Here is a 124,101-nt window from a genome sequence, read left to right as displayed (position 1 = left end):
TAAACCTAAGACTCTCCAAGACTATGACAGATTAGTATGTGCTGAATTGCCTGACAAGCAAATGTTTCCTGCTTTGCATGATGTCGTGCTGCATTGCAATATCCATGGGCCCTGTGGGCCATTCAATCCAAGTGCAATTTGTATGGATAAAGGGAAATGCACAAGGAACTATCCCACGAGCTTTTGCACAAGAGACTACTGTGGATGAGAGTGGTTGCGTCGAAATGATGGAAGAACTGTGGCATTGAAAAAGTGTAATGTTGATAATAGATGGATTGTGCCATATTATCTTTCAATCACATATAATGCTCATGTAAATGTGGAAATATGCTCAACAATAACAGCAGTGAAATATCTTTACAAGTACATATACAAGGGGCATGACAGAGCAACAACAATAAGATTTAGCACTGTACAAAGTGGGGATGTTAATGCTGCTTACGTAGTCGATGAGATTCAGAGGTATTTGGATGCACGTTATGTCTCTGCATCAGAGGCATGGAGACTCTTTGAGTATGATTTACACAATGAGAAGCCTGATGTGCAACGGTTGCAGGTACACTTAGATGGGGGTCATAATGTTATCTTCAGAGATGATGATAATATTGCAGATGTTTTTCAGAGGAAAAATGTAGGCAAGACTACTATAACTGAATGGTTTACCTGTAATCAACAACATCCTAAAGCAAACAATACATTGTATAGTGATTTCCCTCAACAATGGGTTTGGAACTCCAGGTTGAAGAAATGGACCAAAAGAAAGATTGGAAACACTATAGGGCGCATGTACTTTGTAGCTCCTTTGGCAGGTGAGGCATACTATGTTCGCCTACTTCTTACAATATGTAAAGGATCTAAGTCATTTGAAGATTTGCGTTCGCTTAATGGTCACATCTCAAGGCAGCTTGCATTGCCAGAGGGATACTGGAAGATGATTCTGAATGGGTTGCATGTATGGAGGAAGCATCATCCATGCAAAATGCCTTGTAATTGAGATGTCTTTTTGGTACTACATTGCTATTTTGTGAGCCTTCCTGTCCAGGAATATTGTGGAAGAGATTTCGAGAAGAAATGATAGAAGATTTTCTATACCAGAGAAGCAGGGGTCAATTTATTGGTATTGAACAATTAGCTGAAACTCATGCACTACTACATTTAGAAGAAATTCTTCGTGCTCAGAGACGGATATTGACAGATTTTGAAGGAATGCCTGAACTAAACAGAACTGATTTGGAAGTCTTGGGTGAAAATAGATTGCTTTTGGAAGGGAGATCTTTTGATACTGTCGAACAATCTAACCTGTCAAGTGCTATGTTTTTTCCTGGATGGTCCGGGGGGATCGGGCAAGACCTATTTGTATAATTGCTTGCTTGCGCGAGTACGTGGATAAGGGTATGTTGCTTTGGCCACTCCATCGTCAGGTATTGCTTCTCTACTCTTGGGGCGAATGGACGTACTGCACATTCTAGATTCAAGATACCTTTGGAGCTAAACAATTCTTCAACTTGCAAAATCCCTGTACATGGACAACTTGCTGAGGTTTTGAGAGTTTGTAAGCTCATTATTTGGGATGAAGCTCCAATGATTCATCGTTATGCTTTTGAAGCATTGGATAGGAGCTTACAAGATGTATTATTCTCAGACAAGCCATTTGGTGGAAAGGTTGTATTAATGGGGGGAGATTTTAGACAAATCTTGCCTGTTATTATGAAGGGAAGACGTGAGGATATTGTTAATGCAGCATTGTGTCGTTCCTTTCTATGGAACTCTATCAAAGTTCTAAAGTTAACTGGAAATATGCGTATTCAATCAAGCAATACTAATGGATGCAATGAGTTTAAACAGTGGGTCATGAATATTGGGAATGGAGTGGATTGTAGCGATGATAATACGATGGTGATACTACCAAGTAATATAGTCTTGCAAAGATCGACTCTTAAAGACTTAGTACATTGGGTATACTCTGAATTGGCTATCAGTATGACATATGCTTTATACTTTAGTGAGCGTGCTATTCTTGCTTCGATAAACAGTCAAGTGGATATTGTGAATAAGACAGCTTTGGATGCAATGCCTGGTGAGCCTAAGCAATATTTCAGTGCAGATTCAATTCTTGAAAATGATGAAAATTCATTCCTATATTCCACATAATTTTTGAACACAATCGACCTTCGGGGCGGATATCCACCTCACTGCTTGGTTTTAAAGTTAGAAGCTCCTGTTATTTTGCTTCGTAACTTGGATCCAAGACGTGGACTCTGTAATGGTACACGGATGATATGTAAGGCCTTTCACTCTAAAGTCTTGGAGACTGAAATCATCACTGGTACTAAAGTTGGTGAAAGAGTATTTTTTCCACGGATTACCTTTATATGCAGCGAGGCCCAACTACCATTCACCATGAGGCGGAGACAGTTTCCCGTGCGGCTGGCATTTGGCATGTCAATAAACAAATCACAAGGTCAAACCCTAAATGTCTTGGGGTTGTATTTGGTGACTCCAGTGTTTACTCATGGGGGCAATTGTATGTCGCGTTGTCACGAGCACGGTCTCCTCATGCTGTGAAGGTGTTACTTGAGGATAACGCTAATGTGGAGTGTTCATTTGATGATCTTCAAAGTTATACACCTACAACAAACAATATTATTTATAAGGAGATCTTGATGACTTTAGAGTGACAAGTCAGGTTTCTTATTTAAGTTCTGCAATTTGATTAATTTTGTTGTGATTCCTTTTTTTATACATATTTGTCCATGGTAAAAGTACCTATTTTTGTTGTTTATGTTTTGACAGACATGTCTAAGATTACCTTTACATTGGACATGCCTTTGTCGAGGATAGTAGGTGAGTTATTCTCTATATTTGCATAACTTTTCTTGATTACAAAGTATGGAACATGACACTCTATATTGATGTCTATCTGTACAGAGCCACCGCTATGGTCAGCTTCTATTATTGCAGGTCACGTAGCAGGGATTATGATTGATGCTTATAGGGATGGGTAAGTATAAGTGTAATTGTTAGGCATTGTATGAATATTTTTTGAACCTATATATAAATAATTGTATAGCCTATTTGTTATGCTTTGATTTTAGGATATTGCATGACATTGATACGTTTATGGTAAGAGTTGTCGACGAAGGCATCGAGATGTACGGGATCGGTGTTCCTGATGAGGAGTGGGGTGTCTATTTGTTTTGGAGAGAGATGGACAGATACTTTGCATCATTTGAGGGGTATTCAGTACTCGATGAGTGGTTGTTTCTTACATCCATCATGACCATTGGTATTTGTTATGGGTTTTATACTAGAGCTCGTCATGTACCATCCACTCGATGTTCTATTGTACGAGGTAATTTTGATTATGTTTTTCTATTATAAGATTTTTTGAGATTTTATTTATCGATGTGTCGTTATGTGCAGGTCCTTTTGAGATTTGATTTATCGTTGTTTCGTTTGTGCAGGTTCTTTGGATTCATCGATAGTAGAGTATGTGCGGGATGGATCACCGCTTTACAATAGAGAGCGTATTGTGATGAGGAGACAATTGAATGATCCTTCTCACAAGAGAAGAATTCAATTTGTTGATTCTGACATTACTGACTGACAATACGTATTTTGTGGTGCATTTTGAGAATATGTAATATTGGTCCTTTTTTGCATCTTCGTATGCTACATTACTATGATATTTTTGTTTTCGCCATAAATCTACGAGACATGGATGTTATTTTGAGATATGTATATATGAAATCACTTGAAATAATGTATTGTGTTTACTTAAAACATGACCTAAATTGGAAAAACTGAGTCTATTTTTTTTGGAACTCTACTTGCCGCGCAGCAAAGCGCAGGTCCAATACTAGTACACCTAAATTGGGACCCATATATAAAATATGGAGTGACCACAATTTGAGTGCACCCATTTGCTGCAATACAATGCGCGTGTCTGGCCCCTCGTGGAAGAGCTTTCAATGCATGCATGTAGGTCTGGAGTTGGGGAGGGTGCAAAACCGAGAGAGGCCTTGCATTTAGCGTCCAAATGTGCTTGGGACGCATCGCTCGCTCGCTCTCTTGTTGTCGCTTCTTCGAACTACAAATTCTGCCCAAACTGCGCAAACCCACCTAAAACTCTTTGCACTGCACTAGATACCCGCCCACCAAACACTTTGAGGAAACACCCCCTCTTCCCTCTCTCTCTGCTTTCGTTCTCTCATTTTTGCCACAGCCATGGCTGCTGCAGCTCTCACCCACATCATGGCCCCTGCTTCTTCTACTTCTTGCTCTTCTTTCTCTTGCCCATCTTCTGTTTCTGCTCATGCATCACATGCAGGGAGCCATTTGTCGCTCTGCAGCGGGGCTTCTCTGCGCATGCGATTACTGAAGCCAGAAGGCAACCTGCATTGCGCGTTTCCTCTCCAATCAGGAGCCGAAGAAAAAGCAGAAGTGATGGTGGTGCAGGCGACTAGCGTGAGGCTGCAGGCCGAGCTAGTCCCGGTCTCGCCTGAAGACGGTGCGCGAGGAATAGCCTTGGGCCTCCCATCCGATCACCTCGCGGTAACAAAAGCCGATCCACCAAAGTTCTCCTCACTTTTGCTCAACTCAACCAGAGCTTTTCACCGCTTTCTGACTAGGGTCCCTATAATACGAGTTTTCAGCACTTTGTTGCCATTTTATTTTCCTGATGTGCTCTTGTCGGCAGTTTTTCTGATGTGAATTGGTTTTCTGATGTGGGTTCCCTAATAACTCATTTTTTCTGATGTGGGTTCCTTAATTACTCCTTCGTTGCCCCTTAATTAACTCCTCCGTGGCCAGTTTTCTGCTGTCGCCAGTTTTTCTGATGTGTCCTTTGCTGTCCATCTTTCTGATGTGGGTTCTTTAGTCCGTCACCCATCGGAAACAAATTACCCATTTCCAGACAACCTGTCACATTTTCTGCTCATGCCAGCCAACCAAATACTTCATTTGGCCGACTTGGGTAACGGGTTCCTCATTCTGCAACCAGGTAGCTCATTTTACTGACTTGGGTTCTTTAATCTGTCGGCCAACCTGGTATTGAAGACCGAAGTAGGTCCTTTGATTTGGGTTCCATACACGGTGGCCCGCTTCATACAAGCAGCATTTTGTCCATAATCTGTCACCCGGTTTGAGAATTCGGGAGGGTCTCTCCTTGATTGAGTTCCTTTGTTGACTTGTTGTAAGACGGATTCGATCTTGATATAAGCTAATATGGGCTGTAATGTCAGCATGAATTCTGTCCATTATCCATCTTAGTTGCATGCCCCTTTAAAAGCTAAGAGGAGCCATATGAAACAACTTCTAGGCCTCTTAACTTTTAAGAGCTTACAGGAGCCATGTCAAACAAGCCCTTATGTTTCATGTTTGTCGAATCACGTACTTTTGCATGCAGACTTTTCTTAAGGATGCTAATCCCCCTCAAGAGATTCTGGCTCTACTTATTAAAGCATTCATATATCTTAACAAGTTGTTGAATTATACGCCGAGTCTTTGTATGCCATTTGACATAACTAGTTGTTTTCCAAGATAAAGAACCTTTTGGGTGCTTATTCAGTGTGCTGATGCTGATGCAGCTCACTAGATCTGACATTTCCTAGGGTCTTATGGCAGAGCTCTCACATGCTTACGGGGTGGTGCAGGAAGATGAATATTTTTCTGCTGAGCAACTGATGTCCTTGGGGCAAGCCAGGGGAATGTGGATGAAACCAACTTTCCAACGTAAGACCAAGATTGTCTGCACCATTGGGCCTTCCTCTGCCACTCAGGAGATGATTTGGAAGCTTGCAGAGACGGGTATGAATGTTGCACGGCTCAACATGTCACATGGAGATCACAACTCTCATAAGAAAGTGATTGATCTTGTGAGGGATTACAATGCGCGGTCACCGGAAAATGTGATAGCTATCATGCTGGATACAAAGGTGAAACTAAGAGTATCGTTGAATAATCTCTCACTAAGTTTTCTACCTCACCTGAATAACATTTTTTTAAATATGACAACTAGATCTTTTGTAGCTAATCACGAAATCATGAAGCACTTCTTAGCCCAGCTCTCTACTTTTCCCTCCAGGGTCCCGAGGTAAGAAGTGGGGACTTGCCACAACCCTTGAAGCTCGTGAAAGGACAAGGTTTCACCTTCACAATCAAGAGGGGAGTTGGAACAGAGAATAGTGTTAGCGTGAACTACGATGACTTTGTCAGCGATGTAGAGAAAGGCGACACTTTGCTTGTGGATGGTATGTTATTTTTGTTTGATGGCTTTTTTTTTTGCAAGAATTATATCATCATAACCTGGATTTTTGCCATCCTTTGTTTATCAGGAGCAAAAACTATTTTTTAATCTTTGGTTCTTGTTGCAGGAGGAATGATGTCTTTGCTGGTCAAGTCTAAAACTGCCGATTCAGTTTTGTGTGAAGTGGTTGATGGTGGAGAATTGAAATCGCGTAGACATCTCAATGTTCGAGGAAAAAGTGCAACATTGCCCTCCATTACGGGTGATTGTTTCTTGTTTTTTGGAAAAGAAACCATATAATATTTAATGGATTAAATCTTGATTATTTTGAGGATTAAATTTCAATGTAGCTCTCTTTTTATATGCTCAAAAAATTGTTCAAAGCTTTGAATGTTACAAATTTCCTCCTTTAGAAAGGACATGTTGTGCCTCTAGATCAACTTTGACATGCCAATGCATCTGGATTAGTGTTCCAAGAGGCTTAGCAATGCCTCGCGATAGAGGCTTTGCACTCATCCTTGATAGCTAAAACGATTTCCCATTGGTATGAGATCATGCATTAGGTACCCTCACACCTAAATGCAGGTCCTGGGTACCATATACTGCATGCATGTCTTTACAGTTTGAAGGCTCCATTACATGTTATTTTACCCCTTACCAAGGCTGTTCTATTAAGTGAATGTGGTGTGTGTGTGGCCTGAGAAAGTGGGCGAGGATGTCTGATAGACTTTGGTATCATAATGGAGGTTCTCTACACCTAATTTTATGATTTCAAAAATATGTGATATGCAATCTTGAGTGTCAAATCTTTGTGCCCCATTGGATGTCGAGGGTTCATTGGATGCCTTAAAGATTAAGCTGAATCTAGCAAATGTTCTTCCCTTAAAAGCTCAAGGGAAATGTATTTTTGGATATGGACAAGCAATGATGTCAGCTTATTTGCTTCTATCTCATACTTTTGCACTTGGTGTGCAGAGAAAGATTGGGAGGACATCAAATTTGGAGTGGAAAATGAAGTGGACTTTTATGCAGTCTCTTTTGTCAAGGATGCACAAGTGGTGCATGAGTTAAAGGCGTATCTCAAAAGTAAAGGCTGTTGCACCTTTTCAGCTCTTTATGATTCTCTTGCTATTGTTGAAGCAATAAATAAAAGAGGAGTGGGGATTTTTTTTTAATGATACATGCGTTTTTGAGCCCAGTTCTTGTGCGCACATTGCAGGCTGTGGTGCTGACATTCATGTGATTGTGAAGATAGAGAGTGCAGATTCTATCCCCAACCTACATTCTATCATTGATGCTTCAGATGGGGTAAGTTATCCTCAACCTTGGCTTGAGCAAAAGGTCACCAAGTTGGGATTTTAGAAGAGCCGTACTCCGTGGTTTTTTGAAGCATGACTTGAAACCAAGTACCAAGGAACATAGTTTCTATTCTCCATATGTTGTCCATAGTGTGTGTGTGTGTGTGTGGAGTGCGTGTGTGAGAGAGCATATCTTGATACAGAGTTCTCCACCCACTATTGGGCATTGATACGTTAGTGGGTATCTAGTCCATACTATGCATAATGGAGTTGATAGTTATATAGTCTTGTGGGTTGACTACCATGAGTATATAACATGCATGTTCCTAAAAGGTGAATTTGGGCATGTTCTTGGATTCATCTAGGTATATAATGCAGCCGTAGTAGTGGACATTTAGATTTCACATTGAGAAGTTTACGTCCGAGTTGCGGCCAGTTGATATTGTGCTTATTCTTTCTATCTTTAGCGGTGCATTTGCCCTATCAACTACTTATTTGCTGTACTAATTCTTTCTATTTGCTACTTCCCTTAGTGCTAGGCTTCATTATGGCTGAGTCTGCTTTGCATCTCCGGAGGTTTGACAGAAACTCAATACGAAGGGCTTTGTGTGAATATATGCTCGTGTGTGTGTGTGTGTGTGGAGTGTGTGTGTGCATATCTTGATATAGATTTCTACACCCACTATTGGGCACTGATGACGTTAGTGGAGATGTCGTAGTATCTAGTCCATACTATGCATAATGGAGTTCATAGTTATATAGTCTTGTGCGTTGACTACCACGAGTATATAACATGCACGTTCCTAAAAGGTGAATTTGGACATGTTCCTGGATTCATCTAGGTATATAGTTTTGCCTTCTTCCTTATCAAACAATTCACACATAGCCCTAGCTCAACAGAAAACCATCAGAGAGTCATAGTAGAAACTTGCCTCATTCCATTAGAGACGGAACTTATGCCAAAAAGATTCATTACAAGGAGCACACTTGAAATGAGCTCACTAAGCTTCTTTCCAAGTTTGCTTACCTTGAATCCAAGATCAACCCTGGAAGTTCCTTACCTAAATCACAAGCTAAACACAAGGTTAGTACAAACAACATAGAAGGGTGCATGCAAGCTCACCACCCAACCATAGTCCGCATCCGCAAACCTCCCCCGAGCCAGGGGCTAAAGCTCACTCCCAGAGATCCATGCCAAATCAACCTTGGCGTCCCACACCACCAGAGCCTGCATGTGCAGGCCCTCGGCAAGACTATATGTGCATTGTGATCTACCATGTCCATGGCAGGAGTATGACTACTTTGGTCTAGGGACATACTAACTATTAGTCTTTCATGATAATAACCCATGCCTCACTTATATAGTGATATTTGTTGCTATAAATAACCATCAAGTCATAAATAGCCAATTCACATGTATTTGCCACGTGTATCCACCTACTTTTCTTGATGTGAGGCCTCCCCTAGCCCTTCCAGATTAGGCCCTAATCTTGAGGATAAGTAGTAGTTACGTAATACTTTCCCTCCTCAGACATTGACTTCTAAATTAAGTTGATGTTTCACCTAGCCATTGTCTCCCAGGTTGAGTCCTCTGCCACCCTATCTTTTTGCATTCAGGGGATCAACTTATTCCTAAGTTGCCTCTTTGTAAAGTCAATCATGACCTCCGGCTCATCTGGGACAAAGGACAAGTCCTTAACATCAACAAGCTCCTAAGGAGTAACTATATTATCTTCAGTCCCAAGTTTCTCCGAGAGTCTATTTACATGAAAACTAGATGAACTCGCACGTTAGAAGGTAATTCTAGCTTGTATCAGTAGTGCTACATTTGTAACATTTGTGCATTGATAGAACCTTTTTAGGATTTATTTGTGATATGCCATGACCAGTCATGCTAGGGTAGAAGCATTGTAGAAGCATGAAGGTTTCATAGGCTTTGACTAGCCTTAGGCCTGCCATAATAGGGCACCCACAAGGGTTGCCCAAGAGCCACAAAAGGGGACAGCCTTGGTCCCCTCGGAATAGTGGCCAAGCGAGCCTATATAGCCCACTCGGCCCTGTTGGGCAGCAAACAAGATCCACCAGCCACGTGTGGAAAAGTGATTTTCAGCATGTCATGGACAGGGGAAAACAAGCCACCCGCTATTCATGTCATGGCGCCCCTTAGTCCCTTCTCAAATCATCTCATTCTCTCAAATTTCAGCAGTGAAACAAAGCAACTATCATGTGTGCGTGAGTCATAGGACTTGTGCATATATCTCTACAGAAGAGCACTTTCATGTGCTACAATCCAAGGCAGTGTCATGTGCACAGTGTGTATCTACCGTGTGCTACACGCACACAAGACTAGCTTCGAGGTTTGGGGAAGCTTGGAGCTAGGTAGGCTGATTGGCGAGTTGAGTTAGGGATAGACTAATGGGCGGGCACCCAAGTATGGACGGGCGGGCGTCCAAGTGTGGACGCCGGCCAAGAGCTTATAAAAGGGTGGCCAAGGTTAGTCATTAGTTCATATAGAGTCTTGCGTGTCTTTGTGAGAGCTCTATGGTCAGGAGCCTGGATCTAGTGCAGACGTGCACCTGCTTCATGCAGTCGAAGGCCGGCAGCAGTCTCGAGGCCCGCGAGGGTAGCTTCGTGGCGGTATGGGACGTCATGAGGTAGAGATTGGTTGGTACGTCCGTCTAGTTAGCTCAGCTCGTGGCTCGGTGGGGACAGCCAAGACTTGTGGGCTTGCCCACGGTTGTCAAGGTTGGGAGGTGAGTCAGGCCTGCACCCCCTTCATGTTTGTTTGGTTTGTTTGCAGGTTTCGAGTCTTGTACCAGGAGCGTTCTACGAGGTGATCCTATGGGGATTTGACAGTGGTATCAGAGCGAGCCTTGAGAACGAGCAAGTCGGTAGGTAGAGAAGATGAGGTCTATGAAAAGGTACGAGTTCGAGAAGATTGCTGTTTTTCTGTTCATACTGTTGTTTTTTTAAATTCAGCATGTTGCTTTTGCATCGTAGGGACCCGTGAAGAAGGTTTTGGTCTAGTATGGGTTGTTTGCTTTGCAAGAAGAGGGCTTAGGTGTTTTCAACTGTATGAACAGTTTAAGAGATAAAAAAGAAAAAGCGAGTCGGTTGTGTTTTTGTAAGAGAGAAAGAAAGAAAGAAGAAAGAAAGCTGTATTAACGTATACTAGAGGCCGAACTCGACCTATGAGAAATCAATGTACAATTGTCAATGTCTTCTGGATGTCCAGAAAAAAAAGGACAAAATGAACATGAAATAAAGTATGAAAGTACTGAGCTAGTGGGGGGGTGTGATGGATGGAGCACTACTGCTAGTGGCTCAGTATGCAACCTATATGCGTAGGGTATACAAGAATGCAATGCAGATCTGTCTAGCTCCAACCAGTACCATAATGGGGGTGTAATATGTGATACATAGGTGATGGCAAGGCAAAAATACCTCGGAGCATGATCTCTGGGTGTGAGTGTAAGTGAGCTAGCCGCTCCTGGATATGGTGTTGATGTTGAGCCCGTATCTCTGTGATCTCCCTCTGATGTAGTCTGGGGGTTTGGTAGCCTAGCGCTCTCGGTCTCCGTCTGGCTCGGAGAATCGCAGCGCACTGAAGTGTAACCCCCTCTTGTGTCAGGGTAGGCACTGGGATAGATCTATGGAAGAAATCAGTGAGCTGGAGCTGTCGCCCACCTCTCCCTGTGGTATGAGTCCGTAGCAGTCTCTGTGGCGCTGTGTGTCTAGCAAGAACTGGCCAAATGTGCGTTGGTCTGCGGACTCCATGATCTGGCGGAGTGAGGGATGTCCACTGAAGATGGTGGTATATCTCTCTCTAATGACACTATATGCTCTGCATCTGCATAAATAATGCTCCTCACTCTCAACCTTCTCCTGCCATAGTTTGCATATCCTCTCTGCTATGGGGATCCGTGTTGCCCTACCTACCTCAATCTCAAGTTGGTGTGATAACACTCTGAGCTGGCCAATCGCCACTCGGGCACTGTGAGGCATGTACATATCCATATTTCTAGGTCTCTGTATGAATCCATCTCCTGAGATACGCATAAACTGATCTCTGTAGTATAGCATCTTCGGCGGTAGAGGCTGATTGGGTGTAATCCAAGTCTCTTGAGTGTATCGTTGCCATAAATCCTGCTGAAGGACTCTGTTCCTCTCACTCTGAGAGAGCTGGATGTGTGGTGCATGTATTATCATACTGGAAAGGTGGCAGGTGATCTATGTCGAGACCATGCTGAGTCACGAGTGAGCCACTGTATCATTTGTGAATACCATGATCTCCTATCTCCACTGTGTGCGAGCTGCCTGGACGCCTCAAAAGCTCTATGTGAGTCGATCTGATGGCATATCTCCGATCCTCTCTATGAAGCAGATCGTCTGGAAGAGGGCCTCTACTAGCATAGGAGGTGCAACAAACTCCGTCCGGACAATGTCATGTGGGACGGAGGGTCGCCGGCCGTAGCTGTGTAGCGCTTGTATGGTTGCTGTGCAGCCCACTTGTATGAAGAGGCCAGCAGTATGAACGCTGCACCAGCCAGCAGGTAATACACACGTTGACAAGCGGTGAACGTGTGTAGGTTGGTACACACAGGTAGGTAGGTGGCGTGCGCATATGGGCGAGAATAAGCGGACAGGCGGCACTCCAATTGATGCACGTAGGCAGGTGGTACATGCTCGCAGTCGGGCCCGTACGCGCATGCTGACACGCAGGTAGGCGAACTTGGCAACCAGCGCTTTTCGTTTTTTTTTTAACGCACGTTGCTTTTTGTTTCTTTAGAACGTGCAGCGTGGGGTTTAAAACAAATTAAAGAGCGTAAAAAAAAAAACTTGTGGCTTTTGTTTTTTATAGTGTGGTTTTTACAAGCCTTATATGTGGCTATTATAAAAGCCATCTAGCATTTAAAAAAAAAACACAAAGGCCTTACAAAAAAATCAAAGTGCTTTTAGGGGGACTTATAAAATACCCCTAAAGTGGGCTTCTTGCCACACATCTCTTAGATCTCAAGTTCTTTAGCACTCTTCCTTCTGCAAGATAAATCTTTTCTCTCGCCTTGCCCTCTTCAAGATGTCGACCCAAGAATTTGAGTTGGAGCCCATTTCTGAACGTGAAGACCTGCCAACTATGGAAGCCGCCGATGGCGATCTTTTATACGATTTTGTTTCAAAATCTGATTTCCAAGAGTTTAAAGTTGCTTTCGAAGCTTCTTTCTCTGAACGTAAAGCACAAGTCGTCGCGCAGATGTAGGCTTTACAGAACTCCATCTCTTTGTTGACCACTACCCTATCTACTCTTTCGGGTATGGATACTTTGGCATCTGCTTTAGGTCCCAATAATAATCCGGAACAGTTTGGGGGCGAGCAAAAGTAGTGTACCAAAGAGATAGTGGACGCTTGGTATGATCTTCTCCGAGTTTATGGAGAAGTGAATGGCCATAGAATTCACATGCTTCTAGATCCTAGCAGCTCACACAATTTTGTTAATAACAAACTTGTGCAGAAATTGGGTCTTGACATAACACCTAGCGATCATACCTACGAGGTACGTCTACCTGCGGGTCGGCAAGTATGGGATCGAAAGGTGGAAAAGCTACCAATCCGGATTCAGGACTACGAAGATCTTCTGGAGTGCTATGTTATGCATCTAGAGCATGTAGACTTGTTATTAGGGATTGAGTAGTTTAAGACTCTTCAAGTCCAGATAGATTGGTCTAGTCATACTTTTTCTTTTGAACATAGGAACACCCGGTATAGTATCTTAGGTGATTGTATACATCCCTCTCAGGGACCTCTTGTACATATAGTTGATTTTGGTAATATAATGGATTCTTCTTTGTATACTGATTTCTATTGTGTCTTGATTCCACTTTCTTTATTTCTCATACCTACTATGGATGTTAATGAATTAAGTGTGTTTGAAAGCAAAGAATTAAAGAAGATACTTGATTTGTTTCAAGATGTATTTCCTAAGGAACTGCCATCAAGCTTATCACCTGAAAGGGTAATAGATCATCGTATTGACCTGATCCCTGGTGCTCAACCTGTTAGTATTCCACTTTACAGGATGAGCCAAGCTGAGGAAGATGAGTTGGCCGAACAACTCAGATTATTTGAGGATGGGTCAGATCCGTCCAAGTAAATCACCTTGGGGTGTACCTGTGTTGCTTAGGAGAAAGAAGGACAACACCTGGAGAGAAGGACAACGCCTGGAGAATGTGTATAGATTACAAGAGATTGAACAAGCTGACAATTAATAACCGTTATCCTCTCCCTAGATCAGATGACGTGATTGACCGATTAGCCGGAGCGAAATATTTCACGAAGATAGATTTACGTAATGGCTATCACCAGATACGTATTCATGAAAGGCATGTCAAAAGAACCGCCTTTCGAACTAGGTATGGCCATTACGAGTTTCTCGTCTTATCTTTTGGATTAACCAATGCTCCAGTTACTTTTCAGTAAATGATGAACGATCTTTTTCGTGAACATTTGGAAAAATTTGTGGTTGTATTCCTGGATGATATTTTGATATATAGTCGTACTCTTGAGGATCACGTTAGATACCTCACGATTGTCTTAACTATTTTAAGATAGAATCGACTATATGCTAAATTAAGTAAATGTGAGTTTTTTATGACAAAACACAAGATTACTTGAGATGGGTTGAGCATTGATTATGACCGAGTTCAGAAGGTCCTGGCTTGGCCTATACCACAAACGGTGAGACAACTTCGTTCTTTCCTCGGGTTTGAGAGGAAGACTGATCATCAGTTAATCAAGTATGTGTGTGATGCAGATGATTTGAGAGGAAGGAAAGCTTGATGGGTTGAATTAATGCAAGATTTTGATTTTGAGATTCGTTATCGAAAAGGGTCCATGAATAGTGTCGCAGATGCGCTTAGTTGAATTAGAGAGGCGAATACTTTGTCGTTCACCGAGATTTCTATTGACTTATTTCAGTCATTGAGAGGGCTTTGCAGGATTGATAGTTATTTTGGTCCATTTTGGCAGAAGATCCAGGACGGGAGCTCATTGATTGACCAAGACTCAATGAGGGCCTTTGTTGTAGGTGTGCCTGCCCTTGTAGGTGTTTTCTCATTTTTCCTCATTCTCCGTATTTTTTTTCCTTTTTTTCTTGGCATGGGAGACTGCCCTATGTGATGGCAGGAGGACCTAGTTGCTGGCCGACTGCATCAGTACGTTTGTGTTCACATTATGGAGCTGGCCGATTGGTTTGGACAGATCGTGGACCTTTTATGCTGGCCGACTGCTGTGTGCACGTCGTGGGCTCCTTTGGTGTCCAGTCGACTGTCCCTGATGCAGGCCAACTGCATGCATGCTTGGGGCCATATTTGTAGTATCACTTCGGGATCTTCTTTGTGTATATAGAGCAGAGTTACACGCCTCTATCTCTCTCTCTCTTGTGTTGTTGTTTTTTGCATTGCGTTTGCTCGTGTTTCCAGATTTGGTCATCATCTCCACTGCGCATTCTGACATGGTATCAGAGCCATGGGCTCTAGATAGTTCTTGGGATTTGTGTGAGCAAGAGGGGGACTGTTGGGTTGCTGATTGGTGGAATGTACGGGACTGTTTGGGAAGAGGAGAAGCAAGAGGACGGCGGGCTGATTTGCTGGACAACCACTTGCAGGTGTAAGTTCTTCTTTGTTCCCATCCACCCACTCTTTTTTAGAGTACATCCCTGCAATGGCGAATCTGTTAGAAATGGTCGAGAGGCATGTGAAGATCCCTACACTCCCCACGTTTCCGGTGGACGGGAACAACTATGGCATATGGAAGGTGATGATGGAATCTGTTCAGGAGTTTTACGACCTCGCTGATTTCATCGTTGTTGGGGTTCCACGGCTAGAAGTAGAGGAAGGGGAGTTAGCACAGGCACAGATGTGGGATCGTGTCAACGCCAGGGTCCGTTCGTTTATCTTCCTCAACTGCACACCGTAGGTAATCAATCATGTAAAGCATATGACACTGGCCAGAGGTATATGGTAGCATTTGGCTTCTCTTTACAATAGAGTATCGCCCATGAAGAGGATTTCCTTGGAAGTACAGATGCGGGTTATGAGCCTTGCAAAGTCATTGACGATGCGGGAGCATATTAACAAGCTGCAGGCTCTTCAGCAGAAAGTTCTTCAGGTTGGGAAGGAGATATCGTCAGAGGACATGGCCATAACTTTGCTGTCGCATTTGCCCTCTCAGTACTCAGCATTTTACTCGTCTTTGATTACCCTTAGCACTATCACGTGGGAGGAGCTTGTGCCCATGGTCTTGGACCAGGAGGAACGATTCACGAATCCTTCTCAGGGTGGAGGCTCGGAGGCCTTAACTGGCGAACGGTCGAAAGGCCATAACATGGGCAAAGGGAAGGCTTCATCGGAGAAGTCTTCTTAGAAGAAGTCCGTCGATGACTGCGAGAAACTAAAGACAGAGAGGACCGGTAATGATTGTGGCGAGAAAGGCCACTATTGGAGGCAGTGTCCCAAGCGGAAGACCGAGAAGGGTGAAGATTCCTTAGCAGCAATCATGAAGACTCCGGCTTTTGTGCACCTGGAGGTGATGGACACCGATGTTTCATTTTCTTCAGGCAGGGAGGAGGTTGGAGGATTCTGTGCAACGGATACTCGGGAGTGGATTCTAGACAGTGGTGCTTCTAGGCACATGACTTCTTCCGTTCAGATTTACAGGATCTCTGCAGGTATTCTGGTCACATTCTTACTGGGGATACATCCACTATCCCAGTTCACAGTGAGGGTAGGATGGAGATAGTTCCCGATGGTAGAGAGGGGAAGCATTCCTCCCAGGTGTTGTATGTTCCGTCACTTGGTTTTCATCTGTTGTCAGTGCATCAGGTTTGCAAGACTGGCGTACGGGTGTAGTTTGATGAGCATTTTGTTGCTCTCCGGGACAAAGCAACAGGCCAGGTGGTTTGGGAAGGCGGAGTGGAGAATGGAGTTTACAAGCTTTCAGCACTCTCTCTCCCAAGTCCTTAGGTTTGTGATGAGTGGCAATCTGGTAATGGCCACTTAAGTGTGGATACGCTACAGGTGCAAGCTTTCCAGGACCAGATGGTGGATAGCTTGCCAGTTGATGGCAACAGTTGGCAGGAACTTTCCAGTACTAATGTTGGTGGTTTTTGTGTTCGTCAGTTAGAGGAAACTGAAGAGGTAACTTATGCTCTGATGTCTCACAGTATTCAGGACAAAGAAACTCTTGTAGATGAGGATGTTCTTTCCACGGGGACCTCTCGGAAAGCTAGGCAGGTGGCAGTTGATTACTTGCAGAAGGAGGTGCATTCTCCAGGTTTTGTGGTTTCGGATTCAGAGGGGGTGGTTGATAGGTTTCAGAAGGCCTTGCGTGGTCTTCAGCAGGTTTCTAGGACTTGGCTTTGCACCGTAACAGGTGTTGATCCTTGTGAGCATCTTTTGGTTCATTGATTTGGTTGATGGACTCCAGATTGGATGGGAGCTTCCTGATGAGGCAGTTGAGCTCATGGTTGCAGATGACTCTTTGGGAGGCAGGATTGCGTATCCTGTGGTTTCTGCGGCATGCGAAGGATCATGGACTCTTTTACACAGGAGGGGGATTGATTGATGGAGTCCGACTCCACGGAGTGACTCAGTTTGGGGAGGAGATCCAGACACGAGGAGATCTACTTCAAGCCCAGGAGCAGTTTTATGGAGCAATAAGAGGCAGTCATCTTTTGCCTTATCGTTGATAGAGGCAGAGTACCGGCTGCTTGTGAGGTGGTGAGGATGCAGAGGTTGCATTGCAGGATTGGGCTTCCACACTGGAGGAACCCATGGTCATCCAGAGGCACTTTGTTCGTGAACAGATTGTTGTTGATGACATCTTGCTAGAGTTCTGTTCGACGGAGGACAGTATCGTGGACCTCTTCACGAAGTCACTATCTCAGGATTTGCTCAGGCGGCACCCAGCTCCCTGTGGTTGGTTTCACAGGCAGGAGTTGAGAGGGGGTGTTAGAAGTCATCTCCTATCTTTATGTTGACACCAGGGCCTTTGTTGTGGGTGTATACAAGGGCGGGCACACCCACAACACTTTGTTCGTGAATAGATCGTTGCTGATGACATCTTGCTAGAGTTCTGCTCGACGGAGGATAGTACGGTGGACCTCTTCACGAAGTCGCTATCTCAGGATTTGCTCAGGCGGCACCCCAGCTCCCTGTGGTTGGTTTCACAGCCAGGAGCTGAGAGGGGGTGCTAGAAGTCATCTCCTGTCTTTATGTTGACACCAGGGCCTTTGTTGTGGGTGTGCCCGCCCTTGTAGGCGTTTTCTCATTTTTCCTCACTCCCCGTATTTTTTTCCCATTTTTTTCCTTTTTTTCTTGGCATGGGAGGCTGCCCTGTGATGGCAGGAGGACCTAGTTGCTGGCCGACTGCATCAGTACATTTGTGTTCACATTATGGAGCTGGCCGACTGGTCTAGACAGGTCGTGGACCGTTTATGCTGGTCAACTGTTGTGTGCAGGTCGTGGGCTCCTTTGGTGTCCAGTCGGCTGTCCCTGATGCAGGCCGACTGCATGCTTGGGGCCATATAAAATGGCCCCACGGCCCCTTGCCATTGTCGGGATCTTCTTTGTGTATATAGAGCAGAGTTACACGCCTCTCTCTCTCTCTCTCTCTCTCTCTCTCTCTCTCTCTCTTGTGCTGCTGTTTTTTGCATTGCGTTTGCTCTCGTGTTCCCATATTTGGTCATCATCTCCGCTGTGCATTCTGACAGTGACATGTCAAAGAGTCATGAATATATATAAAGCCACAAAAGTCGGCATGCCGCATGGGCAAGTACAAAAATACAAAACCCATAGAGGACTATAGAGGCTAAAAGTCTATGTCACCATCTATGTTAGGAGTCAGGACTCAGAGCTATTGCTAGGCTCTTCAATATCCTCACTAGAGGAGGACACCTTAGAGCTCCCACCAAAATTCCCATCGCTAAGAACGTTGCTCTCATCATCATATTCGGGCTCCCTAATTTCACCATGAACTGCCGAAGAAGAGTTTGCAATGGAAGCATCCTCAACTCTAATCACTGCGGAGGTAGAGCTCCGAGAGCCATGTCTTACATAGGTAGCAACTGGGCGATCAGAGCCTCGAGAGCCAAAGGTAAGAATAGGCCGAACCTGTACTCCACCTCTAGCTCGGCGGCCACAACGAGTACGAGAGACTCGTCTATCAATCTCCTCTAGTTCTTTGTAGAGATTTGCATATATGGCCTCCTCCTCTCCATTACGCTCCTTGTGGACACTTTTAAGAGTGTCCACCGTTAACTTGAATTCGTCGACGTTTACCTACAAGTTTTATAATTGATTAGGGGCTAAATAATAAAACATTGGAAGTTATGTAAGTCTAACATGTTACATAACAATATACCTGTCTAGCTTGACTCATATCGTGCATTGCAAGGTGCAATCTGCCCCCCCATCTTGGAGAGGTGTGCAAGAAGCCTAGTGGCACTACTAGTGTAGGCCTTGCCACAATACTTGCAAGTCCACTTCCATGCCCCCAACTTTCCCTCGTTCTTCTCATGGGTAATGGCATGCAAAGCAAATGCTTCATGCTTTTCTCTCATGATGAAAGAGGAGAGAAGGGTCCCGGGAGAAGGAAAGGGAGAGGTAGGGAGAGGCTTGAAGAAGAGGGAGAGAGAGGGAGAGGGAGGGAGAGGCTTGAGGAAGAGGGGGAGGCTTGAGGAAGACTCAAGACTCAAGAGGGAGAGCCTAGAGGCTTGAAAGTTGAGGAAGAGGGAGAGGCTTGAGCCTTGAGGGGGAGGCTTGAGCCTTGGCCCTCGAGGAAGAGGGAGAGAGCCTAGAGGGGACTCAAGGGAGAGGATAGACTTGAGCACTTGTGAGGGGAGGGTTGAGCAATGAGAACTTATGAGGATGGGGTTGGGGGAGGGCCTATTATATAGATAGTAGGGAGAGCAAGAGCCTCAAGCCTCAAGGCAAGCAAGCAAGAGCCCCAAAAACACACATCAAACGGCAAAAAAAATGGGACCATAGTTGCACCCGGTTCGTACATCGCCGAAGGATGTGGATGTAGCCCATGGGACCATAGTTGCAGGGCTAGAGCTCTCAATTTTGTCAAAAAAGGTCAAATTGTGAGGCAAATTATGGATTATACAAAAGCCCCAGTTCACACACACAAGTAGGGACACAAACAATGGTTCACATACACGGTGAATACACACACGAGAGCTCTGAAACCCCAACATCTCTTGGAGAGTGGCTCACCTTTAGGTGACTCTTGTTGGGCGGCCCCCACCAGAGGCTCAGGAGAGAAGCCTAGCTGGGATCAAAGGCAAAGACGGACTCATCCTCAACATCGACTCCCTCATCCCTCTTGAGTGGCTCACTATGGTCCAGGACCCACCTCCCCCTGAGTGGGTATGGGTTTTTACCAGACATGATATCCCCATGTCAGTCCATGGTGCAAATGGAGGCACCCTCATGACTTTCCCCACTCTGTCCCTTATCGTTTTCTTGTTTCCCATGATTGAGAATGGATCATGTACTTGGCCATTTCGGCAGTTTCTTGGAAAAAAAGAAAATGGTTCTAAAGTACAACGCTTTGGGGTGGTTTCAATGAATCCCTTGTTAGAAGTCATCTCCTGTCTAGTTTTATACACCAGGGCCTTTGTTGTGGGTGTGCCCGCCCTTATGAGGTGTTTTCCCATTTTTCCCCACTCTCCGCATTTTTTCCCTATTTTTTCCCATTTTTCTGAGGCTTGGGAGGGCTGCCAGAGGGTGCCAAGAGCAGTATAGTGCTGGCCGACTGGATGTTTATCAGTCGTGGGCACTCTTGCTGCTGGCCGACTGGTTTTGATCAGTTTTGGGCACCAGATTGCTGGCCGACTGCATTTATGCAGTCGTGGACCTTTTTATCAGTCGTGGGCTTTTCCTTATGCTGGCCGACTGCCCTCTAGGGGGGTATATATAGGTCCTCAGCCCCCATACCTCATTTGTATCATATCTCGGGATCTTCTTGTGTATATAGAGCAGAGTTACACGCCTACATCTGTCTCTCTCTTGTGCTGTTTTTCTGCCTGCGTTTTTGCTTTTGCTCTTGTGTTCCCAGATCTGGTCATCATCTCCGCTGCATATTCTGACATGGTATCAGAGCCTAGGCTCTAGATAGGTCTTGGGATTTGTGTGAGCAAGAGGGGGCTGTTTTTTGTGGTGGACTGTTTTGGGCTGATCGGGAAGAGGAGAAGCAAGAGGAAGGCGGGCTGATTTGCTGGACAGCCACTTGCAGGTATCAGTTCTTCTTTGTTCCCACCCACCCACCCTTTTCAGAGTACATCCCCGCTATGGCAGATCTGTTCGAGATGGCCGAGAGACATGTGAAGATCCCGACACTCCCCACGTTCCCGGTGGACCGTCAGTTGGACGGGAGCAACTACGGCATATGGAAGGTGATGATGGAATCCGTTTTGGAGTCTTACGACCTCGCCGATTTTGTCGTTGTTGGTGTTCCACGGCCGGAAGTAGAGGAAGGGGAGTTACCGTCAACCCGAAAGGACCGGGAGGCCCAGACACAGATGTGGGATTGTGTCAACGCCAGGGTCCGTTCGTTTATTTTCCTCAACTGCACACCACAGGTAATCAATCATGTAAAGCACATGACGCTGGCCAGAGGTATATGGCAGCATTTGGCCTCACTTTACAACAGGGTATCGCCCATGAAGAGGATTTCCTTGGAAGTACAGATGCGGGTTATGAGCCCTGCAAAGTCGTCGACGATGCGGGAGCATATTAACAAGCTGCAGGCTCTTCAGCAGGAAGTTCTTCAAGCTGGGAAGGAGATATCGTCAGAGGACATGGCCATCACGTTGCTGTCACATTTGCCCTCTTCGTACTCAGCATTTTACTCGTCTTTGATTACCAGTGGCAGGCTCAGCACCATCACGTGGGAGGAGCTTGTGCCCATGGTCCTGGACCAGGAGGAACGATTCACGAACCCTCCTTAGGGTGGAGGTTCGGAGGCCTTTACTGGCCAACGGTCGAAAGGCCGTAATTCGGGCAAAGGGAAGGCTTCATCGGAGAAGTCTTCTGAGAAGAAGTCCGACGCTGACCGCGAGAAGCTGAAGGCAGAGAGGACCTGTAATGATTGTGGCGAGAAAGGCCACTACTGGAGGCAGTGTCCCAAGCGGAAGACCGAGAAGGGTGAAGACTCCTCAGCAATCATGAAGACTCCGGCTTTTGTGCACCTGGAGGTGATGGACACCGATGCTTCATTTTCTTCAGGCAGGGAGGAGATTGGAGGACTCTCCGCAACGGATACTCGGGAGTGGATTCTCACTTTGTTCGTGAACAGATTGTTGCTGATGACATCTTGCTGGAGTGCTGTTCGACGGAGGACAGTACGGTGGACCTCTTCACGAAGTCGCTCTCTCAGGCTTTGCTCAGGCGGCACCCCAGCTCCCAGTGGTTGGTTACACAGCCAGGAGCTGAGAGGAGGTGTTAGAAGTCATCTCCTGTCTAGTTTTATACACCAGGGCCTTTGTTGTGGGTGTGCCCGCCCTTATGAGGTGTTTTCCCATTTTTCCCCACTCTCCGCATTTTTCCCCTATTTTTTTCCATTTTTCTGAGGCTTGGGAGGGCTGCCAGAGGGTGCCAAGAGCAGTATAGTGCTGGCCGACTGGATGTTTATCAGTCGTGGGCACTCTTGCTGCTGGCCGACTGGTTTTGATCAGTTTTGGGCACCAGATTGCTGGCCGACTGCATTTATGCAGTCGTGGACCTTTTTATCAGTCGTGGGCTTTTCCTTATGCTGGCCGACTGCCCTCTAGGGGGGTATATATAGGTCCTCAGCCCCCATACCTCATTTGTATCATATCTCGGGATCTTCTTGTGTATATAGAGCAAAGTTACACGCCTACATCTGTCTCTCTCTTGTGCTGTTTTTCTGCCTGCGTTTTTGCTTTTGCTCTTGTGTTCCCAGATCTGGTCATCATCTCCGCTGCATATTCTGACATGGTATCAGAGCCTAGGCTCTAGATAGGTCTTGGGATTTGTGTGAGCAAGAGGGGGCTGTTTTTTGTGGCTGATTGGTGGACTGTTTTGGGCTGATCGGGAAGAGGAGAAGCAAGAGGAAGGCGGGCTGATTTGCTGGACAGCCACTTGCAGGTATCAGTTCTTCTTTGTTCCCACCCACCCACCCTTTTCAGAGTACATCCCCGCTATGGCAGATCTGTTTGAGATGGCCGAGAGACATGTGAAGATCCCGACACTCCCCACGTTCCCGGTGGACCGTCAGTTGGACGGGAGCAACTACGGCATATTGAAGGTGATGATGGAATCCGTTTTGGAGTCTTACGACCTCGCCGATTTTGTCGTTGTTGGTGTTCCACGGCCGGAAGTAGAGGAAGGGGAGTTACCGTCAACCCGAAAGGACCGGGAGGCCCAGACACAGATGTGGGATTGTGTCAACGCCAGGGTCCGTTCGTTTATTTTCCTCAACTGCACACCACAGGTAATCAATCATGTAAAGCACATGACGCTGGCCAGAGGTATATGGCAGCATTTGGCCTCACTTTACAACAGGGTATCGCTCATAAAGAGGATTTCCTTGGAAGTACAGATGCGGGTTATGAGCCCTGCAAAGTCGTCGACGATGCGGGAGCATATTAACAAGCTGCAGGCTCTTCAGCAGGAAGTTCTTCAAGCTGGGAAGGAGATATCGTCAGAGGACATGGCCATCACGTTGCTGTCACATTTGCCCTCTTCGTACTCAGCATTTTACTCGTCTTTGATTACCAGTGGTGGCAGGCTCAGCATCATCACGTGGGAGGAGCTTGTGCCCATGGTCCTGGACCAGGAGGAACGATTCACGAACCCTCCTCAGGGTGGAGGTTCGGAGGCCTTTACTGGCCAACGGTCGAAAGGCCGTAATTCGAGCAAAGGGAAGGCTTCATCGGAGAAGTCTTCTGAGAAGAAGTCCGACGCTGACCGCGAGAAGCTGAAGGCAGAGAGGACCTGTAATGATTGTGGCGAGAAAGGCCACTACTGGAGGCAGTGTCCCAAGCGGAAGACCGAGAAGGGTGAAGACTCCTCAGCAATCATGAAGACTCCGGCTTTTGTGCACCTGGAGGTGATGGACACCGATGCTTCATTTTCTTCAGGCAGGGAGGAGATTGGAGGACTCTCCGCAACGGATACTCGGGAGTGGATTCTCGATGGTGGTGCTTCCAGGCACATGACTCCTTCCCGATCCGGTTTACAGGATCTCTGCAGGCTTTCTGGTCATATTCTTACTGGGGATACGTCCACTATCCCAGTTCACAGTGAGGGCAGGATGGAGATAGTTCCCGATGGCAAAGGGGGGAAGCATTCCTCCCAGGTGTTGTATGTTCCGGCACTTGGTTTTCATCTGTTGTCAGTGCATCAGGTTTGCAAGACTGGCGTACGGGTGGAGTTTGATGAGCATTTTGTTGCTCTCCGGGACAAAGCAACAGGCCAAGTGGTTTGGGAAGGTGGTGTGGAGAATGGAGTCTACAGGCTTTCAGCACTCTCTCTCCCAGGTCTTCAGGGTTGTGATGAGTGGCAGTCTGGTAATGGCTACTCAAGTGTGGATACGCTGCAGGTGCGGGCTTTCCGAGACCAGGTGGTGGATAGCTTGCCAGTAGATGGCAGCAGTTGGCAGGAACTTTCCAGTACTGAGGGTGGTAGTTCTTGTGTTCGTGAGTCAGAGGAAGCTGAACAGGTCACTTATGCTCTGATGTCTCGTAGTGTTCGGGACATAGAACTTCCAGTAGTTGAGGATGTTCTTTCCACGGGGACCTTTCGGAAAGCCTGGCAGGTGGCAGGTGCTTACCTGCAGAAGGAGGTGGTTTCTCCAGGCTTTGTGGTTCCGGATTCAGAGGGAGTGGTTGACAGGTTTCGTCAGGTTTCCAGGACTTGCTTGTGCACCGTAACAGGTGTTGATCCTTGTGAGCAGTGTGATGTCTCTGTGACTCAGAAGCTGTATGGTTCATTGATCTGGTTGATGGACACCAGATTGGACGGGAGCTTCCTGATGAGGCGGTTGAGCTCATGGTTGCAGATGTCTCTTTGGGAGGCAGGATTGCGTTTCCTGTGGTTTCTGCGGCATGCGAAGGATCATGGACTCTTGTACACAGGAGGGGGATTGTTGGATGGAGTCCGACTCCACGGTTGGAGTGACTCGGTTTGGGGAGGAGATCCGGACACGAGGAGATCTACTTATGCCCCAGGAGCAGTTTTACGGAGCAGGAGGAGGTTACATTGCAGGTTTGGGCTTCCACTGGAGGAACCCTTGGTCATCCAGAGGCACTTTGTTCGTGAACAGATTGTTGCTGATGACATCTTGCTGGAGTTCTGTTCGACGGAGGACAGTACGGTGGACCTCTTCACGAAGTCGCTCTCTCAGGCTTTGCTCAGGCGGCACCCCAGCTCCCAGTGGTTGGTTACACAGCCAGGAGCTGAGAGGGGGTGTTAGAAGTCATCTCCTGTCTAGTTTTATACACCAGGGCCTTTGTTGTGGGTGTGCCCGCCCTTATGAGGTGTTTTCCCATTTTTCCCCACTCTCCGCATTTTCCCCCTATTTTTTCCCATTTTTCTGAGGCTTGGGAGGGCTGCCAGAGGGTGCCAAGAGCAGTATAGTGCTGGCAGATTGGATGTTTATTAGTCGTGGGCACTCTTGCTGCTGGCCGACTGGTTTTGATCAGTTTTGGGCACCAGATTGCTGGCCGACTGCATTTATGCAGTCGTGGACCTTTTTATCAGTCGTGGGCTTTTCCTTATGCTGGCCGACTGCCCTCTAGGGGGGTATATATAGGTCCTCAGCCCCCATACCTCATTTGTATCATATCTCGGGATCTTCTTGTGTATATAGAGCAGAGTTACATGCCTACATCTGTCTCTCTCTTGTGCTGTTTTTCTGCCTGCGTTTTTGCTTTTGCTCGTGTTCCCAGATCTGGTCATCATCTCCGCTGTATATTCTGACATCCTTTGCTCTCTTGAAAATTGTGACTTGTTGGGGACACCCTCCTACGAGTCAAGCATCACTAGGTGGCTCTCTTGTAACTTGCTGTTGGTGTGGGCAACTTTTTATTTGCCTGTGCACTAGGTGCACATCATGTACTTGGAGGTAACTTGATATCATGTTTGTCACTAATGACCTGCGTGTCATAATTGTTTTGTGTCTTGGCAACATAGAAGACTTACAGGTAATGATATGTTAGCCATTTCATGCATTTTATAATTAATGCCCCAACCACGGGGCCAACTTAATGTGCGAGCATAAACTAAATTAACCCCGAACAATGGTTTACTTGATTACCTATGGTCAACCACATTAAAGTACTCGTGAGCAAACTTTGGTAGCGTGCTTGGAGCAGATCGGGCTTGGTGGATTGCCCACAATGGCACCTTGGGGACCTGACCTCCTCAACTGCTTGTACTTCATCGAGACCTAACACTACTAAATAATAACTCCATTTTGTCACGCTACATGGTGTGTAACATACACAAAGCCTTTAGTGGACGTGTGTGTGTGTTTCATTTTTTTTCTTCATGTTTTGACTTTTAGCCTATTCATTGCACATTGCTGCTTGGTCTTTATAGACATTAATAAAACCTTCTTCTTTCTTTTCTTTCTCATGAGGGACAAATAGCCTTGCAACAATCGTTTAAGGGTTGTGAACACAAAAGATACAACACCACACGACAAAAATAGAAGGATTTGTCTAGATTTTCTAGGAAAGCACACACCAATGTTTGGGAAATTATTTTTTCTGAGCCTGGACAAGCTTTTCTTCGCACTTTATTCTAATTATAACTAAATCTTGAAAAATCTAAGGAAATCTTCTTTCTTTCATCATTTTGAGAAGGCTTTTTTTAAATTGAACAAGTTCTAGGCTAAGCTGTACCTATGTTTTCCTGAACATTGGCACATGCTTAACCTTACACAGAGTATAGACGAGGAGAGGTGTCCTTGTGTAGTGCTTGAGCTTCTTAATTGGGCTACTATTTGTACCACATACTTAACCTCTTTGACTAGGTCCACCTTTTAGGATAAAGGGACTCACAAATGGACGTTAGATCCATGATCGTGATGCTAATTCAAAATAACACGTGGACATGATGAAGTAAAATATGTCTGTTGTTTTTTGGATTTGTAGGGTCTATGAGGATGCTTCTTTAAGGTTTGGATGGTTTATGTATGCAGGCAATGGTTGCCAGAGGTGATCTTGGTGCTGAGCTCCCAATAGAAGAGGTTCCTTTACTCCAGGTAGGTTTTGTCGGGTGTGGGTGGAGGGAAGGGGTTCTGGAGCCTTTACATGCTTACAAAGGTCCTTTTCTGATACGGTTTATTTTTTTCCAGGAAGAAATCATTAGAATGTGCCGGAATGCAGGCAAGGCAGTGATCGTGGCCACGAATATGCTTGAAAGCATGATCAATCACCCGACGCCTACTCGTGCAGAAGTGTCTGACATTGCCATTGCAGTGCGGGAAGGAGCTGATGCTGTGATGTTGTCAGGAGAGACTGCACATGGAAAGTAGGTTTCTCCTACCACTCTGTGACTTGCTTATAACATGCTTCCTCTCTGGTAGGCCTGAAACATGAATCTAGCAATGTAGCTAATGAATTTTGTTTTGTCTCCCAGGTATCCTTTGAAAGCTGTGAAGGTGATGCACACAGTTGCCCTACGCACAGAGGCAACAATGTCGGGGAACCAAAAACCCCCTGCTAATCTTGGGAGAGCGTTTAAGGTGTTTGATGAAAGCCTTCATTGCTGGCTTATTTACTTGCTGAGAGACGCGAGTTTTCTATGTTTACAATGATACCCAATATACTTTATACATCGGGTTTGGTCCTTTTTGTCTTATGCACTTGAAATATGGTGTGCTTGCAGAGACACATGAGTGAAATGTTTGCATTCCATGCTACGATGATGTCTAATACACTCGGTACATCGATTTTGGTCTTCACAAGGAGCGGATTTATGGCAATGTTGCTCAGTCATTATAGACCTGTTGGCACAGTGTTTGCTTTCACAAACGAGTAAGTATCAATTCCTTTAAGAAGTTTTGGTTTCATGGGCTTGTGCACACACAGCCTCTGTAAGATTCTGTGTGACCCTTGCAGGAAGAAAGTCCAACAGAGGCTATCATTGTATCATGGAATCCGGCCAGTCATGACGTCTTTTTCCGAAGATGCAGAGAAGACATTCACTGAAGCCTTGTCTCTTCTACAGGTAAGGTCATGTAAATGGGATTCAAAATGAGGTGGCACATCATTGCAATTCAATGGCAATGGTGGCTTGCCTGCTCTAATATGTCTGGTTCTTTCCAGAAGCGTGGATTGCTAAAAGCTGGAGAAGAGGTAGCACTTGTTCAAAGTGGCCGGACGCCGATATGGCGCACAGAATCTACACACCACATTCAAGTGAGAAAAGTTGGTTGCTGACTATCTAAATCTGAATACACAGGAAACAATGCCTACCTAAATACAACTGTGAGTAGAGAGAAAAGATAAGAAAGGGAACCTCTGAAGAGCAAAGAAACCTTGAACTAACAATTTTGAAAATTTATTGAAATGGATCATTATCACACATTCAGTAGCTGGACAAAAGCAAGCCTTAATCTCGTGGCCTCATGCACATCCGATTCTTTTTAGGGGAACATGCTTGCAACATGGCAATGATGGTTTCCTGTGAAGTTTAGTGAACATTTAACATTTCTTTCTCAATTTTGGCTGTTCTTGCGTGTATATGCATACATGCAAATTCAAAATAGTTCTTATTTTAGAGGAATTTTAGTTATGTTGGTGATTGATGGGTGGGGTGCAACCTTTCAAGTTCATTGTTGCACCCTTGGAAAATGTGGTCAACAAGATGAGATCATCGATGCTAAATTTTTATCAAATACAATATAAAAGCTGTTGAATGAGTGTCGAAGGTAAGAAGACTTTTCAGTCACTTTGGGAGGTTGTATTTTGTGTCAATTTCAAAGGGGAACAAGTGGTACCATCCCGTTGTAGGAGCTCTTGAGTCGAGTTATGAGTGCTTGAATTGAATGACAGATAACATGCAAAAGCTTGTATTTAGACTGTTGATGCTCATGGGTTTTTTTCCAAGGTGTACTCACTTGGAGGGTGCATTGAATCCTCTATATTCAGTTATATCCTTAATTTGTGGTTGGACATCTTCTTTATGCGTAATCTTGGCTTTTTGAATTCTTAGACATCCTCTGGAGTTTGTACTTGTGACACTTCATTAGGGCCTTCACTTGTGAAGCTATTGGGGGCATGCTACATTTGCAAGGCATTGTGAACTATATCTTAACAGAATCCATGTTAAGTCTTTGTACACCCTTGACAACTTATGGATGTGCAATTGAGGTTAATTGTGATTACAAGAGCTAGCCGCTAAAGAGAGCTGGACCAATCAACACCATTACAACTTGTTAGTTAAGGAGAAAAATCTAAACAATGAATGAACAATTCTACAAAAGCAAAAAGTGCTGAGCTCACATCAAGCTACCTCATTGGTTAACAAATTATAGGGCAAAGGGAATTTGTAAAGGAAAGTTTGTTAAACCAAGTCAAAGCATCTTAAGTAAGAGTTGAGGCAAATATGGAATTTGGTCTCCTAATCGAGTACATTGATAAAATGTAGGTCAAAACAATCGTTCCTAAATACACTTAATCAATACAATAGAGCACAAACACTATTGTAATCAAAATAACTGTTGAGAATTAAAATCTCATAAGGAGTGAGTGTATCCGTGCACCATGTAAGGGCAATCTATTTAACTCCAAAACAAAACTTCTGGTGCAGATTATCAACAATTTAATGTAGGGATGTTTTAAGTTTTTTCCCACCTTCACTTGGCTGCTGATTTCAGGAGTAACCTCTTGTTGCAATTTCCAAATGGATGATTTCCTCTCTCTCTCTCTCTCTCTCTCTCTCTCTCTCTATTTACCACAATTTTAGGGGAGAGTATTGGCATTACCTCGAAGTACCTTAAGAGTACAACAAATGGATTTGAGCTTTGAGGGGGAGTGTCTAGAAAGCAAGCTAAAAACCGGAGACCCTTACAACTTGGATGATAATTGACATGCTAGGATGATTTTGTCATGCAAATATAACAAAATCCTAATTAGCAATGTGACGTGATGGGTATCTCATTAGTATGCCCGTCATGTTAGTAAATTAGTTGATGGTATTTGGTTTGACTTAGTTTTGTTACATGTAAAACCTATGCTTATTGGATGCCATCTATAGATAGCCTCATGATGTGGTTGGCACACATGGATTGACATAGCAAGGTGATACAATATGATATGAAGATCACCTTTACTATGAAAAGTGACATGGATATGTGTAGTACATCATATAGATGTCAAAGTATGGGTGACTTTGCATAGTACTTCTAGTACATCTAGTACATCATATAGATGCCACTGTCAAGCACATTTTTAGATATTTAAAAGGCACTCAACTGTTTTTTTCCTTGAGAGCATGCATTTCATGGTTAAGTAAAAAGAAACCTATTGTGGCCACATCTTGTGAGATGAGTACAAAGCAAAATTCACAACTACATTCTAGTGTTTTGGTAGTGTTACATGTGAATGGGAGCCAACTGAGGATACTTTTTACCTTCACATATGTGGAGGTTATTCCCCCCTAGCCATCAAGTGTGAAAGGACACCACCTTTCATTATTCTTTGTACCTTTGGTTTTGTACACTATCATAATATCAAAAACGTGCGCATGACTCTTCAAACTATGTGCACATGCCTTTGTCTCTACTCTCTAATGTGCACCCTCGGGTTTGCTTGACCCAACAAATAAACTCCAACTTACCACCTCCCTCACATTTTCCATTTCCATGCTTCAAATCCTCTCACCAATCAAGAAAAAGGCTTTAAGCAATATGATTTTCCTATCATTCAAGAGAAACTCTATGTATGCTTCCCACCCATAACGTAATACTTCAATCTCAAGCTATATGGACGAATACCTCATAAAGCTAATAAACATGAACCTATTTGATGAGAACATACCACAATAGAGAGCAACAGGAACCAATAATGATAGAGAAAGATGGAGATAAGTTCTCAAAAAGCTTAGGCATGTCCATTACATGGAGAGGGATTCTTTTATAATGCCTCTTCACACACATCCTTACTTATACCCTTAGTCCATCTTCTAATTCTTTTACTCACTAGTACTATTGAGCAAAGTATCAGCCTAAGAACATTAGCAAGAATAGTAAGACAACCTCATTTCCATTTGCAAACAACGCGTGTATTGATATTATAACAAAACAATACATTACTTTTTCTTGATGTAAAAAAACCTTTACATGCTTGTCTTGGTCTCAAGTCATGGGTAATCAAATCCTCACCATACAATGAGTCACAAATCCTCCACATAGACAACAAATTTTGATGTGTAGACTATGCAGGGATCCATTGAGCTTCTTCTCATTTTTCTGATATGGCCAGACAACAAATTTTAGCATGTCACCATCACTCATTTACCAATCTGATGACTTCAAAAATGGATCATGGGTTACCCATTTTCTATGTTGGTGTAGCTCCCCAGTTTCCATACCCTCTTCTCTTAGCAAAGTAACATGAAATTTACAACTTGCTAGGCTGTAAACTTATACAAAACAGCATGTTCAAATAGATATCTTAATGCAATGCAATTGTTCACACATTCAGAGATAACACATTCATATTAAAGTGAATTGAAAGTTCAACACATTCGGTGAGAACACATTGCATAATAAAGTGAAATGAAGGTTGTGAAGGTAAAGTTGTAAAGGCTCGGCTCAAAGCTTGTCACGGCATGAAGATTATAATAAGGAATTGATACAAAAACATCGGGGGTGTTAATGGACCATCAAAAAAATCTCGAGCACAAACAAAGGCCTGTGTACAGAGAGGAGAGGTTTACGAAACCTAGCCCTCAAAGCACCATGTTTATAAGAGTTCAAACTAGGTACAATTTTCAAGGGCAGGAGGCCATGGTTATGGGTACTTTCCTCCTCAAAAGCATCTGCCTTAACATGTAATTAGACAACCCAGAAAATATTGGCATTCCCTCTTTTTCACGTGATAAGGAATTTAGCTTATTTGTATGACCCTGCACAATCACTCTTCATACATAGTGATGCCTATGGCAGTAAAGATGGCAAAGCACTCTGAAATTATTCCCATGGCCATTTCTTTTTGTCGATAAAGGAGAGCTTCACCTGTTATGGCTTGGGTCTGCCAAGTGTAGCATCTGTCTTTCTATGGCCTATCGCCGCCACCTCCGCTCTGCCCTATGTGTTCTTGCAAGTCTCAGCACCATCGGTCCCCACAAAACACTCATGGGGGCATGCATATATACCACCTCATTCACGCTATCCCTACTCCAGCCTATTCCCACATGGACGGTAGCAATTGTCTCCATAACTACATTATGGTTCCTCCGGTAAACTTCAATGATGAAAGTTTGATATCTTGCCAAGCAATAAACATTTATTGACCATAACAATAAGAGTGCATGTTGATGGCCTTGACCTTAGACCACTTTCATATAATCACACTCTATAACCTTAGAGGAACCTGCACATAGCACAGGTGCACCAACCAGTAAAAGAGGACAATGAAGTTGACAGTTACACATCCAACAATGTAAAATAGTAAAACAAAATGAAGCAAGCCGTAGCAACCAACTTCCTCAGGCTCAGTGGTTCAAGTACAGGCAGGAAGCTTCCGATCCTCCTTGTCATGCATGGACCTCAGGATAGCCGCTAGGAAATCACAGAGAGATGCCAGTTCCATGGACACAAGCAGGGTTCTCCATCCAGATCCTCAAAGGATGACACTTTGCCACCTTTGCAATGCTATTATTGACATGACGCATGCTTTTACAACCTTGGCAAAGGCACATACATTTGTAACCCACTAGTAGACCTGGCATGTGCTAGGTTGAAATCATTAAATTTTTAATTTCTTTGTTGAAATAGAAAATTTGTGGATGCTCTATTAGAACATCCTACTACACCACCAGAAACAGCTAGTTCAATGGCATGCACCAAATAGACGGTTTGGCATCTTACTTCTAGCCGCTTCTGATTGTTCACTTCACACTTGATAGAAAAAGCCTAGTACTCAATGCCACCACATAAAAAGAGAGAAAAATAAAAAATGCCACAATATCTCCACTAACGCGCTCACTTGCGAAAGCCTTTCCAATGAGCCTTGCATAAAAATTAGCCCCTTAACAAGAACTACAGCATACCATGCCTTTTGCGTCGTTCTTTTCAGCTTTGGTTCCACGAGATCTTCAAGACACACGCATCAAGACAAAGTTTGCATGCACTAGCCCATGTTGCATGCAAGGATCTTCAAGGAAGAAAACCTTACAGGCATCATCATACTAGGTACATTTCAGTGGACCTCAAGTCCATGCTGTAAAAGGGACTTCGCAATAACAGCCCTGGACTGCTCACAGAGTTCATCAGGATTACTTCCTTGTATTGGTGGGTGAATGATAACCTTCACGGACCCTGGTCTCAATGTACCCTCCAAGCCATTTGGCATGAGCTTTCCTGTTCCAATCAAGCTTACAGGAACTACGGGGACCTTTGACTTTGCAGCAATTGTAAATGCGCCTCCCTGACCCAAAATCACCACATTAGACATCCATTAGAATTACTAAAGAAATAGACATTCACTTCAAATGGAGCACGGTTTCAAGATGAATACACTAAAGCTAATTACAGAACAATGCCTGACGGTGAGCAGGGCCCCATCCAAGCCACCCCCAAGGGATGAACGGGCAAATCTTGGCCATACAATAGCCTGTCCCATGAACAAGGTACATTCTGTAACCAGCCTAGGGGTTTAATAACAAAAATCTTCTACAAAGGCAGGAAAACATTAATAGATTCCAGCAGTCAAACCTTAAACTGTGCCATTTTCCCGTCTCTTGATCGCGTGCCTTCAGGAAAGAAGAACACTGGAACTCCCTGCCTTATTAAGTTAAGGCAGTGTCTAAGGCATTCCTGCATCCAAGTACACACAATAAGCAACATTGCTGCAGGACACTGGCGCCGTGGCAAGTGAGTGGAACAAGGTTCGTATCAGTGTAGAGGCTTACCATTTGACTTCTGGTGTCCATACGGCGCAATGGCACATGGCCGGTCAGGTACATAGACCACCCAATTATAGGTATTAAGAAGTTGCTCGTCTTGCTGATGAACTTAAAAGGCCGTTCAAGAAGAAACAAGGTGTAGATATCCAAAAAACTCTGATGGTTTGAAACATAAACTGCCGCCTCATCAGGCCCAGGCAAGTTCTCTAGACCTTCAATCTCTGCCTTGTAGAAGAGAAAAATACTGAGACTTGCCCATATTTTGTTGATGAAATGCTGAGCCTTGCGCTTATGCTTGTCGAATATTAGAACAAACGGTTGTACCAACAACATGACAAAGAAGAGAGGTAGGGCAACAACGTAAGTAGTAACGTAGAAGCAGAATGCCCGAAACCTCTGCCCAAACGTTGGACCTACATATCACAACAATATACACAGTAGAAAATGTTAAAAGTGATCAATAAACTTAACTTATGATTTGATTTGAATTAGCATTGTTTCCTTCACAATAAATAATGATGCAGCTGCCACACATTTGTCATTTTCGCTCCCGACAGAATTCAAACCCACCTGAGTACCAAAAGGGGGTACCACCCTTCCAGATATTTGCCTGTCAAGGCAGCCAAGAAGCAGCAGGATGAACCCCACCAGTGAGCCGCTCAGCCGATTGGAGTGAACACTTGCACCAGTTGTTAGGAGAACCATGCATTGGAGCAGAGTTCTGAACTCTGATGTCCGTGGCATCTCGCACTCAGACTTCCAACCATGTTTGTATGAATATAATCTCATTTGGTGAAGTAAACTTTCTGCAAGGGCAGCTAGCCATTGGGACCTACCACAACTGTTATGCATACATCTCTCCAATTTTTGGCACCTTTCTAGCCTGTTCCACTATGTCCCATTGCATAAACTGATCCTGGTTGCTCTTGCTGATGTCCCACACTCTGTCTCTCTAGTGCTTTAACTTACACTCATTTGATAAAGTAAAATTTTATGCAAGGGCAGCTTGCCATCTGGACCTAGAACTACTATTATCTCTACACCTCTCCTGTCACGTACATCCCGCACTTGAATGCCATGTAGACATATCTGAACAAGAGGGTGCATGACCAGGGGTGGAAAATTGGTCCATGTGAGCTCAGTCCGGGAAGAGTCAGCCAAGGTGGAACCTACGCATCCGAGGTCAGGTGTGCATTGTCCTACACATGAAGCAGTGCCAGTCCATATAGTGAGTCTCCCTCTGGAATGATGTCAGGTGATCAAAATACCTGGTTTGCGACCGGGTACCAGACATCTGTTGATGCATGTAGGTTTGCATGTAGAGAAGGGGCCAGCCCATAGGTCTAGCCCAGAGCAGAACCTAAGGCTCTTGCTGTGGGCATGGGGGAGGTGTAGAACCACCCTCAAGAGCCCAGGAGGGCCCCATGCTGTGCCCACCAGCCTTGGCTTGGGCTGGGCAGGCTGTCGGCCAGCCCCAGGGGCTCTGGCCAGACAGCCGACAGGGCCCAAGGCCCTGGCCAGACTGTCGGCCAGCTGTGGGACAGCCCACACAGCCAGCACAGGAGCTGCCCTGCAGCCCAGCTTGTGTGCATAATGGCCAGCCTTATTCAAGGTGTGAAACGATGGATTTTAATGGATTTTATTAGCATTTAATCCTATTTTGTCGAGTCGTGGAGATTTGCAGCAGGCCGACTTCTGTAGAACTGGCCGACCAGCACCAGTAGGGGGTATATAAACCCAACGCTGGAAATTCAGTAGACTATCTCAGCATTCACGAAGGGTTGCCGCATTCCAAGGGCCAGGACAGCCAAGGGAAGTGCTCCAACCAAGGTGAACATTGCAGGTCAAGATTTAGTCTTTATTTTCTGATTTACATTATTCTGATAAAGCAAATACACCATTCGTGGTGGGGCCCTAGAGAGATCACTTCATGAGTATCACTGATGATGGATTTATAGAGAGGCCTAGATACATGGAGGGCTTTTTACCACACGGCTCCCGAGTCACCTTAGAGTCTCATCACATCAATTGGAGATCGAGATTGGCAGAGCAGCACGGATCCCCCGAGAGAAGAGGGTATGCAGATTGTGCAGAGAGGAGGTGGAGAGTGAGGAGCATTCTGTATGCAGATGCAGAGCATATACAGCCATCAGAGAGAGATATCCCATTTTATTCAGAGAGCCACATTCCCTACGCCAGATCTTTGAGGCAGCAGACCAGTGCATACTCGGGAGATTCATTCTAGACATACAGTGTCACAGAGAGACATCATTACAGGCTAAGACAGCTCCAGAGGGGGGACGACAGACATAGATTACTACATTTTTTCAGAGATCCACCCCACTCCCAGCCCCTACACACAGCAGGGAATTACTTTCCAAAGAGCAGAGACACTCAGAGCCCGCTAGAGACAGAGGACACCTGGCTTTCGGACACCACGCCTATACCACAGAGAGATGACAGAGATCAGAGTTCAGTTTCATAGAGAGGGTGCGGAGCGACTGGCTCGCTTCAGAGCAGACCCGGCATGTTCTTCAGGGAGCTGGGAGTTGTGGACACACCCTTCATTGATGTATACCATTCTATACCCCTAGTATGGTATAGGATGGAGCTAGCTAGGTTGCATATCATGATTGTATACTCCATGCATATAGCTTTGCATTCTCCTAGTAGTAGAGCTCCATCACCTCCCCCACTCATTGTACTTATTGCACACCTAGATTCAGCTTTTTAGTTCAGTACTTTTTCATTTTGTTGGGATGACATGAATGGGAGTTAGAATTAGGGTTAGAGATTCATGTGGGAGACATACACAGAGAGAACAAGGGAGAGAGAGAGAGAGAGTTGTGGGGATAAGTCAACTCATCAAGATGTGAGTGTGTGACTCCCCTATCACACATGTATATTGCACTAGTACACAGTGTGCACTTAGTACATTAAAAGTACTAAGTGTACTATGTACTATAACTTATGGGCTTGTACACACTATAAGGGTGGGCATAATGCCTTTACCCCAACAACCTCCCACTTAAAGGCAAAGTGCCCTTAAGTAAAGGAAAAGAAAAATTCAGCATGTACATGATAATATACAAGGCCATATCAAGGCTGAAACTGGCCTCATCTAATGCCCATCAAGTGTCTGCAATGAGCAAACCGCTCCGGAGGCAAACTCTTTGTCAACAGATCAGCCGGGTTGTCATCCGTATGAATCTTAACAAGCTGAATTTGCTTGTTCTCTATCACCTCTCTGATGAAGTGATACTTCATATCCACATGCTTCGTCTTTGCATGAAAGACAGGGTTCTTTGCCAACTGGATGGCACTCTGACTATCACAATGCAACAATGGAATATCCCCTGTATAGCCCAAATCAACCACTAACCGAGATAGCCATAATGCCTCCTTGCAAGCCTCTGTGGCTGCAATATACTCGGCCTCTCTAGTAGATAAGGCTGTGCACTTCTGCATCCTGGATATCCATGACACAGCACCTCCTGTGAATGTAAACACATAACCGGTAGTAGACTTCCGGTTATCTGGATGACCGGCATAATCCGAATCCGTGTAACCATGCACCAATGCATCCTGTTTGCCAAAACATATGCACATATCCTGTGTGCCCTTCAGGTATCTCATGACACCTTTCACTGCTTCCCAATGCTTCTTGCCAAGGTTGGCCATGTATCTAGAAACCACTCCCACTGCAAATGCAATGTCCGGCCTAGTAGCAACCATGGCATACATGAGACTGCCACAAGCTGAAGCATACGGAATCTTGGCCATATCAGCCCTGCCACTATCTGACTGTGGGCTGTCCATAGCACTGAGTTTCACATATGGAGGCAAAGGAGTACTAGTCTTCTTCCCCCCGTCCATATTGAACCTCTGCAAGACTTTGCCAATGTATTCCTTCTGAGACAAATACAACACATGCTGATTTTTGTCCCGAAGTATCCGCATACCCAAAATGTGATTTGCATCACCCAAATCCTTCATATCAAAGGTTTGATGCAGCCTCTTCTTCAAGGCATCCATCTCTTTACGAGATTTCCCGACAATCAACATATCATCAACATACAAGATGAGGATCAATAGACTGCCATCCAAAGCTTTCTTGGTGTATAAGCAGTGATCTATGTCACTTCTCTTGAAATCCTGGGATTTCATGAATGTATCGAATTTATGATACCATTCCCTTGGTGCCTGTTTGAGCCCATAAAGACTCTTTTTCAGCTTGCATACAAGCTTCTCCTTTCCACTCACTGCATAACCCTCTGGCTGTTGCATATATATCTCCTCATGGAGATCACCGTGAAGAAAAGCAGTCTTCACATCCATCTGAATCAAGTCCAAATCATCATGTGCAACCAAAGCTAACACAGCTCTAAGTGTGGTCATTTTGACCACTGGAGAGAAGATCTCCTCAAAGTCCACACCATATTCCTGCTTGAAGCCCTTAGCCACTAACCTGGCTTTGTATCTTGGCTTTGCATCTGGTGCAACTTTGAGCCTGTAAACCCATTTGCATGGCAAAACCTTCTTGCCTGCAGGCAAATGCACCAACTTCCATGTTCCATTTTTGTGCAGAGAATCCATCTCTGACTTCATGGCACGCTCCCAAAGAGTCTTGTCTGCCCTCTGTAAAGCCTCCTTATAACAAGAGGGCTCCCCACAGTCAGTAAGCATCAAGTAGTGAACCCCTGGAACAAACCTATCAGGGGCTCTGGAGGGTCTTGTGGACCTCCGTACCCAATGACCATCATTTGCAGGTTGCTGTCCAGCCTGCATATCACCCATTGGTGGCTCCTGTTCCATGCCATAAGGCTGAAATATCATGCCCGGTATTTCTTCTAACTGTGGTATATCCATAGGGATATCTTCTGCCATCTCTGGCTGTCCATTTGGACCATTTTCAGCACCATTTAAGGGCTGGTTTTGCTGCTGTAATGGCTGATTTACAGCCCTTGGTTGTTGTCCATGATGTCCATCATCATCAAAGATGACTCTGCCAGGCTCCTGTTGCCTTGCAGGCTCCTTATACATGCATGTTTCATCAAAAATGACATCATTGCTGCGTATAATCTTTCTATTCACGGGATCCCAAAGTCTATATCCCATTTCACCTCTGTCACCATATCCTAGGAATATGCATTTGTGAGACTTAGGATCAAGTTTGGTGCGCATTTCCCTGCGTATGTGCACGTACGCAACGCAACCAAACACTCTCAAGTGCTTGTATGACGGAGGCTTCCCTGTCCATACTTCCTCTGGCACTTTCCCACCAAGCCTCGTGTTAGGTGACCTGTTTATAAGATGTACGGCTGTCATAACAGCTTCAGCCCAAAAACCATGAGGTAACGCAGCATGTGACAACATAGAACGGACCTTCTCTTGAATGGTCCTGTTCATCCTCTCTGCTGTCCCGTTTTGTGGAGGATCATAAGGAGTAGAGAGCTCCCTCTTGATGCCTTTAGCATCACAAAAGTCCTGAAACTGTTTGGACATATACTCTCCACCATTGTCGGAACGCAAAGCCTTCAGTGTTTTGCCAGTTTGATTCTCAACAAGAGCAACAAACTTCTCAAACACTGAGAATGTATCACTCTTCAAACGAAGAGGATAAACCCACACCTTGCGTGTGGCATCATCTATGAAAGACACAAAGTATTTTGCCCCTCCCAAAGAAAGCTGAGGCATCTCACATACATCTGTATGCACAAGCTCTAACTGAGCATCTTTCTGTCCAAGAGCTTTCTTGTGGGGGCACTGGAGTTGCCTGCCATATATACAATGCTCACAAAACTGAAAACTTGAAAACTTTAGAGAAGGCAAGTAACCAAAACGAGACAATTGCTCCATTCCTTTGACACTCATGTGTCCCAATCGGCTATGCCACATAGAGATTTCCGGCAGCTCGGTTGCATTTACATTAGCATGGTGACAAACACCTGCATGCATGAAGTCAAGAGTGTCCACCTTAGAGCCTCTGGCAACAACCAGTGAGCCCTTACTAATCTTCCACTTTCCACGACCAAATGTGGTAACATAATCAGCATCATCAAGCTGTCCAGTAGAAAGCAGGTTCTTCTTGATCTCAGGCACATGCCTAACATCATGGAGCATAAGCTGTGAGCCATCTGAAAACACAAGCCTCACATCACCTCTGCCAAGAATCTTGCATGCATGGTTATCACCCAAATAAACTACTCCTTCATTGCCAGCAGTATACCTAACAAACAAGTCTCTGCAACCTGTGACATGAAAGGAGGCACCTGAATCAATGATCCATGAGTGCATACCATGACCACCTGTAAGAAGTGAATGGGCATCAAGTGAAGACGTGAATAGGACCTCATCCTCACTGTCACCTGCATGTGACACATTGACTTTTTCAATCTTGACTCCACTTTTGCCCTTTGGCTTTACATCTTTGGCTTCATCTTTATCTTTGTCTTTGCCTTTTCCCTTTTCCTTTTGATCATTTTTCCATTTGTAGCATTGCTTTTTGATGTGTCCCTTCTTGCCACAATAATGGCATTCTAAGTCCTTTTTGGAGCGGGACTTGCTCCTTCCCCGTTCTTGGCTTTTACCCCTTTGCTGGGATCTCCCACGTGCATTCATTGCATTGGACTTTCCAACAGAGTTGTTTTTCCTGTTCATCTCCTCTTGAAGGAGAGCACCCTCAACATCTTCATATGACAGCATAGCATTCGAATTGCTAGTGGCTGTCCTGAATGTGTCCCAACGCTCTGGCAAAGTGCATAAGAGAAAGGTGGCTTTGAACTCATCGTCCATTGCCAACTTTTGATTTATAACTTGGCTGACAATACCATTAAACTCATTTAGATGGGCTGCCATAGACGCCCCTTCCTTCATCTGAAGACCTATGAGTTTCTTCAACCAATACACTTTGCTTGAGGCACTCTGGAGATGGAAAGGCCCATGTAAGCAAAAGGGCAACTAAATACAATGCTTTGTTAGATTGGGTTGACATGTGGCATTTGTGGTGGCAGCAAATGTATACACCGTGTAACAGGGGGTCTCTCCTATAAAAGGACCATTATCATATTGTTATGAGTATGCCTAGTCTTTCAAGTTAATCTTGTGCCCTCTTGCTTAATCACTCTTGTTAAACACTTGTGATTAACTCCTAATCCAAAACATACTCAAGCATGCCAACATGAGTGGTGGAAATGCACAGACTTAGGAATCTTGCGTCTACACATCCAATCTCAATAGGCACAGTTCAGGAAAAAGGGGTCAAGACCAAATGGTGACATCTCCCCCCTCTTCTAATCAGTTGACCTTGACTGAGAAGTCCCCCATACTTCACTAAAAAGCAAGGTTTTTTTGGTTTCTAGGAATGTGCCCAGATCCTGAATTACCGATATCCTTACAAACTCCAGTCAAACTGAAAGAGAGAGAAGGCCTCATCAAACCAATCTGTCCTAGTCATACTAGGCAACTAGCTCTTTCCTTGGCTAACTCGGTTCAAACCATAAAGAGGGCTCTAGTCAAACTAGGATACCCTCGAATGTGTTCCTGGTCAAACCAATAGCACACCAACTTTTCCACCCAAGTCACTCAAGAGGCATGGAAGCACCTCATTCTTTTCAAAAAGGAGACTTCTATTAAAGTATGAATAGACCATACAAAATCACCGCTGGAAGCCGGGAACAAAGCAAGACCTCATCCCAAAATGTAGGGTGATCTCAACCAATATGCCAATATGGGGCACAAAGGTGCCAAGAGAGTCCTGTGGGGGTCATTGAGAAAAAGATTCCTTGATCCCACTCCCTCATGAAAACAATGCGCTTTGCATGCGCAAACCTGGATGGTCACTATATACGAGCCCATGTGGCCATAAGAGTGAATAATCTCTCCCCATATTGTAGAACACTTGTGTCTATGAGCTAACGTCATTGCTGCCACATCACAATGCCACGTCATTACCGCCACGTGGAAGTGCCATTGATTGTTTTTCTGTTTCTTCTACGGTTCCTCCTTGGTTTTGGCTTGGGCTTCACCTCCTTAGGTTCGGCTCTTGACTTGTGGGTCCCAACTCTAGATAAGGTTGGCAAGGTTTGTGGTTGTTTCAACAAGGCTTGGAGCTTGCAAATGATCGAACTTACCGACTTGATTGGACATGTTTTGTAAAAAGGTGAGCAATTTCTTAATCTCCAAGGAGACTTGTCTTGGTTCTCCTTCTGCAAGAAGAACATTCATGGTTCGTTACTCAAATTTGATGGTCGCAGTCCTTGCCCTCTAGTCAATGTTGCAATCATGTTTGGCAATCCACCCTCTTTAAAGGATGATTTCTTATGGCATAGTCGCACGTAGGACAAGAGAACACTACACAGGGTATGTGATCTTCTAATCCGGTTCCTCCCTCCTGCTACTTGCTTCCATATTTAAGCATAAAAGCTTACCAATCCCAAGTAGAGTCGATGACAGCGGAAGTCTTCGCGATGGAAGTCCTTGGAGTGATGAGATCTTCGATTTGTCACATTTCTTCATGACAAACGTCTTCAAGAGGATGAAGGGAACCTTGGGAAAGCTTCCCCTATGGTTCAACTTGAGAAAGGAGGGCCGAAATTAGGGCTTTCAGCAAAAAGACCAAAAATTACAGCAATAAAGAGAGCTGTTTTGATGAATTTCAATCATTGGGAGTGTATAGGAGAGTGATTAGCATCTGGAAACACTCTTGGAAGCCTGAGAAACACCTTAGCAAACTTGGAAATGGAGTTGGTAAGGAGAAAGTGCAGAAAATGCAACCCAACAGCCCTCATGAAGGAGGCGCCAATCTCTAGAGAGAGGAGGAGTGAGGTGGTGAGTTGTCCAGTGTAGGTGGCAGGTAGGTGCTTTGTGGAGCAAGCTAGAGTGGACACATGACTGGTTACTCCCTTTGTACAAAGGGGATAAGGTCTGGGCGGTGGACATTGGGTTATGTCCACCTTGGGACATCAGTGTGTGAACACCGGACTGGTCATAATTTATAAGTGAGTTTTGGTCGCCCAAAACTTAATGAAGTGTGTACACACTCACTTATAAATTAGTGCTAACTCCTAAGGCTAGGTTTATGACCAATACTTGCCACCTGTCACATGCCACATAACCATGTCAGCAGACAGTTTCACACGCACGGCTCGTAGGCGAGCGTCCCCTTACCCAGAACTACACATTGGTCAAGCAAGCATGAAAACAGCATGCAATTTCAATTGCAAGCAAGCACATAAAGATGCTATGCGCAATGCAGCATTGGTATGGACAATCCCCGTTCATGAGACTATACCAAAATAGACGTGCTCCAGGCAAGTACACGAGGTACTAGACCCAATGAAACACCAATTCCACTAGGCATTTCCGGGCATAGCGGTAACGGAAAGCCAAGTCCACAGTACCACATGAGTGGAATCAATTCCTGGCATATACATCTGCCATGGACACCAGTCCAATGTACATACATGATGAGAAAGCACGGGTGGACCAATTGGGTGGCCAAATGGTGACATCCCCCCGGCTTCTAAACAGTTGTCCGCAACTGAAAAGCATCCAAATATGTCCGAAGCACATGCCGACAATCTCTGAAGAACTCTTCATCTACCCATTTAGCATCAATGGGAAGATAGTTCTTAAACTTCACAAGGTAACGCCTTACAACTTTGCCTGCAGCAAGCTTAAGGTTCCTTATGATACACAATTTGCTCTAGCTGCAAGATCTCCTCAAGCTCATCCACTTCTGGTGGATCCTCAATGACCGTTTCACTGGGCTCCGGCCCTACATACTTCCGAAGGAGACTCACATGAAAAGCGTTGTGTATGTGCCAATGACTAGGTAATGCCAATCTGAAAGCCACTTCATTGATCTTCTCGATCACTCGAAAAGGCCCATAGTACCTGGTTGCAAGCTTAGGATATGCGCCCTCTTTGCCAGGCCTCTTTGCAAGTCTTGCTTTCTCAAATTTCAACAATACCCAATCATTCTCTTTAACATCCAATCACCTTCTATGCTTGTCGGCTGTGACCTTGCAATGGTTGTCCGCACCTAAGCAAAAGCAATATCCAAGTCTCTTACATACTCATCAACTGCAAATATATCATCCTTTGTGCGAAGGATGGGTGGCAAAACCATCTTACCATAAACAATCTCAAAAGGGGCCTTTCCCGTAGATGCATGCACCATGTTGTTGTATGCAAATTCCACAAGCGCTAAGTACTTCTCCCAAGAAGACTTCTGATCCGCCACATAACATTTCAAGAGATCCAACACAGCTGAATTTGCAGCCTCACTTTGTCCATCCGTTTGAGAGTGATAAGCTGATAAGAAGTCCAATTTGGTGCCCATATTATCAAATAAGGCCCGCCAAAAGAGACTTGTAGTCCTGGGATCTCTATCCCCCACAATAGACTTCGACATTCCATGATGCTTGAACACTTGTGCAAGATATATTTTAACCATATGCTCAGCTTTGATGGTCGTTTTGACCAGCAAGAAGTGAGCTAGCTTGCTAAACCTGTCCACAATTGTCCAAATTGCACCATTACCCTGTTGGGTCCGTGGCAAGTCCATAATGAAATCCATTGTAATACTTTCACATGGCTGTGTGGGAATAGGCAATGGCTAAAGCAAACCTGGTGCCTTTTGCCTATCAAATTTCACCTTTTGATAGGTGATACATGCATGTACATGTGCCTCTATGTCCTTCCGCATACCTGGCCAAAAGAAATACCGCTCAATCATGTGCGTAGTAGGCATTATGCCTCTATGACCAACATATGGAGGAGCATGGCACTCATCCAAAACCTTTTGCCTCATGTCAGATATCACACATAGGCAATTATCTTTCATGAGATAACCCTCTTTGATCACATATGAGGCATGTGCATGACCAGCCATCAAATCAGCCCATATAGTGGCAAAATCAACATCCGTATGATACAAATCACGCATGGCAGACAAGTCCCCATGAGAGGCAACCGAGATAGCAGCTACATATGGCTTTCGTGACAATGCATCTGCCACTACATTCTTCTTTCCTGGGGTGTGCAAGATCTGAAAATGAAACATAGAGAGAAAATTGGCCATCCTCATATGCTTCTCTGACAACTTAGTTTGGGTAAGAAAATACCTCAAAACTCTGGTGATCTGTCTTTACAGTGAAATCAGCCCCAAGAAGATAATGTTTCCATATAGTAAGTGCATGAATTACAGTCAAGAGCTCTTTCTCATAAATGCCAAGAGATAGCTCTACATCATGCAATCTACGGCTCTCATAAGCCACGGCATGTCCCTCTTGATTAAGAACAGCTCCTACGCAATTTCCAGATGCATCACATTCCACACTAAAAGGCTTTTGCAAATCCGGAATGATCAACACTGGAACATGAGTAGTTGCATCTTTTAATTTGAGGAATGCATCTCTCTCTACATTAGTCCATTTGAATGTGGCCTTCTTCTTTGTCAAATCATGCAGAGGAGAAGCAATCCTTGCAAAGTGCCGAATGAACTTGCGGTAGTAAAAGCATAATCCAAGAAAACTACAGATTTCATGCACCGAACTCAATTCGAGCTAATTCCAAATTGCATCAATTTTTGCAGGATCCATCCGTACTCCATCTTTGGACACAATATGCCCAAGATAATGTATCTATGACAAGAAGAACTCACTCTTCTTTGCATTTATGAAAAGTTTATGCTTACGGAGTTCTTAAAAAACAATGGCCAAATGAGCTCTATGCTCTTCTTCGGTCTTCGAGAAGACTAGGATGTCATCAAAGAAGACACCTGTAAATTTTCTGCAAATGCTGTCCTGAAAGCAGTTTTGTGTATATCCTCAAGCACTACACGCACTTGATGATATCCACTCTTGAGATCAATTCGACTAAAGCATGCCGATCCATCCAACTTGTCAAGGATGTTGTCTATGCGTGGAATCGAAAACCGATTCTTCATAGTAAGCTTATTCAAAGCTCTATAATCCACACATACTAAAGGATCCATCCTTCTTTTGAACCAAGAGGACGAGTGAACAATATGGGGAAGAGCTTGGTTGCACCAAACCCTTCTCAAGAAGCTCATTCACGGTTCACCTGCTTCATGATCTCCTCTTTTTGGGATGCACTTACACAATAGGCTGGCCTATTAGATGGTGAGCTACCCGGCACAAGATCAATGCGATGATCTTCCGGTCGTACGGGTGGCAATTCATTTAGTAACTCATCAACAAAACAATCATTGTGCTCTTGCAAAAATTTCAACCTATCATTACTAAGAGTTTACATGTACATTATTTTCCTCAACATGATCTCATACAAAAATCAAGTACGCAAAAACATTCTTTTTCATTACTTTCTTAATTTGTACATGAGATACAAGGGGAATGGTATCACCCTCTTCATCAGCATCAATTACATGCTCTCGGTCTTTATACATGAAAGTGATCATGTTGGTCTTGTAAGCCTTGCACGGATCAATACGTGTATGCCAAGGCTTTCCAAGTGATATATCACAGCCATTCAAAGGCGCTACAAGAAAATCCTCATGATCCACATAGCCTTGAATGTGTATGTGCAACTTGCCAAAAATAGGCATGACCTGCACTTCTCTACCAACAAAGGCAGCCCTTGCTTCAATTTGAGGACCCATGTTCTCCACATCAATACCCAAAGCAACTGCCATCCGTGTAGATATGAAATTCTCAGATACACAATCATCAAACATGAACAAAGCGGGCTGATCCTTAAGATGTCCCCAAGCTTTACATACAATCCTGTCTTTCATGTGAAGTGTTGCCCTACACATCCGGAACCATATGGACATTAGGCTTTGATGCATTTGCATTATCACGCTTCTTCTTGTTTGGGCATGCCTTTGCAATATGCTCGGTGCTACCACAAGTAAAGCATTTCCCCTTGCTTATATATTGCTTTTTCTGCTCCGGAGTGAGACCATAGTCTCTCAGTTTGAAGGGGTGCTTCTTAGTAGTGTTATTTTTAGCCTTTGGACCATTTTTATCTTGGTTTTGGTCCTTTTTAGGTAGCTGTCCATTATTTTCCAGGTTTTGGACAACTCTCTCTTTGCCTTGAAATGAGGGTTTAGCCTTATTGGATCAACTCAATTTGAATTCCAATTGCTCAGTGGCAGTGGCGGCTGCGATTAATTGGTGTAAGGTGTGACCAAGATACATTTGTAGTCCTGCTTTGTTCACGGGTTGCAATCCCGATTGAAACCTTCTCTTTCTTTCCGCCTCGATGACATGCATGAATGGAGACACCTCCAAAAGTACTTTTCAAAACTTTTGCACATATGCATTCACTGATTCCCTCTCATTTTGCTTCACCCAATCCCACTTCATTGTTATCTCATTCAATGCATTGGGAGGCAAGAATTGAGCATAGAACCTCTCCTTGAACTCTTCCCATGATCTAACAAGATTCGGTGAGAGCTTCTCCGTGAGCCACCAATGGGCAGCAGTGCCTTTCATGAACATGCTTACATGCCGGATCATGGATTCCTGAGTGAAATCCTCATCACTGAAAATCAAACTGGGCAATAAAAGCAAGTGCCTTTGATGCATCATATTTCCCATGATATGCGTCAAACTTCACAAATTTGTCTCCAGCTTTGAAGTCACGAGACTTTGATGCATGTACCTGCATCTCAACATGTTTTCCCCCATGTTTGTCCATTGGGACAGCCCCTATGACTGGCATCATTTTAGGACCAAAAGGTAATGCATAAGGCATAGATACATGTGCCCTGTAATAAGCATGAGGCATGGCTGGCCCCTAAACATGCATTGATACATTTTCAGCCACAGCTTCTTCCTCACGAGCACACTCGAAGGCATGAGAGATACGCGGAATACCTGCACCAACAGAAAATTGCAGCCCATGTTGCATGTGTTGTGCATGCACATTTTCAGCCGGCAATGGCATTTGACATACATTTTGACCACTACCATAAACATTGTATCCTTCACGGGCTACATAAGATATTCTTGCATGGCGTGAAGTCACTGATAGTTCCTCTCCCATAGCATGTAGATTCATCCTCTTAGACATAAGTTCTTGTTCGGGCACCTGTGGGGATTCCAAGACATGTGGGATGGTTGCCTTTTCTGCATAGGCATCCTCGGTACGAGTCAAGTATGCACATGTTGCATCCCTCGGTTGCATGTGCAACTATTGAGCAGTCATTGCCATTGCATGATCCATATAAGATTCAGCTTTCTTGGCCTTCAAACGGTCATGTACCAATCGATACTCGTGGCGGTAGAGATTCAATTCTTCTTGCTGTGCATGGAGAAGAGCCTGCATACAAGTAAGTTCAACCCTCAAGACTATGGACTCTTCTTGCATCTTCTCTTTGCCACGGGACGGCTGTCCCACATATTCATGTTTCCTATTGTGCACCACATGAGTTTGCTCATCCTGTAAAGCAATGGAGGCATGCATTTCATTGTCCCTACCTCTTGTGTTAGCATATCCAACATTCATTGTATGGCTGTCCATAATGTTCTAAGTGTAGAGATAGCTAGTGTTCACGGTGATCGTCTCTCACGATAGAAGTGAAAGAGAACCGTATGCTCTGATACCAATGTAACTTGGTTGAACACAATGCTAATCAATACACTTAAATACACTAAGATTTTATGGACACTTGCTCAAATACAAGAAGTAATTTGCTGAATTGACAAGAGACACACAATGAGCCGGAACGACTGACCCCTCCCTCAAATAAAGTATATTGATCTTGGGAGAATCAAGTACATAGTGTCATGGGCATTTCTGACCAGATTTCCATACCAATGTATATGAATACAATATTGCAAACAAGTGGTTGACGATGTAGACTTGCAATCCACACTACCCTCTCAAGTGCCCATGTTCCCTACCATCTGCTCTCTATTGTTCCACCAACACAAGGTAGCAACAATCTGTAAGAGAGCACGTAGGACAAGAGAACACTACACAGGGTATGTGATCTTGTAATCCGGTGTTCCTCCCTCCTGCTACTTGCTTCCATATTTAAGCATAAAAGCTTACCAATCCCAAGTAGAGTCGATGACAGCGGAAGTCTTCGCGATGGAAGTCCTTGGAGTGATTAGATCTTCGATTTGTCGCATTTCTTCGTAACAAAAGTCTTCAAGAGGATGAAGGGAACCTTGGGAAAGCTTCCCCTATGGTTCAACTTGAGAAAGGAGGGCTGAAATTAGGGTTTTCAGCAAAAAGACTAAAAATTACAGCAATAAAGAGAGCTGTTTTGCTGAATTTCAGTCATTGGGAGTGTATAGAAGAGTGATTAGCATCCGGAAACACTCTTGGAAGCTTGAGAAACACATTAGCAAGCTTGGAAATGGAGTTGGGAAGGAGAACGTGCAGAAAATGCAGCCCAACAGCCCTCATGAAGGAGGTGCCAATCTCTAGAGAGAGGAGTGAGGTGGTGAGTTGTCCAGTGTAGGTGGCACGTAGGTGCTTTGTGGAGCAAGCTAGAGTGGACACATGGTTGGTTACTCCCTTTGTACAAAGGGGATAAGGTCTGGGCGGTGGACATTGGGTTATGTCCACCTCGGGACATTAGCGTGTGTGAACACCGGGCTGGTCATAATTTATAAGTGAGTTTTAGTCGCCCAAAACTTAATGAAGTGTGTACACACTCACTTATAAATTAGTGTTGTCACCATTTGGCCACCCAATTGGTCCACCCGTGCTTTCTTATCATGTATATACATTGGACCGGTGTCCATGGCAGTTGTTTATGGCGGGGATTGATGCCACTCATGTGATACCGTAGACTTGGCTTTCCGTTGGGACTTGTGTCTCCGTGTACATGCCCGGAATACTTGGTGGATTGGTGTTCCATTGGGTCTGGTACCTCGTATACTTGCCTGGAGCACATCTATTTTGGTATAGTCTCATGAACAGGGATTGTCCATACCAATGCTGCATTGCATAGCATCTTTATGTGCTTGCTTGCAATTGAAATTGCATGCTGTTTTCATGCTTGCTTGACCAATGTGTAGTTCCGGGTAAGGAGACGTCCACCCGCGAACCGTGTGTGTGAAACTGTCTGCTGATATGGTTATGTGGCATGTGACAGGTGGTAAGTATTGGTCATAAACTTGGCCTTAGGAGTTAGCACTAATTTATAAGTGAGTGTGTACACACTTCATTAAGTTTTGGGCGACCAAAACTCACTTATAAATTATGACCAGCCCGGTGTTCACACACACTGATGTCCCGAGGTAGACATAACCCAATGTCCACCGCCCAAACCTTATCCCCTTAGTACAAAGGGAGTAACCAACCATGTGTCCATTCTAGCTTGCTCCACAAAGCACCTGCCTGCCACCTACACTGGACAACTCACCACCTCACTCCTCTTCCCCTCTCTAGAGTTTGGCGCCTCCTTCATGAGGGCTGTTGAGCTGCATTTTCTGCACATTCTCCTTCCCAACTCCATTTCCAAGCTTGCTAAGGTGATTTTCAAGCTTCCTAGAGTGTTTCCGGATGCTAATCACTCTCCTACACACTCTCAATGACTGAAATTCAGCAAAACAACTCTCTTTATTGCTGTAATTTCTGGTCTTTTTGTTGAAAACCCTAATTTCAGCCCTCCTTTCTCAAGTTGAACCATAGGGGAAGCTTTCCCAAGGTTCCTATCATGGCCCTGTGAAAATGGAACAGCACAAGTGTGGGCATGGTGGTTGCTGAGTCAAAATATTGAATGATTCACATGGGGGGTGCTCGGACAGAGTTAATGATGTGTGGACATCCCTAGGTGTGAAGGGGGAAACTAGAACATTAATATTTTAATGTTTAATGAATGGTTTCCCCTAGGCCTTAGTGGCCCCTAGGAACTTTAATAACTTTTAAAGTTGGGGCCCTAGGATTATTATGGGGAGGGGGCAACTCCACTTTTGGAGTGTATGCCTCTCTCTCTTCTCTCTCTCTCTCTTCTTTTTGGAAAACGTGAAGCATACGTGCAAGAAGGAAGCGTTGAGAGCAAAGGAAAAAACTAGTCGGCTCTGCTGCAGAATTCTGGCTGCTGTTTTTCTGTGCAAACCAGCCGTACAGCTCTGTACGGACAGGCTGCTTGCAGGTACACTCTCTCGTACAGGCTGCGCACAGGTGTTGCTGCGAGTACATCTGCTGGTACAGGCTGCGCACAGGTACAGAACTGCTGCTGCAGGTTCTGTTGCAGGTTTAGCTGTACGGACAGGACAAAAACACTCTGACAGAAGCCGTACAGCAGGTACAGTCACCTGTACGACTGCTGACAGGTGGCTGTACAGCAGGTACAGAACTGTACCATCAGGTACACTCGGGTACAGCAGGAGCAGGCGCATCAGTACAGCTACAGGCGGTGTACTTTCTGGTACAAACAGAGCCGTACCGCTGCAGGCCGTGCTCTCCTTGGAACAGGCGGAGTTTTCTTGGTACAGTCGGTGAAGCATCAAAGGGCTGAAGGTACAACATTGAAGTGGATGCAGAGAGGAAGGTACAGACAAGTACACTCACACGTGTGAAGCAGGGTTGTTGAAACAAGTGTCTGCAATATAATACAATGCAATTTTTAGGGATTTTTAGCTCTCTTTAGAGTTAAACATAGAGCTAAAATCATTAATTTTTGTTTGATTTGTATGCATTAGAGTGTTAGAAAGCATTAGGAGTAGCTTAATCATCTAAACAATTTCTCAAAAACTCTGAAAAACTCTTGAAATCAACTGATCTTCCTTAATTGATTGGTTTTTATCATTTAAGGGTGATTCATCTAGTTCAAGAGGTAAAAAATTTAGAAAATATGTTTTTGGGGTCAAATTTGATCATATAAGAGGTCGAAATTAGTGTTTTTGAGTGTTTTGAGAGCATGTAGATGCATCAAAGCATCTAATTACATCAATTGGAGGATTTTCCCTCTCTTTTGCTTAATTTTGCATAAAGAGAAGAGACTAGAATTAAGAGTTTAACTATTATCTAATAATACATTAATTTATTGCCTTATGTCTGTTGCAGATTTGAGCTATCTGGCCCCTTGTGAGAGGAGGGGTATGGCAAATTGAAAAGGGTGGAGACAAAGATTGAACAGTGAATGTATGTATGAGCTGAGATGTTGAATCATGTGCTTGAGATATGCCAGATGTATGCTCATGGCTGCCCTACTTAATGGTCTTGGCTGATCAGAGGGAGGCACAGAGTGTTGCTTTGAGACACATATCTGTGTGCGTGAATCCTCTGTGCTAAGAGGTATTGTGGGCTGTCAGATTGGACATACACGTGTACTCTCTTGGCTGATTTTGGTGTACTCAGCCTTACATACTTTTGAAATTGAATAAAGAAATACCGCAAGGGGCGCCAAGCTTTGGGGCCAACAGGTGTCGCTTTATTTTCAGATTTGGGCACTCTAGCTCCAATCTATTTTGTTTTCATATCTAGACTATAAGTGGAAGGGTGACTGCTAGTCCACCGCACTCTGGTTTCTACCAGAGGCCGGTTTCAAGGTTCCGTTGCCGGGACCAATCATCAACTTTCTGAAGGGGGTGAGCTCGTGGTTGCCTCGAAGAAAGCCATCGCTGAAAAATTCAGCAAACATGTCTGATACAGAGGATGAGTACTTCTATCATGAAGAGAAAGAGCAAGAGACTTCTCCTGAGAGAGATGTATCTGACGATATTCATGCAGGAGAACAGGCTGCAGATGCTGAGCCTTATGAGGATGTAACACAGCCAGAGGATGTACATGCTAAAGAGGATGACGATGCTCGGTTCAAAGATCGTTTGGCTAGTGTTATGGATGTATTTATGCAGCTCACTCAGAGTGAGAGATTTGCTGAATTTATGAGATCCCGCACAGAGCCCGAGAAAAAGAAGAAGAAGGTTCGTTCTAAGAACCTTCCTCAAGGTCATAGTGGTGCCATCCCACAGGATCCATCTCTTGGCCAGTTTCCGAACATGCAGCATGCTTATGGTGCAAACTCACAGAGTTCCTTCTTTGGACAACCATCAATTCCTCAGCAGAACATGCATCCAGGTTATTTTGGTGGTGGCTCAGTGTTCCAATCTATGACTGGGGGTTACCCTCAGGGAGACATGGGTATGCACGGGCCTTTTGGAGCTAATTTTCAGCCTGGTATGCAGGGGAATATGTATGGTGGTATGCAGTCCGGTATGCAAGGAAATATGTTTGGAGGCATGTAACCTGGAATGCAAGGCAATATGTATGGTGGCACGTAGCCAGGTATGCATAACGGAATGTTTGGAAACATGGCTGGAATGTATGGTATGCCAGGTGTGGAAATGGGTAATGTTGACCCAATGATGGGTATGAATGTTGGGGGCAGCAATCTTGCGAAGCCACTTCCATATGATAATCTAACGCCTATGGGAAAGGCGAAGGATTATAAGGAAGGGGGAGCTGCAGTGAAGTTTGATATATTCAGTGGAGCCAAAGATAAATTGAAAGCACTTACCTTTTTACAGCACTTTGATGCTGCTTTTTCTCGTGGGAATTACACAGAGTTCTCTAAGGTGAGGAAAGCTGCCACTTTTCTCAAGGGCAATGCTTTGCAGTGGTGGTCTACTCTTCTTTTGCAGGGCATAGCACCCAATACTTGGGTACAATTTAAACAGGTTTTCTCTTCTGTATGGCTCACATCTACATTTGAGGTGGATGTTATGACTGCATGGCACAAGTTGGATGCTTCAAAGTGTGAAAATTTGGAGGATTATAACAAGAAGTTTTGGGAAGCTTTACTCCCAGTGACTTCTTACCGTGCAGTGCCTTTGTCTGAGCAGGTAGAGAAGTATTGTTGTGGGCTGCCCAAAGAGGTGCGAGATTATTGTATCAAGACCAGTAACGAACATGTCACAGATGATTGAAAATGCTATGACAGCTAATGCGTTACTCACTGGAGGATCATCTGGGTTTAAAGGCAGTAAGAACTTGAGCAAGAAAGCTGAAAAATCTGGGCATGCTTCTCGTGATGCTAAAGGGTCTTCAGAGACGAAGTATAAGAAGTTGCCAATGCCCAAGAGGACTTCTGAGGAAAGACAGGCTTTGAGAGATGCTCGGAAATGTTTTTACTGTACTGAAGAGGGGCATATGTCATTTAATTGTCCCAAGAGAAAGTCCCAAAAGGACTCTGACAATAAAGGAGAGCCCAAGTCAAAGAAACCAAAACCTTCTGCAGGGTTAGTTCCTGATCTTGTGGGGGAACAGCCAGGTGGTGAAGAGACAGAGTTGTGCACGGCATGGGGCAAAGTGAGAGATCAGAATGCCTTGATATTCTTTGACACAGGTGCTAAAGCCAACTTCATTTCACCAGATTTGGCTGGCCGATTGGAGATTCGTGCAGAGGAGATGGGGCCGTTACATGAGGCTAAAATATGGCTTGTCCAGGGTATGCAGAACCCGTTACTCCTATCATTGGGAAGCTTCAGCTTCATTTGCAGGGTTATGTGGACAGCGAAGAGTTCTTCATTATGCCTTTGGATGGCTGTGATGTTTTGTTGGGGATGCCATGGTGACACACAGTACATGCGGTGGTGGATACATACAATAGGAAAATCACTCTGACTCATAGAGGGAAAGAACATGTATTGGATGTAAAACTCAAAGGGGAAGCTGTTCCTATTGTATCCGCTTCGGCGATTTCATCAGTAATGAAAAAGCATCTTTCCGCGTACTTGATTTATGTAAAAGATGCACAAGATGATGAGTCTAAGTCTAATTTGTCTATGTTAGATAAGGACAGGACTGATTTCTTATGTGGGTTTCAAGACTGTTTTTCCGAGTCATTGCCAGGAGAACTTCCTCCTGAGAGGCCAGAAGATCATGCCATTGATCTAATTCCTGGTAGTACTCCACAAAATAGACCGCCGTACCGTGTTAGTGCAGCCCAACAGGAAGAGATTATGAGTCAGGTGCAGGAGCTTTTGAATAAAGGGTTGATACAGCCTAGCTCATCACCCTTTTGCTCACCTGTACTCTTAGTGCAGAAGAAGGATGGTTCTTGGCGCATGTGTATTGACTACAGGGCGCTGAACAAGAATACCATCAAGAATCGATTCCCCATACCGAGGATCGATGACATTTTGGACCGCTTACAGGGCTCCACAGTCTTTAGTCGTATTGACTTGAAAAGCGGGTATCATCAGATACGAATTAGACCCGAGGATGTGCATAAGACAGCATTCCGAACCACGTTTGGGTTGTATGAGTTCTTGGTTATGCCCTTTGGTTTGACAAATGCGCCTGCCACATTTAACAGAATGATGGACAGGATTTTCAGGCCTCATAGAGAGTTTGTGGGCACATTCTTTGATGATATGATTATGCATTCACAAACTGAGGAAGAGCATAGAAGGCATTTGGCCATTGTGTTTGCAAAACTCAGAAACCATAGGCTGGTTGTTAATGGCAAGAAGAGTGAGTTTTTCTTGCAAGAGATACATTTCTTGGGGCATATTGTGTCTAAGCATGGAGTCCGTATGGATCCAACGAAGGTGGAAGCAATTCTTAATTGGCCAGATTTGAGGACCGTGCATGATGTACGCAGCTTTCTAGGATTGTGTTCCTATTACAAGCGTTACATACGGTACTTTGCTGAAATTGCTTCGCCTCTTCATGCCTTGACAAAGAAGGCAACTCCGTTTAGATGGGCTGATCGGGAAATTACAGCATTCAAAAAGCTCAAAGAAAAGCTTACTTCGGGCCCAGTATTGGTGTTACCGGACCTCCGAAAGGCTTTTGTTGTCCAGTGTGATGCATGCGGAAGTAGCATTGGTGCAGTTCTCATGCAAGAGGGACATGTGATAGCCTATGAGAGTAGAATATTGCAAGATGCTGAGAAGCATTTACAGGTTTATGAGAAAGAGATGTTGGCTGTAATTCACACTCTTTCTACATGGAAAGACTACTTGCTTGGGGCTGATTTCACTGTGCAGACAGATCATCAAACCTTGCGTTATTTCCTCACGCAGACTAAGCTTTCAGAGAAGCATATGCGTTGGGCAAACTTTTTGTCTATGTTTCACTTCCAGATTGTGCATGTGGAAGGCAAAAAGAATGTAGTGGCAGATGCTTTGTCACGCAAGCCACAGGTCTCTGCAGTTTCACTGGCTTATCATCATGAGCTTGATGAAATGAAAGAGCAGTATGCCCATGATGAGGACTTTGGCAGGGTGTACGATCAGATGTCTGAGGGTTAGCGGCATGAGCACTATACTCTCAGAGATGGGTTTTTATTGATGCATGGCAGACTGTGTGTTACCAGGCCATTGCGACTCAAGGTTATGATTGAAAGTCATGCTCCACCGTATGCAGGTCATAGGGGTATTGACGCCACGGTCAAAGCAGTGGAGACTTTCTTTTATTGGCCAACCTTGAGAAGAGATGTTGATGCCTTTGTGAGGCAATGCATCGTATGTCAGAAGGTAAAGTTTGACCGTCAGAAGACACCAGGGTTATTACAGCCTTTACCTATTCCAGATAGACCTTGGGAGAGCATTGCCATGGATTTTATATTTGATCTTCCACGGACACAAATGGGCAATGATGGCATTTGGACTATCATATGCAGGTTCAGTAAGCATGCCCATTTCATTCCCATGCGTAAGACGATCAAAGTGGATCATATGGTGAAGTTGTTCATGGCGAACATCTTCAAGTATCATGGCTTGCCTACGTCTATCATTAGTGACCGTGATCCACGGATGACGAGTTTGTTCTGGAGAGGGTTGTTTAATAAAAAGGGTACAACTCTCAAGTTTTCATCGTCATTTCATCCACAAACAGATGGTCAGTCAGAAGAGGCTAACTCTACAGTGTTGGATCTTCTCAAGTGTTATGTGTCAGAGCACAAGCAACAATGGGAAAAGTATCTTCCTTTGGTGGAGTTTGCATATAACAACATTGTACATACCTCGACAGGCAAGGCGCCTTTTGAGATTGTGGAAGGAGGGAAGAAGGTACCACCCATTTTGCATACAAAGGATAAGATTTTTGAGGCTGATCAGTATGTGGAAAGTTTGGATGAAGCTTATCGAAGGGTTAAGTTGGCACTCCAGAAAACTCAGCAGAAGCAAAAGAAAGCCGCAGACCGTCACAGACGTGATTTACAGTTTGCATTGGGTGATTGGGTTCTTTTGCGCTTTGAAAAGGCTAGACTCAAGAAGATGAAGAGTAAAGAGCGCTTATTCCCTAAGTTGAGCATGCGTTATTATGGGCCTTTTCAGATATTGGAAAAGATTGGTGAGGTAGCCTATCGCTTGAAGCTACCAGATCACTGGAGGATTCACAATGCTTTTCACGTGAGTCTCCTTAGACCTTTCCGTGGGGATGTGCCTGAGGATGTATCAGATGAGGCTCACCCGGAAGTTGAGGAACTTGATGAGATTCTGATTCCAGAGCAGATACTGGCACATAAAGAAAGAAAGGTACGAGGTAAAGTTTCCCGTCGCTATCTTGTGAAGTTCAAGAACTATTCACCGATGGATGCGAAGTGGATGAAGGAAGGTGACTTAACAGATTCACCTCAGGTTTTGCAGCTTTATCTCGATGCCTTTGAGTTAGAGCCGACTCTTGTTGTGGCTCATTCAGGTTCAGCAGAGCATGGGTCTGGAGCATTACCTGATGCTCAAGAGGGCGGTAGCACCTCCACTCCCTTGATACAGACAGGCTCAGATAACATCTAGAGGTCGCTTGGTGCAGTTTTTATCTCACCCGAAGGTACTGAGGCTGACAGTACATCTGTTTATGGGACTTCTATGATATATGTGTACTAGTCACATGGGATTTTGTGGATATGTATGGTTCACAATGGTATACAACTTGGACTATTACTACGCCATTGGATAGCGGTGAATGTTGATACATGTGCATGGCTTAGAGAGATTGGGACGCTGATCTTGCCATATTGTGTATTTCACTTTGGATATTTTGCTGTATCACCAGAATGCAATCGAGGACGCTTGCCATTTTTTCAAGAGGGGGGTATGTCATGGCCCTGTGAAAATGGAACAACACAAGTGTGAGCATGGTGGTTGCTGAGTCAAAATATTGAATGATTCACATGGGGGGTGCCCGGACAGAGTTAATGATGTGTGGACATCCCTAGGTGTGAAGGGGGGAACTAGAACATTAATATTTTAATGTTTAATGAATGGTTTCTCCTAGGCCTTAGTGGCCCCTAGGGAACTTTAATAACTTTTAAAGTTGGGGCCCTAGGATTATTATGGGGAGGGGGCAACTCCACTTTTGGAGTGTATGCCTCTCTCTCTTCTCTCTCTCTCTCTCTTCTTTTTGGAAAACGTGAAGCATACGTGCAAGAAGGAAGCGTTGAGAGCAAAGGAAAAAACTAGTCGGCTGTTGCAGAATTCTGGCTGCTGTTTTTCTGTGCAAACCAGCCGTACAGCTCTGTACGGACAGGCTGCTGCAGGTACACTCTCTGGTACAGGCTGCGCATAGGTGTTGCTGCGGATACATCTGCTGGTACAGGCTGCGCACAAGTACAAAATTGCTGCTGCAGGTTCTGTTGCAGGTACAGTTGTACGGACATGACAAAAACACTCTGACAGAAGCCGTACAGCAGGTACAGTCACCTGTACGACTACTGACAGGTGGCTGTACAGCAGGTACGACGCAGATCCACGAGCTGATTTTGGTAAGCTCCGCATCTGTTCATCTATCTCTCTTTCTTTTGCCTTATGTCTGTTGCAGATTTGAGCTATCTGGCCCCTTGTGACAGGAGGGGTATGGCAGATTGAAAAGGGTGGAGACAGAGATTGAACAGTGAATGTATGTATGAGCTGAGATGTTGAATCATGTGCTTGAGATATGCCAGATGTATGCTCATGGCTGCCCTACTTAATGGTCTTGGCTGATCAGAGGGAGGCACAGAGTGTTGCTTTGAGACACAGATCTGTGTGCGTGAATCCTCTGTGCTAAGAGGTATTGTGGGCTATCAGATTGGACATACACGTATACTCTCTTGGCTGATTTTGGTGTACTCAGCCTTACATACTTTTGAAATTGAATAAAGAAATACTACAAGGGGCGCCAAGCTTTGGGGCCAACAGGTGTTACTTTGTTTTCAGATTTGGGCACTCTAGCTCCAATCTATTTTGTTTTCATATCTAGACTATAAGTGGAAGGGTGACTGCTAGTCCACCGCACTCTGGTTTCTACCAGAGGCCGGTTTCAGTTCCCTTCATCCTCTTGCTATTGGTAAGCTTTTATGCTTAAATATGGGAGCAAGTAGCAGGAGGGAGGAACACCGGATTACAAGATCACATACCCTGTGTAGTGTTCTCTTGTCCTACGTGCTCTCTTGTAGATTGTTGCTACCATGTGTTGGTGGAACAATAGAGAGCAGATGGTAGGGAACATGGGCACTTGAGAGGGTAGTGTGGATTTCAAGTCTACATCGACAACCACTTGTTTGTAAATACTGTATTCATATGCATTGGTATGGAAATCTGGTCAGAAATGCCCATGACACTATGTACTTGATTCTCCCAAGATCAATATACTTTATTTGAGGGAGGGGTCGGCCGTTCTGGCTCATTGTGTGTCTCTTGTCAATTCAGCAATTTACTTCTTGTATTTGAGCAAGTGTCCATTAAATCTTAGTGTATTTAAGTGTATTGATTAAATACTATTTTCTTAATCTCTAGCTTAAGAAGCCTAGAGTTTAGCTTTAAATTAAGAGACTATCATTGAGAAGCATCCTTTTTCAAGGGATTTAGCCATAAAGATGGCTATTCTTTAAGAGAGAGCGATTTGCTTAAAGAAAGCATTACAAATAAGCATAAAGATTAACTCAACACTCCAAGGACTTCCATCGCGAAGACATCCGCGGTCATCAACTCTACTTGCTATAAGTAAGCTTTTATGCTTAAATATGGGAGCAAGTAGCAGGAGGGAGGAACCAGATTACAAGATCACATACCTTGTGTAGTGTTCTCTTGTCCTACGTGCTCTCTTGTAGATTGTTGCTACCATGTGTTAGTGGAACAATAGAGAGCAGATGGTAGGGAACATGGACACTTGAGAGGGTAGTGTGGATTGCAAGTCTACATCAACAACCACTTGTTTGTAAATACTGTATTCATGTGCATTGGTATGGAAATCTGGTCAGAAATGCCCATGACACTATGTACTTGATTCTCCCAAGATCAATATACTTTATTTGAGGGAGGGGTCGGCCGTTCCGGCTCATTGTGTGTCTCTTGTCAATTCAACAATTTACTTCTTGTATTTGAGCAAGTGTCCATCAAATCTTGTGTATTTAAGTGTATTGATTAGCATTGTGCTCAACCAAGTTACAAATGCTAACTCCTAAGGCTAGGTTTATGACCAATACTTACCACCTGTCACATGCCATATAACCATGTCAACAGACAACTTCACACGCATGGTTCGCGGGCGGGCGTCCCCTTACCCAGAAGTACACATTGGTCAAGCAAGCATGAAAACAGCATGCAATTTCAATTGCAAGCAAGCACATAAAGATGCTATGCAATGCAACATTGGTATGGACAATCCCCGTTCATGAGACTATACCAAAATAGACGTGCTCCAGGCAAGTACACGAGGTACCAGACCCAATGGAACACCGATTCCACCAAGCATTTCCGGGCATGTACACAGCGGTACAAGTCCCAACGGAAAGCCAAGTCCACAGTATCACATGAGTGGCATCAATCCCCAACATATACAACTGCCATGGACACCAGTCCCATGTACATACATGATGAGAGAGCACGGGTGGACCAATTGGGAGGCTAAATGGTGACAATTTTCTTTCTTCCTTGTTTTCTCTGCCAAGTGGATGGTTTCAAGTTGCTCGTAGGAGAGAGATCCATAGAGCTTTCTAAGTTTACTTCCATCGAGGAATCCTTCCATTTGGACTCCGTCCAATGTTTCTAAGTGGACTACTCCTCCCGTGGTCATTTCATAGATCTTGAAAGGACCCATTCCTCTTAGCTTGAGTTTTCTTTTGTTTTTCTTGAGGTTATAGGGCAAGACCAGGTCCCCTACCGTAATAATCTTGGTTTTGATCGAGCCATCTTTTCCTTCTTTTCTTTTCGTCGTGCATGCCCACCAAAGAGAGTTTCCTAGCCTCTTTTAGTTTTTCAAGCTCAATGATTCAGACCAAATTATACGACGTAGTCCTTGTTAACATCTTATAGGCAGTTCGGTATACCCGAAATGTTAATGAAAGTTTATGTTCCCATTCTGTTCTAGAAGCTTCAACCGTTCTCAAGAGCATCGTGCATAAGACTTTGTTCGTGCTCTTTGCTTGTCTATTTGTTTGTAGATAGTATGGAGAAGACTTACTTACAGTGGACAACCACAAATTCATCCAAAAGAAACTCTAATACATCATTCAAGAAATGAGTCTCTCGGTCACTGGTCACTGAAGAGTTCAAGGGGACATCCAAACCTTGTGATGATGTTCTCATAGAGAAACTTAGCGGTTATCCTCGTGTCAACCTTGACTGTGGCCTTAGCCTCGACATAATCCGTAGCCACGACCATATATCAAGCTTACGTACTTTTAGCTACACAGCTAAAGGGTCTAACAAAATCCATTCCCCATTTAGCAAACGGTCTAAAAACATGATTGGTTGTAAAGGCATTCTCTCTCTTTGTTGGGGTATTGTAAAGCGTTGACACCAATCCACGGCATCTCCAAAGAGTGTTAGCCACCACAATCCGGCACAGAGTACTTTTCAAGCGTCCTCCAATGACTCCTATTGGGAACTCGTGGCTCAAGAACTAAGCGATTTCATAGCTCCATCTTGGAACTAATTTGATTTGGAATAAAGAACCATATGGAAGATCATCCTGGACTCCCGTTGGTGGTTCTTCACTCAAGTTTCTTAAAAAATCAGCTCTTACATGTGTTGACTCTCTTCTCACTGGGACGTTTAAATCAAACTCAAGAAGAAGTAATAGCGACCTTGTGATCTACCCTGTGATGCACGGTTTGTTCACTAGATAGAACAAGGCTTGATGGTCAATAAAAAATATGAACTCGTACCAAAAGATAATCGCAAAGCTTTGTCACAGAATAAACCACTAATAAACCTTCTCTCTCAGTGGTCATATAGTTCTTCTCTAGCTCATTCAATTATCTACTAGCATAGCAAACTAAAAAGTCGATGTACTTTTCTCCTAGATGAGATAATACACATCCTATGACATAAGCCGATGCATCACCGTGCACATGAAAGATAATATCCTGCGCTCTCAAAATTGGAGCTGACATCAAAGCTTGTTTTAGATTGTGGAACGCTTCCTTGCATTCTTTCATCCATATGAAGCGTACCAGCAAGGCATATAGATGTCTAACAATTTCAGCATACATGAATATGAATCTTTTATAATACCCCGTGTGCCCCATAAACCTTTGGACAACCTTTGGGCTTTCAAGTCTCTCAAGTTCTAAAATAACTCGGATCTTTCCTTCATTTGTGGTTATCCTATTTTTGGACACCACATGCCCTAAGATTCTACCATTCCTAACGATGAATTTATACTTTTCCCATGCCCTAAGATACTTTCCTTCTAAAATTACTCAGATCTTTCCTTCATCTGTGGTTATCGCCCTAAGATTCTATCATGCCTAACCATGAATTTACACTTTTCTAGGTCCAAGCACAACCTATAGTATCATCACCTTTCGAACACTTGCCGTAGATGAGGGATCTTCTCAACTTTGAGTTCACACAAAGGTCGTCCACGAAGACCTCTAAGAATTTATGTAAGAAATTCTTATACACAGTGGACATCAATCGTTGAAACGTAGCTGGCGCGTTTGTGAGTCCAATGCTTTGTATGCGAATGTCCCCTCCTCTATAGCGAATGCGGTTTTACGTTGGTCCTTTGGGATCTATGGATACTCGGTTGTATCCTGTACAAGTGTTCTCATAGATACTTCTGCCCTGTACAAATGCTCTCACATGTACTTCCGCCCTGTTGTCAGCCCGTAACTCACCTGTCTAGTGAGTACAAGCATGTCTGTTTTCTTCTAAAGCTTTCCAACACTTACTGCTCAGTCGTCCCCCAGAACACCTCCAGATATGCACACAGCACTTAGCATGTATACAGTACGACCAGTCCAAACAGCACCCTTCCAATGCCGAAATCTCACGTGTGGGCTCCCTGTGCCTTGTAAATGTCCCGAGAGCTGTACAGCCAGGTCAAAATAGCTTCCATACACCTATTTCCAATGCTAACACCTGTAAATCAGAATTTCCAGGAAGATCATCAGCAGAGAAAGCTCCCAAAATGTGACGACCAGCCCTGGGACAGCCTTGTATGAAGTCCACTTGCTCCGGGACAACCCTGTATGCAATCACCTTGCTCAAAACAGCCCCAAGTGAATTCATTTCTCACAGGTCAGGCCACAAAAGTGATTTACCAGCTCTCGAACAGGCTCAGATGTTGACGACCAGCCCTACTCTAGGGTTCTTCAGCTAGGAATCAGCTTTTTCCCTGCTTCTACTAGGCACCTAGATCAAAATTGCCAAATTCAGCCCCGTGTCTCCTCTTTCAGCAACTTGTGCCGAATTCGGCACCTAGATCAAAAGTGCCAAAAGTGCCAAATTCAGCCCTGTGTCACCAACTTGTGCCAGTTTTGGAGTGTCCAGCTACTTTTTATACAAAAAGACAAAGAGCCAATCGCCCTCAATTGTCCACCTCTCGGGCGTCCATGCTATGAATTGTCCACATGTTTTAAAAATTGGTCCCAGTCAATGTAAATAACTTATAAATTGCCCGACCTCTTTTTAATGAAATCTGAACCTGCAACCATACACCTTGATAATAAAATAAAACTAAATTGTACATGCATTATGTGGCCACTTACCACCTGAAAAACTCATAAGACAACACTTTAGGCCCAAACACGTGCACACACACGTCCACAGGTGCCCTGGAATCCCTGGCCCCATGGACAATCACAAACATAAATATCAGGCATTGTCCATGCAGCAAAACAATTCACACCAAATAAAAAGAAAGGTCAAAGCACATACGTGTATGCATAATGCACTTGTAAACTTGGAGAATCACCCATCTACTTTTTTCGTACTTCCAAGATTTCGCTTGCCATCCAATACACCATGTGTACATGGCCAAAATCCATATAGGTACCATGGATACAGTATTTCCACCTTTACAAGACCCGAAATCCACCCAGGCACCGTCCAAAGATATCCACGGCCCCTGCCCAAGATCCAAAACATCCTACCATGAGCTTGGACTCCATATGGCATCCGCTCATATGATCCATACGTATGCCCAGGTCTAATGTGCTCCGCATGTCCCAAGAATTAGGGGGTTGTGACAATTTCTATGTATTATGCATGTACATTGCATGGATTTACAGCCTCTGATTTATTTATAAATTTGGAAAGAAGGAATGAGCAATCTTGGGTGCGTGGAATTTATAAATAATCGTGTGTGTGAAAGCCAAATAGTTTATTATTTTCTTACACAGCATGGATAGTGAGATTTAGTTATTAGCTTTCTCCTTTCCATGCTATTCAGCTACAATTTCAGGTGTAAAAGATTGACCAACCCTCCCACAAAAAGACACACTTTGCCCTTGTATAAAGCAACAGCCAGCGATCTATCCTGTATAATGCTGAACTGAATAAAGCTTTGAAACTTCCAAAGTATCCTGATAAATCTGCTAAGAACTTACTAAGCTCCTGTCCTCTCAAAGAACACGGCTGCAGACATAGCAAAGAAACCTAGCATAGGCCAAGTAACCAACCAGCCAACTCACAGCCAATCCACCTGATCTTGTCACTTACTACAAGCTCGCATTTCAGCACTATATCTAGTCATCTTTGCCTTGCAGTCCACAGCCGCTCCCAGCAATTGTACCTATGTCTCGGTCCTTTCTTCCACTATATTGTGCATCTTATTTGGATGAATTTTGTGTGTATGTGTGTGGTTGTCAAATGCTTCTGCTCTTCTGCTTAAAGGCAGGCAATTAAAGTACCAACTCGTCTGCCATCAAACCTAGTGGCAAAATACTTATATATAATTGCACTTGTATGCACAAAGATAATTTTTTATACAATGCTCGTACAAATACCTGCAGATGACATTCCATGAAAAAATGATAACATTGTCCTGCCAACTTCAATTAAACTTACCTGGAGAAGAAGCTACATTTCCATTCCAGTCTGAGTTGGAGGCTTGGGAAACCTGGGCACCAGCAGCCATTTCACATCTGGGCACTCCACGCCTTCTGTTGACATGCCAATGCACCGTCTGTTTTCTCGAAGGGAAGCCCCCTTTGGTGCTGGCCAGAACATTCCAGATACCCGCAAAACAGAAAGAAAGGCTTCTGCTGTCAGATTGGGCTATGGCTATACCTGACCACAGGAAAGAAAACCGTAAAGACTCAGCCCGCTACTGATGTGCCAACAGCATGCAAAATGCTCAGACAGTCATGATCATCTGGCAGGTCCAACAGTGACATGCCCACAGCATGCAGAACGGGCACAGTGACATAATGAATGGTCTATTACTGATGTGCCCACAGCATGAAACCCATCATGTATTTTCATCACTGAGCATGCAAAATGGGAATGGGAGCTAGCATAGTAGTCAAGACCCGTCATTTATGGCCAATCACTGATTTGCTCACACCGTGCAAAATATGGGCATTGAGGCTCAAACAAACAAGACCCATCTTGCATGGCCCATCACTGATCTGCCCACAAGCACACAAAATGGCTCAAGCACTCAATCGCCCATCAGGGTTGATGCGCCCACATCATCATAGAGCCAAGACTCACCTGCATAGCCCATCACTCTGATGTGCCCACAACGCCTCAGAGGCTCAACGCATTTTTCAGACCTCCATCACAAGAATGTGCAACATGAAACGGAGGCTTACCTTTGTGGCAAAGTTGGAAAGAAGCTTGGAATCGCCCACGTGTTGAGGGAGGGGAAACAATGCCCGGCCTATTTCGTGGTGGACGCAGATAGGCGGTGGGGGTGGGCAAGCCAAGGAGGGGCTGGCGTATTGCATCCATGGACAAACTTTTTGCAAACAGATTACAGCTTAAGATGGACGATCTCGTGATCAGAAAAAGCGGTACATAAGGAGCTGGATAAGGGCCAAGCTCCGGCAACGTAAAAGACTACTGGCTGCGCCAACGTGAAAGACTACTGGCTGCAATAGCCTGCTCTTGGATATGCATGCCAGAGAAGAATTGGCGGTCCTTCCTCCCAAATGTTCTCTCTATTAAAGAAGCTTTAGTGAGGCCATGAATTGCTCGCTTTGGGAAACTTAATGGACCAAACGATTGGATTTTTATTTTTTTTGGGACATATTTGGGTCAAGTTTGGTGAAATTCTTCACCTGACGGTTGCTTCCCACCATGACTTGATCGATGCCTTTGATCCGAATCAGTCACTTCGAGGAGACCTATATCTCACAAACAACTTTGATTTTTTGAGCTCACATTCCACCTAAAAACAATATAAGAGGCCAAGCTAAACAAATGTGATGAACCACGAGACATGTGACATGGTGATGGAGTCATAATATGGATAGTGGGTGCATTTAATTAAAACAACAAACCTTTGCAGAGTGTAGATATGTTTGTTGTTCATGCAGTAACAAAGAGAATGTGTCACATGGATGGTGATGGGGTCATAATATGCACAGTGGGTGCATTTAATTAGAAGACCAAACCTTTGGAGTGTAGATATGTTTGGTGTTTGTGCAGCACCAGAGAGAATGTGTCACATGGGTGGTTTTAGAAAATGAAAGAGGTGATGGGGTCATACTATGGATAATAGTGGGTGCATTTAATTAGAACAAGAAACCTTTGGAGTGTAGATATATTTGTTGTTCATGCAGTAGGTAGCAAAGATAATGTGTCACATGGGTGGTTTCATATAATGAAAGAGGTGATGGGGTCATAATATGGACAATGGGTGCATTTCATTAGAATAACAAGCTAGAGAGTGTATGGGATATGTTTGTTGTTCATGTAGCAGCAAAGAGGGTGTGTCAAAAAATGAAAGAGGAGTAAGCCATTTGCTTAATAGCCCCAAACGGCATTTGAGAAGAGTTGTGAATACAAAGGGCGTGGATGACGTTGGTTGTGGGATTGCTAGTCCACACAGTATAGGGATGATTTTATCAAAGCTACAACTTTATTTGTTAATAAAGCTTTTAGCAAATTATATAACATTTTGATAAATAACAAGGATTAAGTATAAAAAGTGGTGCTATGAGTTTTGCATGGGTTTTGAAAGTTTTAAATTCTTATGGATCTCACAATGTCTTTCTTTAGGTTGAACTTCAATAGGTGCATTACCACTTACACCATTTGTGGCGGTGTAAGTGGTAAAACTTCAATAGGTGCATTACCACTTACACCATTGTGGTGGATAAACTTCAATAGGTGCATTACCACTTACACCATTATGGTGGATAAACTTCAATAGGTGCATTACCTCTTACACCATTGTGGTGGTGTTGAACAAGGCCTAAAGTGGTCCATTAGGCCTACCCATTCCTCTATCCTTTAGTGTCAAACTTGTCAAGCCAAAAGTGGTCCATTAAACCTACCCATTCCTCTCTCCTCAGTGTCAAATTTTTCTGATTGCTATTTTTTTGGGGGGTTTTACAAATTTTAGAGGTCTTATATTGGTTTTACGGTTTTTTGTTGTGTTTCTCTATAATTTTTTCCATTTTAACATGGGATAGTAGCATCACTTTGGGCGACACAATTTAAACGCCATAAGTTTAGTGTTATGATGCTATGAGGGTTACCCTTGACAAGGTGCCAAGCAACAAAATTTACTATCTCAGTAAATGACATAAACACCCTATTAATTTTACTTCCTCACCTCCTTTGTTTTCTTCTTCTAACGGATATTGTTTACTTACCATAGTAATTTTTCATCCTCATCTTTACTAGCAATTTGCTTCTATTACTTTTACTTCCTTGCCTCCTTTGGCTCCATCTAATAGCTATTGTTTACTTACCATTGTAAGTTTTCATCCTCATCTTTGATGGCAATTTGCTTCTATTGTAGCTTGATTACATTGGTGATTGAGCTACATTAAGTTAGATGGTAAATCCTCTTTGTGTGTATTATTATAGCTTGTGACATATAATATGGATGAGTGTTGTTTAGATACATTAATTCTTATATATTAGTACTGGTAGAATTTTTAAATTTTGGTCTACAAACCCAAATAATAATAAAACTTTTGAGCTTTAAAACCATCTAGTGATGCAATTTTCCATTTTGACGAATGGATCACGAAGATCCAAAGGTCCCTTTCTAGGTTCCCTCTACGGATTGAAGATGAGGTGGGTGTGGCTCTATCTACCATGGTTCATGCTTGGATATTCCTTGTACAAGGATGAAGGTCTTAGTTTGCACAATCATTTTGTGTGTAGTGCACTTACGAGAAAGAGGGCTAAACAGTAGCAAAAACAAGACTCAATGAATGGGTTGGAGCTACATTAGAAGAAAGACCGCAATGTGAGTAGTAAGGAGGGCTTGATGAATTTATTAGCCAAGGCCTTCCCTCTTAGTAGTGGTATAGTTCTGCTCATAACATTATTGAGTTGTCTATTGGTAAAGTTGATCAAAAAATCCATGTTTTTACTAGGTTGTGCCAAGACACACCCACCAATAGCAAAAGCATAAGCATCAATATGGACATGGAAGATGGCATTCTAAATTGGAGCTCTTAGTATTGATGTGGCTTTATTGAATTTGTCATAGGACTCTCAGCACTCTTCCAAGCAGCTTTATTGAATTTGTTATAAGACTCTTGGCACTCTTCCATCAAAAGTTTATATAGAGAGGACAAGAGATCTCTACATACACAAATATGAGTCCCCGATAATAACCAACATGGCCCATAAACCTCTGCACAACTTTAGCATTAGTCAAGGGTGGCAATTCCACTATAACATTGATCTTGTCAATCGTCATCTAGATATGCCACTCCTCAAGATTGTATGTCATACCCCATGTTTGACCATAAATTGGCACTTTTCTAGGTTCAAAGAATAAAGATAGCATCTTAGAAAGACCTTTCTCAAAACAACCCATAGAGAGGTGACAGTCAAGTCATCCATAAATATTTCCAAGGATTTCCTTATATAGTTCTTAAAAGTTGTGTACATCAACCTCGCAAAGGTAGTTGGAGTATTGGTAAAACTCAAAGGTAGCTCGCAAAGGTAGTTGAAGTATTTGTTAAACTAAAAGGTAGCTCGCAAAGGTAGTTGAAGTATTTGTTAAACTAAAAGGCATAACCCTATAGGCATATGTACCCCACTTGGTAATAAAGGCAGTCTTATGCAGGTTGGCAAAATCAATTTAACTTGATTATAACCTATCTAAGAAGCTATAAGCTTCTTTTCCTACCACCCTTTCTAAGACATGCTCTGTGAATGACAATGGCAAAAGATAATGATCTTTCAGCATTTGCCTTGTTGATCTTTCAGTGTTTACCTTCTTGAGAGCAATAGATGCTATGAGATTACTATTCTTCTTTGAAATAACAACAATAGGTGAAACCCATTCAATGTGTTCAATTTCATAAATAAACTTGACATTAATAAACTTATCAAGTTAGTCTCGCACAAGTTATGCATAATTAATTAGGGTTCATAGATCGTGATATCACTGTCTTATTGGTCTAGTCTCAGTCATAATGGGATTATTGTAAAACCTCAAGAGCCACTCCCTTCATGTCTATGTATTACAAGAAAATGTGTATGGGAATTTGTTTAAGCGATCAATGAGATCCTATTCTTCTTGCTCAATCAAATCAATGTGATATACATAGGTTTAGGGTCTTTCCAGATTGACTTGCTTTACCTCCACAGGGCCTGATGGTCTTGAATTTTCATAGGATGGTCTTGGATTTTCATCTTTGGTCTTCTTGGCGTCCTGTATACTCTCTCTCTAATGTAATTTTTGAAAAATTCTAGAATTTTTGACACATCTTCTTCGAGTTGATTCTCTTCCCAAGATAACTTCTTGGCCTAATTTCTCAACTTCCTTGAGAAGCTAGTTCCTTTGATACCTCTAGTGCTAGATTAGTCTTGTGTTGATAAATTGATTTAAAATCAGGTATTACCAAATCAGGATCAAGGAATAGGATAGACCAAAAATGACATTCAACATCAAATATGGAGACTATGAGTTTACTGTGATGCCCTTTGGTCTAACAAACTTTCCTGCTACCTTCAATCGGTTTATGCAATAATTTTTTAGGGAATATTTGGATGATTTTGTTTTGGTATTCTTTGATGACATTTTGGTTTATTCTAAGAATATTGCAAATAATGAGGCACGTGTTTGAAAAGTCTTGAATATCTTGAGGAAACATAAACTCTTTGCAAAGAAACTTAAGTGTACATTCTTCACTAATCGCATTAAGCACTTGGGATATATTGTATCTAAGGATGGGATCTTAGCAGACCCCCCCAAGATTCAAGCTATCATCATTAACTAACCAAAGCCAAAGAACGTGAAGGAAATTAGAGGATTTCTTGGACCCATAGATTGGTATTGAATATTCAGAGATATTATAAGATAGCCTTAACCTTGACAACCCTTCTTAAGAAAGATCTTTCTTTCAACTAGAATCTAATGTGCCAAAGTGCTTTTGATAAACTAAAGGTTGCTCTAGTTTCAAACCCAATGTTGAAGCTGCTAGAGTTTGATAAGCTATTTGAGGTTATTATTGATGCAAGTGGCTTTGCGACCTTAGAGGAATCCTCATGCAGGAAGAAAAGCCAATAGCCTATGAATCTTGGAAGCTCAAGCCTCATGAGTGAAATTATGCAGCCCATGACTTATAATTATTAGCAATTGTTCATGCATTAAGGTTATCTCCTTAGGCAAAGGTTTACTATGATAATGGACCACAAAAGTTTAAAATGGATTTTAGTCAGAACGGTCTTAACAGGCATCAAAGAAGATGGATGCATATATTACAAGAGTTTGACTTTGAAATTAAATGTAGTTCTAGTAAAGAAGTTGTAGCTACTACTAAAGTCTCACGTCAAAAAGTGCTTTCCATAACCATGATTTCTAACCCACTCACTTGCTCAAATCAAGGAAGGAATTGCGTCAGATGAGTTCTTTGCCCCAATAGTTACTTTATTAAATCAAGAAAGTAAAACTACCTTGGAGAGGAACAAGGTATAGGGATACTAAATTGAAGATGGCTGCTTATACTTCAATAATTGGTTATGTGTCCCAAAAAGGGGGACCTTAGGAAAAGGATTTTAATAGAAGCTTATGATAGCCCCATAGTAGACACCCATGCTACGTGAAGACCCTTATGGTAGTTAAAATAAGCTTCTTCTAGCCATGACTAAAGAGGGATGTGTTGAATCACGTATGCTAGTGTCTCATTTGTCAGAAAATTAAAGCTGAGAGGGTAAAGTTACTTGGAAAATTGCATCACCTAAACATTCCACAAATGAAATGGGAGTGCATAATTATGGACTTTATCATTCGAAGTTTAGGCTATGATTCAATTTTTGTGATAATTGATAGTCTAACAAAGGTAGCCCACATGATTCCAATCAAGAAGACCTTTGTTGCATTGGATGTAGCTGGAGTATTTCTATGTGAAATCTTTAGACTACACGGCCTACCCTGTAGAATCATGTGATAGAAATGCCAAGTTCCCTTCTTGATTCTGGAGGACTTTTTGCAGTAGTAGTTGATATATCTCTTGATCTCAGTACTGCTTATCACTCAGAGACTGATGGTGCCCAAACACAAAGAGTAAATAAAGTTATTGAAGATACCCTTCGTGCATTTTGTAGTCATGAGCCAAGGAGGTGGCTGAATTATCTTCACTTGGTAGAATTTTCATATAATGCTTCCCATCATCAAAGTATTGGTATGAGTCCTTTCAAAGCGCTAATATGGACAAGAATGTCTCACACCTTTAAATTGGTTAGATCCAATGATAAGGGTGGAAGTGTCAAAAGAGATGCTTAAGGAGATGGACAACCAGATGAACACTATCAAGAAGGATATAAAAGCAGCACAGGATAGGAAGAAACAATATGCGGATGTAAAAAGACCCCCTCGTGAATTTGACGAAGGTGACATGGTATTTTTACGAGTGTGGCCTAAGAGAAGTTCATTGTCTTTAGACAAGTATATGAAACTATCTCCAAGTTATTGTGGACCTTATGTGATAACTTGAAAGATAGGGGATGAGGCATATGAACTCCTTTCACCCCTACATCTTCAGATCCATAACGTTTTTCATGTTAGCTTATTGAAAAAGTATGTTTCTAGTCCGGAACATACTTTAGAAGATGATCAAGTTACCATACCAATTTAGGGTCAGATGGAATTAGAATCTGAAGAAATTCTTAACGTCAGGGAAAAGTCGTTTCGAAATAGGATCTTAAGGGAGTATTTTGTAAAATGAAAAATTTTCCATTGTGAGGATGCAACTTGGGAGAAGGAGGGGACCTAGAAAAGGATTACCCTAGTTACAAGATACGGGCATCTCGAATCTTAAGTGAGGGAGGATGTAAGATCCCTCCTAGCATCTTATAGAGTTTATGTGCAATAAATTCCAAACTAGAAAATTTTAGAGAGAGAGAGAGAGAGAGAGAGAGAGAGAGAGAGAGAGAGAGAGAGAGAGAGAGAGAGAGAGAGAGAGAGAGAGAGAGAGAGAGAGAGAGAGAGAAGTATTCTCTTTTGCACCAGAACCTCACAAATTAAAAGTTAAACAGGCCTAGAGAATTTTGAGGCATATTTTGTTAGAACATTAAGAAATTTTAGCTTGACCCTAATGCTAACCATAGGAGAACACGTGTAAGAATTGCACTTATGTGCGTGTGTGTACATGTATATGTGAGTATACCCTAATTAGTAAATTATACATATAAGAGTTGACCTAGTCAAAAACAAATAAAATAATGAGAAATTTTGTTGATCAAGGATCCCTTCAAAAGAGATAAAAATTTAACACTTAGACCTAATGCACATGTGATGCACATAAATTGAAACACCTAGTAAACGAAGGAAATCAGGGCAACTAATATTGCTGTTAAATCTTGAAGGTAGGATTTACCTTAAAACTCAGGGCATTAGCTTACGTATTGGAGAAAACCTCACCAAAAATGATTTAAATGCACTTAGGCTAAGGTTTGTATTACTTAATAAAGGGATTATGTAAAATTAATTAATTAATTTGTGGGCTAAGGATAAAGGGTTAAGAAAAAACCGTGGTTTATTGTAATACTGTGTGGAATTAGGAAAATGGTTTGTGAAAATCTGTAGGTAGTATTCCAGCTTGTGGTTTTGGATAGATGGTATTTGCCAAAGTGGTTTGGTGGTATCAAGCTCCTTATGCTATTAGTTTACTAAGTGATACTTGAGTTCACCTTAGTCTAGCCCACAATTTGAATTTCATGCATGCGTTTAGCCCCCTTTTTCCCAAGTAAGATAGAGTCAATTGAGGTGCATGGTGGCTATACCATACTCGGAGCCTTCCCATGCATAATAGAGGGGTGTTCCCCTATAGAAAGAACCCCCTAGCTCTTCATTTCTCCCACACCCCCTTCATAAGTAGTAATTTCTTGCATTTTGTGCTATTAAAGCCTTACAATAGTACTCCATAACTCTTACATCCTAGTGTACCCCTCTAGCTTGTCGTACTAACTATTTATACCTTGTGAGAGCTTGTCTTGGGCACTAAAATCAAGAGAAGAGGGCAAGTTTTTCTCTTGGAGTTTGAAAGCCTTCTGCACATCATACAATGCATCTAAATTAAGCCAAAGCAAGTTTATAAGTAAGTGATCAAACTAGCCTTTCAAATATTTGATTTGGCAAGTACATGTCCTTTTGTGCTTTAAGTCTTGGTTATTTGAATAAAATGTTTTGTTGCTATCTATTAATTTTATAGAGTAGGAATAGGGAATAATTTAATCAAATAGAGTACCTTTTTCCTCCTAGAATGCAATTATAGGAGAAGTAGCCTCTCTCTGGAATAAGGTACAATCAACCCTTAGTCTAGGAGAGTCAAAAAATTATTAAATCTAAGATCTTAATACCCATTGTAATTAAATAATTACATTGAACCTTAGGATAAAGCCTTAATCCATTGGAACAATGCCTTTTATTGGCTATATGATTGGATATAGCATAAACTAAGATAGATATTTTGTTAAACACAAATGTGTATTAAAAGCCCTTGAATTTAAATCATAAAATACTATAGAGTTTTGAAATTAAATTACAAAAATTGACCCTAGGTTAGACCTTAGGATAAATACACTAGTTGGTTTTAAATGCCTTGTTGGTGTAATTTTTAAGTAATGTTTCTTCCTTAAATTAACCCCCAAGTATATATAATTGATTTAAGTACTAAGACTATGGTCTAAACCATAAGGAAGGACATAATGGTTTAAGTGACTAACAAAAAAGAGAATTGTTATGGGCTATCGCACCACCCAAGAAGGAACTCCACACAAACACCAATGAGAGAAGCAATAGATATAACAATCATTGTGTACTTACCAATGCTTCGAGCTTGTGTTCCTTGAGGCTCCCCAAGTTCACTTTGAAAGCTCCACTCCTCTGAACACCACCTTCAGGTTGTCACCACTCGGCGAAGTCGCTCACACCACGTATGCAAGGTAACCACCTCTCACTCCCTCATACACATGTATGCATGAAAGAGGCACATGTACTAGAGAATAATCTCTCTCTCTCTCAACAAAGTACAAGAGCTCTCATGGGATTGTATCTTTCTATTATAATAAATTACCTTATACACAACTGGCTCTTATTCACACTTGGGCACCCAAAACTTACTAACTAAGGCCTTGGGTGGCCAGTATTTTATAATGTACAACTTTTATAGTGCCTTTGCATAACACTTATTAATGTCCTCAAATGGAGGAGCATATTTATTAATCCAAAATGGGATTAATATCTCCCCCTACCTGATCTAGGTTTTTTCCTCAAAACCTATTACCAAGGTCTAAATACCTGGTCACAGAACTCATGCTTGTAGAAGTTGCGGCATGGCTGAAGCTTTTTTAGGGTTCTTCTAAAAGCTGCATTTGATGTTTAGAACCCAGTGTCGACCATATCTTCAAATATAATATGCATGTAGCGTGGAAAACACCTTAGACGATGATAGTATAACATCATGCCTTTGTCATTAGGACATGTGTTCATGTCAAAGCAGAGCTGTTTAGATGCAAATCCATCATATCTTTCTTCAGGTTGATTTATCAAGACCACTATTAGCTTCAGAAATCTGATTGTTGCCATGATATCTGGATCTAGAATATGGTTCTAAATGCATATCCAGGTGAGCATTTGCTGTCTTTGACTTGCAATATTTGGAAATGATGATGGTCCAAACTGTGGAAAATTATAGTAGACATAAGAATCCTGACATTTGGCATCATGTAATTGTAATGGTGTTAGTCTCCACTTGATAGGCATGTATAGTGGATCAACCCTTTGAGTTGGCGGCCGGGGGAGCGCTGATACTACTGACTATATTCAGGAATTGTCAAATACTCCTTAGCCACTTTGGTTGTATACCGAAATCCTCAATGCAAGGATTGGTATCATCTATAATGATGGTTGTGTAACCCCCCCTTGTGTGAACGAGATTTGCTTTGTGCCACCTGTGTGAAAATAGTAACTAATCTCATGAATGTAACAATTCTGATCTCAAGAAAGTCCGCTAAGTGGGGGTTTGCCAGCTTTGTATGCTTTGCCACGTTTTCCCATAAAGTACCTTCTCTTGTAATTCGTAAGAGCTCTTCCAAATCTGGCATTGGTGCACGGAGAGGATAGGGCACAAATGTTGCCGTGTTGATGTCACTATAGAATAGGTGTTATTTGTATCAACACCGTGAACATGAGCTTTGGCTTCAATAATGGGTTGCCTGCCTTGATAAACCCTTTATATTCTGCACATGAAAAGGAACCAAGGATATTGTTGTCAGTGAAAGGTTCAATGTCATCTTGTGGGGATGAATAGGATGTACCTCATGAAATAGCCATGGTGGAGATGGATTTGTTGTCGGCATCTCCTCCAGGGGCGAGAGTGTTAGTGGAAAAATCAAGAGGGATAGAATTTATGTAACAAAATATACAGTCCTCAGCTTTGTTAGTAGGAGTCACACTCAGAAAGGGGTTTAGTAATTTGCTAGCAATAGAAGAGAACACTGGATATGTAGTTGGAATGGATGAGCTTTGTGTTTCTTCCTGACCCTCACCTAAACTTGGGGGTGGGTGGTTGGGCTTGTTAATTTTCATGAACTCTTAGAGGTTAGTGAGATCTTCTGTAGTAATGCTAGGATATTCGATATGTGTTTTATCAAAGTTATAAATTACATTATCATCATAGCCTCCAAATGTTTATGGATATTGCGATTAAGTTTAATAATACCAAACGGATGATAAAGATAAAACTCTGAAATATTTAAATGTTGATGCGTATTATAAACTTCTAACCATCCATTAGCTGATGGTAACTGATAGCTGATGGTAACTGATAGCTGTGTGCAACCACCTCGTAGTTGGCCAGTGTTGGTGGTATATCATCTAGCATAAATAGGTCGAGTTTGTCAACACTGTTATCTAAGATGTCATAATTTTGTAGTACCCAACACCAACTACAGAGGTTAAGCACGATGGGATGCAAGGGGTAGAAAAAGATATTAGCTGGATCTATTAGTACTAAATCCCCTTGAAAGATACCCATAATAATAGTGGGGTTGGCATCTCTTTTTGTATTTTGGCAAATTAGTGTTAAGTTTCCTAGACGGAGGTCTTCTGTTAAGTTAATCTCATATTGAAGAAGAGAGAGGGTTAGTGTGGATCAAGACAAGGTTAGTGTTTGAGGAGGGGCTCGAGGAGTTACTGGCAATGAACCTATCTCCAAGGCTTGTTCGATGAGTAGTCCCAATTCATCGGTTGGCTTCATTCTCTTTGTCCTTTCCCTGATGGCTAGTTGGCGCTCCAATTCTTTAATCCTTGAGTCTTTGGTTGACAAAAGATAAGAGATGGAAGCTTCACGTACCATTTGAGCAGCGTTGTCTAGCGCTTCATATCTTTTGGTAGCTGCTTCTTGTGCCCTTCTTGTTGCAGATGCTTCCAGTGTATTAGCTTCTTCAATCTTCTTGAGCTCCTTCTTTGCTAATAGCTAGCTACTTCTCAGCTGCTGATTGACATGGTCAAGTACTTTCTGGTGGCTGGCCATCATCTGTTCAATTTCCAAAGATTTTGAAGTGATCACCTCATTTAAAGCTTTAATCTTTTTTGCATGGGCTTTGTTTAATTATTCCCTCTCCGTTTGAAGGTTAAGCACTTTCTGTTCAGCTGCTGTAACACAACTTCAGTGAGGGTAGCGATTTGCTTTGTTAACCCTTCTTCTTTGACTTGGAACATTTCATGAGCCTCTTTAAACTGTTGTGTATGTTGTCCTTCTTTTTCTCGAGCATTTGCCACCTCTTTTTGAAGTTTCTCCTTGGCTTGCTTGACTTGTGCCTTCTTCAGCTCCATGTTCTCTTTAATCCTTTGAATAACGATTTTGCTTAGCATTTGGTTATTCCCTTTTAACACTTGGTATCAGGCCTCCCTTTCTTCCGCGGCCTTCAAGCTTTTGAGGATGACCTCTCTGTGTGTAGCATCGGCTTTGCCGCCATTTGCTCCTTAAGTTGCTGCACTTGGTCTATGGCTTCTTGTACTTGCTTCCATAAGGTGACATTCTTGTCCTAGAGCATGTGAGTAGTAAATAAGTGATAGCACCATACTCTTTTCTCTTGTTCCTAGATAGAAGCGCTTGTGGAGGCTGTGCCTTTTGTTTCACAGAATGGCAATTGTAGCAAGCTGTCTAGGCTGTCCATTATCTCTTGCAAGAAGCGATCAGCCTCTATGTTATGTAAGAAAGAATTTTTAGTTACTGGGCCTTCATCTTCCAGTCGTTGCGCTTGTTTGGGCTTGAAGGTTCTTCTGCTCTCTTTCTTTTCTCAACTTCATGGTCTTCCTTTGCGGCCTTTAGATGTGCGAATGTAGCCTCTTCATTTGTTGTGCTAGCATCTTTTTGTGGCACTACTTCCTCTGGGGATTTTTCTGCACCAATCTCTTTGGAAGTTGGTTGATTTGAGAGAACAGAGTCACTGAGTGGTGAGAGGTTCTTGAATGCCATTTGTGCCGGGTTGGTGGGAGGGAGTGTGTGAAGAGGTAACTCCGAAGCTGTGCTCACGACAGGTATATCAGAAAGGTTTATTCCCCTTGCCTCTTGCGGCTCCAACACCTACTGATATAATGCAATATCCTAGGCTATTTTAGATTCCAAGCATTGGGATTCCTTAGCAACTTCCGAGATCATGCCCCTCATCTTTTTGTCTTTCTTTTTTTGCTTCCCCTTCTTTAGCTCTTGCATTATCTCCTTTGCCTCCTTTAAGAGGGCTTGTCCTTCCTGTAGCTCTTCAGGAGTGATGGTTGGTGGCTCTAGAGGCACTACAGCTTGTTGTACCTATGCTTCTGAAATGCTTTCGGGAATTGGAAGATTAGCGGCATGATTGAGAACTTTGGTAAGTAAATAGGGATTGCACACCTTTGATTGGTGTGACTTTAGGTAGTTCTCCATCTCTCTATGGATGTACCAAGCCTAGTCTTCTTCTTTTTCTTTATGTACCTTGGTTAAACGGTTGAGTGGGACCCTGTTATACCTGTCAACTGGTTTCACTTGCATCATCATAGACATTGCTCTGCATGCTTTCTCATTGACTTCATCACGTATATTATCATACTCTACCCCATTGGAGTTGTAGGAAATCCTTTTGGGCATATCTTCCATGGGTAGCTTCTCAATATTATGGATATGTGTCAGAGTTGGCGGGGATAGTTACATAGCATCACGTATTAGTTCCTTTGAGAGGAGGACTTGTTTTGTGGTGCCATTTGCCTTTGTTATTGTTCCTCTCTTGGTGGCTTTGTTATATGATTTAAGCTACTCCGTAAACAAACATGTGTTGATGGTGCGAGAGAGGCTTTCAGCCATTCTGCCAAGACCCACTTTCTCCAACTTACCTTTAACCTTTGTATCCTCCAATATTTGTAAACATTCAGGATTGTGGTACTGGAGTGTGAATTTCCCGTGTAGTGTCTGAATGTCTTTGTTGATCACAGATCCCTGGTAAATCCTGTGCATGTGGCCCTAGATAACTGAGCTTGGTGCCACGAGGTGCTCTCTTTCTTCGTTCCACACGTGACCCTGTGGTACTTGTTTGGGTCACGGCCAGAGTCTCTTCAACTTCCGGTTCTGGTGTAACAGAGGAGGCCATCTGTAACATTGGAAAGAGCGTCAATCATAATGACTGGTAGGAGCTCATGGTCCTCCCCTTCTCTTCTTTCTTTTTTCTTATTTTCTTTTTTTTTTCTCCTTTTTTAAATTTTTTTTGGTGATGTGTGTGTGTGCGTACTTGATGAGAAGTATGTTAGTGGGGTGAGCAATAACAGATGTATGAGTGTTGGCTGGGAAACAATGTTAAGACATGAAGTTGTAGACGTGAGAGTTTAAGGCGTGAAAGTGAAAGCGTGGGGCTTAAGCTGTGAAAGAGTTAGCGCGTGAAAGGCTTAGCCCGTGAAAGAGTTAGCACGTGAAAGGCTTAGCCCGTGAAAGATTTAGCTTGTGAAAGTGCATGTTCTAAATCCGTGAAACAACAGAGTTGTGTATGTGATGTTTTTGAGTGTAAATAAGTGTGAGTGTGTGTCTATATCATGTTCCAAACATTGGAATGCGATTGAATGCAGTGTTTAGTCCTACTGAAGTGTTGGTATGAACTCCGTGAAATTGCAGACTACTATTTCATGGGTTTAGAAAACCCTTGCCCTTGATGTGAGGTGATTGAGAGTAAGGATACACATTTGCATGCAAATAAAATATGTACAAGTCATGGCAAAGCAAAAATATAAGGATGAACATATGCACAAATGGAATAAGAATTCATTCGATTGTTTTCATATTCTATAATTCTTATATTCAAAAGAAAAGAAATAATCAAAGTTGGAGGACTAGCTCCTACCTGTGATTGAAGGTCGCAACAAGCAATGATAAATGGAAGAACCAATGAATGCAATCCCATATAGGCGATGGGTGGCAGGCGATGAACACAAATGCAAGGTGATGAAGAATCAAAGGCAGGCAAGTAAGAGAAAGCACAAAAAGGGGAAAAAAAAGCTTTAATGTTGCAGCTGCTGCTAATCCCATCGGCTAACTTAAATGGGCATACCAAGTGTCAGCGCATGACTGGTCCAAGGCTTGTGATCGTTTCACGGCGTGAAGTGGTGAGGCGATTCACGATGTGAAACATTTTGAAATCTTTCACGGCGTGAAAGGCTAAGGTGGTTCATGATGTGAACAATTTTTACGCATTTCATGACGGCGTGAAACTATATGTCCCCTTATGCATACAAGTTTTAGTATCTTAGGGTTACCTATATGCTCAAACACTCAAAGCCACATGATATGCATTCAGAGAAAGATTGAATACACATGAAAATGAATCAACATGTTTCACGACATGAAGATCATACTCTTTTACCTCGTATCCATTTGCTGGGGAATGGATACCTCTTGTAATTCTTCTCTGATTATTGACACAAAAACCAATGTGGTACTTTGGAACCTATGGGAATTTGTTGTTTCAATCGCTTTAATTTAGAGTGGGAGCTTTTGATTTTTCCCTCCATCCAATTGAAGATTGCATCCACCGAATCCTACCAAACCTGTTTTGTTTCTTGTGCATGTGAGTGCACATCTTCCTTTCCCTTGTCCACAACTTTGTTCAGTTTTTTATCCTTGGTGGATGACATTGGCAATGTTGCACCTGTCTGTTCCAGTGCTTCTTTCTCCAAACCAAAATTTGTGCCTTCCTACCACTTGATTTAACTGGGAATTGGTCCTGTTTGTGGCTATGGTCCTTTTCGGTTCTCCTGAAGGCGCATACTATATTGGGTCTTGGGTTGAACTTGGGTACCCATACTATTGTATTGCCTTGATAGTAGCCTTGTGTAGCTAGTAAATCCTTTTGAACCCATTGCTTTTAAATACTTCTAGTATTGCGGGTCTTCTTGGAATAGTGCTTTTTGTCATCAGTTAGCTTTCTTGATTCCATGCCCGTAACTTGACTTTTTTGCTTTAATCCCCATGAGACCTTGTTTGTATCATAGTATCCTTGTGCTTGAAGTTGGGCTTTGGGAACCCACTGTTGATGTACTAGACACTTTTGCTGCTATTTTTGTGGTTTTATTGCATGGAGATGAGGTTTTTGTTGAGACCTTGTTTGTATCATAGTATCCTTGTGATTGAAGTTGCCTTTGGGAATCCACTGTTGATGTATTAGACACTTTTGCTGCTATTTTTACGGTTTTCTTGTTTGGCAAGCTTGCCTTTGAAGATCATAGAACGAATAGCGCGACATAGGATGGGCTTCCTCATACCAATCTATTTCCAACAAAAAAAAGAGATATTAATAATAATAAAAGGAATAACTGTGATGTGGACGCTTTCTCTGGTATGACCGCTACTTTCTATGGTGTCAGTGGTTCCATGTCACCTGTCATTGCCTGTTTTCCTTTGTTTAAGGGGCTCCATAATGGCACAGTGATGGTGTTCTTGCCATCATTGAGTTGTGATGTTCTCTCTTCCCATTGGATATGATAATTACTGGTGTAGATCTAGGATCGTCCAAGAATCATCTCTTCTTCCATGGATCCTGCAAGCATGACAAACACCTTTTCCACCAAGGGATTATTTCTGATAGAAAGATTAACGTTTAAAAACCCCATAGCTTTTGTAGTTGATAAATGCACACTTTGTACTTGTGCATTTGTAGCTTCAAGGTGAGGTTTATCTAGAGCTACCCATGTTTCATAAGAGATTGAGTTCTGACTTGATCTCGTATCAATTAATGCAATGCTCTTGATGTGACTCTCTTTCTAGAGGCTTTTACAAACACTGAGATGTGCTGGCTCAATGTTCAGGTCATCCTCATCAAGAAGGGTGAGTGAAGCCATGTTCACATGCACATTTTTCCTTGGAGTCTCTATTTGGCCTTGACTTCTTCTTAATAAGCTTGTTTGATTTTTTCTTTGGCTAGCTGTTTCTTTTGTTTTAGTAGATGCTCGCGCGTGAGCATCTCTTGGGTAAGTGATTTGTTATACTTCTTGAGTTTACTCCCATTGATGTATCCTTCCATCTATACTCCCTTGATGGTATCAATTTGGATCGACCCTTGAGGGGTGATTTAGGACACTCTAAAAGGTCATAACCCTCGGTATTTGAGTTTCTTTTTCTTGGTGCTTCCAACACCATACATGAGGATGACGTCCCCCGTTTCCAGTTCCTTTTGTTTTAGGTTATGGTCGAACCAACTCTTTCTCTGTAATTTCTCGACCATAAGCCCATGTGATGCAATTAGCTGGGTTTCATCAAGTTTCTCTAAATCAATCAATCTCTCGGCTAATGCATTTTCGATAAGCCTCTCCTGTACTGCAATTTGTAGGCTTGGAACTAATTACTCCATATGCATTACTGCATCAACGCCATAAGCTAGACAGAAGGGAGTATATCCCATCGCCACCTTATATGATGTACGATATGCCCATAGAGCTGTAGTCAGCTTATGTTTGTGAACATAAGCTGACTACAGCTCTATGGGCATATCGTACATCATAAGGTGGCAACGGGATATAATCCTGTGAACATAAGTTGACTACAGCTCTATGGGCATATCGTACATCATATAAGGTGGCGACGGGATATACTCCCTTTTGTGTAACTAGCTTCTAATGTTTTAGTCAAGATGGCACATAAAATCTTGTTTGTGCTCTCTGCTTGACCATTTTCTTATGGATAATAAGGTGATGACTTTTGATGGACTACAAGGAATCTGGACAATAAGTGTTTAATCACCTCATTAATGAAATTCAAACCTATTGTAAAGTTTGATGCATCGATGTACACGTGGAATATAAGATCCCAATTGGGTGGTCTCAGGATAGGCGCACTGGCCAGTGCTTTCTTTAACTTATTGTATGCTTCATGGCATTCCTCAGTCCATTCAAAGACAATGAGTAGTCTATACAATGGTTTGGCGATTTCAGCATAGAATATGATGAAGCGACGATAATACCCAGCATGGCCCATAAACCTCTGTACACCTTTGTAGTTGGTGGGTGGGGGTAATTCCAAGATCAGTTTTACCTTGCTCTCATCTGTGGAAATACCATTTTAGACACAATGTGCCCTAGGATTACACCATGTTTGACCTAGAATTGACATTTCAAAGGGTTTAAGGATATATGATACAATCGACATAGCTCAAATACCTTTCGCAAGCAAGCCAAATGTTCAGTCCCACATGAGTGTGCACATAGATCATCAATGAATACCTCCAGCCACTTTTGCAAATAGTCCTTGAAGGTTGTGCACATCAACTGTTGGAAGGTTGCTGGGGCATTGGTGAGGCCAAAAGGCATAACCTTATAAGCATATATTCCCCACATCGTATTAAAGGCTGTTTTGTGTTGGTCTTCTGGTGCTATGGACACTTGATTGTAGCCTGAAAACCCATCTAAGAAGCTGTAAGCTTCTTCACCTGCAGCTACCCATTCCAACACATGTTCGATATATGGCAGTGGGTAGTGGTCTTTCCTAGTGGCTGCATTGACCTTTTTGAGATCAACCCAGACCCTTAATTTCCCATTCTTCTTTGGCACAATCACGATTGGTGAGAGCTAATCTGTGTGCTCAATCTCAATGACATCTGCAACAAAAACAATGAGTTTATCAATATCCTCCTTTACAATCACTACATATTTCATATTCATTTGGTAGTACGGGTTCTGCCTGGATGGCCTTGATCCTTCCATGATCGAAATCGTGTGTTATACCACTTCGGGTGATACACCCTTCATCTCTGTGTATTTCCAAGCAAAGCAATCCTTTAATTCCTTGAGGAGAGCTATGAGTTCTTCTTCCTCAATTGCAGTTAAGTTCTTAGCAATAAAGACAGGTTTAGTTTCCTCCCCTGTCTCTGCAATATCAATTTCCTTAACTTCGGTTGGACCATCATATGCCGTGGATAGACCATCTTCCTTTACTCTTTTAGCCGTCGTCGATTGGACCACTTTTTGTTTGTCAATTGTGTATGTTTTGAAATGGTCCAGCACTGAGAGTAGGTCTGGTTTATCTTTGTTCTCTTTTTTTGTTTGAGCCATCACCTTCTTAGCCTTGCGTTCAGCTTCAGCTAGAGCCTTATTTCATTTTTGACCCCCCTGCTTTTGTGAGTTTAGACGTTTCTGACTCTTGAGGTATAACGTCCTCCTCTTGTTTTCCTTCCATATCTTACTCAACTCTTCACCCCAATTCCTAGAAAAGTCCTCGTGCACCTTAGTGGCTTCTTCGAGATATCTCAGCCCGCTGGGTGTCCGTGGGTTTACTTCGTCATAGGGAATTTCGTCGAGCGATATACCTCTTTTGTTTTTTCCATTTCTGAGGTGTTGGGTACTAGTGTAGCCTTGAGATCCAGACTCTCCTATGCTGGAGGCTTCATTCTTCGTATCCTCTTTTCTTGGGTTCACATTACCATGCACACTAAGGTGGTAGGAATGTTCCTTGATTCAACATATTGGGTTTCTCTAGGCTGCAACACATCTATAGTGGCAAGCACATGCATCCAGTTTTCACTAAAATTTGGAGGTGGAAGCGACGCATACACTGTCACCTCTTCCTCTTCCCTTGAATTCTGTACCATTGGTCGGTAGACTTGTAGTAGGGACACGGTTTGTTATCATTTCCAAACAATTTCCCTTCCATTGGGTGTGCATTTTGCGTTTATAGATCAATATCTAGAATCTGCAAATCCTTTTGAACATACACGTGATCTAATGCCTAATTATGCACCAATTTGGCCTCCCTCATGAAAGATCTACCCAAGATGATGTCGTATATGAATTCGTTTGTTGGCGCAGAAAGTCCATTACAACAAATGTATGGTGTTAGCAGAACGAAAAGAGCTTAAGTCTTACGTTTTTCAACAACCCCATAGGTCTTGAAGATGTTTCGTCCTGCCATTTTAACAATTAAATCTGCTTTTTCCAAATCAGGTTTACCCTAGTTCTCCCAACATCGTTTTGTAATGATGCTCACCCCAGCTCCTCCACCATCGAGGATAGCCACCAATGCTTGGTACCTGTTATATGATGGATTGGAATTGTAGCATTTGTGTCATCACTCTCATAATACTGGCCCAGTTGATTGGCATGTATTTTGACGAATCTAGGAGTTCTCACCTCAACATGCTCTAGGTTTTTCTGTGCTAGAGGTGATTGGGTCTCCTTTGCAGTGGATATTGGGTTTAATCTTCCCTCTACCCAACCAATCCTTTATGTTTGCCCACAATGCCGGAGTATTTCATAATAATGGTCCGAGTGGCATTTTAACAGTGGTGGACAGTATGGCTGCGAGACTGCCTATGTCTCTTGGTTCCTTGGCAAGTGAAGGCTCATTCCATGTATTCATTGCATACTCACTCCTAGGGAATGAATGAGAGAACAAGTATTGCTTTGCTTCTTCAAACATTCTTGCCATGAACTTACTATGAGTCCCTTCCTCAGACTCTTATGGAAATCAGTTCAATCTAGATGGGAATTTAACTGACTGTCAGGTCAGAGTTATACCTTTGGGAGTTTTCGACGGGATCCTTGGAATGGATTGGCTCCATAAAAATCAAGTTGACATTCACTATCATAATAGAACCATTTCCTTCCGTGACCTTCACACGGAAATAAAGTTCAAGGAACCGGAATTTCAGGATCCCCAAGTCTGCAATTAGTAAAGGCTTCTAAGTTACTAAAAGGACTTAGAAAGAAGCAGCTCATTTATGTTGTCAAAATGAATCCAGTAGACTTAAAGTTAAAAGCTAAAGAACCTGAATGGTTAAGTGATTATGATGATTTATTCCCAGTAGGATTAACAGAGATGCCTACACCACCATGATTTTTTTGAACTCCCCCCTGCACCCTCTTCAAGCCCTACTGACAGCAGGCTAGAGCCTTCTCCTCCTATATGGCTTTCCTTCTGATCCCGCCCTCCCCGCTGACTTACTAGATTTATCTATCCCCGATGGCGTATGCCCTTACCCGTACCACCCTGACATCTCCCAAAGGGCACTGACAGGTGGGATGTGGTTAACGACGTGTGCCTCTCTCTCTTACATGATCCTCTTCCCCCTTACTCTGTCGCTAGGATTGCTCCTTTTGCAGCACAGGTGCTTCCTTCAGGGCGAAGTTATGGCAGCCCCACTGGCATTTGCTAGTTTGATGATTCGCATGTTGCTTTCCCCTGGGAGTTCAGCGAAACTGAAGCTGCCACCACGGCAGTTCAATTCTTTTATGCTAACGGTCCTCAGGCTGCGCTGAAGCTGGCCCTGCCCCACTGACCCAGACGACAATGACAATGGCAATGATGGGTAGGGCAGCTTGCCACCTCCACCCCAGAGACCTTCTTTCCCCCCAACTCCTCTTCCTCCATCAAGTTCCTCCTCTGCACCTCCCCATGAACAACCCCCACCCTCACCACCTCCCTCATCAGGCACTTCTACACTTCGTCTTTTTTGTGCACCACCTTCTTCTTGCCCCTTCACTTTCCCACTCCACCCCCATCACCCACACCCCCCTCGCCACCTTTACTATCCCACTTTCCCACTCCACCCCCCTCGCCACCTTTACTATCCCTCAACTTAGGAATGCACACCGCATTTTGGAACATTCCCTCCACGTCTGCCAAACCCCCACCTTTTCTTGATCTTGGTCTTGCCACGCGACCCTCATCATTAACCCATTGCCGGCTCAGTAACCAACCATCCCACCACTCGAAGAAGGAGCCCCACCTGAGCGCGAGGAGTCGACCCTGCTCTAAACCCTCTAAACTAGCGAGATCCTCACTCGAGCAGGCAATCGCCATCCTACTCGGTCGACAACTCTAGGATCAACCCATTACCCGCATCACCAACCGCCTTGATATCCACTTCCTTCGCCTATACCTCGATGCGAAGCATACCAACTGGTGGTGTGCCCACCCACTCTAAACCCGTGCGGCGGCTACCACTAGCCACCCGCGCTGCTTGTCCCATAACGTTCGATCTCATGGGCAAGCAGCCGGCATGGTGACAACCTTTCCTCAACAAACCATTCATTTGAGAAGTCTACTGTAATGCGCCACATGCAATGCAGATCAGCCTTGATTACCTTCCCATTCGATGATGGTGGGCCTGGAAGACATTCCACATAGAGTAGTAGAAAAACCCGAAGTTGCAGTTCAACTTCCTGTGGTTCGTGCCCCCGTCCGTGCAACATCTATGCACATAAGAATCTATGGTCCGACGTTTTCATGATTTTATCTGCCTGCTATACTATAACCAGATCCCAGACCCAGCGGTGATCGCAACTATATGCTTTTTCAACCTCATCATCACCTTGCTGGAGTCATTCCCCACATGGAACCACTACTTCGAAGGAGCCCAAGGCCTCGCCTTTGACATCAACAAAGGGCCAACTCTCAAGCAATTGTTCAGCTATTATGAACGCGTTATGTGGATGCTGCTTGGAGGCTCCAAACTTTTGGAGACATGATGGAGACCATCTTTTGGACCAGCTACCGGGTTGTCTTCCATCGTGCCCCTCTCGCTCCTACCTCGTGATGGGACTTCGTCTGCACCTATCCCGTCTACTACAAGATAGCTCCAACTAGTTCCAAGGACGGACTTGCTTTAGGGAGGGGTGTATGTTAACCACCCTGGTTAACATGACCTTCACGTGGCTACTACGCCTTTTGTAACTTATCTTTTTGTAAAACAGCGCAATGCGCTAATTGTAAATGAGACATGGGATGACCAAGCTTACGGCATGCGTAACGCCGATCATGAGGATTTGATGTGCATAGAGCTAGTAGAACTAGGAAGACGAGTTTTGGGTCCCCACTTATAATCGGGTGGTCGGACATTGTAAATATGAGCTCATGTATATAAGACATTTGATATGAAATATGAAAAGGGACAATCCCATTTGTCTCAATTGAGTTTTGCCTTCTCTCTCTCTCTCTCATTTGAGTTTATGGTTGCTTACTTGCTTGTGTTGTGGCTTGCTTGCTTAGATTGTTGGTGTATGTGAGTAGGAATGGTAGTGCTCTCCCTTCTCTTCTCTTCTACCTTCTCATTGCTATCTACCATGCCCCATTTGTATACGATTAGCATGAGGTAGATATTGAGCTCTCCATAGCTCTTTCCCTCTTGCTCATTACCTAGCCTTGGATCTCTCTTTGGGTGACACAAGGAGAGTGTGGAGTGAGCCCCTAGCGGCTTCACATCGAAGAGTTAACCCTTATAGGGTTGGCTAAGTGCCATTCACCGGATTCAACTCTTGCATGCACCTTTCTCTTCTTCTTTCTCTTGTGTGTGTGAGGAAGTATGTTATCCATTAACAGTACTGCATGTTTTCTTGGTCGTAGTACTTAAAGAAAATACATGATGTGTGTCATGTTTTCCTTGTCGTAGTACTTAGGAAAGTTACAAGCATAGATCATTGTATGATTTGCACACATACACTTGTTTATAGCTTTCTTGACCATTTTTGCGGACAAAAACTCTTCTTGAAGGGAAGAATGAATAGGTTGACTAAGATGGCCACATACACTTGTTTAAGCCGAGCTTGCTAGGCTATTTATCAAACATCTCTACAAACTATACGGCTTTCCTAAAGATATAGTGTCTGATAGAGATAGGAATTTCGATAGTCCTTTTGAAGGGAAATCTTCAAAAATTTGGAAAAGTATGAGTGGCTTAATGGTTGTGCAGAGAGAGTCAACCAATTGGTAGAGGATATGCTTTGTGCATACGTTAGCAAATAGGCAACCCAACTGGAAAGAAGTTCCTACCATATTTGGAATTTGCTTAGAATAATTTGAAACATTCAGCAATTGGATTTACTCCATTTATTTTGATATATGGATTCTAGTCTAGATCTCCTATAGCCGTAGAGCTATAGATGGTAGCGTGGCCTATAAACTTGAGTTTCCCAAGAGCCCCTCTAGTGCATTTACTCAAGCCTATAAAAAGGCACTCTATCTAATGGATCATCACATGAGCTTTTTGCTAAATCTCTTGCCTTATCATTATGCTTCATTTTTAACATTGTCATTAGTGTTAATCTCTTTCTTGCATCTCTAGCATGTCAAGATGTTAATCCTAATTCATTTCTACACACCCTAATCCTTTCTAGACCTAAATCTCAAGTTCTCTAATCCTTGTTATTTTCTTGAACAACACATCCTTGTCCATCCTCTCTATGGTAGTATGAAATACACTTTTTAAAAGACTCAATTATTTAGTACATGTTTTCTTGCACAACACATCCTTGCACATCCTCTCTATGGTAGTATGAAACACAATTTTTCAAAGACTCAAAATTTAAAGTATATGTTTTGTATCCATCAAAGCTCATTGTCATCTTCAACAAAATACATGGTGCTATGATGCATATTTTTCACAAAAAGTATAGAAGTTCAGTAAAATACATGGTGGTGTGATGCATATTTTCACTAAAAGTATAAAAGTTCAAGGTTCTACTACTACCACAAGATTATTTATAAAGATTGATATTTTCACACAATCTTTTTAATGCATCACCCAATAAAATAGACCTTTTGGAAGGTTGACAAACATGGCCAATATATTCATGTTAGTGTCTAAGGTCAAACTGCTCTACAATTTTAGTGTCTAAGGTGAAACTTCTCTAAAATTTAGCTAGAGGTTTAGTGTCTAAGTGCTCTACAATTTAGTGTCCAAAGTCAAACTGCACTACACTTTACTGTCTAAAGTCAAACTACTCTACAATTTAGCTAGCTACTTGTCCATAAACATGGTCTCTCTTTTAAACTAAAATATAATTTCCTTTTTCTAAGCATGAATGATTCTCTTATAGAATATAAACTTCATGAATCAATTGAGTTAGGCCTTTACAATCATGCACTGCATAAAGTGCTCACAAAAAGCCTAGTTAAAATTTCTAGGCTTATTGAAGCATTAGCTCTGTTCTTTACTTTTGAGAGTTTGAGAGGTCATAGGATATTATGATATTTATATATTGGATTTATGTCATTTTTTTGTAATCAATGGGATCATTGAGGTTGCCACATTTATAAGAGCCCTATGTTGTAATCTTTATAAAAGAAACGAGAACAAGAGCTTCTTCATTCCTTCATGCCCGGTTGGAATCACATCTTGTTGTTGGGCCTTTTTTTTCATCTGTGTGCCGTTTGTCATGTATGTGAGCTCCCTTGGAGGATCACCATGCCCCAAGGGATTTGTGCTAATGAGGAGTAGATGTGAGTTTAAGCTTTGCTCTCTAGGGAAAGGCTTGCCTTGTGCATGTGTTCCTGAGAGCCTCAAGCTTGAGGGATAGGATTAGGGTAGGGTATTTTGGGTGTTTGGAGTGTTTCGTTGAGCGTTTGGGTATTTGGAGTGTTTAGTTGAGTGTTTATGATTAGGATTTACATCTTTTCTTATCGTTTTTCCCAACCGCTAGGATGGTGAGAGCTCCTCTAGTGGGTGCCACCCCACACTTCACCATGGGGGAAGATTCACATTTCTCCAATTTGTGAGCTGGGTGTGTCTTCATTCCAGCAAAGTGTGCAAGGGAAACTAAAGAAGTGACCCCTTCTCCTTTGAGAAGGGAACACAGGCGGTCAGTTCTGTGTGCTCTCTATAGCCACGCACATCACGAGACCTGCACACAAAAAAAACCTTGGGCTCTTTTTTGGAGCAGCAACACAAGGCTTGTAATCTCACCCATCCATTTAGGAGATGAACCGCTGAGATAAGAGAGCTGAGGTGTGGACTCGTTATGCAGCTTTAGCAGCCCAACTTCCCCAAACTATCGAGGAAGCTCAAGCAATTACTGATAGGGAAGAGGTCGTTAGTTGTATTTCTTGCCAACTTGAAGTGGGCACGAAGGAGATTCTAGCAAGGTAATGGAGGAATCATGGATGAGGATAAGTTGCATTTACAAAACCAACAAGACAAGGGTGATACCTCTCCTGCACTAATGATGAACAAATAAGGTCTCTCTCTCTCTCTCTCTCTCTCTCTCGCTCTCTCTGTCCTTAATTCACTTGAAAACTTTAAACTTACATGTACAATGAGAATTACCCTTATATGCATGTGGATAACTATGGCTCGAGGCAACTTAGCATGATCAAAGAATGGCACCTTCATGAGTATCAAGGATCATTTCTACGAGAATTCTGTTACAAACAAGAGGTTTATGATTTACTGCTACTAAGAGTTGGAAGCTTGGATTTAGAGCATCCAAGAGTGGACTGGCCAGTGTTACTTTATATTGGGACTCAGAAAGCGACAAGTTTAGTCCATTCTTTTGAGCTTCTATGATGATGACTAAGACCACATATCATTCACTAGCTCACTCTCATACTTCTCCCTCTTACTATAGTGTATCCCTTTTCTGGAGGTAGGAAGGGGAGGCTAAGAGAACAATTGCATTTAGAAGGAGCTTCTCCATCGAGTCACAATAAAAACCTAAAACATTAAAAAGCCACCATCACCATAAAAAGGATCAGATTTTGGGTGGCTTCATCTAAAGTTACTACTTTCACATGGAGACTAGTTTAGTTAGTTATTTTCATGTAATCCAATCAATCAATAGTCACGCCTCAAATACGATAGAGCCATAGAGAGAGAGAGAGAGAGAGAGAGAGAGAGAGAGAGGTCAGCCGCAGCTGACCTCTCTCTCTCTCTCTCTCTCTCTCTCTCTCTCACACACACACACACACACACATGCACACACAAACACAAAAAACAGACTACAATAGACATCTACATTAAAAAAAGAAGCTGATCGAAACCCTCAGCCTACATCCAAAATTGCAGTAAATTATCTCCAGGGCTGCATACCATCAACATAGGCTTGATCATCAGAACACGCACAGACCAGTCAATGAGTAGTAGCTGCATGCAGCTCATCAGAACCATGTGCAAAATGGCAATGATCACCATACGTGCAAGACCCCTTTGAGAAGTTTTCACAAAGTTTAGTCTTGTAATTTGGTGATCCAACGCCTCCAGGCTTAGTTGGAGAGGCATCAATATGCACAAGCAATTCTCGCACCATTGCACTAGCCTGCTGAATCTGATCAAAGGAACCTTCCATCTCAATGTTTCTTAGATTTGAGTCCGACTCGTGATCCTTCACCAAAAGCTTTGCACCAGTTGCTCGACATATTGACTTCGCATTTACACCCCTTTTTCCAATTATAAGGCCCGCAAGGGATGCATTGATGCTTACTTTCGCTGTAGACACAGCTCCAAAGGAAGCGGCAGCCCCAAGTCCCAGAGGAGTAGGTTCCCTAAGGCTTCTCAGCAGAAGCTTTTCTTCCAAAGTTGCATCAGCAGCCCCCATTGAGCCATTAGATTTTCTCAAATCCATTTCCCCATGTGCAAAGCGGCACTTCTCACCAAAACGGCATCCTTCAGGGCTCTGAAAGTTCTTGCACAAGCGGGTTTTCAAACCTTCAGAAGAAATTCCTTGATTCACATGCGGTAGCAAGGATGACAGCTTGTCTGAAACCCTATCTGTGGCCACCATAGAGCCATTGAATTTTCTATTCTCCTTTTCCCCGTGTGCAAAATAACACTTATCACCAAATCGGCATCCTTCAGGTGTTCCAAAATTTGTACATAGCTGAGTCTTGTGGCCCTCTGATGAAGCTCCTTGCTCTAAGGGTGTAAAAATTGAAGAGGACAAACCAGTAGGACCTGTTACACCTTTCACAACTCCGACTCCAGCCACCTGAGATGCTGCTTGTGAAAGTGCAAATGATGATAATCCTCCGGGCATGTAATGAGAAAAGTGGCAGCCTTCTCCATATGGACAACCGGAAGTACTGTAAGAGGAAGGAGTGTTACTCTCTCTCTCTCTCTCTCTCTCTCTCTCTCTCTCTCAAATAGAAGATAAAGAGATACACGCCCTTTAAGCAGCCAATTATATTAACCTGCCTTGTCTCACAATCCAAGCCCAAGCCTGAATGTTAAAATCTTGAAGAACTTGTACGACACACAACGAGAAGAAATAAATCTATATTTGTAAAAAATGTGTATAATACTCCTTATAGGAGATCGATAAGCTAGAAATAGACTAGCTTCCATTTTTGTCATAAAGACCCTAGAATAGATTGCATCAGATTGGACTATGGCTCAACCATATAATATCCAATTTATCCAACATTGAGTCCTACCAAACCTATAAACTACAAAAATTGGAGAAACCCCGCATACCCATTAGGATTCCTTGAGAAGGCTTTGAATGAAATAAAATGGTGTCCAAAGCAGAATGAATAATAAGAGAATACTCACTGGTCTAACCGGTCCTCAAGTCCTCTCACTACTGATCTTGTTAAAAGAATAATACTTGCCAAAATACAAACAGCTTGCATATGCAGTTCAAAAAGAAACTTCTCAGGGATGGAAATTGATCGCTTTATCATGTGTTCCTAGGACTGTGTATAGTTGATTGTACATAATGACGTACAGCACATTGTGTATGTTAGAATGCATATGTGCAAGTTACATAGTTGATTTTACATAACAATGTACAGCACAGCAATCTTGACTTTACATGGATTTGATCAGTCCCTTCTACCTTGTCCTTAATGACTGCACATTGACACGTCCAAAGGAGAATAGGACCATGGTTAAGGTGTTGCAATAGCTGAAACTGAAGATATAAAGAGCCCATTGGCCAAAGTGTGCATCTAGATATGCAATAAATAACCCTAAATGCAAATAGGGTAAAAGTTGGGGAGGCATCAAGGTGCAATCGTGTGAGCATAGGACCAATCCCTCAAAGCCTTGCCTCCATGGCAGGAGTGGGTACAACTTAGATTTGGGAATTACATAGCAATTGAGATAGCCTATACACTTGTTTTAAGTCCAATTATGGCAGGTACCCACTTAGCTTTGTCAACTACATAGCAATTGAGATAGCATGTACTCTCATTTTAAGTCCAATTGCGGCATGTTGCATCCTTGACATAACATTTATAACAAGATTCACGTGTAGGTTTAACCCTTCATGCATGAGTGAGCCCCTTTGCAGAAAGCAAAAATCTAGAAGAGGGGATGTGACCCAAAGATCCGGAAAGGAGTCCCAACCATGCATGGAGGACCAGACTCTACATGTCTATAGCAAGGTTTAAGAGCTCGTCGGGCTTTATATACATGCCCATAGTAAAATGGAAAACTCATGAGGTGTTGGCTTCTCGACATCCTAAACCATATTTTATCAATTCCTTCAAGAATGCAAACTCTGCTACAACTTCTTCAAATTCCTTAAGCATTCAAACGCATGTGTCATTAACACTAACGATAACAGTCAACCAGCTACTGTATGCACATATAAGTTTCCAATAAATCTTTAGCATTCCGTTTGGTTATTTGATATCCTCAAGAATATATTTCTTTCCTACAACTGCTCAGCTGGGGATTGAGAAACTAATTGTGATGAAAGAATTAAAACCTGAAAAATTTGAGGCATGCCTTTGATTTGCTTCCTACACCTGTTGAAAACGACTCCCTCTCTGCTACAAAACATTCCTTTGGGTTTTAGTAGCTTATATATCAGTATTTTAGAAAACCAAATGAAATAAATATTTTAAGAATTCCTTAAGAAATACAAGTCGACAACTCCTTTATCAGATGAACCTTCTAAAGCGAAGAATCAAAAAATGAATGTATATTCATAGAAAGATTGGACTCGTTTATCGGTGTGATAAAAAATTTACAAAGAACATGTTTTTACCTATATTTCCTACAAAAGACTCGACTTAAATGCCTTCTCAAAGAGAAGCTAAGCTACAATTATTTACAGACTAAGTTTCACCCATCTGACGACTGTAGCTTGGATGAGGGAGATCCCCAGCTCAAGGAGCATGGCCAATTGAGATGGGCGCCTGCAATGGGAGAGGGATTATGTTTGTAATCCAGTCAAGAGTGCAAATGAACCTTCCTTTTTTTGGTGGTGGGTATTTGTAGGGGGGGGGGGTGTGGAGCCATCCACGTCAAAAAAAGGACTTTCACTTTTCACCCTTCACAATCCTAGCACCTTGGTTAATGTCAAACATGCTCTTACATGGAAAGAATTGAAAAAGGAAGCATCGAAAATAATACAAATAGCCCTGTAGTTAAATGTCAAGTCTCAATTGCACTCTTCTATAGTCAGCCAAAAGGTGTTTAATAAATACTAGAGCGAAAACACCAAAACCCCAATTACATTCGTATCAACTTCAGAGCATCCCGTCCTCCAGTGGCCCTTCGAAACCACAGCTTTCACAAGGCAGAGATATATCCTATACATACAAAGTTCAAACCCAACGAATGCATTGACAGGTGTACGTGAGCTAACCCAACCTAGCCACAATTTTCATTTTGTTGGAGTTTAATGCCAGAAGAGAGCTGCCAAAACTAGACACGACTTTCAAATTTTCATCTAATGTTTTGTGTCAGAGACATCCGTAACTTCACATCCATTCGGTGGATACCAACAGATCAAGATGACTGATCACATTCCAGTAGAGTAACCTTTAATGATAAGCTATCCCACAAAAATAATTAGTTAGCTGCTCCTTCACAGATCTTAGAATAAGGCGTTTGAGATCATCTTTTAGAAAGGCAGATAAGCTTAGCTCTGATCTTTAAACTATGGGAAGATTAGATTGTAGTCTTAGACTTGAAAACCAAGAAAGATTTAAGATTAAATTGTAGTCTTAGAGGGCTTTCGGCGGATCTGGAGCAGCGGTCTTTTCCTCAGGGTCAGAGACAGCGGGGTTACTTGCCATTACAGTCCACCTGTTTGGCTGCCCCCCCCCTCCCCCCCCGCAAAATATATATATATATATATATATGTATGTATGAGATAGCCTTCCTCCAAGGGCGGCCAGCCAGGAGGAAGAGCCCCTCTGTCCCCAACTGTTTTTCTAGTCTCCCCTGATTGAGATTGGGTCATGTACTTAGCCGGTTCAGCAACGTTTATGGAAGGATCTTTTCTTAGAAAAAAATGAAAATAGTAAAAATAAAAATAAAATGTAGTCTTGGACTTGAAAACCAGGCAAGATTTAAGATTAGATTGTAGTCTTAGACTTGAAAACCAGGCACGATTGAACATCATATACATACCTAGATGAATCCAGGAACATCATATCTCTGGTTAGAGTCTAAAATCCAGAATCTAAGCTTCAAAAACCTCATCCAAATGATCTCTAGACCCTAAATCCTGAATCTTAACTTCAAAATCCTTGTTTAGAACCCTAGAATACAAAACTAAACTTCAAAACCCTAGTTCAAACAGGAACAAGACACCCTACCGCTAACTCATAATCCTGCCTCAAAAGCTCTTGTTCATAACCCGAGCTCAAGGCTGTTGTCCAAAACCCCAGCTCAAGGCTGTCGTTACAAAACCCTGGCTCAAAACAATTGTTCACAGGCCTGGCTAAAACCCTAACTCAAAACCCTGGTTCAAAACCCTATCTCAAAACCCTGGTTCAAACCTATCGTTTAAAAACTCAAAACCCTAGTTCAAGAGCTCTCGTCCAAGGACCAAGCATAGTTCAAAACAATTGTTCAAAGCCCTGTCTAGAACCCTAACTCAAAACACTGGTTCGATACCCTAGCTCAAAACATTGGTTCAAAACCCTAGCTCAAGAGCTCTGGTACAAAAACGCTAGCTCAAAGCTCTGTTTGAAAGCCGAAACCAAGCTCAAAACCAGAGTAAAGAACTCGAAACGCTTGGTTCAGAGCCATAATTCAAACCCTCATAGAAAGCTCAGAAGCCCAACACAGGGTGCGTACCTGAAGCGAGAGTGTCAAGGGCAGCAGGCATGTAGAAGTGGTCCATGTGATGAGGATGATGGGGCACGTAGCCGTTGTTGAGGAAGAGGTCCGGCCGCGACTTCTTGCGTAGCGGCGCTAGAGAGCCCATGTCTTTGTTCTTCCTCTTCTTCTTCTTCTTCTTCTTCTTCGCTTTTCCTTTTCTTTTCCTGCCTACCACCAGCCGGGCTCACATTCCATTTAAATCTCACCTCGAGCGAATTTTTTATTTTCTGTTTGTTTTTGTTTTTTTTCCCCCGACCTGGACACAAAATTTTGCCCTTCGAAAGAAAAGCTCGATTTTTAGCCAACGGGCACGCATAAATGCACCCTCCCACGAAAAAAAAAAGCTCAATTTTGAAAATCCTCGAGTGTGCCCTTCTTTGATGTAAGGAAAGAAATCTCGAGAGTAATATCTTACCCCGAGCACCGCCCCTCCAAAGTAAGCACATTTTCAAGGGAGAAAGCAGGAAGTTTTTGAGGTAATTTGTTAATGTGGTGAACATCTATTGGTAGGATGAGGTGCCTTTCAGTGCCCTTAAACTCCCCCCGACACAATTCTTCTACACATGGACTTGTACCCATTAGGTTCTATTTTGAGTTTAAAGATAATATCAAGTTTGCATTGTAAATTGTGAAAAGGCAATTTCCAAAGAGCTTCTTAGTGTTTTTTTAAAATTGGTCCCTTTACCCTAGGGGTGGGGACAATAGCTCTACCCCCAGGATGCGAGTTCGAATCAAGCTCACCCCTCCTCCCTAGTCCACCAAGGGTGAGCTAAAAAGGCTATGTAGTAAAAATCATTGCAAAAAAAAAAAACAGAGTACATTGTGATGAGAAGTGGGTTCATCATGCGTGGTTCACTCAACATTTTGTTTATGTGTCTCGGTTTCAACCCCATGCAAGCCATTCGTTTGAACTTTCTCTCTCTCCTAGTGATTTGAAGTATACAAGTTTGCCATAATTTTTTTAATTTGAGTTTACACTAAGTGTAACCTTGGATTTAATTGATCTTGTTTGTGGAAACTGGGTTTTCCATCAAGAATGACTACACACCATTCTCGTCACGTAAACATATAAGCTGCGGTTCATGATGGCTGAGACAGAAAGGAGGTTTCTCTTTATATCTAGAACCTAAAAGACTTTTTGTATAACCTTCTTTAGACATAAGTGAAATAGTACCTAAACCTTTGACTGGGCACTTTGCATCGTTGTGGCCATTGCCACTATGATGTCATCCTTCACATACTTTAGAGAGGAATACCAATCCTTGCAACTAGTCATGTGTCTTGAAGCCCCATTGTCGATGATCCAAGAATCATCATATGCTGCAACATGAGCTGTCCCACTATACACTTCTTCAGTGGCAACAAACAGCTCTATTTTGGTAGCATAGTTGGATTCTTCCTTGGTAGAGTGTCATTCTTGGCATTTGCCTACTTTTTTATGCATTCTTTGGCTATGTGCCCTTTCTTGTTTTACGAGTAAAATCATTTAAGCTTTGTAAGAGCCCTATCATGTCGTTCTATTCTAAATGGTTAGCGGAAGTCTATTCTAAGGGGATAGAGCACCTTAGTCGGGGCCTCTCCTATAATTATCTCTACAATTGGCTATCCCAATGCTCCCTGGCCTGAGGCTCAATTGGCGAAAATCCTCTTGTAGAGAAACGTAGGAGATTCCTCTAATGGGTTTTAATTTATAATTTAAACGTAGGAGATTCCTCTAATTTATAATTTAAATGTGATTCTAAAAGTCATTTTTTTGTGTAATGTAACAGGTGATTCCTCTTTTTTTGAGAATAATGTTTTCTAAACTAAATGCATTACTTGAGTTTCTCTTTTCCCACTCGTTCTCAGATCTAATGATTGAGCCTAGCCCCATCCAATCTCCATGGGTCTAGCTGTCTGCTTAACCACTCAAATTATGGATTCGACGTTTTAATTTAGGTTGTTGGGTTGTGCCCAGGTACAAGAAAGTTCTTCTCCAAGCCCCCTAACCTCGGCACTAGGTGCTGAGGGTTTATGTATTCATCTCAAAAACAAAACATTATGTTTGAAAATAACACTCATTATCTTTGTGATCCTCGTCATCATAACTGTCAGGATCTTTGTACAACTTGAAGAATTAGTCTCTCACAACAATGTATTAATAGAACTAAACCTTTAACTTAAAATAAATTGACAAGTTCAAGCATAGCATAAAGATAGAAATCAAAGTAGAACATGACAAGTATTGGGTTGAATATCCCCCTCTGTGTAAGTGCCTCCTCCGTACGAGAGTATTTTAATCATGTATTGGCAAAAATAGCCCAAGGAGCCGTTAATAGCGTACCTTTTCCAAAAGTGGACTTGTTTACACAAAAATAGATGGACTAACCATAAACCTTAGTACAACTAATAAACTAATGTGTGAACCCAAAAATAATGGCTAGCTAATGCTAGCAGTGTGTGCAAAATATTGGGCACATGGCCTTAGTCTAAAATAATCAAAATTGTGCTATGAACCACTCAAAATAGATGCTCAATAAATAGAGCCATGTGGCACACACATATACCATAAATGCTAGAAGACTAACTTGACCGCGCATAGATCATATTCCATGGGAGACACACTTCACATGGCCTTAGTCTAAAATAATCAAAATTGTGCTATGAACCACTCAAAATAGGTGCTCAATAAATAGAGCCATGTGGCACACACATATACCATAAATGCTAGAAGACTAACTCGACCGAGCATAGATCATCATCCATGAGAGACACACTTCAACCGTGTGCTAGCATCGATGGGAGACATACTACAACCATGCGAATACTCATCGCTCATACACCTGCTCACAATAAACAATAATGCTAGTTGTGACACACGTAAATAATGCTGCGACAAATGCAAACTGTTAGGCCCAATAATACAATAAGTCAGCACCAAACATGCATATACTATCCATGTAGAATAAGTGGAAATCACCCACGTATCGTAGGTAGTACAATGGTGTCACAAGCATCCCCGATTGACCATAGAGGTATGTAGCTAACATCCCCCTTGCTCAAATTAGCAGTGGGAATTGCTCCTCTACTCTCTATTGCAAAGGCAGCTGGGGTGAACCGCTTCTTGATTGGCATATACAGTGGGTCCACTTCCTGTATCGAGATTGACCACGATGACACCGAGATTGACTATAGTGGAGTGGACTCCTGTAGTTTTTTTCAAGTTTGCAGAAGAGAAGGACAGTGCAGTGTGAGATGAATTGTTTGAGTCAAGAGCATAGGGAGCGCTGAAGGGCAAGGGCAAAGAGTCAGCTAGGAGGTGTGTCCCCTAGGATCTCTGAGGAGCATCTCTATTAGAGACTTGACCCAGTTCAAATCTTGCTCAACTGTAGTGTTATCTGTCTCAGCGGAGTGCTGCTGGTTTGTGTGTGAGAAAGCAATGGATTCAGAGTTTGAAGTTGTGTTGCTAAGGTCTATCTGTGGAGGACCCAAAAGTTTTTTTGGCATTTTCTTCTGATATGTTAAGAGCCCATGTCTCAGGGATGTTGAGACACTGGTGTTTTTATCTTTTGTTGACGACAGAGAGTTTGGATTGTGTTTGTTGTGAATGAATACAAGGTCTTTTGGTTTGATTTTTTAGTTGTGGTATTGATTTGATTGAATTCATGGAGATAGAACACTTGAAAGATGTCTGGGGAGTTGTTGTTGAGTCATTGTTGACTCAGTCAGCATCAGATGAGAGAGTACAGAGTCAGATCAGGTTAGCTGAGGATCATATAGCATTAGCTAAAAGTGTAAAAGGATGTCTTTGGTTTGTCTGAGTTGAAGGGAAGGCATTTTGAGTCAGGTCTGACAGTAAGAGGACTGTCAGCAACAATCAGTTGTTGTCAATTGTCAGCGTCAGACTGGCTTGTGGTCTGAATGGTGTTTTAGTGTCAGCTGTTCAGCAGTTAGCGTCAGACTGGTTTGTGGTATGAATGGTGTTTTAGTGTCAGTTGTGTGTAAGTTGTTGTCCGCGTTGAATGTCCGAAGTGTTGGATATTTGCTAAGTTTGAGTGTTATGAAGATCTAGAGGTGTCAGCGGACACGAAGAAGAGTAAGTTTGATCAACTGAGTCAATTCATTCAGATTAGAGTCAGTTGCAGTCAGCAGAGAGTCTATAGTGTGATATCTCTTTGAGATTAGAGCAGCCTGAAGGTTAGGGAGTGTCAGAGGACACGTGAGAGAAAGATTCTGATTCAGTTGAGGGAGCTGAGTGTTGGATATTTGCTAAGTTTGAGTGTTATGAAGATCTAGAGGTGTCAGCGGACACGCAGAAGAGTAAGTTTGATCAACTGAGTCAATTCATTCAGATTAGAGTCAGTTTGCAGTCAGCAGAGAGTCTATAGTGTGATATCTCTTTGAGATTAGAGTCAGTTGCAGTCAACAGAGAGTCTATAGTGTGATATCTCTTTGAGATTAGACCAGCCTGAAGGTCAGGGAGTGTCAGAGGACACGATTCTGATTCAGTTGAGGGAGCTGAGTGAGCTGAGGGAGCTGAGTGAGCCGGGTCTGTTTCTGACAGTTGAGTCAGTTGGATTTAGTCAAGCAGGCATAAGTAGAAGGTCAGTAGAGGGTCAGCAAAGTATTTGGTAAGCCCCTAGGGTTGTAGATTTGAGGTTAGCTAATGTTGGAGGATTATAGAGGAGCCTAGAGGACTCATTTTGGACCGGGGTCAGTGTTAAAACCCTAAGATCTCTCTAGATAATTGTTATGCATAAACATGCATAAATCAAGCATAAACTCAACCACCCAACCACCCCCGAGCCCAAGGGATGCACACATGAATTATAAATGAAATACATCATACCTCTACCTTGATGTCCCATACCATCAAGAGGTATAACTCCAATCCAATAGCATGTAGCTATAGTGTGAAATGGTAGGTGGGTAGATATGGACCTCTACACAAGAGACCATATCCTAAGCCTCCAAGCCTCCCTTGAGTGTGCCCCATGCCCCTATTATATAGGAGGGCCCTCAAGTGACTCTCGACTTTCCATTTCCCATGTGTGACCCTTGGATGCCTGACCCTAACCTTAATCCTTAAGGTTAATCCTAACCCATGCTCCACTAGAGCTTGTTCCCCATGCTCCCATGCTCACAATCCTAATGTGGGTTAGCCTCCTAGTATATGCACACATAATGTGCATATAACATAGCACACATAATGTACATATAACATACTTCCCCTCTCTCAAAACATTTCACTCTTGCAATGAAAAGAAAGAGAACTGCGCTAAACAATCTTAACCGACTACAAGTCGAATCCTTAATTTCCCTATCTTTCCACCTAATTTTAACCTCAAGGATTAGTCAACTAGAAAGTTTCCTTTCCCTGAATTCAAGTATCTTATCAGGTTCATGTGGAACATAGGATAAATTCAACGAGTTCTTGAGGAGTAACTGTGTTATCCTCACCTCCCAATTTCCCTTTCAACCTATTGATATGAAAGACTGGATGAACTCTAACATATGGAGGTAGTTTTAAGTTCAAACGCAACCGTGCCAATCCGATGTATAACTCAAAAATGGACCACAATATCTAGGAGATAAATTCGAGCATTTTTCCATTGACAAAGTCTGAGAATCTTTAGGAACATTAAAATAAACCAGCGCTCCCGGTTCAAAAGACCAAGATGAGCGTCCCCTATCAGCATAAAATCGTGCCCTATCTTGAGCACTCCTGATAGAATCCCGAGCTTCGGTCAACATTTCCTGCATATCACGCAAGAAATCCCTCGATACATCAAGCTCGGTGTCCTTAATACCAACATCAATAGGTGCCCTGGGTTGATACCCATATATAAGTATGCACGGACTAAAACCAATAGCCGTATATTTAAAACTGTTATAGGCAAATTCCATCATTGGAAGATATATTTCCCAATATGATGATTTTCTAGAGACATATGCACAAAGCATATACTCTACAATTTGATTCATACACTCTGTTTGCCCATCAGACTGTGGATGATCAGAGCAATTCATATTCCAAGTAACTTCCTCGTTGTAAACCATTCGGAATAAAGTAGGAAAACATGGCATTATAACAGCAGAAACCAGGGATTCATCGGCGCCCCGACATACCCACATCTGCATATGGAATAATCGACGTCTCGAGTTACCCATATCAACACAGAGAGTCATCAGCGTCTTGATGAGTCACATATGTCCATCCGTAAACAATCAGGTTGACTATATAAATCACCTAAAGTACGGAACTAGAGAAAGAAATGCCAACAAAGGAAGAATCCAAATTTCCTTATCCGAACACAACAAGATAAACTTGTTTGAACTCTAAAGAAAGAGATTTCAACAAGTGAAAATGCCGATGAGATTACCCTCATCAAAACATGCAGGCTATAGATAAAAGAATTTTATCTAGAGAATGCCCACAATATAACTTCTAGTGAATTTAGAAAATAAGATTGTCTTTGAATGTTGACAACATGCTAAGTGATGTAAGCAAAGCAACAATCTTGAGCCCAAATTATCTCATAAGATAATATATGTGAGGGATCACTAGCATCCCATACCGCCATGATACCACCCATACATACCTTAACAATTTGAAAACTCCCTAGTATGCTGTCTAGAAAATATGAATAAAATCGTGTATAAAAGGAATAAGATGGCCTTATCCAGACTTTCACATACTAAACCTGTCTCTATATACTTGAGACTACATCAAAAAATAACTCCTTCTGAGTACATCATTAGAAAAGAAATTGAATTATTGGAGCCTTTCTAATAATAACTACCCAAAACACAATAAAGTTAGGGTAGAAAAATAACTCACCTAGATATATAAGCAACTAGGTATCCGAGTTGGAATATGTACAAGAGTATAAGAAATATACTCCAAAATTATGTGCAAAAAATGAAGGCGAATGCTACCTTCAAAGCACATGTAATTATTCAAAAGATCAAAAGATCCTTATAAAACCATGGATAAAAGCATAGAAGCTCCTCGAATCCAATTTTTCCTAATTTTATAGGGCCTCAAAATATGATAATTTTGAATTCCACCAAATCTATCTTATGGCATTCCAAACCTATATTTTTTCAAAAAAAATTTAGCAATTTAATTTGCCAAAATACCATTGATATTTTAAAAATACCAATTTTTAGGATTTCTAAAAATAATATCTAGAATATTCCTAATTTTTCTTGAGAATCCCATCGTTCACGAAATTTCCAATTCCGCCCGACAATTCTCAAATCTAATGAAAATTTATAATTTTAATGGATTTTTTAAATTTTTATCAAAAAATATATTTTTAAAGGAATTTGAATGGTCACGGGCGCCCGAATGGACACACCACATGCCAAACACCAACCCCACATTTTTCCAAAATTTAAAATAACCTTTGTCTAATTTTTCACTAAATTTTAGAAATTTTTAAGAATTTTTAAATTACCCCGAACGCATTTAGAATACGAACGGTCAAAAAATTTCAAAATTCCAACGGTTTTCCTAGAATACAAAAAGCCAAAAGTTTTGGGAAAATGAAAAGATTGTTGGAATTAGGGTTGCAGGAAAGCACACAAAGCTTGGAGAAGAAGAAGCAAGAATGCACACAACACAAAGTGTATTAGATTGTGTCAATGTACAAAGATAAGTTAGCCCTAGAATGATGGGCGTATATACAAGCCGGGGGAAAAAACCTCCTAAAGAGGAAAAAAGTGCCCCGACGGTCCTAAGTGTGTTCACACATATCACTGCCTATATATATGGCAACAAATCCCCCCTGGGAGTGATGGTGTGAACGAGAGCTGGCACTCATGTATAGGGGAGTGCCATGCCCGAAGTAGATCAATCCACAAAGGGGAGCAAGCCCAAAGCTTTGCGAAAAGCTTCGAACTTCTCACGAGGAAGCGCCTTTGTGAAAAGATCGGCGAGGTTATCCTGTGTTGGCACATAGGCCAAGCTGATCTCTCCTGCTGAGAGTCTCTCCCTGACATAGTGATAATGCACCTCAATGTGCTTTGTGCGAGCATGAAAAACTGGGTTTCTCGCAACTGCCAATGCGCTCTGACTGTCAATAAAGATAGAGGTGGCAGACTCCTGTCCAACACCCAAGTCAGCCACCATAAGCCGTCTGAGCCACACACACTCAACCGTAGCTGTGAAAGCTGCCCTGTACTCAGCTTCACAACTAGAAGTGGCCACAGTAGGTTGCTTCTTGCTCAACCAAGATATGCATGAGCTACCGAGCATGAAACAAAAACCACTTGTGGACACTCTTGTGTCATAGCAACCAGCCCAATCTGAGTCCGAAAAAGCATGTAAATCTGGCGGCAACGATCCCCCCTTGGGATAAAACAACCCAAGATGTATGGTGCCACTCAAGTAGCGAAAGATGCGTTTAACTGCCTTCCAATGCTGAGACAATGGGCTATGCATAAACCTGCTCACCTGTGAGACTGCAAACTGAATGTCCGGCCTCGTAATGCATACATAAATGAGGCAACCAACAGCTGTCTGATAGAGTGTGACATCAAAGTGATCTCCAGCATCATGAAGACTCAACTTCAAACCTGTCTCCATTGGAGTAGCGATAGGCTTGCAGTCTTCAAGGCCAAATTTCCGCAACAATGTCTCAATATACTTTGTCTGACACAAAGCAATACCTCCATCACACTGCTTAAATTGTATCCCCAAATAATGATGCAAATGCCCCAAATCTGACATCTCAAAAGAGGCATTCAAATCAGCCTTAAAATCAGCAATATGACTCTCATTTGGTCCTGTGAGTAGCATGTCATCGACATAGAGAGCAACAATTAGATGTACACCATCCACACGTTAACGTACAAAGTGCTTTCTGTTGGACTATTCTGAAATTCATGTGCAGTCAAATATGCATGTATCTTTTCATACCAAGCTCGTGGAGCTTGCTTTAAACCATATAAAGCCTTTTTCAACCTGCACACTTTGTTTTCCTGCCCTCTTTGAACAAAACCACGAGGCTGCGATACATACACCTCCTCATGCAAATCTCCATTCAAGAACGCAGTCTTTATGTCCAACTGATGTACATTCCAACCATTATGAGCTGCCAATGCACAAATGCTACGAATGGTAGTCATACGACAAGTGGGAGCAAAGGTCTCATCAAAATCAATGCCCTTTTCTTGAGCATAACCCTTTGCAACAAGTCTAGCCTTATAGCGATCAACACTGCCATCTGGCTTTCGTTTCAACTTAAAAACCCACTTACATCCACCAATGGCCTTTTTACCAATAGGCAAATCACACAAAGACCATGTACCATTCTTTATTATAGCATCATATTCACTTTGCATTGCAGCCAACCAATTTTCTGAATTTTGTGCCTCATCAAATGAAAGAGGTTCTTCCTCTTCACACATACTAGACACAGCCAAAGCATAACAATCTGATGTATAAGAGGCATGCTGAAAACCTGAACGAGTACGACTAGTCATAGGTGCATCAATCTTACTATCACGCAAGGTTTGCACCAGCCATTTAGGCATACTCTAGCCTGCTCATTTTCAGCCCTATCCTCATGAATTACATCCTGTAAATCTGCATCAGAAATAGGCTGATCTATGATGTCGTTTGAAATCTGCATAGGCTGAATATTTACCTCATTAGGACTTACATTTGAATTCCCACCTGTAAACAGAGGCAACAATGTATCAAATACATCCCGTGAGCTCACACCTGTCTCTTTGGTACATGATAACAAAGGCTGCACAGCATCTTCCACAAAAACATCTCGACTAATCAAGATACGCTTTGACTGCGGATGATACAATCTGTAACCCTTGCTCTCAGCACTATAACCAACAAAAATGCATTTGACAGCCTTATCATCCAATTTTTTGCGTTGTTGCACAGGCACTAAAGCATAGACCAAGCAACCAAAGACAGGCAAGTGACCAATAGAAGGCTTCCTGCCATGCCAAGCTTCGTATGGAGTAATAGACTGCAAGGCCTTAGTGGGACACCTGTTGAGTACATATGCAGCACACATGACAGCCTCAAGCCAAAACGCATGTGGCAAAGCTTGGCTCTTGACCATACATCGTGCCATCTCCATAAGTGACCTGTTTTTCCTCTCAGCAACACCATTTTGCTGAGGGGTATACGGCACTGTACATTGGTGTTTTATTCCACGACTAGCCAGAAATGCATTAAACTCTTTAGACATGTACTCCCCAGTGCCCACAATACAATTGGATACATTTTCAACCATAAGCAAAAAACGTTTGAAGCACAAAAACACTTCGGACTTTGCCTTCAGTGGATATACCCATGCATGCCTTGAGTAATCATCAATGAAAGTCACGAAGTACAAGTGTTTACCAAATGACGGCGTTTGCATAGGCCCACATACATCACTATGTGCAAGTTGCAATTTGCGAGTGGCCTGCACAGAACCATCCTTTGGAAACGTAGAACGCTGCATTTTGCCCAAAATACAGCCTTCACAAACATGTTTCAATGGTGCCTCAAGAGGAGGCAATGAAGCAACCATATCAAATTTCTGCAAACGCATCAAACTAGCAAAGTTCAGATGACCAAAACGAGCATGCCATAGTTTTGCATCTGAAACTGCCTTTTCATCAAAAACTGCATTTGCTGAATCTTCCACACACTTGTCATAAGAATTGAGCCTATACAGCCCACGAAACAAGGTGCCAGATACAATAATCGTATCACCAGAAGTCAAATCATGAACAGTACATCTGTCATCCACAAATTTGACTACAAGTCCAAGTCTAGCAAGCGGCGCAGAGACAAACAATAGATTCTTCTTTATCCCTGGCACATACAAAGCATCTGAAAGTGTGAAAGCGCTACCATTTACAGCAGTAAGCATAATTTTACCAATGCCCTTCACTAGGTAAGAAGCATTATTGGCACATGTGACAGTATTCCCATTAGGGATAGCCTCAAGAGAAGTGAACATATCACGATGCGAGGTAATGTGCTTTGTAGCACCACTGTCAAAATACCATACATGAGAGTCAACAGAAACTGCCAAACATGCATCATGTATAGATGGGTCATACTGGCAATACACGCTAAACGCCCATTCTGTATCCTGCACAACATTTGCAGAATCTGCATTTGTAGAAGCATCCGCTATTGTGGCTACATTTGACTCTTTCTTCTTTGCCTCTTTAGCCTTTAGCTTAGGGCAATTCTTAATGACATGATCATTCACCTTACAATAGTTGCACTTGGTCTTTTTCTTGCCTTTATCAAGAGCCTTCTCAGACTTATTGTTGCTACCTGTGGAAGGAGAAGAAGTTGCAGACCTACTAATAGGAGAAGAAACAGTGGAAGGGGCTGCCTTACCACTTCTTCTCTGCTGCTGGGCAGCAATAAATGCTTGATCAACTGTACGCTGCCTGGCCCTGTTTTGCCTGGACTGCACTTCTTGCAAGAGCTTGTTGACTAAAGTATCATACTTGACAGCATCAGGTCTGTCCTCATTAAGAAGTCTCCACGTGGAAGCAAAAGTCTGATATGTCTCAGGTAAAGCATCAAGAACAGTTTGCACAAGAGAATGATCAGGAATAATCTCACCTGCAGAAATCAACTGTTCTTTGAGATCTTTAATCTCAGCAAGAAAAACATTCATGTCATCATCTTCTTGCATAATCTTCAATTCTTGCTGTTTACGCAGGTAAGCGATTTTTGCCTCGTTACGACCTGCATACAAACCAGCTAGAATATCCCAAGCCTGTTTTGCTGTTTTAGCTGAACGAATATGTGGGGTGATGTTACGTTTGACAGAAAGTGCAATCAAGGCATGAGCCTGCGCATCTTTACCATCCCAACGAGCTTGTTCAGCAGTGGGTAAAACAGCAACAACAGTAGAGCTGCTAGAACCTGCAACATCCTCAACAGATCCTACATCCACAGAACCTGGACGTACATCCGTACCCTGCATAATGTTCTACACTCCTTTTGCAACCAAAACATGCTGCATCATGTATGCCCAAAGTGGATAGTTGCTATCTCCATCTAGTTTGTCTTCAACAGACAACATGCGAAATACATCATTGCTGTTATCAGCCATGGCCACTGACTGAAACTGATGCAAAAGCTACCTGTAATGAAGCAAAGACTGAACAGAAGACAACTTGTGCTATGTAGTAGCACGGTCCACAATAGAACACGTATGCCTGTTTTGCAGAAAACTGCACTGTCGAAATTTCTGCAGAAAATGACGAAAACACCTGTGCAGAACTTGAAATGCAAAAACGGAGCCCGAAACGACCTTAGATGCAAATTCTGAGAACGCGATGCCCTACGGGCTGATTTGCAGAGTATAGGGACCTGCAAGCGCTCGTGAAAACTCACCTCAATCGGAGAACGTGAGTCGGAGGGTGCTGGCGGCGTAGCCCTAGGAGCCGATGCCTGCTCTGATACCAATTGTTGGAATTAGGGTTGCAGGAAAGCACACAAAGCTTGGAGAAGAAGAAGCAAGAATGCACACAACACAAAGTGTATTAGATTGTGTCAATGTACAAAGATAAGTTAGCCCTAGAATGATGGGCGTATATACAAGCCGGGGGAAAAACCTCCTAAAGAGGAAAAAAGTGCCCCGACGGTCCTAAGTGTGTTCACACACATCACTGCCTATATATATGGCAACAAAGATTAAAAAAATCGGAATGTGAAAGGTCAAAGGTTTCCGGAATACGGAAGGTCAAAAGTTTTTCCGGAATTCGGAAAGCCAAAAGGTTTCGGGAAAACGGAAAGCCAAAGGTTTTCCGGAAGATGAAAAGCCAAAAAGTTTCAAGAAGAAATTTCTAGAAATTTTTCAGAGCTTGTTTCCTCAAATCCCGTAATTTCTCACTATTTTTAAGGCTTTTTCCAAGCTTTTTTTGAAATATTATCAAAAGCTTTTTTTTAAATAATAAAAAACTTATGATTTTTTTTTAAAAAAATAAAAAATATATTAATAAGCTTTTAGCTTATCATGGTATTTGATTTTTTTAAGCGGGAGCGTTTTTTTTCCACCGGCTGTGCTGCTACGCAGCCCCCCCGCCTGTGCGCAGACGCGTGTGCGTAGAATACTGAGAGAGGGAGGGAGTAAGAAAACTCCCTCCTCTCCTTCTCCCCTCTTTCCTCTCCTTCTTCTTCCTTCCATTCCCTTTCCTCCCCTCTCTGTTAACAGAAAGGTTAACATTAATCTTTTATTAAGGTTTTTAATTAAATCCCTAATCATAATTAACATTAATTATGATAAATGTTTAATTTAAAAAATTCATTTTTAAGAGAAATTTCACGAAAAAATGAAGGAAAAATCAGAATTGAGAGGCGGAGAGGATCCCACGCACCCGGGAGAGCATTTCATGCATCAACATGCTGTCTACTACTGCATTTCAGCAGAAAATAGACAGAAATTTGATCGCGTACCCGCAAAAATGTATAAAAAATACATTTTTAATCATAAAAATGCTCAAAAAATTTCTAAAAAATTAGAAAAAATTTCTAAAATTTTTAGAAATTCAGGGAATCCATTCTACCAAAAATATCCACCATAAAATATGTGGTATTTTTGTAAAAAATTCCATTAATGCTTGATTTTAACCATAAAAATAGAAAAAAATAGCATTAAACTCACGGAATTCCCCCGCAACGTCGATTCGTCCATTGAATTGTAGTAACACACGTTCCAATCACCATATTGATGATCCACGTGCAATTTATCAACACAAATCAATAAAATAATATTTTTTTAGTAAATATTAAAATTTACTAAAAAAATCAATAACAATTAAATAGAGATTGCTCTGATACCACTGTTAACACCCTAAGATCTCTCTAGATAATTGTTATGCATAAACATGCATAAATCAGGCATAAACTCAACCACCCAACCACCCCTGAGCCCAAGGGATGCACACATGAATTATAAATGAAATACATCATACCTCTACCTTGATATCCCATACCATCAAGAGGTATAACTCCAATCCAATAGCATGTAGCCATAGTGTGAAATGGTAGGTGGGTAGATATGGACCTCTACACAAGAGACCATAGCATAAGCCTCCAAGCCCCCAAGCCTCCAAGCCTCCAAGCCCCCAAGAGACCATAGCATAAGCCTCCAAGCCTCCCTTGAGTGTGTCCCATGTCCCTATTATATAGGAGGGCCCTCAAGTGACTCTTGACTTTCCATTTCCCATGTGTGACCCTTGGATGCCTGACCCTAACCTTAATCCTTAAGGTTAATCCTAACCCATGCTCCACTAGAGCTTGTTCCCATGCTCCCATGCTCACAAGCCTAATGTGGGTTAGCCTCCTAGTATATGCACACATAATGTGCATATAACATAGCACACATAATGTACATATAACAGTCAGCATCAGCCATCTGATTCGATTTACAGTCATCTTACAATTAGCTGTGTGTCAGCTGGGGAGGATTTTGGTTAGCTGGTTGTTAGAGGAGGTCAACTGAGCTATATAGGTGGAAGATCACATGTGTTGGAGGTTAGTGCTAACTTGGGAGGACAGCTGGAGGAGTCAGGTAGAGGTCAGATTGGAGTGTGTATAGGTGTCCGATTGTGTCAGCAGCAGAAGCTAATGGGTTGAGGACAGGTGTAGAGCTGATTAGTGCCTTTGGAGCTGGGATCTTGGTGTCCCATTAGTTTTAATCCCTTTACTTTTTCTTCTTATGTGTCTACTGGTGGTGTTATAGAGGTCATCGCCCAACAACCTCACAATGGCTTCAAACTTCATCGGCTTTGACATCCTTACAACAACCAGGGGGCTTACTTATCCCTTCTCTTTTATTTTTCATCGTTTGATGCTTCTTGCATAGTATTGGTTAAAAATGGATTTCAATTACTCTACCCCATAATCACCAGAGTCCGTCCCTCTTCACCAACAAATGCATGATTTGTGGGCGTAAATGAACTTATTTATGAATTATATCTACACTATGATAACACCTATAGTACTTCAACCGACTTCGGATAACCATCCCTTGGGTAATTGTGAGGTACTCTGGAAAAGGGATTAAAGCCAAAACTTGTTTTAAAGGATTTGAAACCACCAAAGTACACTGGCACTTTACCTTCTCGCATGGCTGATGTAGTAGACCAATGGCTTTCTAAGTGGGAACAATGCTTTACTTTATTTCATATCATAGATGAGCACATTAGAATCCAGCATGCTGTATATAATTTACAGGATGTGTACCTACCGAAAGGACTCACTCGCCCCAGTTTCTCACTGTTCGCTTCTCCGATTTTGCTAGTTAAGAAGAAAGATGGTTCTTATCGAATGTGTATCGATTACAGAGCCTTAAATAAACTTACTGTAAAATTTCAATATCCAATGCCAAGAATTAATGATTTGATAGATGCTCTAGGTGGAGCTAAGGTCTTCAGTAAGATACATTTAAAAAGTGGATATCATCATATTTGTATTAAAGACGAAGATGTATCTAAGACTGCTTTTCGTACTTATTTTGGTCATTATTTATGGGTACCTTGTAATGCCATTTAGGCTTACTAATGTGTCAACCACATTTATGATGTTAATGAATGATGTCTTTAGGCCATTCATGGGTAATTTTGTGGTGGATTTTATTGATGACATTTTGGTTTATAGTAAATCTTTACTGGACCACAAACCGCACTTGTTCACAATATTTGGCATGCTCAGGGAAAATGTGTTGTATGCTAATAATAAACAAAAGACTTTCCTATGTCATGAGAAAGTTGAGTATTCGGGACACATTATATCGGCGCTAGGCATAAAATGGATCCAAAGAAAGTAGCAGTAATCTTGGCTTGGCATGTTCCACAAGACATTATTGTGCTCAAATCTTTCTTAGGACTATTTGGTTTTTATATAAAGTTTATTATTTTCTATTTTGAAATAGCAGTGCCATTGACTGATTTGTTACAAGTTACCATTGTTTATGTCTGGACTGACATTCAACAGTAAAGTTTTGATAAATTAAAGTAGGGGGTTGCAACTACACCTGTGTTGAAGATTGTGGATCCGTCATTACCTTTTATCGTTGAGATAGATGCTAGTAGCATTGCCATAGGAGTTGTGTTGAGCCAAGAAGGCTAACTAGTGGCTTTTGAAAGTAAGAAACTCAGTAGTTTGCAATGCAAGTGGCCACACCTGAGCTTGATTTGTATGCAGTTATACGTGCACTCAAGGTGTGGAGGCATTACTTGTATGGATCTAAGTTTAAGGTATACACAGATCATGATACACTGAAGTTTTTTTGTAACCAACCGGATTTAAGAGGCCGTCAAACAAGATGGGCCGATATATGGAAATCTTGTATAGACAAGGAAAAGAGAATGTTGTTGCCAATGCATGTCTCATATAATGTATCACATGAGTTTCAGTATAGTTAAGAATGAGATCATTCATAGAATACATGAAGCTCAAAAGACAGATCCGTATGTTTAATCGGTATAGAATAAGGCTAGCCAAGTAGATGAGGAATCATCGCTATCTGATTTATTATCGGTAAACGTAGATTTACCATTAAGAATGTAATTCTTAAGAGGAAAGATGATATGCATTCCGGACTTAGATAATTTGAGGGTATTAGTGACACGAGAATGTCACGATAGTCCATGGGCTCGACACTCAGGAATTAAGAAAACAATTGAGCTCATTAAGCGTTTCTACTAGTGGCCACAATTAAAGAAACATGTTAATCATTACGTGACACATTGTTTACAGTAAAGTGTTAGGTTACTAAATTTGAGCGTGTGAAGTCATCCGGGTTGTTACATATGTTGCCTATTCCAAATAGGAAATGGGAGAGTATTTCCATGGATTTCATCATGGGTTTACCCAAAATCAGGAAAGGTTATAATGCTTTCTTTGTCATTGGGTATAGATTATCTAAGATGATATTTTTCCCCTACTACGAACAAAGTTGAAGCTCCGCGTAGCGGAATTATTTATTGCCAATGTGTTTAGATTCCATGGCTTGCCAAAATCCATTCTGTTGAATAAAGATCTATCGTTTATAGGTATTTTTTGGCAGCATGTTTTTAGTAAACTTCACATACAACTCTACATGAGTAGTGATGATCATCCACAAACTGATGGTCAGACCAAGTGAGTCAACCAAGTCTTAGAGGATATGTTAAGAACGACAAAGGAATTGGGAAAAGTATTTACCTTTATTGGAGTTTGCGTATAATTCGCACAAGCATTCCTCTATAAACCTTTGTCTATTTGAATTGAATTATGGGTATACTCCATTGATGCCAGGTACAATTGGATTACCTTAGAAGACACCCAGTGTAGCTGAATTTCTATCTCAGATGCAATTAAATTTAGTTAGAGCTCAAGATTATATCCACCGAGATACAAAGCAAGTGGTTAAGTATGCTAATCCCAAGAGGATAGCTCGTTCTTTTAAAGAGGGGGAGAAAGTGTTTCTACTTGTTCCTCAGAGAACTAAGATGCTTTGTGCGGGTAAATCTACTAAGTTGTTGCTTGGATATTGTGGGCCATGGATGATTTTGAAACGTGTCGGAGATGTGGCTTATAAGTTAGACTTACCACCCATAAGGCTGTCGTGTTCACCCAGTATTTCATGTGAGTCGATTGAAGCGTTATCTTCACAATGGTAATAATTTAGTTGATGGTATGATTGCTTTGTAGGAACCTGATCAAGAAGATCATGGACCATAACGTATCCCACCGCAGGGGAAAGCATACCAAGAGAGATAAGGCACAGGCAATTGAAAAGGAAGGGGAGTCTCAGCCAACAGTTAGCTTGGATCAAATTAGTCGTGTGGTGGAGACTAATATTGAGGGTGTTCAAGATGTTGGGGAGGAGGTTGACAGTTAGACAGTGTGACTGACTCTTTGCCGAGTAGCTCTCTTATGGATGAGTCTAATGGCAAAGAAGCTTTCTTACAGATTGTGCCTTATGTGATGAGATCAGAGGTGCCCCCATTGGAGGAAAACAAAGATGAGAATAAGATTTACATTGACGAAGGTGAGGATATCATGTAGAAAATTAGATTGTTTAGTTGTTTTCAATGTCCTATGATCCCTTTGTGTAGACTTATTCGGTATGCTCGTGTTAGGGGTTTAAGGGAAGATGTTTCTGGTCTAAAGATTGCATTTGGCAAAGAGGGATATGTGCCAGAAAAGGGAGCATTTATAGCTTCTCTTTGGATATGTGAAAAAGAGACTACCTATGTGAATGATGAGGTTACTAGTGGATGGGATGCTATTTGGCATGACATTAACAGGGAGTTTGAGGAGGAGGTAAGAAGTAGACCAAAATTGCACTTATGTGTGGGAGGGCAACCATTGTATGGTGGCTTGGACACAGGCTATTAAAGAAAGATTTTCTCAAACAAGAGCAAAGCACCATCGTGTATTATGTACGATCATTGATCCTACACGTGTGAGCGAGATCGCTCTCTTGGTGGCAAGCCTTCAAAGGATGAATTAGCAAGTTGCTTATAAATTTATGTTTGAAATCTTCATCATGTAGCGTTTTGCTCGGGCAAATTGTAATTTTTTGTGTCCATTATTTAACGCTTGAATACTCATGCTTTGGTAACCACAACCTTGTGGGACGAGATTGTGGATTGTGCCAACATTAGTGCTGCCAATCATGATGATTCCATGAAAGATTTTCCAAAGAGAGATAGAAATTTGATTACTTTGATTAGAAAGAAGAATACAAAAGGAGGCGAGCCTTGGTACCCTCTTACTCGTAGATACTTGGGCAAGCTTGTTTATAATGTGAGTATTTGGTAGCTTAAGCTTTGTTTAATACTCATGCTTTGCTTTAAATTGTCATGTGATGAGATTCGATGTTATGTGAAGGTTCAAATTACTCAAGCCTTGAACAAAAAGCTTGAAGCAAGTGCGCTTAACCATGGGAGAAGAAGAGGTCAAAAAAATTGAAGCCAAGGAGATAGAGGAATTGGCCACGAGATATGGTGATCGCATAGGGAAGGTATTTTGTAGTGTGTTTTGCAATGATGAATTGCATTTCTATTGAGATTAATATAGTGTGATTCTATTTGCATTTCAAGACAATTTTAATTTTGGACATGGTGTGTTGAGAATGATATCCATTTGTGTAGATCCTTAACATTATTGATCCAAAGCATGGTGATGCATGGCAGGCTAAAGTGTGGTCCTTAAAGTGGGATGTGGATAGCTTCGCAACACTGGAGAAGCTGAATTTATTAGCGTTGTGTGATGTACCAATAGAGTCCAAAATCTTTTGGTTGGGTTTATTGGAGGCAAGCAAGACAACCAAAAATATGTTTGGCCTTGTGCGCGGAGGTCATGTCTATAGAAAGTAAGCCATGGTTTTCTATAGCTATTTGTGTTTTAGTTGTTTGCAATTTTCAAAATCTACAAATATGTCATATATATACTTTCCTTTGTGATGTGATTTCTTTTTGCTTTGAAGCTGGCTTCGAAAAGAGGTCACTCTTGAAAAGATTTTACAAGGGGGGCAAATGCTATCCTTAAAGATTTTGTGGATGAGCCTAATGGCGTGGTGGTCCCCAATGATTGCTTGCTCTATAAATATTACGAGGAGATAAAGATTGAGAAGAGGAAGCAACTGTTCCCTCTCGAGACAGGTCAAGACACAAGGGAAAAAAAGAGTGCTGAAAAGGGGACAAAGAAGTTTGACATGGTCCAGATGGCTACCCAGAGGTTGATTTTTTTGTAAGCGATGTTGGAAATGTTCTTGAGAGAATGCTACATTCTTTTAAACAACCATATGTTGCTTTTCAATGTTTTCAGATATTTTGTGTATTTGAAAGAAAGGGGTCATTTGGCTGTAAGAGCAAAGAAATGGTTGGCTCTAGATAATGAGGCTTTGTGTATGTACCCCCAAAGTATGCATAAGTTGTCCAAGTGGGAGTTGGAGATGTGCCCTTGGTGGATTGACCTTGATAAAGGTCATGTTTTGGAGCGGTAGAAAGATCTCCATCAGCATTTCAAGCTTGGGCATCCTCTCATTGTGGAGAAGGTGGTGGATGAGGATGTGGAGGAAAAGAGACCTACACAAAGGAGAGGTTAGTCAGGTTGTTTATCAATGTAGGCATCTACTAACTATTGGCCATTATCTTGAGTTGCTTGTTGCTTTATTTTGCATGTGTAAGACAAAGACAAAGTTGTGGAAGAGCAGCCAAGGGTGGACTTATTGGATGCAGAGATAGACATGAATATTGAGGATGCTCATGATGATGGTAAGTCTTTTCCAGCCTCTCTAAGATTGAGCTTGGGATTTTGACTTTCTGACTATCCTAACAACAATGGCTTGAATAAGGAAAGTTGTTTGACATTAAATCTTTCTTTGGATTATTTTCAAGATGAGGGCCTTCACTGCAAAACAACCTCGATCATTTCTAAAAGAATGATAATATATGTCTACCAGCCACATGTGCTAGTTTCGGATGTGTCATATGGGGATGGTCCAAAGTGTTTGGTTGTTGTTGGGGATTATGTTGCTATTGGCAAGTGTTTTATAAATGGCACAAAGAATGCATCTTACACCATAGTTCATGAGCACATGCAAAAAACCTCACCCAACCAAGGGTAGACAATATGCAAGGAAATGGAGATCAGTTTCTTGGGCAGCTGATTTGATACTTTTGGACCTCCATTTTAGTGGAGTGGTACATGGTGCCGCCGACTCTAGGCCCCTATGGAATACAGTATCTGAGAACCATGTGCGGTATGGAGTTGGTTTGGCTGCATCGACTCTTGGTGTTTCTGGCTTGTTGTTGATTATGGCATCGATGGGAGGTAATATTCCGTGTGTTGGAAGCTTGTAGGCATTTACTTTTGTCTTGCAATTCGGTTGATAAAAGTTATGTTATGTTTTATAGAAGAGACAGTGGGTTGGGTTGAGTGCTATTGCCGTGTATCGGATTTGGAGATTTGGCGCCATGTTATTGTCATGCATCACTCACCCTATGGATACTATAAGACTGGTGGTTTTTGGGACAGACGTAATGTGTTTAGTGGTGGTTCCATGAAAATTTGTTCGGTACATATGGTTTTTTTTGCCTCATTTGGCTGTTGTCGTCCTATTGCAGTATACCTCTTCTATGCTCTTTGTAGTTCACAGACGACGTATGACTCTTGTGATATACTGCTTGGAGACTGAACCTCTTTTCAAGGCGCTTCATATGCATCCTATGGATTCGGTGGCATACCGTTATTTGCCAAATGAATCTCGTGCTAGGGATCTCGGGGGTGTGGAGATCCGTTGTGTTTTGGAGCGCAACGTTACTTTCATTGCAGGGTATTTGGAGTTGTTCTATCGTCCTAGTGGTGTTTTCCTTGATTTGGTGGGCTGTGGCACAACTCTGCTACTTAAGGCATGTTTGAGGTCAAGTCGTTTATGCGCTTCAATGGACTCTGACGAGGGTCTTATGTCTTCATACATACAGCCATTGCTTCTACCTAGGAGGCAAGGAGGCCAAGGGGAGGCTAGCAGTTCACATGATTGGGATGATGATATTGATGAGTGTGTGGGACAGAATCCGTATGATTAGTGAGCATCTAGGCCTTATTCAGTGCTACATTGATGACTATTTATTCGGCTTTGTTTTTTGATGCGCTTGGGACTACTGTCACTCTATTTTGTTATGGATTTAGCGATGTTTTATATTAGGTCAATGCTTGAGGATCCTAGTTTGTTGTTTTGGTTACCTTCATGCATATGTTTAAAGATAGGAATATTCAAGTTTGATCTACAATACACATATATACTTAAACATGTGAATTTGCAAAAACTAAACAATTTTTATTCTTTATTTTCTATCTAAAGTGTTCTACCAGAGTATGCCAAAGCAATGGAAAGAACCATGGCTGGAGATGCACGTTTTGAGAAGGACCATGTAGATCGACATCACACTCGTCATGTTTTTATAGACGATGAGTGTGACTCAACGTAATTTGTTTTGGTATATGTAGTGGACAATGCAACACATGGTTTTTACGTTTGCTTATGAACCATGATTAGCAATTTTGTTTTGATTAGTCTTGTTTATTGCAAATATTGTTGGGTATTATTCCATGCAATCAAAAAATTGTAGTTGGAGTGGTGTATCAATTTTGAATGGTGGTTGATGTGATCTGTTGTAAAAGTTTATCGACGAGTAACTTCCAATTTTATGGGTTTGTTGCCAAGTTTCGCTTTGATTTTCAAATAGCTCAGAAAAGGTTGATCGATGTTTGATAAGACTCCAAGGATTGGTGCAATAGACCCAACTAGGGATAGAAGGGCTTGCAAGACCGATTTCTTTGTTCCCACTGAGAATCCCCGTTTATAATGCTATTAGAGCCTGTCAAAGAGGAATCGTTTAAGCGAAGTGTCTCAAATAGGGAACTAGAGGAAGAAACACCAAGGGAGGTTGAACCATGATTGCTCACAACTCCTGTGCATTACAAAGCATATGAAAATAAAACAAAGATATTGGAAGAGTTGTAGGAACTTGATGAAACAGAGAATATGAGATTGCTCCATGAGCACATCATAGAAGAGAGGCTTGACTAAGAGAGGCAATATTCCTTCGAAGAATATTGCCTCCCATTAGGGAGTCTTCGAGGGAATATTGAAACTAGCCTTGCTACTTCGGTCACTCGCTGATTAGAGGATTAGCATGGCATGGGAGGTATGCATGGTTAGATCACTCCCTTGTTGTAGCATGTGATGGGAGTTAGAAGGCAATTACTTCCTTTGCCTATTGGATCTCACCTACGTCGCTCCAAAGGGGGGTTTGTTGGGTATTTCGAAGCTTCACATATGTGTCCATCTTGTGTGTGTACCCATCCTATGTGTGCAACCTTATTCATATGTATGTGTGTGTTTGAACACCTACTTAGGTGTGAACAAACATGTGAAAGCTTGACCTGTTTGTCTATAGATAAAACACTTCTTTAGTTCAATATGCAACAATAGAGAAAAGAAAGATAGAGAAGATACTTCACAATACACACGATAGGGTCCAAGATGACCTGGCAAGAATATATGGGCTGGAGGACTCCTTTTGTCTCAAAATGCCCACATGTTCATACTTCACCACCCCTTTTGGGTACACTTGGCCAGGTTCTCGGGCCCCTGTTCAAGCTGCCCAGGGGGCTAGCCATCCACGGCCTCTTAGTCACCAGGCATTTCAAAAATGTGCTCATGAAACTCATAAAAATCTAACAAGTTTAAAAAACGTCACACATAAAGGGTGGAGTGACTCTGACCGGGTGTTGTCCTGACGCCCAATTTGCGTTTAAGAAGTGTCCCGAAAGAACCTGTACTTCGTTACATTGCAAGTCAGTTACATATTCATAGAGGGACTAGTGAATAGAGGTAAAGACCTTGCATTAAAGTTGCCCATATGGCTAAATCTTAGTTTGCATAACCATACAGGCAGGCTGCACAATTGCTGGAAGTCCAGAGTGTTACCCAGAACAGAGCCACATTAGCGGAACACAAACCAATTTCCACTTCCAACAAGGCCAGACTCCAGTTCAAGGCCAGGGCAGTAAGAAAACTGGCACAAATGGACAACCAGCAGTTGTGGATTCACACATGCAAAGCACATAAGGCAAGCAGGAAACCACCTTTCTGGCATTTTGCTCTTTACCACCCTGTGAAGGTCAGTGTCCATTCATTCTCCTTTATTACAACATTTCAGCACTCAAGAGCCTCTGCAAGAGCAAGCCCAATATTCAAACAGGCTTACTTGCATATGTCCAATTCCGTCTGATTTTCTAACAGAACTAAGGTTTTATTCAGCAACAAAAGCCGTATCCATGTGAAGTTGAATATTCAAAAGCAGCGTCTTTTTGAGTATTTATAACCTTTGAGAGCAACTTTTCACTTTCAAAAGACCATAATCCATTTTTGTGTCTGCTAAGGCAACTTCATTGGCAAAATCAATCTAAGCGCATGACTTGATCATAATACAAAGCCTTTAGCAGCTGCCAAAACGGACATCGGAACTGGACAGGGTACCTGCAGAGACTAACATTATCAGACAAACAAGGCTACTTCACTTAAAGCCAGCATGCTAATAGCGTTTACTTGTGATTGAACCATTTCTGCTTCCTGTCATTGCCTTCAAAAAAACATTCCAGTAATCTTGGGAGCTTGACTTGCTTACACAAAATCAAACTCACCCTGCATTTTATCCAAATCATGTGAACCAGTCATTCAGGTGGCCTTCACAAATTGACCATGAGTGTAATGTACATTGACATGAGCATAATTCTATAAGTCCGATTTCATTGCCGTTCACATAAATTTTAAAAACAAAGATGCAAATTGATATGAAGCCCCTTCACACAAAATGCTATGGTTCTCTTATTTCATTCCCTCTTGGAACCAACACTGACTCTAACATTAATAGTTACTGTGGCCACTTTGGTAGTAAAACAACTGGAAAATCTCATGGTGCCAGATAAGGAATCCTTGAGGAGAAATCAGGATTGCCAAAACCCCGTACTATACAACTGCTAAGCCTTACAATAAGGCAGAAATTTATCATGGTATTTCATCTAGTCACTCTCAGACACAATCAAAAACTCAACCTGACACCATCTTTACAGAGTAATTAGGACAAAATGTGTCATTGATACCCCAAGATGGCCTTCTTAAAAGTATGCTTAAAGCTCAAGATGCTCATCATCAATAGGAGAAGCATTGATGCAAATATGAGATACTATCATGCTGAGCACTGTCATCAACGAATCAAAAGCACAGCCAATAACATGAAGATACTATACTTAATTGACATACAGTAGGGAACAGTCAGATCATTGGTCAAGCTGGCTTATGAAACATATCTTGCAGCCATGTCGGAGACTTGTATGTGCTGCTGGGCTGCTCGGATTCTAGCAGAGGTGGCTCTGTGAAAGAACTGTTCTCGGGCAAGGCTGCGGACCTGCTTTAGGTAAACATCCACAGGGATGGAACCTTCCTGCACAGCTTTATCCAGAGAATACAGGAGGTCTTCCAGTGCCAGATCGGTCGAGTTACAGTCCAGCATTTGCTTTGACAGTGCATCACATGGCTCAAAGGCATTATCGATATCAATCTCCAGCTCCTCTTTGCCCTGTGTTTTGAGCCAACTTTCCAAAACGTCTGTGTTGGTGAGGATGATCTGAAGCTGCTGCTCAAGGCCTTCTTTTTCCCGCTGCATCTCTTCCATGCCCTGTTTCAATTGATCCTTTCTCTGCTTCAACTGTGACTGTGTTGTTACAAGCCTATCCATGTCAGCCTCCCGTGACTTTTGCAACTCAGAAGTTTCCAGCTTCAACCGCTCGACCAGAGTATTAATGGCATTCCGTCTAAAGACCTCGGAAGGGTTATCTGTACGGCTGGATCTAGAATTTTCAGTGCGGCCAGATCTAGGGTTTTCTGATCGGCCAGACGATCTAGGATTTTCTGTGCGCTGAGGCGAGAGGGGAAGCTGCTGCGTTTTCGAACCAAACGGCCTGGAGGGGGAGGCGAGCAACGAGGATGTGTAAGGGTTCGGGTTTGATGATGCGGCCGATCCTGCACTGTAAGAGTTAGGGCTAGGGTTTGATGGTGAAGCCGATCCTGCAGCGGTCTGGTTTAAGCGGTGCTGCAAGGAGGGCGAGCTAGGCTTGGAGTAGAGCGGGGGATCTTGGCCGAACATGGAACTGAGGCTACGGGCGAGCTCCGCGAGGTTGGAGCGAGGGTAAAACCAGTTCTGCAGGTAGGGCAGAGAGACCATACCTGAGGCATCGACATGTCTGTGAGGGCGCTTGATGACCATGTCCTTGGTGGGGGAGACGAAGACGCGGGGGGAAGCTTTAGGGTAAGCTTCGAGGAGCCAGATGGTAACGGGGATGTTGTAGGTGAGGCCATTGAAGATCATGGGTATGGTGCCCTCGGCCTGCAGCAGGTGGACGGTGTTGCCCTCGTTGTGGACGAAGGGGGCCGGCCTGGGGCGCAGGCTGGGGAAGTCGTGCGTAAGGTTCAGCAGGTGCTGCCGGATGAGCAGCTTCACGTCCTCGCTGTAGGGGAGCGCGTTGGGGCCGCGCTGCGACAGCAGCGAGCTCAGATACTGCATCGAGTTGTGGGGGGACGAAGCAGGAGGCGGTGGTGCCGTCGACGCCATTGCTAAAGAAAGAAAAACAGAGAAGATCCATTAAATAATCGTTTCCGCCTTGAGTGACACGTAAGAGATGGAGACCTTGACTATGTGTGAACGGACGACAAAGTCCTTGGTGGCTGGGCGGGTGAGCGGGCGGTGTGAGTCATTCCCTTTTAGAAAATGGGTTGGAACTCTCAAGGTATAGCGTTTTTTGTTTTAAATTAGTGTCGCGAGGTAGGAGCTAGACACACCATTAAAAAAGGAATATGTGTAAAGTCATCCTTTCTTTCCATATAAAAATACATCTAGCATTACAACCCAATAAAATGATGCCAATCTTAACACACCTGAACACGGCTTCAAAACAATTTTCGAACAACTGGATTATCTCTCCTTGAACCCTATACCCCTCGCCTCCATCTGGCAAAATAAATGCAAGATAAAAACATTAGCATTGAAGATATAATTATCGTTGAAAAAAAGAAGGATAAGGAAAGAAGCTTACAAAACTCATTTGGTGGATCAATATTTGAGGCGAATGGCGTTCGAATAGGCTTGTAAATAGCAAATAAAAAAATTATGTATTGTCCAGTGCCTATACACCGAAAATCTAACTTATCAGGCCTTTCATAGTCCACAAACATTACACGTACATGAAGTTGATCCGCAATCTTAGATTGTAAATTCCCAAGAGCCCAAAGCTCTCGTTTGTAAGTGTCTTGACCATACAAACCCAACAATAATCTAGGTTCTAAAAAATAAAGATATTCCTTGTTGCAAAAATAATGTTTCAATAAAAATATAAATTAATCAGATAAACACATAAGCTACATAAAAAGGAAGTTATATATATATATACCGTAAAACACTAGTGCTTTCTAATAGTTCGATAATTAGAGATATTGTTGCTTGTCCTTCCCAAAATGGAGAGTCTACAATTCAGCCATGGATATTAAATAGATCTTTGAAAACAATAATACCTATATTATAGCAAATGTCCATAAAAATTACCTTCAATATCTTGTCCATCACCATAGATGAACGAAAATGATCTCCTTGCCACATCCAGTCTAAGCAATGCAATATATCCCTGATATCAAATATAACACACTCTCTCTTTCTCTCTCTCTCTCTCTCTCTCCCTCTCTCTCTGATATCAAATATATATATATGTGTGTGTGTGTGTGTGTGTGTGTGTGTGTGTGTGTGTGCACGCTCAATAGCTTGAGTCAAGC

General features: G+C 42.5%; 4 protein-coding genes and 1 pseudogene across 6 annotated transcripts; 2 read left to right on the top strand and 3 right to left on the bottom strand.

Moving 5' to 3' along the window:
* The first annotated feature begins 4,016 nt into the window (after positions 1-4,016).
* Positions 4,017-28,297, top strand: LOC147627464 (pyruvate kinase isozyme G, chloroplastic-like). Its single transcript, XM_086814361.1, has 12 exons — positions 4,017-4,554; positions 5,655-5,936; positions 6,086-6,251; positions 6,375-6,509; positions 7,223-7,333; positions 7,467-7,555; positions 26,773-26,835; positions 26,929-27,104; positions 27,213-27,318; positions 27,462-27,610; positions 27,695-27,803; positions 27,902-28,297. The coding sequence occupies exons 1-12, from the start codon at positions 4,228-4,230 to the stop codon at positions 28,013-28,015; spliced, it is 1,827 nt and encodes a 608-aa protein (XP_086670487.1). The 5' UTR covers positions 4,017-4,227; the 3' UTR covers positions 28,016-28,297.
* A 4,251-nt stretch (positions 28,298-32,548) lies between these two features.
* On the bottom strand, positions 32,549-66,149 carry LOC147627463 (1-acyl-sn-glycerol-3-phosphate acyltransferase BAT2, chloroplastic-like). 2 transcript variants are annotated; one of them, XM_086814360.1, is made up of 6 exons: positions 64,886-65,022; positions 63,755-63,944; positions 63,586-63,660; positions 33,714-34,120; positions 33,517-33,618; positions 32,549-33,229 (listed from the first exon to the last, which is right to left on the bottom strand). In XM_086814360.1, exons 2-6 carry the CDS (start codon positions 63,873-63,875, stop codon positions 33,002-33,004), a joined length of 933 nt encoding a protein of 310 aa, XP_086670486.1. In that variant the 5' UTR covers positions 63,876-63,944; positions 64,886-65,022; the 3' UTR covers positions 32,549-33,001. The 2 variants fall into 2 exon arrangements, with proteins under 2 accessions (XP_086670486.1, XP_086670485.1); XM_086814359.1 differs by lacking the exons at positions 63,586-63,660; positions 63,755-63,944 and adding an exon at positions 65,635-66,149 and having other exon boundaries at positions 64,886-65,107.
* A 25,529-nt stretch (positions 66,150-91,678) lies between these two features.
* Positions 91,679-96,952, bottom strand: LOC147627462 (zinc finger CCCH domain-containing protein 14-like). Of its 2 annotated transcripts, XM_086814357.1 has the most exons (3): positions 96,719-96,952; positions 94,392-94,452; positions 91,679-92,760 (listed from the first exon to the last, which is right to left on the bottom strand). In XM_086814357.1, exons 1-3 carry the CDS (start codon positions 96,846-96,848, stop codon positions 91,812-91,814), a joined length of 1,140 nt encoding a protein of 379 aa, XP_086670483.1. In that variant the 5' UTR covers positions 96,849-96,952; the 3' UTR covers positions 91,679-91,811. The 2 variants fall into 2 exon arrangements, with proteins under 2 accessions (XP_086670483.1, XP_086670484.1); XM_086814358.1 differs by lacking the exon at positions 94,392-94,452 and having other exon boundaries at positions 96,719-96,860.
* Positions 96,953-114,614: 17,662 nt separating this feature from the next.
* On the top strand, positions 114,615-115,627 carry LOC147627461 (uncharacterized; annotated as a pseudogene).
* Positions 115,628-121,379: 5,752 nt separating this feature from the next.
* LOC147627460 (protein ELC-like) lies at positions 121,380-122,914 on the bottom strand. The gene has a single exon (XM_086814356.1). The coding sequence runs from the start codon at positions 122,888-122,890 to the stop codon at positions 121,577-121,579; it is 1,314 nt and encodes a 437-aa protein (XP_086670482.1). The 5' UTR covers positions 122,891-122,914; the 3' UTR covers positions 121,380-121,576.
* Positions 122,915-124,101: the final 1,187 nt, after the last annotated feature.

Source organism: Cibotium barometz, chromosome 20, assembly GCF_041138505.1.
Source record: "Cibotium barometz isolate CiBa-2024 chromosome 20, ASM4113850v1, whole genome shotgun sequence".
NCBI lineage: Eukaryota > Viridiplantae > Streptophyta > Polypodiopsida > Cyatheales > Cibotiaceae > Cibotium > Cibotium barometz.
This window is presented reverse-complemented; position numbering and strand designations above follow the sequence as displayed.

Coding starts and splice junctions, on each gene's coding strand:
- LOC147627460 (XM_086814356.1), bottom strand. CDS start 122,890: ATGGCGTCGACGGCACCACCGCCTCCTGCTTCGTCCCCCCACAACTCG.
- LOC147627464 (XM_086814361.1), top strand. CDS start 4,228: ATGGCTGCTGCAGCTCTCACCCACATCATGGCCCCTGCTTCTTCTACT. Junction 27,105..27,212: donor GGAGAGACTGCACATGGAAA/GTAGGTTTCTCC, acceptor TTTGTCTCCCAG/GTATCCTTTGAAAGCTGTGA. Junction 27,319..27,461: donor ATCTTGGGAGAGCGTTTAAG/GTGTTTGATGAA, acceptor GTGTGCTTGCAG/AGACACATGAGTGAAATGTT.
- LOC147627462 (XM_086814357.1), bottom strand. CDS start 96,848: ATGGGCTCTCTAGCGCCGCTACGCAAGAAGTCGCGGCCGGACCTCTTC. Junction 94,453..96,718: donor CCTTGACACTCTCGCTTCAG/GTACGCACCCTG, acceptor GTTTTGTAGCAG/AGAGGGAGTCGTTTTCAACA. Junction 92,761..94,391: donor GCATGCCTCAAATTTTTCAG/GTTTTAATTCTT, acceptor TTCCTCTTACAG/TACTTCCGGTTGTCCATATG.
- LOC147627463 (XM_086814359.1), bottom strand. CDS start 65,773: ATGGATGCAATACGCCAGCCCCTCCTTGGCTTGCCCACCCCCACCGCC. Junction 65,108..65,634: donor TTTCCAACTTTGCCACAAAG/GTAAGCCTCCGT, acceptor TCCTGTGGTCAG/GTATAGCCATAGCCCAATCT. Junction 34,121..64,885: donor AAATGTAGCTTCTTCTCCAG/GTAAGTTTAATT, acceptor TGTGATATGTAG/GTCCAACGTTTGGGCAGAGG.